Consider the following 106703-nt stretch of genomic DNA (forward strand, 5'->3'; position numbering starts at 1 on the left):
CCAGGGTCCCCCTCAACCCCTGAGCCAGCCTCCCCTGTGGGAGAGGGTGAGAGAGGAGCAGACACCAGGAGTCCCCACCTGACACTGCCTCCCTAGCTCTTCTCCCATCCTGTCCCCTCCTCCTGTCCCTGCGGACCCTTCCCCTCAGCGTGTGGAGCACAACCGTCTCAGGGTGCCCTCACTCTTCTCCTCCGGCTGATGTTCACCTCCAACAGTAACTCCCATTCCACCCCTTCCATCAGCCCTGGAGAATTCCAGCTCCGTCACATCTGAGGGAGAGAATCTGATTGCTTTTTGGGGGCAAAGAAGGCAACATTTAGGTATCACTTCTACTTGGACCGCATGCCTTTTTATAGCCAAACTTCTGTGTGTTTCCTAAATGGATTTTGCGTTCCTGGATATCTATGTGATAACTAAACCTCTCAAATTATTGTGGGGAAGGTCAGGTTGGGTTGGGAAGGGACGTGGGAAGAGGGATGAGGGGTAGTTTTTTTTCTGTTCTAGGTCTCTTTCTTTCTTCTTCTTCTTCTTTTTTAATGTCATCTCTGAGATGGACTTTGTCACCCGTGGTTATCTGGGGTCGAGGTGGACTCAGTCCCCGGGGATGGAAGGGTGCGGGAGGTAGGGGCAAGAGGGGCTCATTGACATTTTGGTCCTAAGGTTCCTTTTCAGGACTGTAGAAACACCAGATGTTAGAGCTAAGAAATAGCAAATCAGGGCAGAGAGAGCCGGTGGGGGGGGGGGGGGGCGGGGGGAGGTTGTCAAGACGGAAATTATCTTTTTTTTTTTTCTTTTTTTTTCTTGCCTCCCAAACTGAGGTTCCTACTACGACGCTTCCCAGCTTCCCCGGATTTCATTGCACCGCATCTATGTGCCCTCTCAGCCCCTCCCCCAGTCTTTGGGGGTTCACGAGCATGTGTCTCCATTGCCTCTCCCCTCTGTATCTGCTGGTCCAAGCAGAGCACTTGAATTTCTCCTCTTCACGCCTCGTCCTGCAGCCGTGGGTTCGAATCTCTTTTTTTTCCTTTCTCTTCCCCTCTTCCCCTGGGATTGACTCTGATGTGGAATGCCTTGGCACATCCACTAGCATCTACTGTCTGCACTGTTTTCTTTGCATGACTTTATATGCAGTAAGTACGTCAAAAAAAAAAAAAAAAGAAAAGAAAAGAAAAGAAAAGAAGAAAAAACACTCAGCAAAACCAATCTACATGTTTTGGACAAAAAAAAAAAAAAAATAGAGGTTGTATTCTCAGTGTCCGACTCGGAATTATGTTGCCGCCTCTCTGTGCTTTTGGCCTCTGTGTGGCCGTGTTTTGCCAGCATGAGATACTGTCCCCTCTGGAGGATTTTAGGGGAGGAAGAGCCACATCCCCAGGGATTTGGAGGAGGCTCTGGTTCCCCCGAACCTCTGGGGAGTCCTGGGTGTTGGCTGGAGGACTGGGGGGATGTTTGATCCAGGACTTTCTGAGTTTTCCCTGATCATGAGTTGTCTGTTGGGCCCTTTTCACAAGTGCTGCTGCCCTGGGGACAGGTGAGGCAGGCTATTCTGGGGCTGCAGGCCAGGATAGAGGCTGCCTGGGCCTCCTGGTCTCCAAACTGGTTGATCACCGGCCTCTATCCCTGGCAGACACCCTGTTGCTGAGGCCCAGGGGCAGGCACCTGGTCTGCCCCAGGTCCAGAGGGCTTCCCAGTAAGGCCCAGTGATCCCAGCGTCCCAGCCACAAAACCGCCTGCCTCCCTTGTGAGCTGCCAGCTCCCACAGCCATCCCTAAGCCAAAGGTGAGGGTGCAGCCTTCACAGGGGATGCTGCAAGTACCAAGACAAAGTCTGGTCCCTTTTCCAGCCTCAGTTTCCCCATCAGTTAAAGGGTTAAATATTCCTGCCCAGCCTATGTTGCAGAGCTGATGGGGGATCAAACAGGACGGCGAAGTGAAGCCCGATGTACCTGCAAGAACTGACAGGATCCACTGGCTGGACCCCTGCTTCATTCTGGGCCTTGACCAGCCCCCACTTCTCCCCCACCTGCCCCTCATTCCCCCTCTTCGGTGCCTGTCAACTGCTTATTAGCAGTGGACTGTGGGGAAAGAGCCATGCTTTGGGGGTTAGTAGGATTCCATCCCCAGTTCTGACCAGACTTGCTGTGTGACCTTGGGCAAGTCCATTTCCTGCTCTGGCCCTGGGTTTTCCCACCAGGGGTAACTGAGCTGGAGGACCCCAGTGTCCCGATCTTTATTTGCTGACATGCCTCCCGTCTACCGTGTCCAGTTCCAAGTGCCAGAGAAATGGAGGCAGGTCCCTACCCCGGGAGGAAACGGCCCCACGAGGAAGGCCACTCCTGTGGGCGGGTAGTCAGCCAGTGTGGACCACAGGCCATCAGCGTGATCCTGAGGCAGCACGCAGGGGAGGCTGGCAGACAAAGTGGCCCAGAGCCCACCCCCACCAGACAGTGAAACTCTGCTCCTCTAAAACATCCTGTAGACGCAAAAAAATCCAGACCTAAGACCAGACCTAGGCTCCAGCATGCAAACACCTTTATAGGAAAGTATTCTCCCAGGATTACGCACACTGTGGCACTAATCCTGACCCACGGCCTCCTGTCTCCCAAAGGGAGACCCTTTGGGGGATGTGTTTGCCAGACTCCCCATGCTGGTTTCTTTGTTACTATTTGTCTGGGGGCGGGTGGGGGGGGGGCGTTTGTTTCAGTTCTTTTCTTTTCTTTTTTTAAAACTATGTGGCTGTGAATTTGAATGACCACTGCTCAAAACTTCTGCTATTGGGTGGGAGGGGGGGAAAACGGGGTGTCTGTTTTATTGGTGTTTTCAGTGCAATAAATAGCTACAAACTTCTGTGCACTTGAGGTCTCCCTGTCTCAGTCAAGCACTGGCACTGGGTGGGTTTTGTTTGTTTCCAGTACAAGATCTCTCCATTTGCAAAATAAAAGCCAAGGTCTCCCTTCTGATTGGGCCAACTTGGTCTCATGCTCAAGCCTGAGCCAATTGCAGTGGGATTGTGTCTGGACCCTGTGCCCAGGCTTAGAGCCAGGGGTGGGGCTGGCTTTCTCTCAGACACATGGGGTGCCCTTAACAAGAGTGGGTGAGGGGAGGGGGGGGCGGTGGATGTGGGTTGCCACAAACAGCAGCAAAGTCTCCCTCAGGGGTCTTGGGCGAGGCTCTTCTCCTCTAGGCTTCCTAGGCCTTCGTTTCCTTGTAAAATGAGGAAATTGTTCCATAAGTCCCTCCCCACCTATTCTCTCCCCTCAGCCGAACCTCACAGACAAGCCCCCAGGCCTCCGAAGTCCTGGAGACGGGTTTGGAGAAAGGGGTAAGGGAGAAATACCTTCCAAACCCACAATCTGTGGACAGAATGCCTGGGGCAGGGGCCTTGGGGCTGGAGAGAGAGATGGCTTGAGAGGCTCCATTGGCGGAAGGGAGGCCCCTGCCATATTAGAGGCCAGTTTGGTTCTGAGCCCAGGATGTCAGGCGGAGCCAACATGGTGATGCAGAGGCTTTGGCTCTCCTCAAGGCCACGACAGGGTAAGCACCGGTCCTGGTTTGCTGATGTAGGATTTTCTGTAGTAAACCTGGGACGGCCTTAGGCAAGGCGGGTGAGCTGGTCACTCTCAGCCATACTGCCACCTAAGAGGCCTGGATTCCACAGGATCAAGGAAATGTGCCTTCTGGAGCCCACAGTCCCCTCTAGCCCATGCTTGGGACATCTGGGACTCCAGAATTCCTGTACCAGCCACTTCTGGGATCTAGCCTTGCCGCCGGTATGCAGGGTGGCCACGAGGAGTGCTGAGAAGGGCAAGGGGGTGGGTTGCAGAGGAATGTGGGGCCTTCTATTTGCCCTCTTGCCCTGGAGTCTGCTAACCTTTGGCGCCTGGGCTTCTCCCAGCTCCGGCCTTCAAACAGCCTTCGGATCTCCCCACCTGGGCAAGAGGAAGGGCCCGAGGATCTGTGCTGCCATTGCAGACAATCGCCAGCAGGTGGCAGCACAGGAGCAGGTTTCAGCAGTCCTGGGCTCTGTGCCTCCAGTCCCCAGTAGACCTCAAGAGGTATCCTTTAAAAATTTTTTAAAAATGTTTTTATTTATTTTTGAGACAGAGACAGAGCATGAGCAGGGGAGGGGCATAGAGAGAGGGAGACACAGAATTCAAGGCTCCAGGCTCTGAGCGGTCAGCACAGAGCCCAACGCGGGGCTTGAACTCACGGACTGCGAGATCATGACCTGAGCTGAAGTCGGAGGCTCAACCCACTGAGCCACCCAGGCGCCCCTTGAGGTATCCTTTAACTCAGAACACACCAGCTCCACCCAAAACACTACTATTGTTTGACAGTAGTGTGACCCTTTATAGCTCACAAAGTGCTTTCATAATACCTCTTGTGTCAGTTAGAAGAGCCTTATCCTGAAGACAATGAGGCTCAGAGGGTAAAAGGCTTCTTGCCAGACAGAACCCGGAATCCCTTCAGGGCCTCTGGTGACCCAGTCTGTGTTTCCCCGTCTCTGAACAGCCAGCCAACTGTGGCTGGGATTCTTAGGAATCTTTGACCATCTGTCCCTCCACAGTCTACCCCGCAGTCCCTACCTCCCCACTGCCCATTTGCTGTGAAACCCGCTGGCTCCTCTCCTCTTGCTCAGTGCACAGCGATGTTCCCTCACCCTTCAGGACACAGTTCTGGTGTCTTCTCCTTGGGGAAGCCTCCCTCACACTCTCCCAGCACTTGCTGGGTTAGGGCCCTCTGTGGGCTTACCCAGCCCCCATAGCCATCTCCTCATAGCGCCCTGGGCTGCAGTCACCTAAGGAAGAGTCTGCGAAGCTGAGGGCCCCTTGAAGGCAGGACAGCATCTTGTCGCTGCTCCCCACACGCACAGAGTATCATCACGCTTGCTCAGAGTAAACTCCTGGCAAATGCGTGCCTCAGCAGTGACGGAGGGATGGCTGGTGCAGGGGCTGGAACTTCCCACCCACTCCCCCACTTCTGCGGTAACAATGGCGAAGTCTTCCTTCACACAAGGTACCAGGCACCCCTTACTCCCGGGCTCTCAGGATCCTGGGTTTGCCCCTCCGCTGGGCACTACATTTCTCTTCTTTTCATTCCATGTACACAGAGACTGTAGTGGAGAGGGGAAGGAACCTGACCAGGACGGCCCAGGGTGTGAGGGAGGGAGGGAGGGGGGTTTCGGGATTTTTAGCCCCTCCAAACACCTGCTGGGGCCTGCTGCAGCCAGCTGGGCTCTGAGTAGGGCCCAGTGATGAGCTGGGCATGTCTCCCGTCCCCAGAGAGGCCATCCCAAGAGTGAGGGACATGCAGAGAAGCAGAACGCAGGACAGGCTGGGGTGGGGGCTGGGTCTGGAGGTGCGAAGTGTACAGAACCAGAAGAAGGAGCGGGAGAAGCGTGGCAGCGACTGGGATTGCCTGAGAGGCTTTGTGCACATGCCCCACAGGGTGAAATGGTGGGGAGGGTGGAGGCCAGAGCAAAGGCTGAGAGCCCAGCACAGTGGATCAGGGAGGGGTGGGGAGAGAAGAGGCTAGGGAGGAGGCTGTTGGGGCCAGAGTGTCAGAGGGCCATGTGGGTCCCAAATATCCCTTGATGTGGACGTGTTCTTCTAGGGCACAGGTAGGTCCCCAGCAATGGAAATGGCTTTCCCCGGACTGGACCACAGTAAATCTTTTAGGAAACATCCCCCAGCAGGTGCTGGGAGTGTTTGCTCAGGGTGGGGCGGGGCAGGTCCAGTCCTGTGGGAATGGCCCCTCCTCCTTGTCCTTCCTCCTGGGACATGCCCCACCCTCCCTTCTCTACCTGGGCCTACCAAGGTCTCAGAAGCCACTTCCCTCTGGGCATCCTGGCCTTACCATTCTTTCCTGGGCTTTGGGCCAAAGCTGCACGATGGATGGAGCTATCTAGAAGTAGACTCCCCCTTCGCCCAAGAAAAAGGGGAGAATTATCATCATCTTCTCCCAGTGTGTCCTTGAGTGAGTTACTCTCCTTCTGTGGACCTCAGGTGTCTCGTTGTTACAACGAGGGGGTTGAGCCTACAGTCCCCAATATGGGAACCAAGTTGGCTATGCAGAGTCACCCAGGGAGTATGCTAAAAATACAGATGTTTAGACCCTCCCCACAGAGGACTGGATGCATTAAGCCTGAGCTGGCCTCCAGGCAGCTGTAATTTCGAGAAGCACTCCGTCTGGGGATTCTGCACCAACCACCCCATTCTCCGGTTCCCACAGCCATGCTGGGAGCTGGAGGACCAGTTATCAGTAAACCCCACCCCAGCCTGCCCGCTTCCCCATCCACTCCCCTGACTCAGCTAGATCAATATTGACCATTGGCCCCTCCCCTGCCCCTGCCTCCTGCCACCCCAATCCTTGAAACTCTGTGAGACCCTGACCCCTGGTCAGCCGAGTCAAGGTCAAAGCAAGCCTCGGAGCCTGGAGGATTTCAGTGCTGCCCTACTCCCACCCGGAATCTGCACCTCCTGCTGGCTTGGCAGGACCTCCCAGCCCGTTGGTGACGCCATCCGAGTTCTTAACCATTAACTCCATCCAGCAAGAGGGTCCCAGTCCTGGAATCCGGCTCCGAAGAATGAGCACCACTTCCCTCTGTGGCTTTCCGACCCATTCATTTTACAGGTGGGGACACTGAGGCCCAGCCTCCCAGACCCCTTGCCATGGAACTGGAGGATGCCAGCTCGCCCTGAGGCTTCCATCATTGCCTTGACCCTGGCTCCAAGCACACCAATCCCCACCCTCCTTCTCCCTCTGTTGGTTGGAGGCGGGAGCTGGGCCTCACTTTCTTTATCTGAACTAGGGACAGCAGGCTCATGAGAACCATCCCACCTGCAGGCCTTCTGCCTGCCACGGTTTGCACTAAGCACTGATCGCTTTTTAAAAACTATGCACTGAGCACCTATATTATCCCATGTAATTCCCTGCAGAGGGAAAGCCATTGTTCCCATCTTCCATCTGAGGGTCAGGACACTGGGGGTCAGGGCAATGAAGCAGCAGACCCAGTTGAGTCGTCCAGCCAGTGGACAGCTGAGTCAAGACTGGGCTCCGACTGGCAGAGTCCGAGCCTGCCTTGGCTCCTGCTGACTACAGTTCTGGAAGGGATGCTGCTCACAGATGCGGTGGCTGTCAGTGGGAAGCGGCTTTCTTTCCCTCCAGTAGAAAGCGATCCGGGATGGGGTGCCGGGAGGAGGCCTCGGCGTGGCCAAGGGGGGCGGGCTGCCGTTCTGTCCTGGGGGAAAAGGTCAGGCAGCAGGAAGTCAGGCGGAGACAGAGGGGTGAGGGGGGGCGAGGGAGGGGGTGCTGGCCAAGGATCCGAGGGCAGGCAGGCGGCCCTAGACGCCCTTCCAGGGCAGGACCAGCGTCAGCGAGGCCTCAGGCCCCAGAGGGAGTGGCCTGGAGCTCAAGGAGCCAAATTTTCCATGAGCCACCAGCAAAAAATGAGTCTGGAGAAGAGTGTCCACCGCAGAACCAGAACTGTAGGCTCAGCAAGCCAGGGTCACGTGAAATTCAGAGGGGCTGGGACTGTCTTAACTCTTCGCTGACTGTCCCTAGAGCTACCAACAAACTGCTTTCAGTTGCTGCCGCGATGTGCAAAGTGGTGACCTGATGCTATGGGTCCCTGACGGCCATACAGCCAGGGAGGGGCAGAGCTGGGATTGCACCAGGTGACAAGCCCCCCACTACGATGCCCTGCATCGTAGTGCCCTGGGCCCCAGGGAGAGTGCTGCACGTGTCTTAACCGCACAGAAATGAAGTGGGGTGTCTCCGGAGGCCGTGAGCACCCCATGCAGGCCAGGCCGGCTGTCGCGGCTCGCGCCAGGTATAGGGCTGAGCCAGGCTCCCTGAGGATGCGAGGAGCCCACGCCTGGTGGAGGATGGAGGGTATGTGGAAGACAGACCTAAGAGAATGGATAGGAGTCCGATGGATGAACGGGGAGGACTCTGGATGAGGAAGCATGGGCCGGCTCAGGGCACCATGCGAGGTGAACTTGGCTGGGGTGGTAGAAGGGAGCACAGGGGGCAGGGCCTCCTGAGAACCAAACACAAGGTACCCGGTGTCCCCCCGTGTCAGCTGTTGACCCTCACTTGACTTCAGGAATATGGCTGACCCTAACAGGGCCCCCTCCCACTTCCCTCTCCCCCTTGGGCCTCCCAGATATTTGCTCTTGCAGATCACAGGCTGGAACTGGAAGTGACTGCAGGTGGTCAGCGCCCCATCTTAGTGCTTCCCAGTGCCCGCCAAGAGAACACCGTCTCTGATGAGTTCTAGAACATCCCTAGAACAGCAATGAGGGGCCCCAGGGCACCCTCAGCACACCTGAGCCAGGCGCATATGCTGCCTCCCGGGGCCCCCCACTGGCCTGCCCGGGTCAGGAGTCCATGCACACAGAGGTCAGCTGAGAAGGGGAGCAGAACACTGAGTAGAGGGGGGGCCCTGGATCCGGCCTCCGCTCCGCCACGTTCTCACCACAGGACACAGCCCTACTACCCCCTGCCTCTGCAGAGCAGTGGGCCTGCCAGCCACCCTAACGGAGCCACACTGTGTCACTTGCTTCCCATCAGTTGCTCATGTTCAAAAATGGGAAACCTCTCACAAAAATCCTCACTCCCAGCTTGTCTTGAAAAGCCAGGGTATCCGGCAACCTGGGCCCCTACTTCTGAGGGTCAGCCTCCCCCGAAGAGAGGCACGCTTTGTTCTCTAGTGCCCCACGGTCCCCACCACTGACCAGCCTCTGCAAAGCACGATCCCGCTCCCCACTTCCCTGCCTGCCGGGCTCTGCAGGCACTGGATTGTCACCTGCTAGGGCGTTCTGAGATTCCAGGCTGGGGTTCTACTCCAGATGGGGCTGACGTCTTCCTTGAGCTGCCCACTACGTCGCCACGGACCCCTCCAGCCAGGTGTTCCTGGTCCCCAGTCAGTTCCTACTGCAGCCGGGCCCGGCTGGGGTCTGTTCTGAGCCAGGGAGATCTGAAGTCAACGAAGGAATGGGGCTGGGGGCACTTGGGGGGTTGGGTCTGAGGGCGTTTGGGGGTTGGCGCTGGTGGCAGAGGTGGGAGAAGGGTGATGTGGCAGGACAGCCTGTCTGGGAGCAGCGGAAATGGGAAAAGCGGGACAGACTGGAAGATGGGGCCAGGGAGGGCAGACCAGGAACCGCAGGCCCAGGAGCAAGGGAAAGTGCGTCCTGGAAGGACTGGAAGTGAAACTGGTGGGCTCCACAAACTCCTGGAATTCTCCAAATCCAGACTGGGAATCTGGGAGAAGAGAAACCTGGACTTCTAGGATCGCCCATTCTGGACTCCCAGGACCCCAGGCTGCACCCAAGAGGCTGGGCAATGAGTACTCACAGGACCTTGGCCCGGGGCCTGGGGTCTGTCCTAGAGACAGCTGGGGGGCCTGGAGAGTGCCCTCTCCTGGGCTGGGGCCACTGTGCTGGCACCAGGGGCCTCTGTTAGCAAGACTGGAGCCTGCCCCCAAGAGTGTGGGAAGAGGCACCTTGAACTGTGAAGGCCATTCTTGTGCCCTCAGCAAATTAGCAAACCCATCACTCTTCCTCCACCTACTGCCCCAAAGAGGGGCAGGAGGGGGCCTGGCTCTTTGTTAGGGGAAATTTATTAATATCCAAAATAGGCAGCGGCCTTTTCTCCCCACCCCCAATCAAAGCCTTTGCAAACACCTGGGCTTCGCATTTGAAAGGCCCTGGGACTCTTTTATGTGGCAACGTCCTGCCAGGAGGGGGTGGGTCGCACCAGCCTGGGAAACTCTGGGCCCCTCCCAACCCTGGTCTTCTAGCCCCAGCTGCACCTGCGGGTAAGGCTGGGAAGCAGCTGGAGGGGGAAAGGGGACGGCCTCCTGCCTCAGCTGGGTAGTCTCGAGCAAGTCTTCCCCTTCGGTGGGCCTCAGTTTGCCCAGATGTACAAGGGGGGCAAAGCAGTCTTCAAGGGCTTCCTCCTCTTCACCACCCTTCCTCAGCCCACCCACCCACCACGGCCATAGCACAATGGCAGAGCAAGTGTCAGAAGCCGGGGGACCCAGGGAAGCAAACAGCTGAGCCTCGGTTCCCTCGGCCGTCAGCCGGAGAGCCCTGGGCTGCCCAACTCATGGTTCTCAGCGGTAAGGAGAAGGGGTGAGAAGGATGAGCTTGTTGGTGTTTATTGACAACAAACGGACGGAACATGGATGGGCTGGGGAGACAGCAGGAGAAAGGGCACAGAGGCCAGCCCCCTGCACGAGGGTGCTCCGCCCCGCTGGGGAGCACTGTGTGGGCAGAAGCTCTACTCAGGCATTCGCACACCCCACCCTCATCTCTTGGGGGCGAGTGGGGGCCCCAGGACAGCCCCTCCTGTGCCAGGGACTGAAGATGCCAAGGCCTCTGGCCACGGGGCTGAGGAGTCGGCTGCCCTGGGCTCGCTGGCTCCACCCCCCATGCCTGGGCCCGGGGACCCGCGTCCCGGAGCAGGGGTGGGCAGCATCAGGACCAGACAGCCACATGTGCGGACCATCTCCGAGCCTCTTAGTTGCCTTGGTCGTCCACAGCCAAGGCCAACTTCCCAAGCAGTGCCCGGAGCTGGAGGAGACAGTGAGGGCCGCCAGGGCAGGGAGAAGGGAATGCAGGGGCTTTGGGTCCTGACTAGGACCCCTCACTCCCACCTGTCCACTCGTGTCCTCTGTCCTAATCATGCCCAGGGCTCCCTACACCGGAGGGCGGGGTCCAGTGTGGGAGGCTGCCGGCCTTTTTCTGGGGGGGAGGGAGTGTGGGGTCCTCCTCCTTTCCCCACCCCACCCCCTCACTCAGGCCACCGCCCCTCTTGCCTGCCCTCCACAGGCCTGCTTCCTCCCCCCTGTCCCCTCGAAGCCACCCTGCACGCTGACCCTGAAAGATATTCTATCGAAAGCACACCCAGATCATGCAAAACCCTGCCCACCCCACGTCCCTCCTCCCCCTCCCCCTCATTCGTCATTCCCACCTGGACCCTGCTGTAACCTGGGAACACTTTGGTTTCTGCCCGGGGCTCCAGAGGAGGCACAGGGGTTACAGGGGGGCCTCCACACCCTGCCCTCCTCTTCCTCTCTCTCTCCCAACTTGCCCCATCCTCCAGGGCCTTCAGGCCCCACCTCCTTCAGGAAACCTGGTGGGCACATGAGTCCACAGGGGTCCTTCTCCCACCTGACTTGCTAACCCTTGATGCCTGGGGCCTCGTGGGCCTTGCCATGCCCTGGGCGTCCCTGCCCAGCTTGGATTCTGGCTGTTCGAAGTGTATGGGGAGCCTCCCCTAGAAAAGAGAGGAGTCTGGGCCCTGAACGGAGATGAGAAGATGCTCCCACCTGCCACGTGAGAAAGGGAGCTGGTTGGCCAGCAGGCCTGGCATCCAGTCCCCTCCGCCATGTGACCTTGGGCAAGTCCCTCCTCCCTGGCCTCAGTTCATCCATCTGCAAAATGAGGGCTGAGCTCTGAGTGGGTTTGTGTGCACGCGTGGAGAAGGTAGACGGAGGAGAGGCAGAGGCCACAAGAAAGGACTTGCACGGGGGACTGGCATCACCCGGGGCAACCTCCCACGGCCTCGGGGCCTCTCAGAGCCCCAGAGGGCACAGCTACCCTTTGCGGCCAGGCAGGCTGCCCGCCTGCCTTCTGTCTCACATCATAGACTCCTCCTCCTCAGCGATCTCGCGGTCCACCTCGATGGCAGTGTTCTCGAAGCTGGTGATGCCCCCGTACTTGCGCATGTGCACCATCAGTGGCTTGGGTGACTGGCTCCCTGCTAGCGTGGCCACGTACATGCCAGTCCGGTTCTCCTCCAGCGACGGGCCCCAGTCCATGGTCGGTCGGCTGGCCTGCTGGAGCCGCTGCAGCAGAGCAAGGAGAGCGGTGAAAACGGCCGGCGCTCGTGGTGGAGTGCTTCCTGGGGCCGGGCACCGGACAGAGACGTCACCACGGCACCTGGATCAGTCCGCGCAAGAATCGCAGGGGGCCCGGGCGGTAGCACCTTCCCCAGGGGAGTGAGCCACACGCCTGGATGAGAGTCCTGCTCTGCTGTCACGAACTGGGTGGCCTTTGGGCATGGAATTTAAGCTTTCCATGCTCTGTTTCCTCCTCTGTAACTTGGGGATCATGATATGCCCTCACGGGCAGGCCCTGAGATGCAGCACTTAGCAGGGTGCCGGGAACAGGGCAAGGCCCAGTAAATGGTGTCTGCTGTGACTGCAATCCAGGAGCCCACTCTGGGTGCCTTCCCCTAAATGCTGAGTCCTAAGGAGCTGGGAGGTTTGGGAAAGAGCCAGGAACCAGGAGAACTGAGACAGGACTGTCGCTGACCTTCCAAGTGTCTAACATTTGGCCTCGCTCTGACTCTGATGTGTGACCTTTCCCTCTCAAGCCCCAGTTTCCATGGGAGGAGGGAGGTGACTAAGACAATGACTAAGTCTGGACGTTCTAGGGTTCCTCCCTTTTCCAACTACATTCCCAAAAGCCTTCTGCCTGAGCTGCAGGGAGAAGAGCCCCAGACCCTTGAAGGCAGACGGACAACCAACATCAAGTGGAGCCTTGCTGGGTGCAGATTCAAGGAGGATAACGTGTGCGGTGCCCTTAGCCCGAGGCCTAGCATGGCTCCATACTCAAAGCATGGTGACACTTAACTGTTGTAGAGCACGTCACCCCACTGCTCAGAAACTTGCCAGTGGCTTATCATCTCACTTAGAATGGAACCCAAAGTGCTCACCACGGCCTCCACGTCCTGGCCCCTGTCTGCCTCCCTGACCTCAGCTCCGACCACTCTCCTTCTGCCCTCACCTGCTCTGATCCAGTCTCGCCGACCCCTTTGCTGCCCTCAAACATGCCAGCCCCTCCTGCCTCAGGGCCTTTGCACCGACTGTCCTTCTGCCTGGAATGCTCTCCCCTTCCAAAGCTAGATAGATCACCTTGTCTATTTGGTCAGGTGTCTGTCCCCACACACACCCCCACCCCTCCGGGAGGTCTTCCCAGACACCCTGGCCAAAATACCACCTTCCATCATTCTCTATTCCTAAACTTAGGTTTGTTTTTTGTTTTTGTTTCTGTGTTGTTTTGTTTTTTTTTTAAGTATAGTACTTACCACTATCTTTATGTATTTGTTTGTTTATTGTCTGTCTCCCACATTAAAATACAAGCCCCTTGAGAGCAAGGACTTAGGTCTGTTCCCAGCTGCACACTAGTGCCTAGATCAAGACTTCCTGACCTGAGAACTGTGGACGTCTCGGCCTGGAGAATCCCTGTGTAAGGGCTGTTCTGCACACTGAGGATGGTTAGCAGATCCCTGCCCTCTCCCCACTGGATCCCGGGAGCATCCCCTGTGCACACTGTACTCTTACGACAATCAAAGTGCCTCCAGACATTAGCAAATGGCTTCTGAGGGCAAAATCGCCCCCGTGAGAATCCCTGGTGGGGAACAAAACATTCACCATGTTCCAGCCTTATGCTAAATGTGGGCTTCTTCAATCCTTACAGAGTCCCTGGGAAAGGGGCATTAAGACTTTCATCGTCTACTCTCACAGATACTATCTGGAGGTAAAGTTCAGCAAGGTCGGTCACCTTGGCCAAGCTCACACAGTGGTCATCCTGGGGTTTGAACCCAGGCAGTCTGATTCCATCCTAAACTTTTAGAATACTCTGCTTTTCTGCCCCTCACAGTTCTGAAGATGCTGACGAGCCTCTTTTCTTCTCATAGCAACCCTTATGGGTAGGTGTCACTGTCCTCACTTTAAGGAGAGAGAAAGCAAGGTTCAGAGAGGTGTGTTAACTTGCTTAGGGTCATGCAGCTGGCAAAAGGCAGCCCTAGGATTCCTCCTAGTGTGTCAGTGCTAGAAACCCTGGTTTCTGAAGGTGGCACTCCGTACCTGGGCAAGTCCTCTGCAGTGCTGACCCCATAACAACATGGCCCCGCCACCTGGCTGTCTCCTCCTTTCCTTTGCAGACACCCTGGCTCTCACGCAAGGAGACAGGTTTCCTTTAGAGGTACAGGTGGGGCTCCCGAGGTTCAGAGAAGGCAAGGCGTTTGCTCCTAGTCACACAGCAATTGGAGACAGAGCGGTGGCTGGACTCCAGGACTAGCCTGTGGTCTGGGTGGTGCAGTCATTTCTGCAGGGGGAGGGCTCTGAGCCTCTCTCCAGGTGGAGATATGAAGGTGGGGTGGGGGGCAGCTGAGGTGCAGTGGAGCTCTATGGGAGGTGGGAGAAGCTGACAAGCAGGCTGGGGGTGGTGTATGGAGGGGCACAGGAGGCTCGATTTGTAACCAGTTCCGGTGGTGTAAATATTCCCACCAAGGTCAGTTTCAAGTTATCGATGGTTTAACAACTGGCTCACAATATCCCTGAGTATTTAACAATTAGCTCTTATGAACCAGCACAAGCTGGCTCTGTTTGGGGGTCCGTAGGCTCTTCCCAGGCCCTAGTAGCCTCCCTCAGCTCTGCTCACTATGACAGCCTCTTGCCCCCAGAGGACTCCACACCCATGGCGTCAGAAGTCCCGAGAGTGTGATGAGGCTCAGAGAGGGGCAGAACATTGCAGTGGTCACACAGCATCACAGCACACCCACTGGCCCACTCCCCTCTTCTGAGGCCTGCAGATCCCTGTGCCCAGACAGCTTGCATTCTCTGTGCTTTCTAGATCTCTTCACAAAGCCTGGCGTGGGCAGGGCTCCCACCATCAGCCCGTTCTCAGGCCACCCGTGGGCTGCAGCAGGGAGAAGAGTGAGAGTCCACCCTCTGGGGTCCCTCAGTGTTGCCTTCTGACCTTGAGTTTCATAGGGAAGCTTTGGGCTGGTGACCGGAGTCTGGGTCCTGACCTCTGCCCGACTCACAGTGGGACCCTGGGCCATTCCCTTGTCCTCTCCCCAACACACGTGGACACTGGCCCACATCGGTGGTCTCTGGAGTGTGCTCCCCCTCAGAGGCCTCGCGTGGCCCCGGGGGCCACAGGGCAGGACCCGAAGCCCCTTGAGACTGCCTTACCCCAAGCAGGATTCATAGCTCAGGCTACTGGCTGGAAAAGCCTGCAAGGCCCTGGATAAGGTGCTGGTGCAGATGTGTTCTGTTCCAGCAGGTGGGCCCAGGGCCGGGCCACGGGTCGGGAAGACCAAGGGCAGACTTACCTCCCAGAGCGAGCCCTCCTCCCGGAGCACGGCCACCAGCATGCCAGCTGGGATCATGAGGCAGGACAGCAGGCCCATCAGGATGCCCAGCAGCTCCGCCCAGGCTGGGAATCTGTAGCTGCCGTACTCTGAGGGCTGGTACTTGACGATGCTGTATACCAGCAGGGCCTGCAGGCGGGGGCCCCAGCGTCACAGTGGGCTTTGCACAGGCCCCAGGGCTTGGGGTAGCCCAGGTCTGAGCTACCCGAAGGCCTGAGGGAGCCCAGCTCAGAGCCACCCAGTGTCGGAGATAACCTTAGCTGTGCAGAACCTAAGATGGTCCATCCTCGGAGCCTTTGCGAGGCCTGAGACAGCCCAGCTCTGAAGCACCCAATTCCTGAGACAGCCTGTGCCTGAACTTCTTCAATTCCAAGGCCAAGAAAGCACAGACACAAGCAAACACACGAGCCTCAAAGCCCCCGCCCTAAGGGCCCGAGGCCTGAGAATGCCCCACTCATTTTGCCAACCAAATGCAGGGCTAGGGTCAGCCCGGCTACAACAGCTGGGGACATCAAGGGGACGGGAGTAGACCAAGATCCTGGTGCCCACCCACCCCTCAGCCCTGACAGAGGCCCACTCCAGGCCAGGGCAGCCCTACCAGCCTGAGTGCCCAGGGCGGGGCCCTACTCTCAGCCCCGGGGCCCCAGCCAGCAGCCTTCTTTCCCACCCATTACCAGAAGCGTGGCCGGGGACAGGAACAGCCAGCAGGCCCTGAAGTACAGGCCCGGCTTGAAGCCCAGCATCATGTGGATGTCCCGGCAGAACCTCTGGATGCCTGCACGGGGGAGGGGAGGAGAATGGCCCCACCAGCAGCCCCTCCTCCACCCCAACTGCCCCGACTGGAGACCCTGGCCCTTGGGACCGGGGACCCAGTGCAGGCGGGCTCCAGAGTAGACTCCCACCCTCCCACGGTGGGGAGCCTCAACGCCGCCTCCCGTGGCCCCTCTCACCATACACCCGGGTGACGGCGAGGCACGTGGTGATCACCACCACCATTAGCCCGAAGCTGGCGCTGTAGTCGTCCAGAAGCACCAGCCAGTACATGCCCCCCTGGAACACAAGTCACAGCTCTGGGGTTCCCTCACCCCGGTCTTGCTCCCTGCTGCGACCCCTTCTCCAGGCAGGAGGTGGGCAGGAAGCAGCCAGGCCAGCGGTGACAGCAAGACGGTAACAGTGGGACTGCTGTCTACCTGCCAAGCCCTTTACACACACCATCTTATCTGAGTCTCACAACAATCCTAGACGTAGACCCCCATTTTATTGGTGGGAAAACAGGCTCCGGGAGGGGAAGCCACTTGTCTTGGGGTCATTCAGCCAGAGCAGGAACCAGGCTGGAGGCCAGGTCTTTTATACTTCCAAGCCAGGACTCTGGGTCCTAGACCGAGCTGCCCTCGGGGAGAGCGCCTGGGGTGGGCCAGCTTCCTCCCGAACAGGAACAAGCCGGTAGCCCAGGGAACGATCACTGACATTGCTGTGGGCGCCTGCCCCTGCCTCACCCACCAGCTGCCCACCCACCCCGAAGCACCACTCACGTCGGTGGTGAGGACCAGCCCCATCAGGTACATGGCCACGCAGATGAGCCCCGAGAACACAGCCTTCTTGGGCCGCAGGTAATACGGGAACTCGTCTGTCACAGCTGTCACAATGGTCTCCAGGAAGGCAAACTGAGGGGAGGGGGGAGGAGGGTCAGAATTCTGCCCCCCTCACAGCACACGTGCACAGACACCCCCAGAGGTACACACAGACACATCACACGGATACATCATGCATAGACACAGCACACAGAGACGCACACACACAGTTGCACATCTCACACAAAGACACACATCACACATGGACACACACAGACGCACCCACCTCACAGACACAAACACACACCACAGGGGCCCGCTGGCACACACGAGGCTCACCTGGCTATCCAAGCCAAGAGTCAGGAGCATGAAGAAGAAAAGGAAGGACCAGAAGGGCGACAGAGGCAGCATGGTCATGGCCTGTGGGTAGACGACAAAGGCCAGGCCGGGGCCTGGGCCAAGGGCACAAAGAGTCAGCAGCCTGGGGCACGGGGCAGGCCCCCCACATGCACACTCAAACACACGCGGTCGCTTACATCCACCGGGGCACACTAGTTCAGCCAAGCCCAGAGACACACGCTATCTGCACACCTCTAACACTTAACTCCTAGGACGTGGGCCGGTGCATTGTTGGTGCTCAAGAAACATAGATTGATAAAATAAATGGATTAACAATGAGTGTGTGAGAGGTGCCTCGATGGCTCAGTCGGTTGGTCATCCAACTCTTGATTTTGGCTCAGGTCAGGATCCCAGGGTCGTGGGATCGAGTCCCACATCGAGCTCCATGCTGACGATGGAGCCTGCTTAAGATTCTCTTCTCTCTCTCTCTCTCTCCCTCTCTCCCTCTCCCCCGCTCTCTCTCTAAAATAAAAAAAAAAAATGAGTACATGAATAAACCCAAGACCCAACGTAAAACCTCACTTGCATACACTTATGTATACCATCACTGACACAAACAATTCCACTAACACACACACTTAGACACGTCCACTGGCACAAGACACTGATTCACATCCTCATTTGAACCCTCAGTTCACGTGCACATGTCCTCTTGACATAGGAAATGACTCACTTGGACAAACAAGGCAAGTTACTAAGACGTGATCAAACATAAGACACTCTCACACAGAAATCCATTTATCTCCGGACTCAGGTTGACGCACACCCCCTCTGCACTCGGACACCCAGAGACCGGCAAAGACACACGCGTTCGTGTGTGCGCAAACCCACACACGCACTGGACAAACCCATCCGCGACCTTGCCGGTCCACACTGTGCTCCCTGGCCCAGCCCCAGCGGTGCCCCGCCCCCCCGCCCCCCCGCCCCCCCCCCCCAACCACCAGGGCTGGCCGGCCTGCCCACCTGCTTTGGCCACTTGGTCCACAGGCACACCCAGCTCCTGAGACATGTAGCCCAGCACAGAGAAGATGGCGAAGCCAGCCAGGATGCTGGTGATGGCGTTGCCCAGAGTGACGATGAAGGTGTCTCTGCCGGGAGAGGTCCGGGCACAGAAGTCCAGGCCAGAGTGAGCGGGCCCCGCCCTCACCCCAGGAGGCCCGCCCTGGCCAGCCACTCTCCTCCCTGCTCTGGCCTCGAGGGCTCTGAGGCTGCACTGACCTATAGATGTTCTGGTGAAACGTGTTGTAGGAGGCAAAAGTGAGGAGACCCCCGAAGCCCACACCCAGGGAGTAGAAGATCTGAAGAGCAGCTTCGATCCACACCTGTGGCAGGAAAGGGTGCAGATGGAGAGCAAAGAGAAGGGGCTGCACACCGTGGCGTCCAGAGGGCCAAGGAAAGAGGAGGAAGGAGGTGGAGTGAGAGCGAGTCGGCAGGTCCAGGGATGGTGCGGTAAGGAGCCCGGCTCACAAGTGACACGGGCTGGGAGCAAACCCTGTTCCAGCACTTACACTGCAGGACTGGGGAAAGTCCCTTTCCGGGCCTCAGTTTCCCCATCCAGGATCTAGATGATCGCTAAGCTTGGTCCAGTTCTGAAGGAAGTGGCGTCTCACGTAAATTTTCAGTAGATTCATATTGACAATAAGCCCATTGGAACCCCTTTCCCTCCTCCCTGGAGTTGGAGGGATCCGGATTTGATTCTAGCTCCCCACTTTCTAGCTGTGTGGCTTAGGCATGCCACGGCTTCTCCCTGAGCCTCGGGCCCCTCCTCTGAAATGAGGGTGGTGGTGAGGACTAATGACCACGTATGTGCAAAGTGCTAAGGCGTGGTCAGGCGGGCATCTGTTAACAAATGAGAAATGTTAAAGCCGTTGGTACCATTGTTTCCATAATTACAAATGCCCTCCTTGGGGTGTGGAGTCAGATCTGGGTTGGAATTCCGGCTCTGCCACTCCCTAGCCCCGTGACCTTAAGCTTATCACTCTTTTGGGTCTCAGTTTCTTCATCTGTAAAATGGATGAATAATGTCTTCCCTTTTTTTACATTTCTTTTTTAAGTTTTATTTATTTTGAGAGAGAGAGAGCACACATGTGCTCACACGGGTTGGTGGGGGGGCAGACAGAGATAATCGCAAGGAGGCCCCACACTGTCAGCGGGCACCATGAGTGCAGAGCCCAACACGGGGCTTGAACTCAGGAACCAGATCATGACCTGAGCCAAAATCAAGAGTCAGACGCTTAACCGACTAAGCCACCCAGGTGCCCCTTAAGGTTTATATATTTTTTTAGGACTCTACATCAAATGTGGGGCTCAAACTCATGACCTCAAGATCAAAAGTCGTACGCTCCTCTGACTGAGCCACCCACGTGCCCCAGAATAATGTCTACTTCACAGGATGGTGAAGAATAATAAGTGAAAAAGACACACAGTGTTGAGCACAGAGCCGAGCCCAGGGTCTGGTAGCAGGGGCCCATCACATGGAGGATTCCTACCCCCTTCTTTTTTTTTTTTTTTAACGTTTTATTTATTATTGAGAGACAGAGAGAGATGGAGCATGAGCATGAGCATGGGAGGGGCAGAGAGAGGGGGAGACACAGAATCCGAAGCAGGCTCCAGGCTCCGAGGTGTCAGCACAGAGCCCAACGCGGGGCTCGAACTCGCAAACCGCGAGGTCGTGACCTGAGCCCAAGTCAGATGCTTAACCGACTGAGCCACCCAGGTGCCCCCCCCCACCTTCTTTTCCCCAGGGGCGCCCTCTTTCTATTCCCTGGCTCAGGCCTGACCCCTCCCTCTATGCCCCAGCCCCGAGGGCCTCACCTTGGAAGACAACAGATGGTGGAACTGAGGGGTGAGATAGAACTGGATGCCCTTCCAGGCCCCTGGGAGGGTGACTCCTCGGACCAGCAGCATGAGCAGGATGAGGTAGGGGAACGTGGCCGTGAAATATACCACCTGAGGCACGATAAGTGGGGAGGGAAGGCAGGGGTGACCTTCCTTCCACCCTGCTCCTTTTCCAGAAGTCCCCATTTTACCCAACTCGCCTCCCCAACCTTTGGGTAGGCCAAGATGAGAAGAGCCATCATCCATGATGCTTTTCTTTCGTTCCCTGCGCCCCTCCCTCCACACATGGATCCCTCAGCAAAGTCCTGTCGCTGCTTCCCAAGGAGTCCCTGACCCACCCACTCTCTCCAGCTCTGCAGTGCCCTGGTCCAGGCTGCTTTCACCCCTTGCCCGGAAGCCTTGCCTTGCAGGGGTTATGAGAGTTTCCCCTCCGATGCGTCCACCCCTGGTGCCCCTAGTCCAGGAAAGCCCACCTTGCGTGGTCAGCAGCCACTGCACATTCCCAAACTCCCCTCCATCCTGTCTCCACCTGTTCCCAAACCTCCAGCCACTTTCTCAGCAAATGCCACCAGGTCTCAGGCTCGTCACTGTCCCGACTTGCACCATGATTGTTTCTCCCCTCTTTCTCATTGGTTTCTACCCTACCTTTCTAGTCTTTCTTTTGGTTCTGTTCCTCGTGGGCGACACTTCCTAGCACTTTGCACAGGGACAAGTTCTAATTTATAAATGAGTGAATAAACCACTCAGAAGGTTTCCAAGTCTTTCTAAAACAGCTTCATGGTCCTTCCCACCCTTCATAACCTCAAGTGGGCATCCGTGGCTTTGTCTGCCTCGCATCCATCTGGCCTCCTTCAGACACCAGTCACCTGACTTTCCCTAGCTGGGACTGACCCCATTCCCAGCTCCAGAGGTGGGCACCTGACCAGACCCAGCCAAGCAGAGCACCCCACCCTCCTGGCCACAGTGATCGGTTCAGGGATGGGAACATGACCCAGCCTACACAGTGAGACCCAGTTCTAGGGTTTTTGAGAACTGGAGCAAGGGAGAACCTTTCACCAAGCAGGTAAGATACAAAGCACTCCTGAGAGACCAAGAGAACCACATTCCTGATAACATCCTTTGAACCCCTAGACCCAGCTGTACCTGAAGCACACCCTCTGGACTTTCCAATCGAGTGTGACAACTGGGTTCTGGTCAGTTACCTCTGACTCATACACCCACCTTCCAAGCATTCAACAAACACATGAGGACGGAGCCTCTTCAAAGTGCCAAGCACTGGGTCAGGATGCAAACTTGAGTAACAGATCAGTCCTGTCCCTGGCAAGTTTCTAGCCACTGCCCACCCTTACCGCCACATCTTTCTTCCTCCCCCTTCCCAATCCCTAGCCGCTCACCCTCCCCACACCCCCCCCCCACCCCCCGCCCCTGCCCCTGAACTTTTTCCCAGTAGGAAGTCTATTCATCCTCTCAGGCTCAGTCCATGCCCTGCCTCCTCCGGGAAGTCATCACGCCTCCCAGCCCCTCAGGCCTCTAGGGCCTCCCAGAAGGCCCTACCTTGCCCGAAGACTTCACGCCCTTGAGGATACAGAGGAACACGATGACCCAGGCAAGGAGCAGGCAGAGGCAGAGGTTCCAGCGGATCTCCCCAGGACTGCCAATGCCCCGGCTGCCTTGGATGTGGAGAACGTAGCGGCTGTGGGGGATGGAGATTTGAGAGTCCTCTGGTCACCCTGCCACACGCCACACACGCGGGGCAAAGCCGCGGCCAGCAAGGTTCCTATCACTGTTGTCACCAGCATCACGACTGTCCGCCAGCATTTACTCAGCATGATTATCCAACAGGCTGGATGGCACAATCGTACCTTCTTTCCCTTAATCCTCACAGTGACCCTCAGAAATATATGACCAGACCCACGTCAAAGGCAGAGCATCAGAAGCCAAATATATTGGGTAAGGTCGCACAGCTGGTCACTGAAGAGCTGGGATTAGAACCGGGGTCCACCTAACACCAGCACCGGCACTCGGCCTTCCAGGTGCACGCCGAGCCCCTGGGGGACGCCAGCCCATCCTCGCCCCCTCCCTGCTGCCGGCGGCTAGGGGCCCGCGGCGGCCTGACCTCCAGTACTCCTCGCTGGGGCTGACGGTGCTGGTGAGGTTGAGGGGCAGGGCTCCATTGCCATCCTTGGAGCCTCTGTGCTCATGGCAGAGGTCTGTGTTCCACCAGTTGCCACAGTGTTCCCAGGGCAGGTTGCTGGTGAGGGAGGCGAAGAGGTAGAAGAGGACGTAGGCAATGATCATGTTGTAGTAGATGGCCACCAGGCCTACGATGAGCAGCATGGCCGCGCCGGCACCTGGGGGTGGGGGAGTGGGGGCTGTCCTCAGGTCGAGGCCTCCTGCAGGCCAGGCTGTGTGGCCTCCGGAAGCCATCCCCTCTCTGAGCTTCATCCCCCCGTCTGCCTAGAGGTTGGGGGAAGGGGGGCAGCCTCCCTGCCTCCCCCAGGCCCGGACCCCTCCCGGGACGATGAGGCCTCACCTTTGAAGAGGGGGCTGATTTTCCAGACGGCCAGGGGTCCCAGGCTGGAGAACTGGCCCAGAGAGAGCTCGAGGAAGAAGAGGGGGATGCCACAGATGGCCAGCATGAGGAAGTAGGGCACGAGGAAGGCACCTGCGAGGAGGAAGGAGGTTGGGGAAGGTCTCGGGTGGGTCAGCTCCCCTAAAGCCCAGCTCCGGCCCCGCCCCTGCCCTGATGGCAGACACCTGCGACCCCATGGAGCACTTCTCGTGCGGACTGGGACTGTCCTTTTATACCAGCTCACTGAGAGCCAAAGGGGCTGGTGGGGATCTCCCCACCTCTGCAGCCCCAGGGCCCAGAGGAGGGCTGGGCCTCGAGCAAACACTGAGTGAGTGAATGAATAAAGGAGTGAATTCCCTGCCAGAGAAAAGTGCAAACGCCTCAGTATGGAAATGAATGAACACCCTGCAGAATCTGGCCCCGATCTACCTTCCTGCATCCTCTCTGCCACGCCCCCTTAGATGCTTGTGGCTGCCACAGGCCATCCTGTGTGCCCAGTATCCCTCCCCATTTGCTTCTCATACCGGTAGCCGTCTCCTTTAGAGAACTGCCCACCACTATAGGGCTCTGGGAGGGCTGTCACTCACAACAGCCACCCCACCCCACCCCCTCAGATGTATTTATCCCAAGCCAAGCCAGTTCAAGACCTTCCCTGCGGTCCTATATGGATTCACTCAGAGAGAACAGCTCTGAGGATAAAGTCATTCCAGAGTTGTCTGTGGCCCCCCCCCCCGCCAGCCCAACCTCAAGGAGGGAGACTGTCCCAGCAGAAAATGAGGTGAGCACCCAGAAAGAAACAGAATCGGGAACCAGGGAAAGGGAGAGCCAGCAGAACTGGGGCCATTATCGAGTTCCTAGAGCATCAGAGGCCAGCTACAGTCCCACACTTCCTGGTCACAGCAATTCATCTTTTCCTTGCCTCATCTACTCCTATTTGGATTTCTGTCGCTCTGCCAATAGGTGTTTCTTCAATGAGTTTGGCAGAAATGGGAAGGAGGCTTCGAGGGCGGGTGGGAGCACACTGGCTCTCAAGAAGGCAGAATGGAAGGTGGAATGTTGGGTCGGCCACCAGATGACCTTGGACAAGGAACCTGGCCTCTCCAAGCCTTGGCCGTCAGATCAGGACAATGGTGCCGCCCAGGAGGGTTGTCATCAGGGTTAAGTGAGAACACCAAGCCCGGGGCCTGGCAGATGGTGAGTGTTCAACCCCAGCTACTGTTAATGAGACATCGAACAGTCACTTGATGGCGAAGCAGGGACGGCGGAAGATTTGTTGAAGATGGGGGAGACTTCACGTATGCAGTCTGAATGAAAGGAACCAGGACAGGAGGGCGGATCGAAGATTTGAGAGTGAGAACTGACTGATGGAGTGAGGTCCTGGCGGGGGTGGGGGAGAAGGGGGGGATGGGAGAACTTTGAAAGCACAGTGATTGCTGAGAGGCAGATAGAGGCTGCTCTCAAGAAGTGGAGGAAGCCTCTCTGCCCATCTCTTGGGGTCCGGGAAGGGCCAAGGCCTTGGGGGAGAGCCGAGTAGGTATCCGCACTGGGCATCAGGGAGACAGAGGAGGGGATGAGTGATGAAAAAAGACAAGGCAGAGGGAGCTCGCTTCTCCCAGCCCCTTGTCACTGCTTTCAATTCTGCTCAAGGTCACAGGGGAGATGGTGGCCAAGGCCACTTAAAACCTCACTCCACCCCCAGCCGTGGCCTACTAGCCTAGACGCCCCTCTAGCAGGCCCTCGGGCCCCTACCTCCTCCGTTGGTGTAGGCTCGGTAGGGGAAGCGCCAGACATTCCCCAGGCCCACGCAGTAGCCGATGCAGGACAGCAGGAAGTCCAGTTTGCCTGTCCAGTTCCCCCGGTCCGCGGCAAAGTCCACATCCAGGTCCACGTCCCCCTGGTCACTGGGGGTCATCAGTAGGTCTGGGGTAATGGGCTGCCAGTAGGAGAGACCAAAGGGGTGAGGGAGAAAGGTGAGGCCAGGGTAGCACTGTGATGCCTCCGCTCCCCTAAACAAAAATAAGAATATAAAATCAAACAGGGCTAAATGCAAAGATACTCTCCTGCTTGGGAAAATCAACCGCTCTTGCCTGGGCTCACGTGGTCCTTCGCAGGAGCGTCTCTGGGTTGCAGGGAACTACAAACGTATGAGGCCAGCAGGATGGCTCAAGCCCTAAGAGAGCTACCTGGGTCTCAGTTTGGTTAGCACAGAGGTCACATCAAGGGACGGTCCTATGTCGATGACGATGCGACGATGATCTTAATGACAGCTACTGTGGACTGAGCTCTTACTACGCGCTCCGCGCACTCAACGTTTCACCTGATTTCATTCTCAAAATAACGCTACGAGCTAAGTAAGTACTGGTCTAAGCGCTGCTTCACTCATGAGGAACATCGAGGCTCACGGAGGTGTCAAGATTTTATGCGGCTGGCTGGTGGAGAGCTGGGTCTCAGGCCCAGAGCTTCCTGACACTGGAGCCCGTGTCTTCAACTGCTGGTGCTGGCCTTTTTAAAAAAATTGTTTTAAAAATGTTTACTTATTTTTGAGAGAGAATTAAATTTCTTTAAAAAATGTTTATTTATTTTTGAGAGAGAAAGAGAGTCAGAGTGCAAGCAGGAGAGGCAGACACAGAATCCAAAGCAGGCTCCAGGCTCCGAGCTGTCAGCCCAGAGCCCCATGCGGAGCTCAAACCCACAAATGGTGAGATCATGACCTGAGCTGAAGTCGGACGCTTAATCGGCAGAGCCACCCAGGCGCCCGTGGTGCTGGCCTTTTGTTACTCTATTCTGGGCACCGTATTTTAAGAAAGACATAGGTTGGAGCATGTCCACTGGGCAGGTGGCCAGACAGGACGGTGTTCAGGAGAAGTAGTCACAGGAGGACAGGGGAGAAGTAGGGGCCCTTAGCATAGAAAGAAGAGGCCTTGGAGGGAACACGGGTTCCCCTGAGGGAGGAATTGAATTCATTCTCTAGTGGCTCAGGGAGGCCTATGGAGTGCTGTGAATCTTAGTTCACGAGCAGAAAGAGGCTACTGAGTTCTGGTCTATCTCAGAAAGTCACAATCTTCCTGTCATTACAGGAGAGATACATGCACAGAGGGGAACGGAAACCAGCGGTCCCTAAGATCCCTTCCTGCAATTTAAGGAGGGTGGGGAAGTGCACTGGGCATTCTCCCTTCAGACTGGGGCTGGGAAATGGAGGTCCTCCTCCAGCCGCTTAGAATGCTGGCTCTGGGGGTGAGTTAGCCTGTAGGGGAGCCCAAAGATATCAGGATAACTATCTACAATTCAGAGAGCAGTCCCCAAAGGGTCTCCTGAAATGGGTCAGAAGAAAGGGACAGCCACACCCTTCCTGCTTGCCTCTGAAATTCAGACCCTTGGCAGAGAAGAATGGAGCTGCAAAGAAGGCCGATTATCAAATCTCATGGTTTTGAGAGAGGAGAAAGGACGCCCTGTTTCCTGCTCAGCAGTGGTTATAGGAAAACAGTCATATCTCTGGACTGGGAGTCAGGAGACTACAATTCTAGTCCCAGGTCGGTGGCACTTCACAGTGTGACTTTAGGAAAGAGTTTTCTGAGCCTTGTTTCCCCATTTAGACACAGAAGGCATTGAATAAATCAGTGTTTCCAAAAACACATCCCTTTGGATGTTCACAGGTGCTCAGCGGCAAAAAGGATTCTTGAGGCAAAGGAGTTTCAGGAGGGATCGCCTGGGTGGCTCAGTTGCTTAAGCATCGGACCCTTGATTTCAGGTCAGGTCATGATCTCATGGTTTGTGAGTTTGAGCCCCGAGTTGGGCTCTACGCTGACATGGCTGACAACGTAGAGCCTGCTTCGGATTCTCTCTCTGCCCTCCCCCCCCTGCTCTCCCCACTCCCCAGGCCTGTGTGCACACTCTCTCTCTCAAAATAAATAAGTAAACTTAAAAAAAGAAAAAGAAGAAGTTTGGGAAACACTGGGTTAACACAAAGCAAAAGTTTTCTTTACTGCAGGACTTGTCAGATCCTTTAATGGACCAATACCCACTGCAATTCTCCAAATAGGGACTAGAACAGACAGTATTCTGCAATTCTATTTAAGAAAAGGGTTTTAAGAAGCTAGCATGCTGAGCTTTATTCAGAGAAGTGTAGGTCTATCTATTAGTCTTCTGGTTCTAATGGTCTGTGAGGGAAGCTTCACCAGAGGCACTTACAGTGGTTGAAGACCAGATCAGATCCTAGCACAGGGACTCAGTAATCAGTTATTGATGAGATACTTTTCCCCCCCTCAAATTCCCCTTCCCGGCACCACCCAAGTAGGTGTCTACACACAAACTGGGTGGTGACAGAGGAGGCTTTGCAGGGATAAAGATGGGGAAGGGAGAGTGCAGGTGTCACAGGACTGGAGGTGTCTGGCTGGCTGCGGTGACAGGGTCGGGGCAATGGGTTCAGGGGGCAGAATGGGGGTAACAGTACTGAGGTGACTCTCAGTGACAGTGGCGACCATAGTAATGATCCTGCCTGAGGCTGGCTGTTGGCCAGAGGGCCAGTGGTAGCAAGGACAGCCTGGAATAATTATGGGTGATGGTGATAATGAGGAAGAGCGTGAAAAAGCCCTTTCCAGTAATTGGGCTTGCGGTGATCTCAGACATGCTGGGCTGAGGGTAGCAGTGGCTCCCAGACTGATCTGAAACTCACCCCTGCCCTCTGATGCCCCTTTCCACAAGGTCCCTCCCCAGCTGGGTGGGTACTGGCTCTCCGGAATCACTCCCTGCCAGGCGAGCTCCAGGAGGTATGGAGGAGCAGCTAGTTAACATCGGCCCCTGAAATGGGGCAGTGTGACAGGCCAGTCACCCTGTGACCACCCCCCAACCCTGTTCAGGCCAGCTGGCAGGAGGGCCCAGTAATGAGGCTCCTCTGATCTCTCCTGAGAAGCTGCTGCCCTTTCTCTGCTCACAGAGCAGTCCCGGCTCTCTGTTTCCATGGTGACAAGAGTTCCAAGAGCAGGATGCTGCCAGCTCTTCTGTCCCCCACCTCCTCCGATCAGAGGGAAGCCTGCTCCTGCTCCAGGGACAGGGGATTGGGTCCTCCAAAGATGAGCCAATCTCAAGACCACCTGGGGCCCCCAACCCCACCATGGATGAATCCCAGGAGGCTGGCACAAAGAGGACGGGACTGGCTGGGAGACAAGTGACCAAATCAATGGGGCAGGGTTGGAAGCTTAATGAGTCGCTTCACACTTCCGCCTGTGTGTGAAGCTCCCACCCCCGGTCCCCCCCACCCCCCCCCCGCCCCGCCGCCTATCCGGAGTCACGCAGAAACAGAATCGTGGGTTTGCCAGACCTGCACCCCCTCTTTTAAGAACCAACAGATGTAGGTCACTAGCAGCAGCAGGGGCCGGAAGAGGTTAGCCTGCCCCAAGCCAAGGCTCTCACACCTTCTTCAGGATGCAAGAGACAATAGAAATGTGGAGTCCAACTTCATCATTGTGCAGATGAAGACACTGAGTTTCAGGGAGGGAAACAGACGAGCCCAAGGTCAAACAGCAAGTTAAGGGCAGACTAAGACCTGAACCCACACTCCCTGACTTTCAGCCCAGTGCTCGTCTCTGAACATCGCTGTTCCTTTGCTGATACCTGGCATTCCTCACTCCCTGCCCCATTCACCTTGAGACCCAAGGAGGGGACACAGAGGCCAGGCGGCCCCACCCCTGCCCTGTTGGTCCTAGGCTACTGAGCCCATCTTTAGGAAAGCAGCTAGCTGCATTTCCCACGTCTGTTTTTGCCTTGTCTATAAAGTGGGGCTAGAGAGACTTAGCCCCCAGAATTTTGGAGGATTACGTGAGATAAGCCTTTACAGACTATGGCTATTTACATACTGTGTGGTCTGGTGGCAGTGGAGAGGGGAGGAAAGGAAAGGAGAGAGAGTAGGAGAATGGAAAAGAACGGACAGCAGGGCCCAAGAAGACCCAAGACACACACCGATGGCCCCAGATGCAGGGGCAGAGAGCGTGAATCGGTGGGGGGGGGGGGGGGGGACAATAACACCAGCCCCTGTGAGTTCTCTCTCATATCTACACCTACCGGCCCTGTGGGGTCACCACATCCCCCACCCCCCACCCCCCACTCTTAAGCCCAAAGCGAGAAAACTTGACCCCACACAGGCTCCTCGGGCCGGGAGGTCTGACCCCACAGGAGGAGGTGGGAAGGGGCTGAGGTCCCGGCCCAGGGCTCCAAGAACACAGATTTGCCCACCTCTCTCATGCCAGCCTCCGCCCCACCCCCGTATCCCTTGGGTCTCCCATTTCCTCCCTCCCTGCCTTCGCCTCCTGCCAGCCCTGCAGTGGGGCAGCCTGGGGTCTTAGCAGGGAAGCTAAAGCCGGTGGGGAGGAAGCAGGTGGTGGGTCCCCGCAGGGCAAAAGCGCGGGCAGGAAAGATAGCGTCTCCCTGCTGGCTCTCCGCCGCTGCTTCAGTGTACAGCGCACCCGATGAGGACCAGGGCGGCTCCCCGCCCCCCACCCCTGTAATTAGTCCAGCTCAAGGCTGGCCCTCGGCTATTCTTACATCCCCAACCCCAATCAGCCCCCGGAGGAAACAGGAGGGGGGCTGGGGAAGGGCGGGCGCCTGGCCCCAGCCGCCCTACCCCACGCCTCCTGGGGTTTCAGACACCTGTTCGAAGGACCCGGCCCAACGAACCTCGGTCCCCTCACACACATCCCGACCCCCAGATGGGGAAGGCCGTGTTGCCAACTCTCCTCCCAACCGCATCCCCCCCCACCCCCCTGCCCCAGCAGACCGTGACCCCGCCCCTCCTTGCCATCTAGCTCAGCCCCGACTCCCCCAGAACCTCGCAATGGTCCAGGCGCCCTCCCCGACCCTCCCGGGGCCTGGACGGGGGGCGGGCCTCTCTCTGCACTCCGCCTTCAGGTGTGCCCCCGCCCCCGTGTGCGCCCCCTCGTCCTCGTGCCCTACCTTGCGATGGTGAGCTCCCTGGAGCTTCTTCATCTTGGAGGGCGGGTTACCGGGGCTTCCGGGCTTGCCTTCCCCTGAGAGCAGAGAGCGAGCGAGGGAGCCAGAGATCGCGCAGCCGGCCGGCCGCCGCGACTTTGCCCCGGCGGCTCCCGCGCACCGGCTGGGGGGGGCGCGGGCTCGGGCGCAGGCGCTGCCGTCTGTCGGCTGCGGGCGTGGGGCGTGGGGCGTGGGGCGTGGGGCGCGCGCGCCGGGCGCCACGAACGCCCTGCCTCTCCCTGCGCAGCGCCCCGGGCTGGGGAGGGGAGCACGGCTGCGCCCGCGTAGCCACCCAGACAGACGGCTGACGGACGGACAGCCGGGGGATGCGCGCGCCCCCGCACGCAGAGCTGCGGATTGGAGGGGCCCGAGCGCGGGAGGAGGGGGGTCCGAGACGGAAACCCTCGGAGGTCCGGAGGCCTCGGGCCGCCGTCTCCTGCGTGACCTTGGGCAGGTAACCTGCCCTCTCTGGGCCTTCCTTTCCCCAGCTGGGCAGTGAGTGGCAGGCCACGTGCACGGACACTAACAGCCGGGCTCTAGGTTCCAGCGATCCAGGCAGCGCCTCCTCTTTGCTGTGTGACCTTGCCCACATTCCTTAAGCGTGCTGTGCTGCCTCTTCATCTGGAGAATGGGGTTAAGAATCTGCCCTCCCTTACAATGATGCGAGGAACCCAGGGAGACTGTGCATAGAAAGCAGGTAGCACCGGGCCTGGCACATAGCAGGGGCTCAACTGACGTTTATCGACTGACTAGAGGTTGCCCGCTTCTGCCAAGAAAAGGACACAGCAGCCATTAATCAGATAGTTTTCAGTCACCCACGGTATTTATTGTGCCAGAGCCTGGGCTAGGTCCTATTGTCTCAACACAGGGACCTGGAGAGACAGATGGTGCTATCCCTATTTTACAGATGAAGAAACTGAAGCAGAGAGGTTGAGTCAAGGTCACAGAGCTAGTGAGTGACCCCAGTGACGGAGTCAGGCCTCATGGACCTTCTGGGCTGGTGGAGGTCTTGAACATGTCTCCTTTCCCTGGGAGAGGTTTGGGAAGAAGAGACAGGGCAAGGGTCGCCGTGTTGTTGTCATGGCTTGTGACTTAGATCGTGAGCACCTGGGTTTCTCCCACCAGCAGTATGACCTCAGGACTGTTAGGATTTCACACCTCTAAGATGAGCCATCAGCCACCCCGTACCCGACTGACCTCTCGGAGCAGCGTGAGGGTCTGTGTGAGCCTGTGACTAGGATAGGAAATTATTAGCTAGAGCATTCATGTTCTTTCATCTATGGGCCTGAACTGGTATAAGCTAGTGGACCCAGCATATGCATTGCAAATCATGCCCCTTTCACTCAAAGGTGTCCCAGTTCAGACACTAAATCATAGGGTTGCCCTACCATCAGCCAACATGGGGAGGATAAGGGTCTGCTGCCTCTCATACCCGCGGAGTCTGGAAGGGGCAAGAAGGGTTTACACTGAAGTGTGCTTCGGGAAAGAGGCTGGCGGGTTCTGGGCACACCTGCTCACCCAGAGGCCCCTTTCTTTAAGTCCGGCCTCAAGGGCAGGCCAGGGGCTCTCCAGATACAGGAGGAAGGAGCCCTTTGGGCCTGAATGTGAAGGGAAGGAACATTTATTGAACCCTACTGTGTTCGTTTGATGAAGGCTTATATCTAATATCTAATTTGTAATTCTTTCCAACAGCTTGGGAAGACAGGTTTGTGCGTCCCCATTTTGCACCTGAGGAACCTGCCTCAGAGTGCAGTGAAGTCATATACCCAAGGCCACACAGAGCACTGAACCTCTGGGCTTTGGAGAGAAGCCAAGAGGGCAAAAGCCAGCAGCTCCTGAATCCAGGAAGGCCCAGGTGGAACCCACCCACCGCCCCCCCCCCAGGGACTATCACCTCTTCTCTTATAGGACAGGCTCCAGCTTTGCTGAACAACCCCCTCCCATTGGTACGTGGGTTTCATCAGATCCTACGGAAGGTCCAGAGAACCACAGGAAGAGGGAATAGAGGGGAGGCATTGGCTCAAGAGCCCTGGAAGACTGGCTTCTTTATGGCCCCCTCCCAGTAGCACCTGGTCCCCCCAGTCCTGGGGGGAGCCAGCCTTGGGGTAGTGGGAGGGAACAGGACTGGATCTTTAGCCTTCCACAAGCAAACACATTATGGGGTGAACACTGCACATCAGAGGCAGTCATTGAGGCTGTGAGTACAAATGGATCCAGGCTCCCACTTTTCAGATGGGGACACCGAGGCCCAGAAAAGGCAGGACTTGCATAATCGCTGTGTGAAGTAGAGGCAGGGTTAGTCCTGGCATCTAGGAGTCTGAGCCCACTCAGGCTCTGCCCTCCAGATCACAGCTTTCTGCCATCCCCTGCCCTATCACCACAGCCCTTGTTGAAAAAGTCTGGTCTTCATCAAACAAACAAAATCCCAACATCTTCTAGAAGATATTGTCCACATAAGTCAGTCTGCCCACTGAACCCTCAGTCACCCTCAGAACACCAAGCGTGTTTGACGTCCCCTGCAGCCGCTGTCCCCTCTCCCCTCTCCCAGAGGAAGTTTGGTTACTACTTGGCAGAAAGACAGCATTTAGGAATCCCAACCAGTAAATAATTTGTCTCTCTTTCCCTCTTCCCGCCCCTCTCTCTCTCCCTCTCTCTCTCTCATTTCTCCTGGTCTCACATCAAACCAGAAGTCTAATGGAGATGTGTGCTGATTTAAGGAAAGTCTTAGATGAAAATGTACTTCCTTTTATTATATACGGAGATATTTTTAAATGCATATAAATAAACATTTTTAATTTGCTGAAACGTTCAGACTGTATCACTGTAGAGCATGTGTTTTGTTACACCAGCGAGTGGCGACTAAAAAATGAGGAATCAGGCTGCTGGTCCATCTGGTATGATTCAGAGAAAGTGGCTCTGGTGCGGCCGTGCTGGGACAGGATTGCCCTCCAAAGCCGCCCTCTCCTAGGCCTGCTGTGCTCCCAGGTTCTGCATCCCATTGGCGGGGCACCTCATCCACCAGGAGCCAGGCTGGTTTCCTCAGACAGATCCCCATCACAATCCGTTACACGTGCGTGTGCACACACATACCCTGGGGGGCGGCAGACCCTTTCTATTCCTAGAGCTGGGCTGAGTCCTCCCCTAGAGTGGAGCTGTGGCCCTCTCTGCTCTGCCCACACTGATCTCTTGGCAGTCGAGACAGACTGAGGTTCTCAGCAGGGCATTAGGGGTCTGCAGATGAAATTGCATGCAAAACATAGTGCTGATGGGCATGCTTCTGATTTGCTGCAGGCCATGACCAGGCCATGGGCCTTTGAGGGCCAGGCCAAGCCATATCTGATGTTTGTCTGGAGCCCCAGTCTCCAGCCACCGGCGCCTGCCCCCCAGGGGGAACGGGGACATAAAATTGCTATATACAGAACAGAAGTAACAGCAGCTCCTCACGAGAGGAAAGCTAGAATACCTCTTAGCACTGGGCTGGCTTCTGGGTCCCACAGGACAGGAAGGGTCCCTTTCTTGAGCCACAACACCCCAGGCTCTGGGGGGACCCTCTGAGTGATAGGGAACTCATTGTCTCACAAGGCAGCCCATGACACTGCTTGAAAGTCACTTTAGATAAAGTTTTCCTCTTTTCTGGAGGTTGACAGGTGATCAACCTCACTTGTGGGCCCAACCTAGCCCCCTGACCTTCCACGTGGGCTTCACCTGCCGCTCACCCAGCCTGCCAGGCCCGGCCACTGCCCTCCAGCCAGACAGAGGTTTTCCTGTGGCTGGGGACAGGCTTGCCCTGCCTCACATCTTCCACACCACCATCTGTCCTCAGCCTTGGGGTGGTGGGGACATTAGGCGGGCCCGCCAGCATCTCACATTAGGACACAACAGCCCTGTAAGCAGGTGGCTAAAAGACAGCACCTACCCTGTGCTAAATTCTGGACAGGTCAAAGTGTTTCATTTCCATTGACAAACGAGGAGGCTGAGGCTCAGAGAAGCTAAGTAAGTTGTCTGAAGTCTCAGAGCTTGGAGGTAGTCAAGCCGGAGGCCAGGCCATGTGACAAAACGTGCCATGAACACCGAGTTACAGCTGAAGCATGGCCCTCCAGCCCACAGCATGCCCACACTCCAGAGTGTGTGGTGCTCCCTGGGGTGCTAGCAGGGGCTGGTAGGGGGCTCCCGGGTAGCAAAGCATGGAGAATGCTGGATTAAAGAAAAGTCAAGGGGTTTCTTTGCTGCTGGACATATCAGAGCCTTTGATGTGTTTACGTGCCACTCTCACCCCCAGAAGGGTTGAGTCTGCGGGACTTGCCAAACTTATTTGACCTGAGCCACTTCTTAAATGAGGCCCAGAGAGGAGATGCAGTTACCCCAGGGTCACACAGCAAATATTTGTGAAGGTCAGAATCCGCGCGCTGCCAACCGCACCTTCCACCAACCTTCCTCCTCTGCTCTTGGAAGCAGAGTCCTTTCCCTGGTACCGCCTTGTTCCCAGGCCTTAGATGCCCACCATCTTCGGGGAAGCTGTGCTGTCTCCCAGGCCACCAGCAGGAGGAGGGGGAAGTGCCTGCTGCTCCCAGGGGCTTGTGTGGGGACTGGATCCACCTTGTGCATTGCTGTCACGTGCCCCAGGAGCAAAGGGCAGGCAGGCAGGCTGCACACACTTTTTATGGCTGGGCCACATCCCAGAACGGTAAACAGGGGCAGGCAGCTGGCACCAGAGGCTTCTCAGGAGCGAAAGCCCCAGACTTCTGCCCGCCCCTGGAAGGGAGTTGAGGACAGTAGCTTGTCTCAGGAGTTTAAAAAAAATTATATTTTAAGTTCACATTGTCAGTACTCTTTTTTATGAGTATGTTGGTCTTTTTTTGGTCTGACAGCACCTACTAGACCTTTAGGCCTCAATCCAAACATCACCTCCTCCAGGAAGCCTCCTAGACCTTCTGCTATAAGCTGGGAGCCCACTCTGGGCTCCCCGGATGCTCTGTTCCTTTGATGCCCAGGGCATAGCTCCGACTGGGAACTTTTGTGGGCCAAGGAACTTTTGTGGGCTCAGCCAGGCCTGGCACACGGGGGTTCCCAATGAGTATCATCTGTTGAAAGAAAAATGTGAGCTGAAAGTACTTGAGTAATAAAAAAAAACAAAACTGATATATTGGGTCTGATGATTCTGCTTATAAAATGCACTTAAAATTTTACATAGTCTCATGGACTTACTCTAACAATGTCCTCTTTTGATCTTTCAAACACATTTTAAAGGTGACCTTGTTACAGGCCTACAGAGACTGGAGGGGACCGCGCAATTGTTAGGGAAGGGTGAGGACGGTTTATGCTTCTTCAGCATCTTCCTTTAATGCTGTGTACAATGATTTTTATACTTCTTTTTAAAGAGAAAAAAAATTTATTCTTGAAGCTGCATCCAAGAGATTCCACTCTATGTACAACGCTTGCCCAGCTGTGAGCGCCGCTTGGTCCAGAGGAAGTCCCCCGGGGACTCCCTGGGGCCTGGGCCCTAAGGGACAGCCTAGTGGGCTGATAGAAACTAGGCAGGTGGACGCTGCCCCTCTGGCCCCCCCTGGCTCCCCCCCATCTGGAGGCCCCACTGAGAATGCTCGCGGGGGGATATGGCTCTGCGGTCCAGAGGGGTCGGTCATCAGAGCCTCTTGCTCTGGTTCTGTCTTGTGGGCTTTGCGCTTTGCATCCAGCCTGGACGGGGGTCAGGGCAATTTGCGGTGGGGGGCAACCGGAGGGGAGGCTGCAGGAAGAGGCAGGTGTGAGCTGACCGCATCCCTCCCCCTCGGTTCCGGGCTGCAAGCTTTCCATCTTCTCTCAGCTCTGCCCCCTTTCTCCAGAGTCAGTGCACTCCCTCCAGGGGCCTCCCACCCTTGAACCTATGGAAGGGGAGGTGGGACCTAGGGACTTATGGCCCCTCACCTAGCCCTCTGGGGATTGAGACCTCCTACCCTGGGTTCTTTTACCCCCCTGAGGCCTAGAACACAGGAGCTGGAAAGGTCCTTCTCCCACAGGCTCACTGCACAGATGGGCCAAGGGGATGCAAGGGCTGGGTGGGCAACTTGTCCAAGGTTACCTAGAAGGTCAGTGGCAGGGCTGGGACTCAGACCGAGCCTCCTAGGCCTTAACGGGAGCCACATGCCCAGCGTCGGAGTCCCCAGGCCCCCAGCCCGCGGGGTGGGGGCAGGGGGCTATGGCAGATACTCCTCCTTAACAGGCATTGGGGAGGAGGCACCCAAGAGGCTGGCAGAGCTGGGGCCCAGGCCCCCCAGGGACGGCCCAGCTGCGGTGGGGGCCACTTCGTGGGCTGGCGGTGGGGGCTGCTGCTGCTGCTGCTTCTTTTTGTTCACTTTGCGCTCCTTTGCCCGCCGGTTTTGGAACCAGATCTTCACCTGTGGTATCAGAGAGCAGAGATGGGCTAGGCTGGGGGGTGGCGGGGTGGGGCGGGGGGGGAGACCAAAAGGCAGAGCGAGAGGAAGAGGGAGGATAGCTGGGCTCTTATTTCTCCACAGGGGGCTTCGGGCCTCCCTCCTGCACCACCACCCAGACTATTCATGGACGCTGAATACATCCTCCTCGTCTACAACCTGCAACCCTAAAGACAACTTTCTCTGTAACCTCCTCTGTCCCCATTTTCTAAGGCCATGCTCTAACACCCCTCCTCCAGGAAGACTTCCCTGTGCTCCCTGGGACTTAAACAGGAATCATCATAGCCTGCTGTAGCCTATAGCTAAGCAGATCCCCTATCCCCCCCGTTGGGGGTCAGGGATAGTGGGGTTTGGGTTTCTGCTATGCTGTGTGACTATGGCCAGAGACTCAACCTCTCTGTTCTCCCTTGACTGAGTCCGTAATCTGCCTGACAGCCTGGAGGCCAGACTCCCAGTACTGCTCCCGTGGTTAAGGTGGGGGTGCCCACACACCTGCCGTTCAGTGAGCCCCAGATTGGCGGCCAGCTCTGACTTCCGCCGGATGGTGATGTAACGGCTATAGTGGAACTCCTTTTCCAGCTCCAGGCGCTGGTGGTCGGTGTAGACCACGCGGTACTTGTCCTTGGTCCGGGTCTTACCTGAGAAGCAGAGGGGCCAGGAGACGTGGTGAGGGGGTGGGTGGGGCCTGTAAAAGGCCCAGGCAGGGCCCCGTGAAGGGAGAAATCCAGGCCCCCAAGGGAGAACCTTGAGGTGGGGAGGGACACACACCGAGGCCTGGGGTAACAATTACTCCCCCAATGTCAGGCTTGGAGACCCCCAACCTGAGAGGCAGGCACTGCTCTCATGCCCATTTGGGGAGGCACTGAGGCTCAGAGAAGAGAAGCAACTCACTCAGGGTTACACAGCAAGCTGCTGGTGGAGCTGGGGTTTCAATCCGGCTCCTCTGACCCTACTGTGATCGCCAGCTCCACCAGCTCTAACCCAGCAGTTTCCAGATGCCGCTGCGGAAAGGACACTTGGGGAGCTTGTGGAAAACACAGCTTCCCGGCCATCCCTGACCCTGTGAACTGGAAAGGCTGGCGATAGAGTCTGCATTTTTAGCAAGCCCCCCTGGTGGTTCTGATTCAGGATCCTGAGACCACAGGCACTCACACCGGGCGACACGGAGGGTCACCTGGCAGGCCAGGCCAGATGGAGACTAATGACGAGTCAGCTGCCCCTCTTTCCAGTGCATGAGAAGAGAGTGGGGAAGAGCGACCACAGGTAGAGGCAGAAGCTTGCCGCACCGTCCTGGGGTGGGCGCTCCTCAATTTCCGTCAGACCCCTGGCGGCTGCTGGCCCCGAGACCAAACAGAAAACACTGAGACAGCTGGTGGCCCTGAGGACCTGTCAGGTACCTCAAAAGGCCCTGGCCCTAGACACCAAGCCCCAAGCTGGGGTTGGTCTGCCCAGAGCCATCCACACTGCCGCTTCTTCTGCGGGCACAGAGCAGTGACTCAGGCTCAGGCTACAAATATTTACTGAGCTCCTGCTGTGGGCCAACCACTGGGGTATACCAGTAAGCAAAACTAAAAAAAAAAAAAAATCCCTTCTCACAGTGAAATTAGGTTCTAGTGGAGGGAGCTAGACCAAAATAATTTGATATGTTAATACTACATATTTGATATGTTAGTTGATAGGTATTCCAGAGAAAAAGAAGGCAGGAAAAGAGGACTGGGAATTTGGGGAGGAGAGAGTACGTGATTTTAAATAGAGTCGTCCATGAAGGTCTTACTGAGAAGGGGAATTTAAGCAAAGATCTAAAGGAGGCGAAGGAAATAGCCATGCAGGTGTCTGGGAAAGAGGGTTCCAGGTGCAGGGAACAGCAAGTGCAAAGGCCCCGTGGTGGGCGCATGCCTGACATCTGACATGTGTGAGGAACAGTGAGGAGGCTGGCATAGCCAGACTGCAGTGAGCAAGGACAGAGGGGCAGGCTATCCAGAACTTTACAGGCCATGAAAAGGACTCTGGGTTTTACTCTGTCTGGGATGGGAGCCATTGCAGGGTTCTGAGCCCAGGAGACAGGAAGTCTGATGTAGGTTTCAATATGACTTTGGCTGCTGCATGGAGGACAGATTGGCAAGAGGATGGGGGAAGCACAGATAGTCCCGCAGTAACCCAGGAGAGAGAAGGATGTGGCTTGGCTTCTCTACAGGGCTCAGCCTGGGGCCAAGAGCTGGACTTGAGGACCGACTGGGGTTAATGTCAGGGCTCTCTTTGGGGCTGGGATCAGAGGTCTGTCTGGAGAGAATATTAAGAGTCATGCTTGGCCTGGGCTGGTGCGGGGGCCTGACTAAACACCAGCTTCCTTCGTAAGAAGCTGAGAACTTGGCTATAAATAGGAGGCACACGCAAGCACTTTCAGGCCCACACGTGTGTCCCACCAGGGTATGGCGGGTCTTGGAATCACCATCGACCCTGCTCCACCTTACCCAGTTACCCCCACACAGCCTGGCCTTTACCCCCCCGGGGTCACAGCTCTGGCTTTGCCTGTCCCTCAGCACCCCTGTGCTAACCACCCACCCCTCTCCCAGCTCCCGCCCCACTACTAAGCCCACGCAGCTTGGCAGGACGGCCACCGGGCTCCCCAAGAGCCAAATGGTTTTGCGGAAAATGGGAGACAGCAGATGTTTCTGGGCTTTTTTCCTTGGGTTTCCTGCCAGAGCAGCAGAACCGCACTGGACGCTTCCACATCCACTGACCTCAGCCCACCGCCTGATGTAGCACGGGACAACTTCGGCCCTCGGCCAGGTCTGGCCCAGGAAAGGGACAAGGGAGTGGCTGCTGAGGCCTTGGCTCCAGATGGGCCCTTCCTTGGCCTAGAAAATTCAACGCCAACTCAAAAACAGTTCTGCCTAATGCCACCACCCCCAGAGCCCAACAGAGCTCTGCATCTTCGCTGGGCTAACGCCAGAAGGGCTCGGTTTAGTCTCCTCCCATTTTACGGATGAAGAGACTAAGGGTTCCAGCAGGTTATACAACTGCTGGAGGTCCAAATAATAGAGACCTCGTGAGTCCTTCTAGTTCAACCTCCCTGTACAGTCGGGGTCACTGAAGCCCCCTGCAAGTGTGGACTTGCCCAAGGCCATGTCATCTGGTCTAGAGTCCCACTCCTTGCTCCTGGCACAACTCCCCACCCCGTCAGGCTTAGGGTCCACAGAGCCCCCCAAGAGGCCCCCTAATCCTGGGCAAGAGACGCTCAAAGAGCAGACCACTGCTATACTTGTACTTCTGGGAAGGGAGGGGCCAGATCATGGTGAGGACAGGCCCCCGAGAGCCCTGGGCTGGGGCTGGATGGTCCACAGGCTGGGTGGGCCCTTGAAAATTCCCAGAACACTCACAGCCTGAAGTGGGGCTGCAAGGCTCCCTTCCCACCCAAACAGCCTGAGATTACGAGCAGCGCTTACAAAGACACCCTTTTCCTTAGGCACCCAGGGCTCCTTCCCATTTTTTCTGATGAGCAAGCGGGGATCCATCACACCCAGTTTTGTAATGGGGGGAAACTGGGGCTCAGAAGGGGGGCATCTTTGCCGAGGGCCATCCTGCCTGGTAGCGGTATAAACCCTGGGCTCTGGCCACTCAAACCGTAGCTTGACTCATCCCAGATTTGAGGAGGGGGGGTACCAGATAGGAGATAGGGCTCTAGCCACGTAATTATCTCTTGCTGTTCTTGCCAGGGCAGACCCAGCCCCCAGACCCTGTCGCCTCCTCTCTGGGCCCAGGAGATGGGGCTGGTAAGCTCAGGAACCACTGGCCAACCTTTATCTGGTGAAGCTCTCAAAGCACACCATTTTACTGCTAAGAAAATGGCTCTGCCGAAGAACAAAACATTTGGTATCACACTGTGGTCCGGGAACCAACAGATCCCATATGCTGTCCACGGAGTAATAACTGGAACATTCTCCTTGGAGCCCAACTTGGTACTATCTAGCCTCATTTAACACGCACCCTTCAACCCATTAATCCCAATTCCTGGAATTGATCTCACAGAAAAAGTGCCCAAAGCTATGGCTGTTTTGAAAGGCACAAGACTAAAAACTGTACATGTCTACACGTAGGGAAGTTGCTAAACAAGAGACGGTAGGTCCACGAAGAGGAACACTATACTGGGGGGTCTGGGTGGCTCAGGTGGCTGAGCGTCTGACTTGGGCTCAGGTCGTGATCTCGCAGTCTGTGAGTTCGAGCCCCGCGTCGGGCTCTGTGCTGACAGCTTAGAGCCTGGAGCCTGCTTCGAGTTCTGTGTTTCCCTCTCTCTCTGCTCCTCCCCTGCTCATGCTCTGTCTCTGTCTCTCAAAAATAAATAAAATGGTGAGAAAAAAAAAAGAAAGAAAGAAACTATAAAGGTCCCTACATACTAATATGGAGTGATTTCTAAGATATGTTGAGAAAAAAAAAGACAAAATAGCGTGAATGGCATATTACTGTTTTTTTTTGTATAAAAGTGGGGAGACACACACACATACATACACACTCACACATGTATGTGTACCCATAGAATTCTTTCTAAAAGAATATACAAGCCAATAACAGGGCTGCCTCTGGAGAGGGAGCTAGAAACTGTGGGGCCTCAGGAAGGTGAGAATGTAAGAGTCTTTGAGAGGATTCTCTTTTCCTTTTCCTTTCTTTTCTTTCCTTCTTTCCTTTCTTTCCTTCTTTCTTTCTTTTTCTTTCTTCTTTCTTTCTTCTCTTCCTTCCTTCTCTTCTTTCTTTCCCTCTATCCCTTCCTTCCTTCTTTTTCTTTCTTTCTCTTTCTTTCTTTCTTTCTTTCTTTCCTTTATTTCCTTCCTGTCTCTCCTTTATTTCCTTCCTTCCTCTCTCTCTTATGTTTATTTTTGAGAAAGAGAGAGAGAGAGAGAGAGAGAGGGAGAGAAAGAAAACGAGTGGGGGAGGGGCAGAGAGAGAGAGGGAAACACAGAATCTGAAGCAGGTTCTAGGCTCTGAGCTGTCAGCACAGAGCCCGGAATGGGGCCCGAACCCACGAACCACAAGACCATGACCTGAGCTGAAGTTGGACGCTTAACTGACTGAGCCACCAAGGCTCCCCTCATTTGTTATTTTCCTTCCTCCCTCCCTTCCTTCCTTCCTTCCTTCCTTCCTTCCTTCCTTTCCTTCCTTCCTTCCTTCCTTTCCTCCTTCTTTTCTCTTTTCTCTTTCTCTCTCTCTCTCTCTTTTTTTTTTACCATGTGCGATATGAATTTGTATTTTTAATGACAGTCAGGAGCCCTGGGCTCCAGTCCCAGCTCTAGGCCAGAACTCTTGACTGCCCCAAGCCACCCTCCCTTCCCCCTCCTATGAGCACCTGCGCCACCCAGGAGCCTAGGAGGGAGGGGGCAGGGAGGTGTGTGAGAGCAGCAGGCAGGGAGAGGGCCCTGGGATGAATGATTTACAGGCCCCTGGGATGCTGGGGCTGAGAGGGAAGTCCGGGCTCCTGCAACAGGTGTCTGACGGAGGCCAGCCGCTCCCAGCCACCTAATGAATAACCCTCCGGGCCAGATGCCAGTGCGAGTGGGTGGGAGGAGGGGTGGGGAGCCCCCTCCAGCTCTTCAGTGGTGAGCACACCAGGGAAGATCCTCGGATAACTCACCCAAATGAGAGGCTTTCTCTTTGCTCAGGCTTTGGGACACGAGGAATGGCCCATCCGTGTGCACTGGGCGGCTGTGGAGGTAGCAAAGTCCCCATCTCCGAAAGCATGCACACTGGAGGTCCTGGGAAGCTCTTTAAAAGCACAGATTCTAGGCCAGAAATTCAGATTCGGTGGGGCTAAAATGGGACTCAGGGATTTGATGTGTGACGAGCTCTCAGGTGTCCCAGGCATGAGGTGGTCTGAGCAAGCAGACCTCTGGGATTGTGCAGTACAGCTTCTCACTGGCTGGGTGATCTAGGACCAGTCACCTCAGCTTTCTGAGCATCATGTTCTGTATCTATACAATGCAGGCAACTAATATTCTAATAATGGCCAACACGTCCACGTGTGGACACGCACACATCTCTCAACAATTTATTGTTGAGGAGGAAAGGAAGGAAGGAAGGAAGGAAGGAAGGAAGGAAGGAAGGAAGGAAAAAAACCGGGCAACTGTGATCCCTACTTACAGATAAGCAAACTGGGGCTCAGAGAGGTCCACACATCTGGCAGGTGGGATTTCAACCCAGGTCTGTCGAGCCTCAGAAAGAGCACTAGAACCTCTCACACAGGGTGAGGACTCCCATAATTATCTCCAACCACCGGGGGGCACAGCGGATCACTTGACATAAATGGAGGACGCCTAGCGCAGTACCTGGCACTTAGTAGGTGCGCAAGGATGGGCAGACCGTGCTGATGTCCAACAGTGGCACGATAAGCCCTGTAGCAGAAAGGCTGGGAAATGGATCTGGGCAATGGGGGATGTGCTGGATGAGACTGTTTATTTATAAGGTCCTCTCCAACTTGGAAACATGAGGCTCCCAATGTTTGTTGATTCTCTGGTTGTGTTTGTTATTTTTGCCGAAAGAATTCTAAGACCGATTTCCCTGTCTGAGAGCCTAGATACCGGGCCTGCCCAGCTGGAGGATAGGGGACAGGAGCCATAGCGGCCTGCGGTGGGGCCTTCCCACCCAGCCTGGGCCAGGCGAGGACAGAGTTCAGTCTCTGTCCCCAGGGCGGGGTGGGTGGCTCCAGGAAAATCGAATGGCCCCCGGGTCAGCACTTCCTTTGTCCTCTTCCTGCTAGGTTTGTGGCCCTGGGGAAGCCACTGCCAGTTCCGGCCCTCAGGGCCTGGAACACCGACCCAGCCTCAACCCTCCATGCCCCCTCCCTGTGTGGTCCAGCCCCATCCTGACTGTGCATCACAATCCCCCCCAACACACAAACACACACGCAGTATGCGCACATGTACGCAGGTAGGCCTGTTAAAAATACTCCAGCCCTGATCCACGGCATCCTGCTCTCCCTGCCGTCTCTGGCAGCCCACGGACGCTATTCTGCACCACTAGCTGAAGTCAGTGTTTCCTGGCCCCAATTCTGTGCCATCTGTGTGGTCTTGAATAAGCCCCTTCTCCTCTCCAGGCCTCAGTTTCTCCCGTGCATCAGAAGATCAGTGCTGAGGGCCTGTAGATTCTGAAGTTCTCTGCAGCTCTGAGCCCTCCTCTAAGGGCTTGGGCCCAGGCCGAAGGACTTGACAAGTGACTAAACTTCTTCGGGCTTTGGACGGGAAAGCAGTTTGTAAAGGGCAAAGAGCTAAGGGGATGTCAAGGACAGCTGAGCTATTTGTGGAAGCGGATGCGGGAAGGGTCCCTAGGGAGACAGAGGAATGCGGCCCGATGGGGAGCTGCAGGGCAAGGAACACACTGGCCTGCGAGCGGGGAGATCCGGCCCGGCCGCTGCGTATGGATGTTCGGCTTGGGCTTGATTCTCCATCCCGCCAGCAGGGGTGGGACCTCTGCTGTGTCAGCCCTGACCTGGCCGGTTTCATGATGAATGGATGTCCCTTCCTGGGCCCTGAGGGTGTCTACTGCGCCCTGATTGGGTCCTTGTTCCGGCTGTGTGGCCAGGCCCAGGCTGCTCCATCACGGTTCCTCATTCAAGCTCTGGAGCAGGGGTGAGGCTGGCATGGCCGGGGGGAGGGGCATGGGGAGGTCCTGCAGCCTTAGGCCAGCTTCTCCTCCCCACTGTCGCCCTCCTTCCCAGCCACAGCACTCAGCTGGCACTGCACCCTCTCCTCCCAGGCCACCCTGGCATCGTCCCCTGCCATGTCTTCTCCTTGGAGGCACACGGCCTGGCCTGGCTGAGGGAGGCAGTGAGAAAGACAGAAAAGTTCAGGGTCGGGGAGACCTGTCTGTTCCACCCCCGCCTGGCCACAGGCCAGCGACGTGAGCCCAGGCAAGTCACCGAACCTCTCTGGATGCCAGGAATACACCTGTAAACTGAGGACACGAATTAACTAACTAGTGGCTAGTTAGCAGACTGGACAGAAGAGATACCCAGCACTTCCGCGATCACAGAAAGTTCAACTGGACGGCCCTCCTAGACCAAAACCCTCCCTCGGGCCAGATGCCCACAGCTGTGTCGCATCCTAAGCGGAGTGTGCTTGTATATCTGCAAAGCAGCCTGTTCTTTACATCCACCACCTACTTGTATTTTCCCTCGGTTTTTCCACAGGGGCGCCAAAAAATAAGGGGGGGCCCTTGACCCAGAACAGCCCTTCCACGACTGGCAAACAGCGACTGTGTCCCTCCGCATCTTCCCCCAGGCCTGAACAGCTTGAGGCCTCTCTGAGCTGTTTCCCGGTGCCCCTTTCAGCCTTGCCCTACCAGGGTCACCCTGGAAGTCAACTTCCAGCCCAACTGTCTGCAGGCCTGGGTCCTGAGGTCACACATTCTGGGTGCGATGCAGCGAGGGGCTCTAGGCTCCAGCCCTTTCCTGGATCACGGGGTGACCTTTGCAAGCCCCCTCCCCTCAGCGCCTTGCTCCCCCGGTCCGCTCCGCGAGGGTAGGGACAATGCCGTCTTGCTCCCACAGCCCCACAATGGTGCCTGACACACAGTGAGTACCTGATGAGTCTTTGCTGAATATGCAACACAAATCTGCTCCTTGGCCTCCTTCATCTCGGTAAATGGCTACCACCCTCCAGATACTCAGGCCAAAAGCCCAAGAGGCACGTCAGGCCCCCACAGCCAGCCCACCAGCTGGTCAGCTCAACCTCAGTCCTTCTGTCCAGCTCCCCTGCTCCCAGAGCCTTAGCCAAAGCCACTAATCTAATGCAGAAATGTGCAGTTCTGGGGTCAGAAATACCCGCATTTGAGGAAATGCTAAGCACGTGCCGAGTACTTACTAGGTACTAGTTGATGTCGTTATTACTATGGTAGATGATCAGGATTGATTTGTTAAACCATTCCTTCCCCTCTTTCATGGGAGGGGGGCAGATTAAAAACAAACAAACAAAATAATTACAAACTGGGATTAGCATGAAGGAAAGTAAGCATAGAGCTGAGAGCCGGAATAAGTTGCAGGGGTGGAGGGTGGGGGGGGACCTCCTTTAATTATTTTGGGGGGGTCTCCTGGAGGAGGTGACATTTCAATCAAGACCTGAAGGCTGAGGAGGTTTCTATATCAAAGACGAGAGGAATGTGCCGGGAAGAGAGAACAGCATGTGCAAAGGCCCTGTGGCAGAGAGTAGCAGAGCAAGGGGCAGATAATGCCAGCTCCCGAGAGCCCCCAGTCTGCCTTCCTGGCCAGAGTCCCCAGTCTGCCTACCTGAACGAATAAATGAACGAATGGGAGAGGCACATGGTGAGGCTGGAGAGACCAGCAGAGCTCTGAGCCCTGGGGTGAGGGGTTTGAATTTGGTTTCAAGAGCAACGGGAAGTCACGGGAAGGTGTTGAACTTGAAGGGTCAATCTTGGCTTCCACTAATGCCTGCCCCCTCCCTGTGCACCCCTACAAGCTTGAGGGCTGAAGTGTGGCATGGGGAGGGTTCAACAAGTTAACCCACGTTGACTCCAGACGCAAACGTTGTTTCCAAATCCCAGGAGCTCCAGAACAGAAACCGGAGGGCCAGCGCACGAAGATAACTTCCTCCTGACCAGCCAGACCCTACTGCTAACAAAGCTGTTTTAGACCTTCAGAATGATTCCCTGAGCTCTCGGCAGCAATATCTGCCAAAGCGGGGGGGAAAAAAAACACCCAACCAAAAAAAGCCTTCTGCCACCTTCTAACTGGGTCATTCCCCTTCCCAGCTACATCTGAGAGACGAGGTGTCAAATCCAGCTTCTGCCTAGAGAACCAGTTTTAAACAGCCTGGCCCCTGCTGTGCCCACCCTCCCCCCATCCGCATCTTCCAGCTCCTCCCTGACCAGCCTCCTTTCCCCCCACCCCCCACCCCCGGGCTGGGACGCACATGGGCAGGGGTCTGGGGTTGCTGAGTGGGTTGCTTTCTTTGATAGATACTCCCTAGGCCGTGGAGTCTGGGTTTGAAGCCCATGCCGTTTGCATCCTAGCTATGTGAGCTCGAGCAGGTACCTTACCCTCTCTGAGACTCATTAACTTTATCTGTAAAATGAGGCTAATAATAGATCCTCGCACCTCTTAAGGTCCTTACGAAGCTTAAGTGAGAAAACCCGTGCAAAGTTCTTGGCACGCTGCCTAGTGCACAGGGAGGACTCAACCAATGCCATAGTTCTCGGCTTTGCCACGAGCTCCTGCCCCCGGGAAGGCATGGTGAGAAGGACGGGGCTGACTCTGATAGGTCCTTGAGGGAGATGGAAGGGGTAAAGAAGACAGTGGTAAATGCTGTGAAAACAAGGGCCTGACGTAGTGCTTGGAGGGGAGGAAACCAAGGAGGACTTTCTAGAGGAGGTGGCCGTGGCAGCGAAGGCACAGCGTTTGAACTGTGAAGATGTAGGAAGGAAGGGTGGGTAATTTAGGTTGAGGGACCCGGACTGGAGAAGCAGGGAGTGTGAGGTGTGTGTTTCCGTGCACCTGCTAAGGACAGGCAGAGACAGTCGTAGGCACTGATATACTAAGTACCTACTGTGTGCCAAGCAGAGGGGCTGGGCTCAGTGGGCCCCATTGCTTCAAGGTACAATCCTATTATTATCCTAATGTTATAGTGGAAGAAACTGAGGTTCAGAGAGACGATCCAAGTTAACTTGCCTGAGGCTCGGCAGCTTCTAACAGAAATGCAGTCCCAGGCCTGAGGCTCCCAAACGCAGCCGTAAGCCACCCCCAGTAAGCATTTCTGTATCTAGACAAACTAGTGAGAGAGTGTCTTCAACAGCCCTCTCAAGAGGGCTCTGAATGCCACAGAAATGGGGCTGGATTTGAAAGCAATGAAATGACATACAACGAGACGGGCATTCCAAAGGCAGTGGAGAGCCACGGAATGCTCTGGATCAGGCGATGTGCCTTGAAAAGGTACATCTGGTAATGGTTGTGAGGACAGCTGGGGTATCAGAGAGAGGGTGAAGGTGAGAGGCCAGGCTGGTGGCTGTGGCAACGGGCCAACAGAGGGGATCTGGATTGTGGTGGGGAGAGGAAGGTTCATCCCCTCGCCGGGCCTCAGTTTCTCTGTCTGAAATCTGAAGGGGCTGGCCCAAGACCTAAACCCTGCTGCAACAGCTTCATCATCCCCGTGAGCATCTCCCTGGCCTGTGTGGGACATCAACCACCCCAAAGGCCACTAACCTGCGAAGTATTGTCGATTCCCAAGGAATAGATGCTGAGCCTTTGACAGAGGGTGATGTATAACCCTCTTAATGACAAAGCTGGTATTTATATATGCCAACAGGGAAGACCACAAAATAGGACCCCTTATAGTCCTGTCCTATCCTGGTCCCAGTCAAGTGACAGCAATCACTCAGAATTGGTTAATATTTTGATTATGGGATGGAGCCCAACAGCCTCTCCCTCCTCTCTCCAGTTCTCACTGTCCCTCAGGGTAAAGCCAAGGTGGTAGTCCCAGTCTCATCTCAGCCACCTCCTCGGCTGAGGCCGCAGTACCGTCCCAGGAGGGAGAGGGGGAGCAACCAGGCTTCCATCACAGGCAAGAGCTCGATCAGCTGGACAGTCATGGGCCCATCTCCAGGGCTGGGACCTCAGAAACATGTCAAAGCCCAGATCTCATCTCCCCCCCTCTTCTCTCAGAGCTGTCTTACTGTTCCTCACACTTGTCCTGTTCATCCATTCAACAAAATGTATCGAGCCCCTACTAAATGCCATGCACTGAGATGGCATCTGGAATGTAGTGATGGGCCAAATGGACGTGGCTCTGGACCTCATGGGCATTTACCTTGGTGGGTGGGGAAACAGACAACACACACACACACACACACACACACACACACACACAAGTGGGTAAACTGATAGCAGGGTTAGTGCTCTGAATGAAACATGGCGAAGATTATCAGTGTGTGTATAGGGGGAGCCTTCCCTGGGAAATCATGGAGGACCTCTCTGAGGAGATGACCATCAAGCTAAGACCTAAAGGGTGAGAAGGAGCTAGGCCTGCCAAGAGTTAGGGCCAAGGAGTTTTCAGGAAGAGGGAACAGCACACGCACAAGACCTGCGGCAGGTCATGGCACATCTGGGAAAGTAAAAGAAGGCTGGAGTGTCTAGAGCTTGGTGGCCAAGGAGAGAGTAAATAGCCTGGGGCGAGGCTGGGGAGGCAGGCGGGGGCCAGGTGCTGATGCTCTACAGTCTGGTGGACTTCAGGGAGTCTAGATTTTCCAACGGGAAACCATCGGAGAAATTGTAACAGACTCCCCCAACATCTATCCCAGCTCAGCCTCCACTGGTGCGAAACAAGTACATTGTTTGCCGTCCCTGGGCTTCAGTTCCCCAACTGCCTGTTTGGTCTCCCAACTGTCCGGTTCAAATGTTCTAGAGTGCTAGAAGCTCAGGTGCAGGAGAGAAGGGGCTGGCAAGAGGACCAGGTGGCCAGCAACATTTGTTGCGGGGGGGGGGGGGTGGTGTGCTGGCAGGTGCTGACCTTCCCTTTGCCATCCTAGAGAGCAGCATTACACAGGCAGCACGCCAGAGCCCCGGGGTCTTCATGGCTCAGAAGGAGAAACTGAGGCCACAGTAGGTGGCGGGGGGGGGGGGGCTTGGCCTCTCTCTCAGGATAGGTCTGTAACCCCATTCCAATCCTGCCCCATCTCAGGAACACTGGTCACATGTCCCTGGGCAGACAGGCACCAGCTTCTAGCTTCTAGAAAGCTGGCGAGCCTGTGTCCTCAGCAGAATAAGTCTAACCTGGCTTCTGGGGCAGCCACTCTCCTTGGGAGCCTGCAAACCTCCCTTGGCCCTCTCTTTCTACTTTCTGGGAGTAAAAGGGGAAAGGTGTTTTGCCTTTGGGCAGACTTACAGCTGGGCCTCCTATCTGCCTGGGGACAACAGTTTTCAAATGACTGGTTGAGACCAGAGGCTGGGGCCCGTTCCCTTGAAGATCCTATGCCCAGAGAGGAACGGCGATTTGCCTGACATCACACAGCCTGAAAGTTCCTCCAGGCCTCCCACCTGTCCTCTGACCCCCACTGGCGCACCCTCTCCAGGTCCTTGCTCCTGAGGAACTCCTCCTCCATCTGGACCTCTCCCAGCTGCCACCTCACCATCCATCTCCAAAGCTGCCTGATCAGGAGGAAGCAACAACTAGAATAGAGAAGCAGGAAAAGCAGGCTTATTTCTCCAGGGAACGGACACAAAACCGGGAGTCCGTGGCCCCAGACACCTCCTCTCATTCAATCTAACGCAGGGTTCTCAACCAGGGTCAACACTGAGGGTCAACAACAAATGAGAAATCATTTTGGAGCTTCTAGAATCCCTTGGATTATCTGCTGAATTAGGCAACACTTTTTTTTCTAGGGGGAAGATTTGTATTTTCCACCAGATTTTTCTAAAGGGCCCCTTTAAAATCAAACAAAGGTACAAGACCCTTCCCTATCATGTCACAGATGGTAAAACTGAGACCCAGAAAAGATGACTAATTTAAGAGAAGCTATTGTTTAGAGGATTAGAACACAGGTCTGGTGGTCAATTGGCCAGGGTTCAAGTCCCAGCCCCACCATTTACTGGTTATACGTCCTTGCATAAGGGTTTAACCCCTCTAGGTTGTAGATTTTTCATCGTAAAAATGGGGATGATGACAGTACCTTCAATAATGTTGTAAGAATTAAATGGGTTAATGCACGCAAGGCCTTAGGCAGTGCCTGGTCCGTTAGTAAGTGTTCCATAAATGTTAGCTGTTAGTATTTAGCCAAGGTCACACAAATGAATGGCAGAGCTGGGGCATCCACCCCAGTCCTCTGAGGCCTCTGGAGGCTGATAGGAGCTTCTGTGTCCCTGGGCCTCCCAAGAAGGTGCTACAATTATAGCCAGACCTCCCCAGCATCTGCCCCAGCGAGTGAGGAGTATGTGTGTAGGGACATGGGGGTGAAGAGAGAGAGGAGGTGGGGGAAGTCCCAGGCTCCCTCCCAGCTGGAGGAAGGGGGGAGGGGTCGGACATCAAAGGGTGGGCAGGCCAACTTCCCGCCCCTAAGGCCAGGTGGCCTTTGTCAGGACAGGCCGGACACAGTCGGGACAATGGGGTATCGTGTTCACTTTCCGGCCAACAGGAGTCACTACTGAGCCAAGGGGCAGCCTGTTACATGACAAAGGGGGGACCTATAAAGGAGGTCAGGCCGCCCCTCATTAAAGCTGGCCCTTTGTCCTGCCCCCTCCTCTGCCTTTGAAGAGGGTGGATCAGAGAGGCCTGCCTGGGGGCAGGAGGTTCACTGTCTCAGGAGCCAAACAGTAGCCACCTTCCCAACTGCTCCTGCTTTCCCCTCCCCCAGGGTCAAGAGTTCAGGGAGGGCCCTGGGATGGCAAGGTATGGACCCCCACACCAATTCAACCGAAGAGGGCTCTTTTTCAGTCCAAAGGATATGACCCGCCACTCTCTCCACTGTACTGATGGGGGCACTGAGACCTGGAAAGGAAAGTGATCCGCCCGTGTTCACACAATCAGTGCACCGCCCCTTCTGGGTATGGTGTGCAGCTTCCTCTTGGGGCTGGGATAGGGGGTGGAAGAAACGGATGACCACCAGGGCCAGTGTTGCTGAAAGAGCCCTGGCATAAACCTGGGGACCCGCGTTCTAGTTCCAGCCTTGCCAGGCAACCACAAGGCGAGTTTCTTCACTTCTAAGGGTCTCCGTTTCCCTATCCATACAGAAGGACAGGTTGTGCTTCCTAAGCTAAGGCTCAGGCAGGCTGGGATTCTGAAGGGGGAAGCTGAGAGAACAGCATCCCCCGACCAGAGAGGTCAGGGAGGCCCAAAGGGGGGACCCACGCGGGGCCACGGCAAGGGTGAGACAGGGGACAACTGGGCCTGGCCCCAGCACCTGCCGGTGCCCAGGGGAACCTTCCAAAGGCTCAGGGCAAAGGAGGGGTCCTTACCGCTGCCACAGCCGCCTCCCGCCGCCACGCTGCGCCGCATCCACTCGTAGGGCGTCCGCCTTTGCGCTCCGGGCGAGGACGGTGCGCCCGGGCCGCCGAGGGGCTGCGCCAGGAGGCTTGGGCCAGGCCCAGGGGGCGCGGGCACCGGGCTAAAGTCCGGAGGGGGCCCGAATGCCAGAGGGGCTGGGCTGGCGGCGGGGGCCGCAGGGCCTGGGCCATAGGCGGCGGCCCAGTCGTCCTTGGGCGCAGAGAAGGGCGCGCTCCAGGCCGCAGAGGGTGCGGGGGCCGGCTCCACGTGAGAGTAGCCGGTGAAGTCGGGGTACTGCGAGGGCCCAGGGGGCGCGGGCGGGGGGCCGTAGGCTTGCGGGCCCAGGCCGAGGCTCGCGGGCCTGGCGGGGCCGGGGTAGACCGGAGAATCCTTGTCCAGCACATAGCCCACGTACATGGTGGCCGCGGGGCCCCGCGCGCATGCTGGGCCCTGGAGCCGCCGCTGCCGGCCGCCCCGACGAGCAGACTGTTCACCTGAACTCGCGGGCCCTGCCGCCGCGCCCGCCCCACCCAGGCCTTTTATAGCTCCGGGCGCCCGCGGCCCCAGCCCGGGCGGGTTTGCATTTCAAAGCGGGGGGGAGCCTCCGCGCCGCGAATCAAAGGGGGAAACCCGTCGGGGGCGGGGGGTTCAAAAGGAGACAAATTGCTGCCCCAAGCGGGAGGTGGACGGGCCGGGGCCTGGAGGGGGCGGGGGCGCGGAGGACGCGTCCCGGGCGAGCGTCGAGGCATCGCTAGGTGTGGGGCTCCTGCGGGGCCGACGGCCTGGCGGCCCGAACACTTCCTTCTCCCTGGGCCGCGTGGACCGCCCGTGACCCCATCTTACAGGTGGAGAAAAGGGATCCGAGGGGCCGGCGGGGGGAACCCCAGGCCAGCGTCACACAGCCACATCGGGCCTGTGGCGCACTCCGCAGTGAACAGCCTGAGGTGAGGGGGCAACCTGACTTCAAACAGGGTTCCCTCTGTAAGGTAGCGGGTCCTTAATGTTGGGGGGGGGGAGGGGTCACGACCCCTCTGAGCCTCCGAAGCAAGCTGTGGAGGTTTTTCCGGGAAAATGCACATATGCACATACAGGAGTCTGCATACAATCGGGGAGTTTTCCTGAGTTGACTCTCCAGAGAAAGTTCTTAAAGAGGAGCATCTTTAAGAGGACATTCTAGGGAATTTTTCACAATTCTCTCAGCAGGCGCTTCCCTCCCCCGCCCCCTTTATTTTACTAAGAAGTTTCAAACATACACACAAGTGGAATTTGTAATGAGCCACTATATCCCCATCACTCAGCTTCAACCATTATCAAGTTTTTGTAAGTTATTTTATCGACTCCCCTCTTTTTGCCAGAGTATTTTAAAAACAAACTTCAAACACCGTGTCATTTCACCCCTACATACTTCCGCATGCATCTCTAAAACGCATGGACACTTTCTTACATAATATGCCATTAGACACATCTAACAAAATTAACACAAATTCTTGAGTCTTATCTAACACTCAGTCTGGATGCAAAATTCTCCAGTTGATTTTTTTAACAGTTGGCCTGTGTGATCAAGGTCTAAAAGCTTTGGTTCACTTATAGAGCTGGGGCCCATTGGTATTTTAAACGCTTCATGCGTGTCCCTCCCCCTATTAAAGAAAGACTGGTAAACATTTCACAGCTACCCAAGAGGGAGTGTGTAAAACAGCTGAGGAGCCCGGAACAGGCAGCAAGGCTGAGAGATTTGGGGAAGGATTCATGAAGGACAAGGCCCTGGGTCAGGAAGTCTTGGGGAGATGGGTTCCCTTTCCACGGGGGGTGGGGTTCGGTGCCAACGAGCTGCACAGAAGCCCCCGACGGTGTTTGATCCTCCAACATTTCCTGGGGACACCCTACCTGTGCAGAGACGTGTGGCCCCCAAAAGGTGGACAGAATCAGGGTCTTATCAACCTGTCCCTCCCTTGGGTCACTGCATTAGTTTGCCAGGGCAGGTCAGCATCATTTCAAGGCTAGATCCAGACAGATGTCAGGATCTGAATATAATTTACAGGGTCCAGTGCAAAATGACAACGTGAGGTCCCTTGTTCAAAAATTATTCAGAATTGCAAGATGGTGACAGAGAGGATTTAACCACCCATGGGGCCCTTCTAAACACTGGGCCTTGGGTGACTGTACAGGTGACCCACCCAATGAAGCTGGCGCTGGTCAGAATCTTGTCCATCTGGGGTTCCAATGGGTACTATAACAGAATCGGGGACAGGAAGCGCGGAGGTCCCCTTCCTGATCAGAGGAACTTTCCGTTGTGCAGGTGGCAGCAGTGAGGCCCAGCAAGGAAAGGGGCCATGCCCAAGTTTATGCAACAAAATGAAAGCTGGTGGGGAAAGGGAGCTGCCTGTCATTGACATGGAATGAGCCCATGGTTGCCTCTGCCGGAAAGGCTCCCTTTCCCAGGTCAGGAAGGGGGCGTGTTGGTGAAAGTCTGACTGTTTCAAGCGGTCAGTAAAAAATTGACAAGTATACAAAGAAGGGAGAAGAGGCCCAAAAAGACAGGGTTCTCCTCTCTGAGTTGACAAAACCGGGATTGCTCAGCAGGAGGAGAAAATCTGGAATGGGACTTGAGGTTCTGAGTTTGGGGAGCCGTGCAGGACAGACCTGGGACCTGAGAGAGAAAGCTGTAGGCATAGACAGACATAGGTTTCAACCCATCCATAATAGAGTGCCCTCTGAAGGGCCATCCATTAGGAAATGGGCTGTCAGGAAATAGAGAGTGAGCTCATTATCACAGGAGGTATGCAAGTGACTGCTGGAGGTCTCTGGTCACGGACGCTGCAGAAAGCATGCCTATCCTGGGGGACAGGAAGGTTGGTACTTTCTGGGTGCCCTCTAATTCCAACAATATGCTAAATCAGAGCTCGGGAATAGATACAGGAATTCATTTGCTCGTGTGTTCATTCATTTGACAAATATGTATTATGGTAGTGAGGCTCTGCCCTTGGGGTTTATAGTCTGGTTGGGGGGGGGGGTGGGAAGAAGCATGTATGAATCAAATAATCACAGATAAAGGTGAAATTACATCTTGGTAAGAGCAGCGGGGAAGCCGGGCAGGGGTCCAGAAATGACGAAGACGGTGCCTAGGACTTGGGCGGTGGCTGAGAGATGAGGGCCTTTTGGGCAGAGTGGGGCCTATTTCCTGATCCGGGAGAGATCAAGACCAGGGAGCCCTGAGGCCTGGGGGGAGTCATCCCACCGGCTTCGTGATCCCCTCAGGGTTGTCCTCTCCCAGGGTGGAGGCTGGGGTAGGCCTCCTACTCCACAGACACATCCTGGGGGTAGGCCTCTGTTTCCACCTTTCCCTGGGCCTGCTCTTTCCTGAACCCTGGGTGTTGGGAAGGGCGGGGCAAAGCAGGCTGGCCCCATTTCCTGGATGAGGAAGCACAGAGAGGTCCAGGTATCTAGGCAAGGTCACACAGGCACGGGGCTGGGCCCGGAAGCTGGGTCTCCGGACCCCACTGGCCTTTCTCGCTGCCCACCCAGAGTGCCCGAGGGGTCCTCGGCCCAGCCCTGCTGATCCTCCAAGCACCACCCCCTCCAATAGAGTAGGAGAGCAGGGACAACATAGACTTCGCTGCATGCTGACCATGGTAGACCCTTACAGAGCCAACGCGCTCCTTCACTCAGTGCCAGGCAGGAGGCCAAGTCATTTGCATGTATTATTTCAGGTAGGGTGAGGCAGGGTCCTGTTACCCCCACCTTGCAGATGAAGCAGCTGGAGCTCAGAGAAGTGAAGTCGCTCCCCGGAGGCCACATAGCAGGTCGGTGGCCTCTCTGGAAGTTTTTCTTTCCTCTCCAGCCTGGGAAGGTCGTGCGCTGTGTGCGTCTCTCTCTTAAACCCCGGGGTTTTGCTTATACAAATATCTGCTTCCTCTTCCTCCTCTGGCTCATGCAAAAAAGCCTCAGTTCTCCCGTTACCCTCACCTTTAGATGGACCCCTCCAACCAGAGACCCGAGACCAGCCCTGATGTGAATCCTGCTTCCCCCTCCTGAGAACACTGTAACCTTGTTCAAAAGTCCCAGGTGGGGAATCTGAAATGGCAGGTCCCGCCCCACCTTAGCCTCCGACTCGCCATGTGACCTTGAGCACCTGCCTCCCTGGGCCTCAGTGTCCCCATCTGCCCACTGGGAACCGGTTGTCTCAGACGGTGGTCCAGCACGGTACTGTGACTGTGCGGAGAAGCCCCCGTCCACCGCGTCACAGCCTCTTCCTCTGATAGCCCCTTATCTCTGGGAGCAGCTGTTTATTGGACCCTTCCTTGCCTCTGACTCCCCGGTGGCCCCTCTTCCCTCTGGGCTACTCTCACATACCTGACCACAGCCTCCAGGGGTGGGGCGCAGAGACATGGCCTCATAAAGATCTTGGTGATAACTCGGTTTCTAAACAGGTTTATGGCTGTGGAAGAGGAAAGGTTCTGGGCTGAGCTTTCGGTTGGAAGTGGATTGCTTAAGAGAGGCTGGTGGGCTGGCTTTCGACTTACCCAGACTGCAGCCCAAGGGCCTTGACTCACTCTGTGACCTTAGGTGAGGAACTCTGTCTGAGCTATTTCTTTCTTTCTTTTTTAAATGTTTACTTTATTTTTGAGAGAGAGACAGAGACAGAGAGCAAGCAGGGGAGGGGCAGAGAGAGAGGGAGACAGAGAACCCGAAGCAGGCTCTGTGCTGACAGCAGAGAGCCTGCTGCGGGGCTTGAACCTCAGATCATGACCTGAGCAGAAGCTGGACGCTGAACCAACCGAGCCACCCAGCCTGAGCTATTTCTGAGGTGAAAGCAGGGATGGCCGTTCCTGCCCTGCCCACCTCCAGGGGGCAGATGTGAGGCTCACGGGTGGGTGCTGGGGCTCCTGCGACACGTCTTTTCCTTCTGCACCCCTCTCCCCACCTCCCCCTCCCGCACCTTTCCTCTCGTCCTCCAGAGGCTGGGGCGTCACCTGCTGGCACTGCGGGGTACTACCGGAAGGCTCACAGGCTGCCTGGTCTCCAACTTGACCTCCCTGCCAGACTCCCTGATTCTCCTCCTGCTCCCTGTGGGGAAGGAAGGCAGCCCTCCAGTACATCGCCACTTAGGGAGCAGAAAGGATGCTAGAACCTAAGGCCTAGGGGCAGAATCATCTGAAGGGGCAGCGCATCGGACCCTTTGTTCAAAGGAGATACAGCAGCCAGGGAAGGAAAGGAAGGTCACTCCGTGAGTCAGTGGTTAAGCATGGACTGGGGCCCACAAGTCCTAACTCCCTATAGGGTGCATTCCCACAGTCTCTATTTACGATCCAGTGCCGGAGGGAGGGCAGCCAGTCCATAGTCAACTCCAACAGCCTCCATACTAGCCCCCTGCTGTCGCCTTTGTTAGCCCATCCTTCACAGTGCACTACAGTGACCTGATCTTATCAGTCCCTGTTTAAAATCGTGCACTGGCCCTCCTGACCTCAAGACAAAACCCACAAGACCCTGAGGCCTGGCCGCTGGCTTCCTCTCCAGGCTCTACCCCGCCATGTCCCCTCTGTGTCTCAACCATTCTTTTATTTCTGTTCAAACACACCAAGTTCTTTTTGGCTTCCAAGTTTTTGCATATGCTGTTCCCTCTACCTAGAACACTGTTCCCACTCTTGTGGTGTGTGTGGCCTCTTAACCTCAGGCTTCAGTTGAAGTATTTCTTTCCCAGAGAAGCCTTAATCTGCCTAGACAAAAGCCCCCACCCTTATTCTTCATCTTTTTCATCACACTGATCACAATATGATATCACTGATTTGTGGTTTCCTTGGTGTTTGCTTGTGAGCCCTATGAGGGTGGGGCCCATAGTAGGTGCTCAATTAATTTCTACTGTATGGATAAATGGTAAGAGGGACAGCAGAGCCTGGGGGTCAGACTCTGCCCGGTTCTTGCTATGTGCCCTCCTGCAGGTTTCGGCCTTCTCTGGGACCCAGTGTGTCCAGTGAGGGGGACATATGTGTCCTCTGAGGGCCCTGTGGTTCTGACGATCCTCGAACCATCCGTGTGTACCGGGGCACACTCTTGACTTCTGGGGCACTGAGACTGAGGTCAGCTGGAGCCTGGGAGAGGCCGAGCGAGGTAGGCAGGGTCCCAAAGCCCTATCTCCAGGGACCCTGTCAGGGTTTGGTGGCTATAGTCTGGCCCAGTGAGGGCAGCACACAGCGTATTGAGTCCTTTAAGTGCATCACAGATTGCGACAGTCTTTCAAATCATTCCCGAGGAATCTAGGGTGGGAGTGTGGCCCAAAGTCCCCCCCTTGGTTCTTCTGCCCAACCAGCCAGCCACTATGTCGAGTGTCCAGGAGGGGAAGAGGCCTTTCCCAATGTACCCCGCTTCTGGCTCCCCAGCTGCAGGTACCAGGATCTACCTGCTCAGTGCATGCAGAGTGGAAGGACACCGAGCTGGGGGTCAGGAGTCCCGCGTTCCAGGACCTTTCTCTCTCAGCTAACCTCGGGCAAGTCTTCTCCACTCTCTGGACCTCGGTGTCCATGCCTGTACTATGGATGCACTCTTAGGACACTTCAGGCCCTGACATCCAAGATGACTGTGCCGATGCCTGTGCTGTGTGTGCTGCTTCCTCACCCCGGGCCTGGGGAGCCTGGGAGGGGGGCAGCGCTGGGAGCGTGGGAGAGCCAGATGCGGTGGCTGCTGGCCCTGCCTGAGTGAGTGCTGAGCTGGCCTACTGGGAATTCTCCCACTCAGGCGCCCTTTCCGGGCCCCTCCTCCCCCTGCCCCACTGAGAGCTGTGGCTTCCGGCTCTGACAAGCGTGGGTGGGGGTCTGGGGAGGGGGGTTCAGTTCAGCCTGGTTCCCTCCTTCAGGGAAGAGCTTGGGCCTGAATCTAGACAAAAAGCATCCCTTCCCGTCCTGGTCTTATGCATTACAAAGCCTTGCTCAGTCAACTTTCCAGCCCTGGCCTCAGTCATCTGGGCTGTAAAATGAGCATTTGGATGGGCTGCCCTGCGGCCCTGGTGATGGACTTCTGCGACGGCGGCTCCCGGAGGAGACGCCGGAGAATCGTTACCTTTAGTGGGGCTTTCTCGCTCTGCTCTAGTCCTTGCATAGACACCTGGTGCGGCACTCATGCAGGCCCCTCAACGACTCTGCGAGGTAGGCACATGTATCCCCATTTTACAGCCGAAAACACTGAGGCTCAGAGAGCTTGGGTAATTTAATTTGCCCAGGGTCACACAGCTAGCAAGTGGTAGAGCTGGGTTGGACCTTCCAGTGTCAGAGCTCAGGCTCTTAATCCTTGAGCGTGACCCTGTGCAGTGGAGGGGGGAGAAGTGCTGAGCCCCAGACCCAGACCTTCCTTCTCCCTCTGTATCCTGCTCACTTCACCTGAGGCAGGATTCCCCTCACTCCATGCTCTGCCTGCCCACTGTGGGCCCAGCCTTTCCACATCAGCGTTGTCCCAGGCTAGACGGGGCTCCCAGCATCTGGGCAGCTGGGAGACTATTCATGGCCGGTCCTGTCCCTGGTGGGGCCGGGGGGCTGTGCTGACCACCCCAGCTTGAAAGTGCTACACCGCTCAAAGGTACTGCCCACTGCCCACCCCTTCAGAGCACACAGGGGAAACTGAGGCCCAGAGAAGGACCGGCTCGGCTCAGGAGCACACAGTGATGGGCTGCAGCTGGAACGAGGGAAACTCAATATTTCCTTAACACTTCCAGACGCTGTACTGAGTCCTTTAAGTGCATTACAAATTGCAACAGTCTTTCAAATCATTCCTCAAATGAGCTCTATTTGCCAGAGGAAGAAACTGAGGCTCAGGAGTTTAAACAACTGGCTCAAGATTGCACAGCTGGGAATTGCAGAAGCTGAGGTCTGAACCCAGTTCTGTCTCTGGCTCTAGAGCCTGCCCTGTCAATCATGACTCTTCTGCCTCAATGGTCCAGCCCTTGGGGAGTGCCCTGTGGTGTTCCGTGTGGCTCTGGTCCCCCAGCCCCATCTCAGCTGAGCGGAGGCACAGCAGCCCTGGTGCCTGCCAAGGGTTAATGGTGGTAGGGGCTAAATGATTCCAGATGGGCCAGCCGGACGGCTGGGCTGGCCGGAAACCGGCCGCCGCCAGCTTCCCGGGGGAGCCACCACCAGCCACCCCCTCCCCTCTGTGCTGCATCTCTGGCCCCCAGCTGTCCCCTTGCTCTGGGGCCCACCAGCCTCCTCTCCCTAGCCAGAGTCCAACCTAAGACACTTGTAAACAGAGCATCCCAACCGCCTTCCAGCACAAGGAGTTCAACCCCGTTATGTACAAATGGGGAAACTGAGGCTCAGAGAGGCAAAGGTATCTCTCCAAGGCCACAAATCAAGTCCATATCTGGGTCTCCTCATTCCCGGACTTGTTGGGGGGGGGTGGAATTAGGGGTTGAAATGCCTCTTTGCTCCCTGAACCCCACCCCCCCAAAACTGTCTGGTCCCAGCAGAGAAGCCAAGGCTTTGGAGGTGAGTGGCCAAGTCAAATGCTCAGAGTTGTAAGGACTCGTAGGGTCTCCAGGCATAAGAAATCCCAGTGTAGGCCTGACCCTGTGGTCTTTGGAGTCCCCCTCTCATCCCCTAGGGCCCCAGTGCTATCAAGCTAGGCCAGGCCCCTCTCTTCGGAGTCTCTCACGGCCTGCACACTATGGCTTAGGACTCATCTGAGAACTCTTCTCCCTCTGTGCGGCCCATCCCAGATGCTCAGATGTTGGGCAATCTCCACTTAGATAAGACCAAGAAATGACCTCAAGATATGCTATTGTGGTTGGCATGAAATCCCAGCTTGGGCAAACACTCCTGCCCCATGAAGAGAGGACCCCAGAAGAAGGGGGTAGACAGAGGTGCAGAGAGTAGGAAGGAAGGAGCCCCGGGCAGAGTCAGACTCTACCTGTGTGACCTGACCCGGGACACCTTTCTTTTCCCCTTTTGGGACTTAGTTTCCCCAATGTATATAGTGTTGGGGCAGAGGATGACTCAACTAAACTCCCTAAACTCTTTAATTTTTATTTTTTTAACTTTTAAGCAATTTTTATGTATTTATTTTGAGAGAGAGAGAGCAAGTGAGCAGGGGAGGAGGGGCAGAGAGAGGAGGAGAGAGAATCCCAAGCAGGCTCCGTGATGACACATGTGGGGCTGGAGTCCACGAACCACGAGATCATGACCTGAGCTGAAATCAAGAGTTGGACGCTCAACTGACTAAGCCACCCAGGCGCCCCCCCCAAAGCCCTTTAAAATGATGTCCTCGGGCATCTAAGAGCCAGGAGTCTGTGACTAGAGACGTCTTGCGGTCTGAGGAAATGAGGGTGGACTAAGTAGGGGGAGCCAGAGATCTAGAGATCCACCCAGGTTTTGGAGGGGCCTTGGCAGACCCTAGTAGGGAAGGGAGGGCAAGAAGCTGGACATGGAACATGAGCAGGTACTCAAAAATACCTGTTGAGTGACTGCATGAGAGGCAGGGAAAGGGATAACAGAGGAAGGAGGCAGGATGGGAGGCCCAGTCTGCACTGCGGTGTGGGTCTTCCATTGGGGTCAGATTGCCTGTGTCTGTTTCACCATGTAACCCAGGAGGCCTGATTCCGCCCCAGTTCTGCCATTGCTGTGTGAGCTCAGGAAGCTCATTTCATTTCTCCGGACTTCCATTTCATCGTCTATAAGGTGGAGAAATAATCCTTTCCTGGTACTCCAGGGGCTGCGAGATGACAAGAAGTGATACATTTGGAACTCTGAGCTGTACTGGGTGACGCCGGGCAGGTCTCTTTGCCTCTGCACCAATTCACACTTGGGTCTTGGGTTTCTTCTTCTGAAAAGTGACTGATCGTAAAAAGCCTCAGTTAGCTACCCCTCTAAATGCGCTCTCAGCGCCCTTGCCCTTCTTTGGGGTACCTGCCTGTACATCCCTGTCTCTCCCACTAGCCTGGGCCACCCCGAAGTCAGAGACTGTGTCTTACTCACTACCGCATTCCCAGCACCCAGCATGGTATCTGGCACATAGTTGGTGCTCAACTTGCTTTTTTTAAAAAAAATATTTATTTATTTTGGGGAGAGCACAAGTAGGGGAGTGGCACAGAGAGGGGGACAGAGGATCCGAAGTGTGCTCTGTGCGCTGACAGGCTGACATCAGCGAGCCCGATATGGGGCTCGAACTCCCCAACCGGGAGATCATGACCTGAGCCGAAGTCGAAGCGGGATACTCAACCCACTGAGCCACCCAGGTGCCCCGTCAACACGCCTTTTCAATAAATGGATGTTGACTGAATCAATCATGTAACTTATCGGAGTTGCCTTTATAGATGGGGAAACTGAGGCACGGAGGGAGGACTCGGTCCCAGGTACCACGGCAAGGCATCAGGCAAGTGGGGCCAGGCCACTTTTTAATAAAAGTGACTCAGCGGTTGGCGTGGGCTGCGGAATTTCTAAACATCCCCTCACATCCTGAGAGAGCAGGCGACGGAGGGAGCAAGCAGAGGGAAACGAGGAAGAAAAACAAGAAACTTGGGGGAAAAGAAAGAGAGGGGGAAGAAACTGAAATTGAAAACAGACACACGCGTCCACCTTCCCCGCCCCCTCGCCCCCCTTCTCCGAGCTGAGCCAATCAGAGGCGGCCCTTCAGCCTTTCCCCCAAAGTGGGGGAGGGGCAGGGAAGCCCACAGTAGTGTGAGCTCCTGGGGCTGCCAGCGCCCGCAGTCCCTGCCCATCCCGTCTGGGACGCAGGATCCCTCTGTGAACAAGTTGGAGGCAGAGAGAAGGAGGACGGCAAGGAGAGAGCTGGCCACCCTCTGACCAGCGGCTGTGCCCCGCAACACCGACGGCCAGACCCAGGGCGGCCCCTCCTGGCAACCCTGCTCCTCCCGCAGGATGCTTTGGGATTGAGGCCACTCCTCATCCCTGCAGCCCCCTACTCCCCTCCGTTCTCCTGAGGCTCCCAGAGACTGCAGCTGTCCTCCCTGCTCTCCTACCCAGCGCTTGCCCCATTTGGGGTCCAGCAAAGTCTCTCTGTTAATGAGAGGCCAGTGAGGAGGACTTCCTGGAGGGGGTGACAGCCCAAAGCTCAGGACTGTGCCCACACCCGCAGGCATCAGCAGCAAGGTAAGTGCTGGGAGAAGGGGGGATTCCCAACCCCTTGTCCTGTCCCCTTGCGCCAGCCTGTGCCTTCTTGGGTAGGTCAAAAAATGGAAAATATTTTTAACAAAACCAGATGGGAGGAGGCCGGGAGGCTGTGGGCCACGTCAGGGCTGGAGGAGCTAGTTCTCTCCTCTCCTGCTCAGGCTGCTTCTGGGGTGGGCGGTCTCAGTCTCCATAGCCCTGCTGCCCCCTGCCTTCATCAAATGAACCCCAGAGGTTTCTGGGTGCCAACGGAGGGCCTCCAAAACGTAGCACTGCCTGACGGGGCTGGGGAGAGCTGGAAGGAGCTTGAGAGGGGCATTGGGAGGTGGCAAGCAGGGTACACGGATAGGGGACCTCAGAGCCATGGCCCCTGTCTCTGGGCCCAAGCCTTGTCCTTAAGAATCCATCTGGCTCCAGGCCAGCCGGCCGCCAGGCAACCTCTTCGGATTTAAATGGATTTGCAAATTTTCCAGATTCCTAAGATGTCCTTCCAAACCCCCAGTGGCTGGGAAAGTGCGAAGGCAAGGGGGCTGTGGCAAGGCTAGCGGTCACGCAGCTGGGGCTGTGGGGCTGGGGGTCTGGGACCGGCCGTCAGATGTGGGGGCCCCTCTGTGAAGAAGGGGGTCAGTCTCTGGGCCCTTCCCTCTGGACTCAGGCAGCTGCTCAGGCCGCCTTGCTGTCTCCCTCTTTCCGGATGCTGCTTTCACTCCATCCTAAAACATGAATCTGATCACGATTCCTTCTTTGATTCTCCCCTATAGAAAGCCCCAACTCCTAATAGTAGCTGTCATTGACACTTAACTGCATGCCAGGACCGCGTGGAGAGCTTTATGAGCATGATCTCACGGAACTCACCAGCAGCTCCAGAGGCAGGGACGGATTTTATGTAGGTTGTACGTGTGAGGTTCACAGCAGCTACAAAACTGTATCACGCTGCTACTAAGTGGCAGAGCTCCGGGAGATAACAGGCTCCCTGCCTCATTTCTCCAAACCTGGGCTTTGTTGTCAGTCAGATCCCAGGGTTCTCAGGAGGAGTAAGCACAATCCTGCCTATGAGAATGCACTTCCTCATCCCCTCCATTTTCTTTCAAGGACCTTGCCTACTTCACCTCTTCCAGGCAGTCTTCCGAGGTTCTTCCAGTCTTCCAAGTGTTTGTCATGCCCTTTTGCCTTGTTGCTTGGCCTTCTCTTCCTGTTTGTGTTCTGTGTTCTGTCCCCAGCATCTGCCGGCGGTCAGTGGAACCGAGAAAACGTGCCGGGGAAGGGAGGAGGGGCTCTGCCGAATACCTCCTGTTCCCAAATGTGAGACCAGAACCAGGCCCCGGCCTTCCCTCCGTGACCTTCCAGAGCATCATGTAGTTCCTCCAGACTGCATTTTTCTATGTCAGACAGGGAGGAGTGTCCCTGCCCGCCTCTGCAATCCCAGAGGGCACAGAGGCCTCTAGTGAGATATCTGAAGTCACACAGTCCTCCCCTGCCTCCATGCAAGACGCCCTAAACCCGCAGTGCTCCAGGATGAGGATCGTGTTGGTCACTGTCAAGGAGGGCTTGCCCTGTGCCAGGCCCAGAGCCTGGGACCTCACCTACCAGGTCTTGGGAATTGGTATTGTTGTTACCCCTATTTTGCAGACAAGGAAACCAAGGCCCAGAGAGGCTATGTGACTTTCCCAGTGTCACACAGTTAATAGAGTTGGTACTTCACCCGTGTCTGCTTGAAAGCAAAGACGTAACCCTTTGCTACCCGGGGAGCCCCAGGTCAGAAGGAAGACAGGCTCCATCCTCCCACATAGGCTGCTCCTGGCTCCGGCACCTTCTGCGGCGGTTAAGTTCAGCTTCAGGCCCCACCTGCTCCCAGGTCCGCCAGGAGCCTGGCCTGGCCCTAAGTGAGGAAGGAGACCATCTGGTCAGCACCTTCCCTTCAGGGGTGATCAGGCAGCCCTCCCTCCTCTGTGGGAAGAAAAGCTGAGACTTGTAATTGCCCACAGATGTGGGACAGCGGAAAGCACCGTAGATTCAGAGTCAGGAGACCTGGCGTTTGTCCTGGCCCAACTCAAGTCCACTGTGTGGCCAACTTCGGGTCCCCATGTCCTTTTTCCGGGCTGTATCCACATCTCGAAGGCAGTGGGCACCATGCGTAAACGACGTCAGGTTTGGGCATCAGATGACTGTGCATCAATCCCTAGTTGGCTCCTGGCTGGCCGGGTGACCCTGTGTCTGATTGGCCATCAGTCCCCTCCTCTGTGAGCAGCAGGGAGGTATGTAGGCCGTGTGAGTATAACATAGGTAAGGCGCTTGCACTTTACAGGGCTGGACCTAATGCCATTGGCTAAGAGAGGGTCGCTGCTCTCTCTGCCTCCTGCACAGGACTTGGCGGTGAAAGCCGTCTGCGATCCACAAAGGGCAATGCCCACAGAAGGGGCTTGGATACCGTGGGGATTCTAAAGGCCCAGTTCCATCTTCCAGGCACAGGCTGGTTCTGAGACCAGCTGCCTTCAGGACTGAAGGAGGGGACTTGTGCCTTGCTTCGGATGGGCTACTGAGTGTGGTGGGGAGGGCGGAAGGAATGAGAGGGTCCCCTAGACTTCCCTGAAATGCCCTTCATGCCCACCTTACTTCTTCATGCATGTTTCAGAACGCTGTAGGCAGTGGGCCCTTGGAATGGGGGGAGATCTTCCTCCACTGCTTTCCGTAGGCCTTCCTGCCCTTCCCACACCCCCCCCCCCCCCCCCCCCCCCGCCCAGGGCAGAGTTCATAGCACCTCAGCTGGGAAGTAGAGTGGGCAGGGTGATATAACAGGGACAGCGATTCCTGAGCGGTTCTGTTGTGCCTCCCATCCATTACTGTGAAGTTCACTGCTGGGTTCCTTGGGGCTTCGAACAGGCCCAGCATTCAGAAAGCACTTAATAAATATTTGCCAAACTAATATAATCATCACAGCAACCTCCAGGCGTGGATAGAAACCCTCTCTGTTTTATACGAGGAACTGCCCAGAGAGGTTAAGTCAGTTGCCCAACGTCCCACAGCTAGGAAGCCATAGAACTGGGATTTGCATCCGGGTGTTTGTGACTCCAGAGCGCAGGATGAGAGGCTGGGTGGGGCACGGGTCACCCCTGGGGATGCAGCACAAACTCCGAGAATGTGCCGCAGCTGCGGAGGCCCCTCAGAGTTCCAGAGGTGGTCATCAGACCCTGGAACACATTCTGTGTGACCGCGGGTGAGTCAGTCCTCCTCTGGGCCTCAGTTTTCCCATCTGTGAGACCAGGAGGCTGAACAAGATGATCTCTGAGCTCCTTCCAGGCCCCAAACAATTCCAGGATTCCAAGCCACGCCAGCCCGGATTGGCAGCCACACAAGCTCTGTTGTGTACTCAGGCATCATGCATATTTAACTTCACAATGAAAGGGGTTTTTCTTACTCTTTCTCCATCCGTTACAGAAAGAGGTCAGGATCGATGACCACTAATGGAAAACTGTAACCTGCAATAAAGAGGGGGAACTTTCTATAGTTAGAGCAGCCTGTTAACGCACTTGGTCTCTCAGGGAGCTCTGAGGGTGTGTGCCTGTGGAGCCCGTTTTCCTGGGATACAGAGGAAGGAGGGTAGGGAGGTGTGCATGTTGGGGTGTGGATGTGTGGATGCTGTGACCCTTTAGGCCCCTTCCAGTGCTGATGTTTCGAATCTCATATGCTCTGATTTCAAGAGGAAGAAGGGCTTTGGCCCAGTGGTGGTTGGAGCAATGATGGGGTCCCGAGGCAAGGGAATGGTGTGGGGACCCACGCCCCACCTCTGGGTGGGCGCGGGTGTGGAATCGACACAGTTGTTGCTTCGAGTGTGAGGGTCTTAAGGCGACTCTCACACTTAAGATCGAAATCTCCCAAGATTTCAGACTCAGAGCCCACAGGCAAAAGGGCTTCCTGAAGCCCCAGGCCCTTGCCCCAGGAACCCCCCTTCCCAGATGCTTTCTGGGGCACCCTGCCCCCAGCCTAGTGCAGGAGGCTGAAAATCAAAGTGTATTTTGCTTTAGCTGCATTAATGCCATCTGCCATCTCTTCTCCTTGCTTCAGATCAGAGCTATTTGATGTCTCAGGTGCCCCAAAACCTTTCATCTGCAGGAGGTACCAGCTTCTCCGCCCGATGATGGAGACGGTTGTACTTTAGGAAGTGGGGGCAGCAGGGCCAGGGAGTCCGTTCTTGAAGGTCAGAGATGAAAAGGACTCTGGGGGTTACCTGGTCCAACTTGCTTATTCTATGGGTGGGAAACTGAGGTCCAGAGAAGGGGACGGATGTAGCTCAAGTCGTACAGATCATCCGTGATAGCACTGAACCCGGGACCACTGAGCTGGGCATGTGCTGTGGCTTCTCCATCCACGTCTGTCATCCAAGGCTCACTCAGCCCCAGTCCTCCCCGGTGTGAGGTCACAGGGCAGCGTTTGGGCTAAAGAGGAAGTGTCATTTCCATGAGGGGTGGGACCCCCCCTCCCCCTCCCCCTCTCCCTCCCCCAGGGTAGTTTTGTGGACCATGGAGCTTTGATCATATCACTTCTCCATTCTGGCCATAAATTCCTTTTATACACACGAAGGGGAGGCCGAGGGAACAGCTCAGTGACCCCAGAAGCTCCATCCCGCTTTGCCCTTAGCCTCTGCCAGGCTTCTGTGGCTGTTTCAAATCCTTGTTGCTGCCCTGGTAGCCTTCCTTCTTGAGAAGTAGAACTGAAAGACTGTGGCCTGCTAGCTTCTCCACTCCTGAGACTGAGCCGAAGTTGGGTGGGTGGGGGGATTCCAGGGTCAATGCACAGGGCAAGGCTCCGCTTTACAAACCTGTCACAGCCCTAGCTCAGGGCACCGGGCTTGAAGGGAAAGGCTCACATCTGACCCAGCAGACCGTGGGCTTCTCCCCTCTTACCTGTATTTGTGCCCTTATAGGTTCCCAGGCTGGGGCCTGTCTGCTGAATGGGTAGTGAAACAGTGATAGATAAATGCATGGAGAGATGAATAAAACAGACGGGCAGCTGGCTGGCTGGACAGTTGGCCTCCCCTTTAGTCCAGGGAGCAGGGATGACCTCATGTGCATTCGCCATGGGCAGTCACAGAGGCCTCCATGCTTCGCGGGGGCCCCACACTTGAAATTGTTAATATTGTAACAAGGGGCCCCACAAATTATATAGCTGGTTCTGCCAGGGGGTTTAGGCAGGGTTTGAGATGGCTTCATGTCCGAAACTGGCGTCTCTGCCTCCACTGTCCCCATTCTAATCCACGCCCTCCCACTGATGCTAACCTGCTCCTGTCATTCCCATCTGAGGAGCCCCTCCTCCCACAGTGCTTGGAGTTGGGCTGTATTGCTGTCCAGCCAGCAGCCAGCCGCCCCCTTCCCCACTACCAATGCCCTGAAAGGTTGGCTTCCTCATGCCTGCAGGGCAAAGCCTAAATCCTCACCCGGAACCCCCAAACTTTCCCAAAGTAACCTCTGCACTCCTTCCCTGCCCATCACCTACCTCTTTGCTAAAGAGCCCTGATTTCTGACCTAGAAGTTTTCTTCCTGCTATTTTCCCAGGTGCCCCGAGATCTCCCATTTCGCATGCAGAGCCGCTGTGGAATGCCTTTCCCTGGCATCACCCACCAAAGAACCCCACTAAACCCTGGAGGCCGAGCTGGAGGCCACCTCCTTCCCACTGAAATAATCACATATTCATAATTGTTGCCATTTACTGAGCACCTATTATGTGACAGGTGCTTTTCGTCATCATCTTACCCCTCCCAGCAATGGAAAAGGAAGTCTCTTCTGTCATTTTCCGGGAGGCTGGGACTCAAGAAAGTGAAAGTCAGAGAGGTCACACAGTTACAAGGTGGTAGAGCCGGCCTGGAACTTGGACCTGGATTAAGTGGCTTCAGAATGGAACTGCTACACCTGGTCCGGCTGGGCTCCATGTGCTTTCCATGCCCTGGGTGGCATCAGGGTCTCCTTTTGCCCTCTCGCCAGCTGGTCCCATTACCACCCAGGAGGGAAAGAGTCCACATCGATTGCCCGTCCCAGCTCCCCAGCTTAGCGAACCCCGAGGTGTTAGGGGACAGCTGAGGCTTGAAGACCAGAAGGGCTGACCCTACAAAGCCATTTGATCCCTTACACTGTGTAGGCATCTATTAAGCATCTACTGTAAAGCCTAATTCTGATTTAGGAATTTGGAGGCTCAGGGCGCCTGGGTGGCTCAGTCAGTTAAGCGTCCGACTTCAGCTCAGGTCATGATCTCGTGGTTCGTGAGTTCGAGCCCCGTGTCAGTGCTGACAGTTTGGAGCCTGGAGCCTGCTTCAATTCTGTGTCTCCCTCACTCTCTCTCTCTTTCTCTCTCTCTCTCTCTGTGTCTCTCTGCCCCTCCCCAACTCTCTCTCTCTCTCAAAAATAAACATTGGGGAAAAAAAACAAAAAGGAATCTAGAGGCCTCTGAAAAACTTAATTAGGTGTGTTTCCTCATTTGTGGGGGAATCAAATGAAGGGATTAAGACAAAGGTCCAGGAAGGAAGTGGTTGGCAGACAGGGGACAGGAGTCATTGTACTTGGGTTGTGGTCCTGGGTGGGCCTTGAAATCCCTGACTATGCTAGGAGACACCCCGCCCCCACCCTGGCTGAGCCTGCTGGCAATGCCAATCACAACAGCAGCTGCCCCTTCCTAAGGAGCCCTTCTGGAAGGGGCTTTCCTACCTTCTCATTTGTCACGTGCAATCCTTGGCTGACGAGCCTGGCCAGGGGGCCTGGGCGAGTGAGCGAGCGAGCGAGTGAGTGAGTGAGTTACTCTCCCGTGAGTGAAGCAGAACGAGGCCACTGACTGGCTGTGTGCCAGGCCCTGTTCTAAGCATTTTCCTTGTATGAACTCATTCAATGGCCTCCACAGCTCGGTGACGAGCCCCGACTTCCAGATGGGAACGCCGAGGCCCAGAGAAGCGGACTAACTGTCTGGGGGAGAAGCGGGGTGCGGGACCGGAGGAAGGGGCGAGAGAGAGAGAGACAGACGCTGAGAAAGGGAGAGGGAAGTGAAATGTGGGAGTTTTCTCCCCTCTGGCTCTGCCGCCCCTGAGGGGAATCTCAATGCCCCACGTTGGCTCCAATTAATGGCAGGGTTGCTCTTCGCTAGCTCCCTCGGCCTGCCTGTGGGCTTGGGCTCTGGGCTGGCGGGGGCAGGCCACGTGCTGGTGGGTCAGGACAAACGGCCTGAGGCCTGCCTGCCCCCTGCCCACTTGGCTCTGAAGACCCATTCTATTTGCGGCCCCCACCCCGGCCCAGGGCTGATCCGGGGCTGGCAGCAGCCCGGGGAACAGAAGGTTTGCTTGTCTCCGACCGCCGCACCCCCCCACCCCCACCGCCTCCCCAGCCTCAGCCTGGGACCCCTCTCAGGGGCTCCTTTGGCTGCCAGGACCTGGGCTCTCTGTTGCCATGGCACCGGCCAGAGATGAAGCTCTGGGGGGTGGGGGGGGGGGTGCAGGGAGGGCAGTGAGGGATGGTGAAGGCCCGGAACTCTGCAGCTGCAGAGGTGCTGGGGCCCCTGCAGGGGCAGGCCTGGACCCTGAGCACAGCGGGCCTGTGGCAGAGCCGGCCACACACCTCGCCTCACTGATACTCGGGACGGGCCTCAAGGCAGTGGCTGTCCTGGCCAGAGCCAGGCTGTCCTCAGCAAGGACTCCTCTCCTCACCCATGCGCTCTCCGGCAGGCTCTGCGGTGAAGTTGCAGGAAGGTTCTGAGCTCTATCCCCAGCTTGACCTTCAAATTACTGGGCGAGCTGGGACTCACCCCCACTCACTCTGCACCTCAGCGAGGGAGGGACAGGGCTCCGACCTCAGGATCCTTCGGTCCTTGGGAGCCTGCATTCTGTACGGACCCCATTAGGGTAAACTCACTGCGGACTGTTCCTCCGTGGACAGACCTGTTTCTGGGTGGGAGACAGGCCAGCTCTCGTGGCAGTTGAGCCTCCAGGTTTGGAGTCAGACAAGCCTGAGTTTGCGTCCCCGCTTTGTGGCTTACTGGCTGTGTCAGCCTGGGTAAGTCACTAGACCTCTCTGAGACTCAGTTTCCTCGTCATGAAACAGAAAGCACGATTATAACCCTCTCTCAGCATTGTTGTGAGGACAGAACAAAACCCCCCATGTTATGAAAAATTCTGACTAGCCGGACCTCTGAGGATCCCGAGCCCTCCAAGAGTGGAATGGGTTATGGATGAGGTGGTGAGACGCTGGTCACTGGGCACCACACAGCCTGTTGGCGGGGGGTGGGGGGGTGGGGGGGACGCAAATAGGGAGTATTTATGGCCCCTTCCAGCCCCCAGGTTGTGGGGCTCTCTGCCTGTCTCCTACCCTGTTTTTCAGCTTCAGGCTCACCCTGCTACAAGGAGGGCCTGCACTGAAAGGCGAGGTCGGGAAGCAGAGGGCGAAAGACCAAGGCGGGTGGCTCATTTGAGGCCATGCTGTGTGCCAGGCAAGGGCTTGTCCTCTTTACCTCCTGCCTTTGAGAGGCTGTCACGTGGGCATTGAGCCTGGGCGCTCTGGGGTCAGTCCGCCCAGGACTGAGCACTGGCTCCCCTGCCGGCAAGCTCTGTGACCTTGGGCAAATGATTTAACCTCTCTGTGCCTTGCTTTTCTCCTCCGTAAAATGGAGAGGCGACACAGAGATCATGGATTCTTCTGAGATCGTTCACATCAACGGCTTAGCCCAGGCATTGGATACAAACGAAATCAGAGGTAGCTATTATTACTCTTGTTACTTTCAGTGCCTTCTAAGCCCTTGTTCCATTCTGTAGGCGCTCTAGGGGGTCCAGATGGGATCCATAGGACTCTGGTCCAGGGGCCCACTGGGCCTGGGTAGAGCCAGGCCATATGGCCCCGGGGGTGGGGGTGGGCAGCCGTGGGGGACAAGCAGGGAGGCCAGAGAGGCGCCGGAGGAGGCAGGAAGTGTTTGCTCGGCAGGCAGGCCGGTGGACAGGAGCATGTAGAAGCCTCCCTCCCTCACTGACCTCCTTCTCAGGCTGGTTCCCAGCCTGTGTGAGGACCCAGGCCCCCTCCCCTGGGCCCCTAGTGGCCGTGAAGCACACACTGAGCGCTTTCCCACGAACTGTTCCAAGTAGCTGGGCCTGCAGTATCCCCCACCCCCAAGCACTAGCACTCTGGCGGGTGAGGGGGTGTGTGGCAGAAGGGGGGGCTGGGGCTGGGGGGGGATCGGTCCGTTCTTTATCAGCCTGGCTCTGATCCAGACAGATGTTTCGTTTTATTTTGAACTTCCAGAAAATAGGTCATTTCTTTCCATTGTGTCCCCGGGGAGGCCTCCTGGGGCGAGGAACACAGAGTGAGTGACGAGTGTGGGGGCCTCGCTCGGGCCCTGGGGAGCTGGGAGGGCATCAGCCTCCCTGTGTCAGTCATGATGAGCTGTCGGCAGGGCCGGGCCAGGGCACCAAGGTTCTTAAAGGCGGAGTTAAGAAGCCAGCCCCTTCCTAGGGGCAGAAAGTTTCCTTTGGTTGGGGTGTGAGAACAGGAGGGAGGGGACAGACTGGCGGTGAGGAGACAGAAGCGGGGAGGTGCAGCAGGACCGACAGAAGCGACAGAGTAACAGTCCATGGAACTGGCACGGTTAATTCCACCCACTTGGACTTCCAGAACAACGAGCGCCCAGGCCAGCCTCCAACTGAGCCGACTGCTGCTGCTTTGTTTGGGGGACCTCATAGGTACCTGAAAACATTGAAGGTCCTCTGGGTCTAGAAGCAGCGTGGCAGAGTAGAGCCTGGATGACCAAGCTGCATCGCTGTGTGATTTGGTCCAGGTTGGTCACCCTCTCTGGCCTTGATGTGATCCTGAGGCTTGTGGGGGGAGTCATCGTGTAGAGGTGGAGCGCTGAACCTTTACGAACAGACAGAAGTGAGGCATAGGGTTGAGGGTGGCAGGTGGGAGCCCCTTCCCAGGCTTCTACCCCCCCGACCTGTAACTGTGTCCCTGCCCAGCGGACCCTGCAGTCCTCCCTGGCTCCCACCCACGCCGCAGGAGTGCACGTAGGCCTCAGCTCACTTGGGCTGAGGCCACACGGACCACAGTCTGCCAGGTCCAGCTGGTGTGGCCCTCACTCACGTGCCCTCCCAGCTGCTGGCAGGAGGGCTCAGTCCCTGGCTCCAGATGCCTCTTGCCCCCACACACTCCCAGGCCCGAAGCTGGCTGCCTTCTCTGAGCTGAGTCATGACATCCAGGCCAGGGCCCCTCCCCGGCACCCCACCCCCACCCCAGCGTCCCAGCCCAGCCCAGCCGCCTTCTGGAGCAGGGTCCCGACGGCCACAGCATGGCAGCTCTGGAAGGGGCATCCAGGACAGCCCTGCCCACCCTCTGTGCACACGGGGAAGCCAAGGCTCAGAAAGGGGCAGGACTACCTTGCAGGTGGGTGACAGAGCTGGGCCGAGGACCCACATCCCCTTATTCCCCAGCCAGGGATCTGTGCCAGTTTGTCCCAGGGGACGCAGAGTGGAGAGAGGTGTATAGAAGAGAGGACGAGGCTCCCAGCGGGCCACTCGAGCCGCTGTCCCGCTTCTGCCTGCAACTTAGTAAGCCATCTCCTGGGAGTCTCAGTCCCCGTTCCCTGCCTGGCTGGGACAGCACAGGGAAAGTGACTTTGATATAAAGCTTTATGTATGGCAGGGCAGGGGGCGTTCTGTGGGGACAGAGATAGTCTGAGCCCCCGGGCCTTGAGCCCCCAGCCTCACATCAGAGCCAGGGACCTGAGCTTGCCTAGGTCAAAACACTGGGACCTGTCCCTGGTTCTTTCTCAGCCTCAGTTTCCTCACCTGTACAGTGGGCACAGGAAGAGGGTTGGATTGGATACATGATCCCCGAGGGCCGTGGAGCTCTGAGATTCCATGACTCTAACCCTGAGACTCCATGGCTAGGCCTCCTCCTCCCTCTGGCATCTTGTTTATTCGGAGCATCCTGGCCTGCCTGGGACTGCCTGCCCCAACAACCCCCTCCTCCCCGCAGCGTGCCTTCCCCCCCATCCCCATCTCACCGCTATTTGTGCCCGGCCTGTCCCCTGCTGCCAGACTGAGGGGGCCTCTTTCCACTCAGGTGCCCCCAGCCCCTCCAAACCCTAAAGCAGCTAGCTGGGTGGCAGTTCCCAGCCCTGCCCCTCTGCCCCATTCTCATCTCAGAAAATGGCATTGTGCCCCCAGGACACACACGCTCCTGGCCCCCAATATTCCAAGTCCAAAACAGGAGCGGGGGCTCATTTGAGCTACTCTCGCTTCAGCGCCCCGGCACCTATCACCAAGTCCTGTGGTTTCTCGGCTAAACAAGTCTCATTGCCATCTGTCTCTCTCCACCCTCTTCCCAGCCCAAACCAAGTAAGCGGAGAAGGTGGTGGTGTAGAGAGAGTTCAGTCTCTGCTCTGCATTCCTGGGCAAGTTCGCCAAGTGCTCCCTGCCTCAGTGTCCCCATCGAAAACAGGAATCATCCTTGTATCCACCTCCCAGAGTTGGCTGAGGAGCAAGTAAAGTCGAAAGAGGCTAAGTGCTCAGAACGGCCACTGGTACAGGAAATGTAGAACACGCACTGGCTTGTGTTCGGTGTCGTGGATGTGTGTTCAGGTGTGTCTGGGCCTGCGTGCACACGCTCTGTGCATATCGTGTGCACACAGCTCTGCACACGTGCACGCTCCCATGGGCGTGTGGGAGGCATGCAGGCGGCAGTCTGTGCCGTGCGCACGTGTGCTGGGCACGGGGAGGGAGGGGAGTGTGTGCACGCGGGGCTTGCGTGGGCAGGCACATGTTGAGTGCCTGCGTGGGGGCTGGGCACACACATGGCCCGCTGCACACAGATGTGTTTCGGAGCAGCGTGCGAGTGAATGTGCAGGCGGGGGTGTGTGCGTGTGCATCCACGCTCACCGTATGCAAGCCTCCCTCCCTGGCAGCCGCAGAGGCCCTCCTCCCTGGCCTCCCTGTGTCGTGGGAGTCTCGGGACCCCAAGGGAGGGAAGCTGCTGCTGGCGGATGTGGCCAAGAGGGACTGGATTTATTTAGATTAAGGTGGTGGGAAAGGAGTGGAGACTCAGAAGAGCCGGGAGGAGGGAAGGCTGGGCTCACGAGGGATCCCCAAGCACGCTTGCTCCCCTGGACTTGAGGTCCTTGATTCACTGTGAGGAGCTGGGCAATTATTGCATCTTGGGACTGACCTCTGTCCCCCTAATCGGGCCAAAATAAGAGGAATCGTGAGGCCTTCCTGGTCCTCAGCACTCTCCTCATGGGCAGAGGGGGGATCCCTGAGAGTCTCCTCCTTCTCTCTGTTTCAGGGGCCTCCCCAGGCAGGACAGTATGGCAGGTCGGAGGGTGCCTGCTTCCTGACTGTGACATCCACCTTGTCCCGGGTGGCTCCTTCCTGGATTGCAGCCCTCCTCCTAAAGAAGAGGGAGTTGTCACAGGAAAGCCCCTAACCTCCACATCAGCTGCCTGGACCTCTCTGGGGTTGGCTGGAACCACAGCAGCCTCTGGGAAGCACAGAGGTCCGTCGGCATTAGGTAGATAACTGGGCCTGTCAGGGAGTCATCTAAAGATGGCCTGGGAGCTTAGGTCTGGGTGCCACCAAACTCCACTCTGGTTCTTCCCCGTCCTCCTCTGGCTTGCTGTCCATGCCACCTCTGGGGTTTCCGTATCACCAGCTTACTTGTCTCAAAGTCCCCTGAAAGACCGTCTAACTCCTAATTGTAGAGATGGGAAAAGTAAGACCCAGAGAGGGAAACAACTTGTCAGAGTCCACACGGCATGTCTGTGACCAAATGGTCAGGGAAATTCAATCCACAGAATGAGATGGGTTATGGATTCTCACGTGACTCCAGCCTCACTAATGTAGCCCCCTCCTTCTCATCAGCCCTCACCTCCCTAAACCACCCCAGCAGGAATAATAGTGACTAGAACCTTCTCCCTGGCCAGTCAAAAAAGCAGTTTTAGAACAGGATAGCTCTTTGAGTTGACCCATCTGAACCTCTCCCTATATTCATAGGGAAACTGAGTCCCAGAGAAGGCAGGGGACTTGCTGAGTCTCCCAGCGAGTCTGCGGTCCCTTGTGACTAGAGCCAAAATGCTCATTGCCTAAAGAGAGAAGTCAGTCCAAGATCCCGGGGCATCTATACTCGCTCTGAGCTCTTTTGACCGGCCTATCCTATCCCTAGCCTGATTCTGCTTTTTTGCTGTGTGACTAGGTCATGATTCTGTCCCTCTCTGGGCCACAGCCTGTTTGAGAAGGCCCCTCATGGATTAGAGTCTCAAAGACTCTAAGCTGCCCCCAGCCCGAGGCCCAGCAGGAGAGGAGCCAGGGTCAGGGGAACTGGGGGCCCAGCCGGCATGGCCCAGCCTTCCAGAGCCAGGCCAGGCCTGGTTACAGTGACCTCCCATCTCCAGGCCAGCCGACCAAATTCCTCCTTTAGAATAATAAACAGTGTGGCCAGCCAGGGAGGCTGCGAGGGGAGGGGCAGGGAGGCTGAAATGACCCCCTCCCCCAGCCTGGGCTGCTAATGATTTTCTTTGGCTGAGATCTCGGGCAGGAAGGGGGGAGCCAGAGGGGCACCCACCGAGGGGCAGATGGGCCTCCGTGGGGGCTGCTGGCTCTGCCACGGCCCGGCTCCCTCCTGCAGGAGGAGGCCTGGCATCCAGCTGGAGGGGCTGGGGCAGAAGGCAAGGGAGTGGGGGTGTGTGGAAGGGCTGGGCTTCGGGTCTGGGACAGTGGGGAGAGAGGAGAGGGGAGAAATGAGGGGAACCTCAGGCAGGCCAGTCTGAAGGGGCAGGAGGAGGAAGAAGGGCAGAGCAAAGCTGCTCAGGGAGCTTCGTGGGGTGCTGGGCAGAGGGGAGCCTGGGGTCCACCAGTATGTGTCAATGCAGCCTTGTGAGTGGTAAGCTTCCCGTCATCCCTCTTTGAGAGTTGGAGACTGAGGACATAGGGACAGCAGTGGCACAGGAGGCAGCCGCACTGGGGCTCGAACCGGGACCCTGGCCCTGGATTGGAGAGTAAAAGGGCCAAGGTGGGGAGTGGAGTGGGGGCAAGCCAGGCTTGGCCGCAGGAGCAGGACCTGGCTGGGCAGCCCCTCAGGGAAGTCAGCAGCCCTGCAGCACCAGGAGGCTCCCTGTTGCCCGGTCATGTGGTCACTTCTCACGTTTCTTGCTCTGTGATCTTGTCCACTTCTGGCCTCCTTCCTGTCGATGCCGTGGGCAGACCCTTGTAAGCCTGGCCACTGGTGGTTATTTGGGACCCTCAGATAGGGCTGCCAAGTGCAGGGATCGAGCAAAGACCCACCTAATGCAGTCTGTGTCTCTGTGTTCCTGCCTCTGTCTCTCGCTGCCTCCTTTGGTCTCTGTGTTTGTCTCTCTCTGCCTCTATCATTCCAGGCCTCTTTGTCTCCCTCTCGGACAAGTTCTGCTGTGTCACCCTGGACAAACTTCTTTCCCTCTCAGAGCCTCAGTTTCCCCATCCGGACACTGGGAGTGGGAGACTTGAATTCAGTAGTCTCCAAGGACCTTCGAAGCCTTGCCGTGCAGTGGGGCCTCCCCTGGGCCCACCCCCTGGCCCCTCTCCCCTGGGCCTCCCTGTGTAGCTTGGGGCTGAGTAGAGGGGGCCAGGCACGGAGGTGCCCCCCTACATTCCGCAGTCCTGACTCCCCCGCTTCCCTTCCCACAGCCGCCTCCACTTCCTGTTGTGCTTGTGGAGCCTGTGGGAGTTCTCTGGGCTCTGGCTTACCCCCTCCAGCTCCCCCACGCCTTTCATCACGCTTTCCCAAATATTTGTCCTGGCAGATAAGAGCCTGGTATTGGAACTGTCACCCGGAGGACTGGCTGTTGGAGCTGGCGGGCGCTGGACGCCATCCAGCCCAAGTCCCCTCTCCCACTGTACATACAGAGAAACTAAGGCCCAGAGAGGCCTGGGTTCAGCCAAGGCCACTGGAGAGGTAGAGGCAGAGCCAAAGCAGGGTCCAGGCACCCCGAGGCCAAGCCCCGTGCAGGGGGAGGGGACCCTTGGGCATGAGTGCCCTCTTGGTAATGGGACATGGGTGGTTTTTGACTTCAGCCCCATGGACATGGAGACTGGGTTTACTGGGGCTGGGGTTTACTCTGTAGGACCCACGTGCTAAGTCAGACTTTGAAATGACTTGGCTCGCCCTGAGCCCTGACCCTTGTTTAACTCTGCAGGACACCACGCAGCTCCCGAGCACCATGCCAGCTCCTGTCCTCAAAGGTAGGTACACTGCAGCTTCTGAGTGCCATGCTAGCTCCTGTCGTCAAAGGGGCAGGGGGGCCCTGGGAGGGTGGTGCATGATAGCACCAGGGCCTGGGAGGCAGGGGCCCTGCCGTGCTCTTGAACCTCAATTTCCTGCCTTTCCTGTGGCTCTCAGTGGAGGCCTTTTTCTACTGCCCACTCAACTCAGAAACCTCGGTGGACCCCTGCTTGTCCAGAGCCATTAGCTCAAATCCTTTGCTCGGTCCTCCGTACCCCATGGCCCCTCACCAGCTGCCCCCACCCCACTTGCTAACAGTCACCTCCGTCTCTCACCTCTTCTGAGGACTCATTGGTATCAGCCTGGCTGGTCTGCTTCCGGTCTGGGACTCCCCTCCCCTGCCTGGATCTCTCACTGGCTGTGAGCTCCCAAGGCCTGGCTGGGCTTCTCCTAGCACACCCTTCCCTCACTGCTGCCTGTTACATGCTGTCGGTGCTCCAGGGGCTGGGCGGCCGACCAGCTAGTCAATCAATGGTCACTGGCAATCAGTGACCAGCTGACAGCCTACCAAGGATGAAGGATGACTGACTGGCTGGCTGAGCACCCATAGGTCTGGGGGACGTGGCTTATAGAACCTTTCCCGGAGGATATCAGCAGGGGGAGGGGAACCAATCACCTGACCGCCCCTCCCTCCCGCTCACACCCCAGTTCCCTCTGGCTCCCAGTAGCTGCTGAGTCTCTCCTGCCCAGTCTGACCTACTCTGAACTACTGTGCTCCACCCTCCCCGAGCAAGGCCACCTCTGGGCTTTGGATGGAACCCGGGCAGCTGGGGCAGCTGCAGGGAAGGGGCTCAGAAAGTGACCTGGGAAGTAATGCAGGAACTGGAGGCCTGGGAATTGCTTCCCGAGGATTTCCTGAGGCTTTCGGGAGAACATGCCCACAGCCTGCACACAGCATAGCTGAAGGACTCTGAGGCTTAGGATGGAGAGACACTAAGATCAGGAGGCCAGGAGGCTAGAAGGAGTCCCTGGGGACCAGGCACTTGACAAGCAGGCTTCAGAGGCACGGGTTCCAGTCTCTGTTGGATTAGGGAGGTGTGTTCTTCAAGGACTGTGCAGATATGGTCTCCTCCAGGGTCAGCCGCGGGGGGAGGTGCTGACGCGCCTGTGCCCTGACATCCGATGCCTTTTCTCCCAAAGGCCAGGTGCTGTTGCTGCCCCTGCTGTTGCTGCTGGGACCACAGGCCTCCTGGGGCCTGGTCATCACACCTCCGGAGCCAGAGCTTGTCCTCAATATCTCCAGCACCTTCGTTCTGACCTGTTCGGGTGCAGCTCCGGTGGTGTGGGAACGGATGTCCCAGAAGCCCCTGCAGAAAACGGCCAAGAACCAGGATGGCACCTTCTCCAGCACACTGACACTGACCAATGTCACTGGGCTAGACACGGGAGAATACTTTTGCACCTACAAAAACTCCCTCGGGCCGGAGCCTGCTGAGCGAAAACGGCTCTACATCTTTGTGCCAGGTAAGGGCCCCCGCCTGTGTGCCCACTCCCTGACTTCTCAACTGCAGGTGTCTGGGGGAAGCTGAGAGTGCTTAGTGAACACTGTGAGGCACAGCCAGCTTAGAAATGCAGACAAATCATGGAATCCAGCCTGGCTCAGTCCAGGACTGTGTTTACGCCCACCCCTTGGTCTGGATATCTGACTCCTCCCTGCCAGCCCACCCCATTCCTGGCTCCCAAGAACTCTTCATTCTCAGCAGGTTCCAGTATGCTCTCTTTTGGCCTCCATGTCCTAACTTTCCCATTCTCCAAGCCCCAGGTACTAGCTGCCCTTTGACTTGTGGCTTATTTTCTTTCTCACCCTGGTGCTGACCGTATCAAATGTGAAAGCTAGAAGAGACCTCTGAGAGCAGCCTTATTCTATAATGGGAAGACTGAGGGCCAGAGAAGGGAAGACACCTGCTCAAGGTCACACACAGAAATTCAGGGGATAGCCAGAAAAGCAGCCACCTTGACCCTCATTCTTGGCTCCACACCTGGCAGATCCGACTATGGGCTTTCTTCCGGTCTTCCCCGAGGACCTGTTCATCTTTCTCACGGAAATATCTGAGATCACAATTCCCTGCCGAGTGACGGATCCGAGCCTGGTGGTGACACTGCACGAGAAGAAAGTGGATATTCCACTGCCCATCCCCTATGACCACCAACGTGGCTTCTCTGGTATCTTCGAGGACAAGACCTATGTCTGCAAAACCATCATCGGGGACAGGGAAGTGGATTCTGAAGCCTACTATGTCTACAGTCTCCAGGGTGAGCCCCCTTTCTGGCCTGATGCTCAGCAGAGGCAAGTATGACCCTCCGCAGAGGTATAGCCCTTTCCAGTTTTACGAAGTGTGCAATTCCATTTTTCACTGGATTTTCACTGTAGTCTTGGAAGGCAGGTGGTGTTTCCCCATTTTACAGAGGAAAAACCTGACACTCAGAGGTTACGGGAAGTGTTAGTGGCAGCGCTGGGCTGTACATTGGGTCAGGCAAAGGCACAGGCCTTGGAGCCAGGTGGGTTTGAAGGCCAGCCGTGCGCTTCCCGTCTGAGTGACTTTGCACTAGGCATACAATCTCTGAGCCTACTTCTTCCTCTGTAAAATGGGGGAAATAGTGACTGCCCGCCTAGTGGGATTATTGTGAGGATTAAAGACAGAGGCTGCCTGGTGCGTGGTTGTGCTCAATGCATGTCTCCTATACTTAGATGCCCAGAGAGGACATTGGTTTCAAGACTCTCATCCCTTCTAGAATGTCAGCTCCATGAGGACAGGAATTTTGTCTGTCGTGTTTACTGCTAAAGCCTCAGTGCCTAGACTAGTACTTGGCATATAGGAAATGTTTAATAAATATTTGTTGAATGAATGAATCTTCTACACCATTCATCCCTTCTCTCTCTCGGAACCCCCACCCCATCCCCAAGCCGAAGTGCTGGTGGCTGGTGGTGGCCTCCTCATCCCTAAGCCAGTCTCTCTCCATCAGTGTCGTCCATCAATGTCTCAGTGAATGCAGTGCAGACTGTGGTCCGCCAGGGTGAGAACATCACCATCATGTGCATTGTGACCGGAAATGAGGTGGTCAACTTTGAATGGACATACCCACGCATGGAGGTAACGCTGGGCCAGGGGTTGGAGGAAGGGCCAAGGAGGGAAGGATATCTTGACTTGCAGCCTAACTTCTTGGACGCGGCCTGATTTGGGGGGCTTTCCCCACCTGTCCCTACAGAGTGGGCGGCTGGTGGAGCCAGTGACTGACTTCCTCTTCAATGTACCCTCCCACATACGCTCCATCCTGCACATCCCTAATGCCGAGCTTGGCGATTCAGGGACCTACATCTGCAATGTATCGGAGAGTGTGAATGACCATCGAGATGAAAAGTCCATCAATGTCACTGTGGTTGGTGCGTGCCTTGGGCTTGGCCCCAACCCTCTTTCTGAGCCGGACCTAGACCCTGTCACAGCCCCGGGGTACTGTCAGTCACATTCAAGGACAGCTCTAGCTTCATTCAGTACCAACCAGAGCCTATTTCCGGGATAAATCCAAACCAAAACACAATGTCAGCCCCAAATCCAACTCTAATCCCAGCCTAGGCTTTCTGCCTAGCCAGAACCTCAGCCCCAACCAGATTTCTAAACCTAACTGCCATCCCAGGCCCAGGCAGCCCCATCCTCAAATTCAACCATGTTGCAACTCACCTCAGCCGCAATCCTGAGCCAGAACACTCCCGGTAAGAACAACTCCAGTCCCAATCTCAAACCTGGCTCCCAAACCAGTATCACCCCTCAGTTTGGCCCCTGCTTCCGTCTTAGTTCCAACGTCAACCCCAGCTCGGGTAACTCCATCTCTCGTCCGGCTCCTAAAGCCTGAAGCACCGCCCCCAGAAGGCTGGGCTCCTTTGGCATTCAGTTGATGCCCTGCCTCCGGGAGCCCCGCCTCCAGGAGGCGCTGCCTTATTGGTAGCCGGGCACAGCCCCGCCCCCGGGGCACCGCCCCTGACGGCCGCCCCTTGCAGAGAGTGGCTACGTGCAGCTGCTGGGAGAGCTGGACGCCGTACAATTCGCGGAGCTGCACCGCAGCCGGACTCTGCAGGTGGTGTTCGAGGCCTACCCGCCGCCTACTGTCATGTGGCTCAAGGACAACCGCACACTAGGCGACTCCAGCGCAGGCGAGATTGCCCTGTCCACACGCAATGTGTCTGAGACCCGGTGAGCAGCAACCCACCCACCCCATTCTTGAAGTTACTCTCTGCAGCTACCAGGCAGCCCACAGCCTTCAGCCACTGGATAAACGTAGACCCACCTTTCCCGAGAGTCCACTATGTGCGAGGTGCCATGCCAGGCACTGGGGGATGCTGCAGAGATCCAGATAGACTACTCCATGCCTCCTAGAATTTCCTGTCTATGGGGGAAACAGACATTGTTCTGACGATCACCCAGATGTGTAGTTGTCCTTGTGATGGGTGGAGCCAGCAGGGAGCAGCTGAGGAGAAAAAGGCCAGAGAAGAGGGAAGAGGGTGCCAGGCAGGCCACTACCACCTGTACATGGATGGTGGCTGGGAGGCTGATGAGCAGGCTGACACAGGCACGGTATGTTAGGATAAAGCAATGCCAGGCCTTTCTGCAAGGGGGAGATGTAGGGGGGAGGGGGAGAGGGAAAGGGTGCTCCCCCCACCCTCCTCCTCCTACCCAACACTCCCTCTTGGCTCAGTGGAGCCAGGTTCCTGTAGGTGGGGATTCAGGAGAGTCCTGGCTTTGCTACCGATGCCTGTGTAACTTTGGGAAGCCCCTGTCCCTCCCTGGGTCTTGTTTTTCTTGTCTGTACAAGGAGGTTGGGGGGGGGGGTGGTTCCCATAAGAGTCCTTCCAGCTCTGGCAGCTGGGCCTGTCTTGCTCCCCAGGTATGTGTCAGAACTGACATTGGTGCGGGTGAAGGTGGCTGAGGCTGGCTACTACACCATGCGGGCCTTCCACGAGGATGCAGAGGCCCAGATCTCCTTCCAGCTGCAGGTCAATGGTGAGGGGCCCTCCACCCTGCCTCCCACCAACCCCCAACCCCCGCTTCCGTCAATTCTCCCTCTCTACACTGTCCACCCACCCATAGGGGGAGCAGGAGCAGGAGCAGGAGCTGAGGACTCAGGAGGCTGGCTTCTAGGCTGAGCTCCAACACTTCCACTGCTGGAGGAACTCAGTATATCCCCTCTTTGGGCCTCAAGTTATACAAGGAGGCCACTGGGTTAGACTGGTGTTTCTAAAACCTCACAGCAAATTACATAGAAGGTTAGAAGGTAAGGAGTGCTGTAGAAAAAAAGAGGCTGGGTAGACAGGACTGAGAGTTCAGGGCGCATATAGCCTCATCTAGCTGGCCTCAGGGAGGCTACGTTTGTGTGAAGACTTCAAGGGGAGGCCATCAGGCAAGTGGCTGGTGGGAAAGGGCCCACCACGCTGTACGAAGGCAGTGGCAACAGCAGAAAGCCTGTGTGGCTGGAACAGAGAGGGGGGGAGTGGTGGGAGGTGAGGTCAGAGCTGAGGCCTGGCAGTTGGGGGCTGGGAGGAGGGCAGACAGTACAGTCCTCTAGAGCTGCCGTATGGACCTTGGCTTTTACTATGACGGAAATGACCAGCCACTGCAGGGTTTGGAGCAAGGGAATGACACACTGAAGACTTACTGTTTTGTCAATTGACTGTCTAAAAATAAATTTATTTTGAAAGAGAATTTAACCTCTCAATTGTAGATGGAAAATCAGCATCACATGTCATAAATAGAAAGCAACCACTAAAATAAACTCTGAGGAAACAAAGCAATGCTATGAAATTCTAGTTCCATGCTCGCGCTTTCCCAGGGCTTTCTCTGACCCTCAGACCTGCTCTTGTCTTTGTTAAAAGGGAAGATTAGCCAGTCTCAGAGAGGTGTTAGAGACAGACTAGCACCCCACTGAGGCTTCCCCTTTGAAGTACCCAGAAGGGGAATCTGTCAGTTTTCACACGGTGATTCCTGGTATTTAATGTTCACCTGCAGCCTGAAGCTCCCTTCCCCCACCCCGGGGGGAGAGGCTGGGCCAGGTCCTTCCTGAGGGCCTTTCTCATGTCCTTTCTGACCTCCCCACCTCCTGGCCTCCTGCCCTCTCCACACAGTGCCTGTCCGTGTGCTGGAGCTGAGTGAAAACCATCCTGCCAGCGGGGAGCAGACAGTCCGCTGTCGCGGCCGGGGCATGCCCCAGCCACACCTCACCTGGTCTACCTGCAGTGACCTCAAAAGGTGAGCAGACCTGGGGCCTCTGTCTCCCAGGGTAACCACAGCTGGCTGGAAGGACCCAGTGAAGGTCGTCTAGATCAGCCCCTTCTCTGGGCACATTGTTCCAGGCTAGAGCCCAGTCCTAGGAGATGTGGCTTCTTGGAGATTCTCTGTATGACCTAAAGTGTCCGTTTCCTTACCTTGACTCATGATCAAATGAATGGAGTGGATTTTGCCATCCAGGGCTTTCCGTTCTGGGGTAGGAGCGCCCTCTGCCGGTCAGTCTAGGGGCCACAAGAGGAACGAGCTCAGGACCAGGCATTGGGAAGAAGCAGGAACCAGAAGGGGGTTGTGGGGCGGGGTGGGGGGCGGGCAGAGGGGTGGAGGTAAGGGGAGCCTCCTTCCACCACCGCCCTGTGGCGCTGCTTGCCTTTGGTTTCAGTTTCCCAGTCCGAAGAGGGAAGGGACTGGAAGCTGACCCGACTGGCTCTCCCGGCAGATGTCCGCGCGAGCTGCCGCCCACCCCACTGGGGAACAGTTCCGAGGAGGACAGCCAGCTGGAGACTAACGTGACTTACTGGCCTGAGGATCAGGAGTTCGAGGTGGTGAGCACGCTGCGCCTGCGCCGTGTGGATCAGCCTCTGTCCGTGCGCTGCACTCTGCACAACCTGCTGGGCCACGACATGCAGGAGGTCACCGTGGTGCCACATTGTGAGTCCTCCTGCCTTAGTGGCCCCTGAAGACCATTCACCCCCATCACAACCCTGCCATACTTGGATCCGTGCCTGTGAGCCCAGTGGGCTGGAGTCAGTGTGTCTGTGGGCACTCAGGAGCATTGTGAAACCCACCAGAGTGTGTGCTCTTACACACTCACACAACAACACAGTATTGGCATATGTGTGTACATCCATGAGTCTCTGACATAAATCATGGCTATAGTATATGTACGCTGTATGCATGTCATAAGCCATGCATATGAGTAGGCCTGATCCTTGGACGCAGGTGCAAACCTTCCAAGTGTAGATTTGTAAACCACACAATGAAGAATGCCCAACCCCCAGACATGCATGTAAAGCTGGAGTGCATGTCTGTCACCTGCCTTGTGTGTCAGCCCACCGAGTGTATGTTTATAAACCACGTATATGAATATGCCCAATCCCCAGACACGTATATAAATCCAGGAGTGTATGTCTGTATGCACATACGTGCGCATGCACAATCCCCGTGCAGGTGTGCAAACAGTGCATGTAGAATTCCTATGCATGTGTGCGTCTGTGTAAGCATGGAGTTGCAGCACACCTTTCCGTGACAGCAGGCAAACACAATCTGCACACAGATGCCTGCTGCACAATGCACGTCTGTTAGAAGATACACAGACGTGCATGATTCTTATCTGTGTGAATAGTCTCTTCCAGTACCTGGATGCTCTTGCTCCCTGCTAGTTCCTGTGTGTGCATATACCTGTCTGCTTGTACTTCGTTTACTCGCTCGTTTCCTTATTCAGTAAATAATAATGGAATAGTAATCCCCAGCTTCTCACTGGGGAAGGCCCAGCCCTGCCTGCCCTTCTAGTGCCCACAACCCAGAGACAAGGCAGAGAAGGAAACAGACAGTCCCACTGCCGGGGTCAGTACTTTGTGGGGGAAAGCCTAGAGAGAGGAGGGGGCTCCATGTCCAGCTATGGGATTCAGGAAAGTGTCCTGGAAAAAGGAAGCTTTAGGTCAATACCTGAAAAGATAACCTGGGAGTTAGCTGATGAGGAATGGTGTTCCAGTAAAAATGTATGGCCTGTGCAAGAGCCCAGAGGCACGATGGGATCAGAGAAATCTTGGCTGGAGCACAGAGTATGTGTGTGATTTAGGGGCTGGAGAGAGGAGACAGAGGCAAGGGAGTGGTAAAGGAGGAGCTGCAGGGGTGGGCAGAAGCCAGCGCAAGCAGAGCGTTGAGGGCTGTGTGAGGCATTTTGACAGGTCGGTGAGCTGGCCCACACATGTGTCTCCGTACGCAGAGTTGCCTCCAGCCCCCCACCCTGGGATGGGATAGGTGGAGGTTTTCATACCTTATCTCACTCACACGTACACACATGCACACATATCCCTGAGCAAGTGGGCACCTGCCGACCAACTTGGAGCGAGACAGGAGTAAATCTTTCATGTGCCACCTGGAGGGGAAGCTGTGTACCAGCTCATGGGGAAACTACCATGGCTGGATGAAGCCTCTTCTTTGTACTCAGATGGCTCCTTGGAAGATTCAGTCTTCCTTCCCAGGACTGCGATGTGTGACCTGGTGGGGAGAAGGAGGAGAGGAGTGATGTTGGTCTGCGACCCTAGGGAGGAGGGACAGGGCCTCCAGGGGAGCCGAGAGGGGCAGGTGGGGGACAGAGGGGGAGGGAATGAGTTCTTCAGGGAACCCATGGGTTGCCAGTGGGTCAGGGCAGGGGGTTATGAGGGTCTGGCCTGGGTGGGTGCAGAGGGAGGGGGAAAGAATGGGAAGTTGTGCAGCAAAGAGGCTGAGGCCTTAGGGAGGAGACTTGGGACTTGGGGGCCCAGAGTTAGCCCTACCTGGTTACCCCTGCTCCCTGGGGGATACACCTTATAACTACTGTCACTACCCCAATGCCACTGGGTACTCAGGGGAAGTAGAGGAGGAAACAGTCTGGATTCATCAGGTTGTGTGAGCTCAGTCACTCAGTCCATTGGCCACTTGGTCAGGCTCTGTCCCAGCTGTGACAGCCCCGGCAAGGGCAGAGATTCAGAGGCGAGGTGAGTCTAGTCATCAGGAGCTGGCATCTAGTCTGAAGCCATGGCAGACACGTCAGGCCTGGTCAGACATGTCACACGTGGTCAGGCCAGACTGATCCTTGCAAGGGCTGAGGGATATGGGGGCCCACAGTGAGCTGAGCTACAGCTGTTACTTAGGGACGTGGGTACTTATGGGAGAGGCTGAAGTTCTGGCCCAGAGGGAGGGGCTGTGAGTCTGATGTCACGGGTATGGTTAATGGAGAGGGGGACAAGCAGAGAGGGATCGTGTTTCTGGAGGTGGGGTGAGGGGTGGCCAGGGCAGCTGCCAAGCTCCCTCTTTGCTTATGTCCAGCTCTTGTCTCTGCTTCCAGCTCTGCCCTTCAAGGTGGTGGTGATCTCGGCCATCCTGGCCTTGGTGGTCCTCACAATCATCTCCCTCATCATCCTCATCATGCTCTGGCAGAAGGTAATCTCCCATCCTTGCTTAATGGGTGCAGACTGGTACACTATTTTCTTTTCCTTTTTTTTTTTTTTTTGTTGCACGGAGGCCCCTGCCATCCTTGAATGTTATAGGATCTGTCCACGTCCCAGCCCAGCACACAGGGCAGGTGTAAAATGATATAGAATGGCACCGGTGTCCGAGCTGCCTCCACCCCCAGCAGCAAGGGCCATCTCAGGCCTGGTCCAGGCCATCTGGGGTCCCCTGCCCCTGCTCTGCCCTCCTGGGTCTTACTTGGACATCAGTCCTGCCCCTCCCAGCCACAGGGCAAGGCACTTTCTGGGTGGACCTTGGACTCCAGAATTCCACCTCTCACCCCCAGAGACTCCCAGGATTCTAATGAAATGCATTCGCGTCCTATTAACCTGTGATTTCAATGCCCTGTTCTGTGGCTTCATTATTCTACGATCCCAACGTTTTAAGATTCCCGAGTTAAGATTGCAGCACCCATGATTCTATCATTCTATGATTCCAATCCTGTGATTCCAACATGCTATGATTTCGACATTCTAAGCTTACATCCTTCTGAGACTCCCGCTGCGAGTGACCCAGCATGGGGAGGGGCTGTCCATACCCAGCCGAGTGCCCCTAGCTTGTGTCCATTTCTGGGGCTGCCTGCCCTTCTATGCCCATCTGGGGAGCAGCCAATGCTCTGGGAGAAGCTGGTAAGAGGTTCTGATGAACCGGGCCCTTGGCCGTTAGCCCCTCTTCAGCCACTGCCCAGCTAAGGCCTGTTGTCATCTGTTCTCACTGAGCCCACGGAGCTGAGCTTTATCAGTAACTTGCTGTGTGACTTCAAATATGCCTCTGCCCCTCCCTGACCTCAGGGGCTCCTGCTCCATCTGTTCCGTAAGGGGCTATAGGCTCGTGGGCCCCAAAGCCCAGAACTCCTCTGATGATCCATCCTTGGTGTCGGTCCTACAGAAGCCACGTTATGAGATCCGATGGAAGGTGATTGAATCTGTGAGCTCTGATGGCCATGAGTACATCTACGTGGACCCTATGCAGCTGCCCTATGACTCTACCTGGGAGCTGCCACGGGACCAGCTTGTGCTTGGTCAGTCCAGGGAGTAGTCGTGGAGCAGTTTGGGTACTTGAGGTCGGGGGGAAGACTGTCTGAGGTGTGGTCCAGCCTTGCCATGACTAGCTTTGAGACCTAGGGCTGCCGTCCTGCCTTCTCTGGCCCTCAGTGTCCCCGCCACCATATAATGGGCAAGGTGGTCCCCTAGGGACCGTTCAGCATTGAGGTCCTATGATCCTGTGCCTTTGTGAGCTAGGAGACCTTTGTGGCGAGAGAGGAAGTATTCATCGAAGACAGCCTGCATGCCAGGCCTGTGCTTAGTCTAGCTGGAGAGGGTGAGGCATACAGAGGAGCTGAGCACCCTTCTGGGGTGGGAAGAAGGCTTCCAGGGACAAAAGATGGTCCAGAAAGCAGGCAGAACTTAGATGAGACACCAGGAAGGCCTGCCAAACACTGAGGTCTTATCTTAGGAGACTCCTTTAGGGGAACACCTGAAGTCCAGGTGGCTTGGGGGATTGACCTCAGAGAGGATGGGGTATGCCGTTTCCTGGTGGGCCAGGAGCTGAGGGATTGTCTCTACCCCAGGACGCACCCTCGGCTCTGGGGCCTTTGGGCAGGTGGTGGAGGCCACAGCTCACGGCCTGAGCCATTCTCAGGCCACGATGAAAGTGGCGGTCAAGATGCTGAAATGTGAGTCCTGGGAGCCTGCCCCTCCCTCACATCTGGGCCCCACATCTCCCTTGCCCCTTGCCCGCACATCCAGGCACTCCCTGATTCTGATTTGCTGGGCGCAAGCGGTCCGGTCACCTGGCGGCCAGCACCACTCCAGATTCTGCTTTGGCTAAGAGGCTTCCTCATCCTGCCCCCTCCTCCTGGCACCTCCTTCCCTCCCTGACCGTCCTCCCATCCTCTTTCTCCTCCCCCTGCACGTGGGTCCTCACCACCCTCGGCCATCTGGGTCTTCCAGCACGGGGTGGGGCAGAAGGGCCTCCTTGGGGCCTCGGTGACAGGGCAGGCCTGAGGCCCCGTCTCCCCCTCAGCCACAGCCCGCAGCAGCGAGAAGCAGGCCCTCATGTCAGAGCTGAAGATCATGAGTCACCTTGGGCCCCATCTGAACGTGGTCAACTTGCTGGGGGCCTGCACCAAAGGAGGTACCAAAACCACTCCCCCAGAGGATTCTGGAAAATGCCAGCAGCCCAGGCCTGGTCCCTGCCCACCCCTCCTCAATCCACAGACAACGAGACACTCCAGCTGGAGGGTCTGCGCCCATCCTGCCCTCACCTCACAGACCCACACGGGGGTGGGGTTTACAAACTCACAGAATCACAATACTTTCAAGGCCCACGGACTCCTCAGGTCAGCCGTTTCCAAACCCCGGGGGTGCTCTGACATTTTTTCTCCACGTTTACTTATTTTTGAGAGAGAGAGAGAGAGAGAGAGAGAGAGAGAGAGAGAGAGAAATGCAAGCGCAAGTGGGGGAGGGGCAGAGAGAGGGGGACAGAGGATCTGAAACGGGCTCTGAGCTGTCAGCACAGAGCCCGATGTGGGGTTCGAACTCTCGAGCCGAGAGATCATGACCTGAGCCGAAGTCGGACGCTTAACTGACTGAGCCACCCAGGTGCCCCAGGTCCTCTGACATTTTTAAATTTTCACAATACATTTTACAAACTGATCAATCACGGCCCCTGTGAGGTGAGTTATATCCCTACAACTGGAGGCCACCAGCATGCTGGTTGGCAGTGGCTTTCATTCAGATCACAGAATAAAGCCTCTCTAGCCAGTGTGTTTATTTGAAGCTCTGATTGCAAGTTAGGCTGTAAAAAAAAAAAAAAAAAATGTTATCGTTGTTTGCAGCTGCTTATTGTGAGATTTGGAATTTTCCTCAGTATTGTGCAACCAAAATAAAATACAGAAGTACATTGCGTACATAGGCCAATTTATGTCCGCAAGATCACCCATTTCAAAATTTTTGTTTTCATCAATATCTTCCCGTTCCCACTGATTGGCTTCAAGTAAATGTGTTGTATTTGAATGGATCCAATAACCTGATAATAAATAGTTGCCTTGATTTCCTTTATATACGGGGCTCCAGAATAAGTTGGTGATATGTACCACTGTGTACTTGCCATGTGCCGGGCCCTGAGCCGCGCCGACGAAGGCGTTACCTTAGGAACATTCAGGACAGCCCTTGGAGGTGGTTGCGGTTAGCCCCATTTAACAGATGGGGAAAGTGAAGCTCAGGGAGAATAAGTACCTCGCTCATGGTCGCGGAGGCGGGAAGAGAACACAGGTTCGCCTGGTGCCAAAGCCTCTCGGCCGTCTTACCCCACTGCCTTCCCGACGTGCAGCCGGTGGTCGGCCTCAGGGCCCCCATGGGAAGTCTGTGGCCCCCCGGGGACTGTCGCTGAGCCTGTGCCCCCCTAGGACCCATCTACATCATCACGGAGTACTGCCGCTATGGCGACCTGGTGGACTACCTTCACCGCAACAAGCACACCTTCCTGCAGCGCTGCTCCGACAAGCGCCGCCCGCCCAGCGCCGAGCTCTACAGCAACGCCCTGCCCGCGGGGCTCCCTCTGCCCAGGTACCAAAGGAGGCCGGGGACCCGAATCTTCGGGGAGCCCCGAGGAGCACCTGCTCGCTCCCTCCTGGCCAGGGTGGAGGCCGAGGCCAGGGTGGGCAGACAAGGTGTAGGAGCCCGGGCTGTTTCAAGGGTCAGTCTGGGACCCGGGGCTTGGCCTCCCCCGGACCTGGCTTAACACTCTGGTGATGGTCTTGGTGGGATCGGCTGCCAGCTACGGACTGCCTGCAGGGGTCCCACCCTGGGCTGGGCACTCTCTGTGGATGTGACCCGTCGGCCCCTCCCTCTGTGTCGTGACACCCTCTCCTTTCACGGTGAGCACCTGGGGCTCTCCGGTCCCAGGCCCGACTCCCATCGCAGCGCACGGTGCTCTGCTCCCTGCTGGGAGTCTCTGGTGTGCGGTGTCCCGTGGGCAATGCAGTGTCTTTCTTCTTCTTTTCCAAAAGTAACTTTTCCTACTTCTGCTGATGACAACAGCAAGATGGGTTTATTGCAGAGACAAGCATAACTTCAGAAAATCCTTAAAAGACATTACGGTTCACCCCTGTCCTCCCCAACATTTGATCGATTTCCTTCCGGTCTTTGGTCTACCTCTAGAGACACGTGTATAGGCGGTCCCGTAGCTCTCTGGGGAGCAGGTGCTGCAGGGAATTAGGGCAATTCCTGCCGCCTCTGGGCTGCGGCTGGGGCCTCCCAGGGCATCACGGCGGGATGGTGTCACAGAAAGGCACCTGCTTCACGCTCTTCTTATGACCCTCATGCTGGGGTGCTGTGATCATGCCTAGGTGTGAGCTCCCTAAGGACACACACTGGGTCTTGTGTCCTCTTAGCACCCCAGTGCCCAGCTTAGGGCCCCACAGGCTGGCTGAGAGAGCTCACTGCGTGGCCATTCAAGTTGTGACTAGCTGAAGGAGGATGAGTGGAAAGAAGAAATCCCTGAGTAATAGCGCCCGGTGGGCCCTGGGGGCGAGCAGGGGCGGGAAGGGAAGGAAAAGGACAGCCTGTGGCTCCTCCTGGGATGTTCCTCTCTCCCCCAGCCACGTGTCCCTGCCTGGGGAGAGTGATGGCGGCTACATGGACATGAGCAAGGACGAGTCAGTGGACTACGTGCCCATGCTGGACATGAAAGGAGGAATCAAATATGCAGACATCGAGTCCTCCAGCTACGTGGCCCCTTATGACAACTACGTCCCCACAGGTGGGTGCATGCCTATGCACCGCCCCCTTGCCTATGTAATCATGCTTTCTTATCACAGCCTTTCTTACTGGGAGGAAGGTGGCCTTGTACCCATTTCATAGATGCAGAAACTGAGGTTAGCCACCTGCCCAAAGCTGTCCTGTGGTGGAGCCCCATCGGGAGCCTCTGTTTCTGGATACAGAGGGGAGGAGTTGGGTTGGAGGAGTACCTGGCCTCCTGGGGTGCTGGCACACCACAGGCACAAGGGTGATGCAGTGTCCTTGAGAAGTGGGCAGGTCAGGCTGAGAAAAGGTGGCCCAGGCCTCAGGCTAATGCCAAAGGCTTTTCCGGCCAATGAGAGCACTGATAAGGTAGGAGAGGTTTACATTAGATATTTGGCAATTGTTTTCCTTTTGTGGGAGACTTAGAGGGTTAGTAGTTACCTGTATTGGACATTCAGCCTCGGTGAATAAAAGGGCGGGGGTTCTGTGGGCCATGTGGAGACACAGACAGTAAGTAGGTGAACTTCTGCTCTCTCTCTTAGCTCCCGAGAGGACCTGTCGGGCAACTCTGATCAACGAGTCCCCGGTGCTTAGCTACACAGATCTTGTGGGCTTCAGCTACCAGGTGGCCAATGGCATGGAGTTCCTGGCCTCCAAGAACGTACGTATGGTTGCAGCGAGCGGAGCAGGGTCATGGGGAGGTGGGCAACCCAAGCCAGCCAGGGTCCTCCAAGTACATAGCTCCATATGGCAGCTATGTCCCCTCACCACAACTCTGGTGGGTGAGGACAGTCAAAGCCCTCACCGCGTGGCCTCTCATGCCTGTGTGGCGATGCATTCTCCCCAAAGCCCTTGACGGGGAGGTCTTCTCCTACAACTGCCCCCAAGGCCTCAGCTCCCATCTCCCCCAACCTAGTGCGTCCACCGAGATCTGGCAGCCAGGAACGTGCTCATCTGTGAAGGCAAGCTGGTCAAGATCTGTGACTTTGGCCTGGCTCGTGACATCATGAGGGACTCGAACTATATCTCCAAAGGCAGCGTGAGTACCTTCCCTGACCCGTGTGACCTGGGAACAGGTTTCCTCCTGGTCAGTGTGGCTGTGGCATATAGGAGGTCAGGACGGAGTTCCTCATGGCCTACCCTGCCCAGTGGTGACAGGCTTTGCCACCGGCTGTGCATGGGGCAGGAGGGGGCAGAGATGTTAAGGTTGTAAGGGTGATCCCGGGGCTCAGATTCACTGGTCACGACAGGGGGCGAGGGACCAGCTGTAATGGGTTCTGGGAAGAGGGAAGCAGGTCAAGTGTATATTTGGTGACCATTCTGCCTGCCACTCATGTTCCCATTTTCCACAAGGGGACAGTGAACCCCAGAGATGGAGGGTCTCTAGACCCAAGAGATCTAAGGCGGCCGGGTGAGAGTTGGGTGGCACCTTGGCATGTCCCTGGCGCCCCTGCTGTCTGCCAACCTGGCCAGGGCCTCTACTGGGATCAGGAAGAAGGGCCGTTCTGTAAGAGGCCTCAGACCCTGGGGCTCCTCCTTAGGGTAGAGGCTGCCATGTGACCAGCTTGTGGGTGAAAAAACATGGCCTTCTGATCCTCTGGCCAGCACTGGGATGAGTGTGGGATCTGTATGCCTGCAGAGGCGGGCTCTCAGGGTCTGGGGAGTAAGGCGCGGGGCCTTACTAAGTAAGGAGGCCAGACCTCCTCCCCATGCCCAGGCACAGAGTGCGGCTTGGCCGTCCTGGTACTTAGTGCCGTCTTGCCCTCCCACAGACCTTCCTGCCTCTGAAGTGGATGGCTCCCGAGAGCATCTTCAACAGCCTCTATACCACCTTGAGTGATGTGTGGTCCTTCGGGATCCTACTCTGGGAGATCTTCACCCTGGGTATGCTTCCTTTTCCCCCAGCCCTCAGCTGCACGGCACACTGGCCACTCACACCCCCAGCCTGGTGGGGCCATGGGACAGGCTCTGCAAGGGGGGTCAGGGCTCTCTGGCTCGAGTCACAGTGCTGCTGCTGTCTTGCTGCTGTGTGAGCTTGGCAAGTCCCTTGTCTTCCCTGGGTCTCTTTACCTCCCCATCTCTCGAGGGGTCTGGAAGTGACATCAAAAAGTCTATTTGACTCTGGCGTCCTCTGGTTCTCTGATTCTGGGGGTGGCAGTCATCTCTGTCCAGAGCCTCTACAAGAGCCACATCTCCCAGTGCCGAGGCCACTGCACCCTCGCCTGCTCGAGGGCTGGTGTGCCTCTCCCTGTGCCATAGAATAGGGCACCTGCCACTTTTCCAACACGTCTGAGCCTGTGTATCTCTTGTCTCTCCTCCCTGACAGGTGGCACCCCTTACCCAGAGCTGCCCATGAACGAGCAGTTCTATAATGCCATCAAGCGGGGTTACCGAATGGCCCAGCCTGCCCATGCCTCTGATGAGATGTGAGTGGAGCCTTTGGGAGAGTTTTTTTGGGGGGTACAAACCATAGATGTCCAATGTTGCCAGCTTAAGGTGAAAATAGATTAGTTCAGGGAGCTAGAAAAACCTTGCTATAGCTGGATCTAGGCATTCAGACGCCGTCATCAGGAATCTCTTGTTTTACCTGGTCTCTGCTGTCCCCTGCGCTGGCCTGGATTTCAGGCCACACGGCTACCTCCTCACTGCTTCCACCATAGTTTGAGTAAAAGGCCCCAAGCTGACTGTCAAGGGCTCAGCTGGGGTCTCGTGCCCACCCATCCAGAGCAGGGCATGAAAACTCCTACCAGCCAGACCTGCCTGGGCCGTGTGCTCACCAAGGAGCGGTCAACCCCATGGAACCACCGGTGGAGGGAGGGCCTTGAGGGAGCGGGAAAAACAGTCCCATTCACCTGTCCTCCCCAACTCCCTTCATTACCCACCTCGTTCTTGGAGGCGGCAGACTCTGAGCCAGAGACCCTGACCCCCTGTGCACCTCTCCCCAGCTACGAGATCATGCAGAAGTGCTGGGAAGAGAAGTTTGAGATCCGGCCTCCCTTCTCCCAGCTGGTGCTGCTTCTCGAGAGGCTGCTGGGTGAGGGATACAAGAAGGTATGTCAGGGCAGCGAAATGGAGAGTTCTGGTCCAAAAGTCAGACACTGACTCTGTGTGTCATGCTGGTATTTGAGGGACCACCCTGTATCCTCTTGGGCCTCAGTTTCCCTGCTGGTTCTAGTAAGGGATGGGCTGGAGCTATGAGTGGAATTTATTTTAGCAGCACAGAGGTTTTTGAGATGATGTCCTGCTTGGAAGTCGATGCCTACAGCCCCCTTCATCCTGCTCCCTTTTCATGTCTCTGCACCCATGCCACGGCCTGGGTCTCCTTCAGAAGTCTGAACAACCCCAGGCTCCATGTCTGCTAAGGGCCGGACAGCTTGGACCCTGTTGCGGGCTCATTTGAGGCCAATGAAGCCAGTAGGGCCTGTCCACCAGAGGGAGTTACAGGGAGGGGTGATGCGCGCTCCCTGTCCCCTGTCCGTTCCTAACCACACTCACCCCCACATCTTGTCCCAGCTCAGCGCCCGGTGAGATGGAGTGGGTTGTCACCATTCAGTAGTTAGGGAAACTGAGGCCCCACTGAAGGAGGTTGAGGCGGGGGGAGAGCCCACACCTGTCTACTCCGAAGTAGGGGAAGTGTGAGGGTCACGGGGACTAGTCTGCCGACTGCCCCCTCCCTGGGGGGCCCTGAGCTCACCTGGTCTTGTGAGATGCCAGGTGGGAGAGCCTCCCGGCTGTGAGGCTTTGGGTAGGTCTCCTTCCTCTCTGAACACCAGTTGCCTTAGGCAGGAGGGGCCAGGTCAGAGTCTCATGCTAGATGATCCCCACGGGCATTTCTGGTCTGAACATCCCTCTCTCTTGGGTTCTCCCTCCCTGCGGAGCAGAAGTACCAGCAGGTGGATGAGGAGTTTCTGAGGAGCGACCACCCAGCCGTCCTTCGGTCCCAAGCCCGCTTTCCTGGCTTCAATGGACTCCGATCCCCCTGGACACCAGCTCTGTACTCTACACTGCTGTGCAGCCCAATGAGAGTGACAATGACTATATCATCCCCCTGCCTGACCCCAAACCCGAGATTGCTGATGAGGGCCCCCTGGAGGGTTCCCCCAGCCTTGCCAGGTAGCCACTGTGGCCTGAGGCCCAAGGCAATAGTGTGCAGTGTGTGTGTGTGTGTGTGTGTGTGTGTGTGTGTGTGTGTTCATGCCGTCAGGCTTGCCTTAGAAGCAAGCTACCTAGGGTGAGCACTTGTTCCTGCCAGTGAGGAGAAGAGAGAACTGAACTCATCTGACCTTTGATGACCTCAGGAGGAAAGGGCAGGCTGGTAAGAGACAGAAGGGCTAGGGCTTAGCTGCAAGGTAGCTGTTTCCTGAAAAGTGGCCCCCACAGACCATCCACCCTCTCATCCTATCCAGGCCCTAAGGAGAGGTAGGAAATCTAATCGGCATCCCTGGCACCCTGTGTATCACTCTGGGGTCATCGCCAGCCCTGGCCTCTGCTTTGTTCTCCAGGACCATGGCCCGAGGGCCCCCGGGAGCCTGGCGTGGTTGTGGGAGGCATAGTGCCCACAGGAACTGAGGTCAGAATTCAGGCTGGGAAGGAGATTCACGTTTTACTTTTGCCTTGAGATGTGGTGAAGTTACAGTAGGGGTGGGGGCGTGGTTGAAAGAAGGCCCAGCCGTTGCCTGGACTTCATATTCCGACAGGATCTTCCCTCAGCTGGAGAGGAGTGTCCCCCGTGAGGCCAGACCCACCCCCAAAACCAGATCCCCCCCTCTGGTGCAGTGGCAGCGACCGCAGGCTGGGTTTCAGCTCCAGCTCTGCCCCCAGCCACCCTGAGACCCATCTCCCACGGCCACTGGGAGCACACACAAGATCTAGAAGGCCCTCCTCACCTTCCGTAAGAAGCAAATGTTCCAAGGCCCCTGGTAGCCAGTGTGCAGAGAAGTTAAGCTCAGAGTTCAGACACCTTGAGGTGTGAATGTTGGCCCTGCGATGTGTCCTCAGACAAGCTGCCTCCACTTTCTGAGCCTCAGTTTCCTCAACTATAAAATGAAAACGGTAGCACACGTCTATTTGGAGGTTGCTGAAGGATCCAATGGGATCAGCTTCAGGAGTGCAGGGAATGGAGTTGCTGGTGAGTGAGGAACGAGCTTTGGAGCTAACAGGATATTCTGCTCCAAAGTCTCGCTGTGTGATGTCGGCCACTGACACAACCTCTCTGATCAGCCCTTTCCTCATGGTGCCTATCTTATGTAGTCTTTTTTTTTTCTTTTTAAGAATTTTTTAATGTTTATTTAGTTTTGAAAGAGAGAGAGAGAGAGAGACAAAGCGTGAGTGGGGGAGGGGCAGAGAGAGAGGGAGACACAGAATCCGAAGCAGGCTCCAGGCTCTGAGCTGTCAGCACAGAGCCCAACGCGGCCCTCGAACTCACGGACCGTGAGGTCATGACCTGAGCCGAAGTCAGATGCTTAACCGACCCTTAAGTCACCCAGGCGTCCCTCTTATGTAGTCTTTACAAGGCTTCAATGAACTAAAGGGTGTAAGGTGCATGGTGCAAGCTTGCACCCACAGGAAGCTCTTGATTATTGCTGTTATCTTACTCTGGCTCCCTCCCAGCCCCTCACACGTGTGCCTTCTCTTCCTAGCTCCACCCTGAATGAAGTCAACACCTCCTCTACCATCTCCTGTGACAGCCCCCTGGAGCCCCAAGAGGAGCCAGAGCCAGAGCCCCAGCTCGAGCCCCAGGTGGAGCCAGAGCCACCACTGGATTCATGTTGCCCTGGGCCTCGGGCCGAGGCGGAGGACAGCTTCCTGTAGGGGGCTGGCCCCACCTCGCCCTGCCTGGAGCTCCCCCTCTACCTCCCAGCACCCAGCGCCTCCCGGCCTGGCCTGGCCTCCCATCAGCTGTCCCTTTCTAGAGAGCTTCTGCCGTGGGCATGTGGCACCCAACCGCTGGGGCTGGCTTAGGAGGCAAGAGGACTGCAGGGGCCGTGGCCAGCCCTCTGCCTCTGGGGAGGCCATGTGACTGGGGGCCAGGGTTCTCCCAGGGCACTTAGTTTCTCCATCTACAGGATGGGAAAGCCGGGCTCGGTGACGCAGAATCTGGGATTCTCTCCCTGGCTGACAGGTGGGGAGGCTGGAATCACTAGAGAGAGTCTCGAGGTTCCGGAGGGGGGGGATTAGCTTTTTTCTGTTCAGCCAGCTACGCCTCAAGGAGCTGTAGCCTTCTCCTTGCACTTTCATCCACCTAAGAGCTGGGGAAGGGACTCTGGCATCCCCGGATCCTGGTGAGCTGGGGCCCAGCCTTGGACAGTGGTGTTCATCCGGAAGCCACCGCCCCTTAATGCCAGTCTCCACTTTCCCAGGCCCGAGCTGGTCTGGGGCCATCCACACTTAATGCTGGGGGCCCAGCCAAGTACAGGACACCCTGGCCCACAGCTGCTGTCCCAGGCACTTGGGACACACCTCCCCATACAAAGTGCCTGTGTTCGTGTCTTCCTGGCCCCCTAAGTGCGGGGGTCTTTTTCCTTGTCACCACCAGTCTTACTTCACCCACCAGAGTCTCCGGGGCCAGGTGGGCCCCACATCTGTGATGAGCGTGCTGGTGGGCCCGCCAGAGACGTCCACACGTGTGGATCAGGCTGCGCATTGGACTCGACATGGGACCCTGGAGGGATCCCTCACCCTTTCCGGACCTGTTTGCCCTATTGAAAGATGAGCAAGGTGGACTCTGTGACTTCCTGTGTCCTGCCAGCACGAACATTCTAGAGTATTCCAGGGGGTGGCACGCTTGCCCAGATGAAGCAAAGCCAAACGCCCCAAACCTCCGTCCTGGGCATCAGCTGGGGTCTGGGGAGATTTCAGACCCTGCCTCACTCTCCGGGCATTCAGGAACCGTGCCCTTTCCCCAGGCCCCCGGGCAAGTCCCAAAAGGCCAGCTGGCCAGGTCTTGACTCGAAGTGACAGCCAGTGTCTTGGAAAGCCCCCAGCAGCTGCCCCATGGGAAGACTACAGAACCCCTTTCAGGCTCACAACCACCTCTGGAGCCTTCCTGAACAAAGGAGGCAGAGAGGGCAAAGCAGGCCACCTCACGCAGTCTGCCTCTCCAGCAGCTGTCCGGGTCTGTGCCACAGACATAATGGACAGTGAGGAGTCTGGGGGTCCCCCAGAAAGGACAAGAAGGCTTTCTAGGGAACCTGAGAAGGGGTGAGAGAGGCAGATATTTTGGGGGTTTCCTTCTCACCCACCAGCTGCCCGGTCCCCAAGGGAGTAACTGTGGGGTATGGCTTTGTCACTGCCCAGGCCCGCTCACTGTAATCTCTCTTCCAGCCATGTCCCAACCCAGGGGGCATTGGAGGTGCCAGGGGAGCGAGGGCAGCAGCCAAGACTGTTGGCAGGAAGAGAGCTGGAAGTGGGGGGAGGGCAGCCTAGCAGCCCCCGGGCACCAGCCCCCTCTGCCCATCCAGGAGATGGAGTGGGTTCTCACTACGGTACCAAAGATGTAATCACCTAGGTTTACAAGTATTTTTAGGACTCACATTAACTCACATTTATACAGCAGAAGTGCTATTTTATATGCCATCAAATTTTCTTATCTGCGTACTTTTTTTTTTAAGGGAAAGATTTTAATATTAAACCTGGTGCTTCTCACTCATGGACTTCGTGGTCTCTCACGGGTTTGAGTCCCTGTGCTGGGAGGTGACAGATATGAAATGGGGTGAACAGGGCTGATCCCCGGCCACAGTGTCCCCACACAGGGTCCTTCGGTTCTGAGTCTCATTTCCATCTGTAAAATGGGGATTTTCACACTCTCTCCACCCCTTGCTAGCAGCCGGATGGCCTGGACCTTGGGCTTCGGTTTTCCAAGGTGTGAAATGAAAAGGTTCTTCCGGCTCTGCAGGGCCTGGCCCTGGGACCAGCTGGACTGTTCACAGGCTCATGTGGAGGAACCTGAGTCCCTCCCGCGTCCCCCACCCCACCCCACCATGTGCTTTGGCTTTGGCTGTTAAGCTGGGACACCCCCTGCCCTCCCCTCCACTCCGCCCGCAGCCCAGGCTGGTGTGGCTCGTGAGAGGCATCGGCTCCAGCCCAGATTCCAGGCCCTGGTGAGTTAGCGATTGGGTCTCAAGTGGGAGCAAGGAAGACAGAGGCGCCCAAGGGGGCCAGAGCGCAGGAAGAAGTGAGCAGAGCGGGCAAGCAAGAGAGAGGAAGAGGAAGAGAGAGAGGAAGGTGGGCGGGGGTGGGTGCAGCCAGGGCGAGGCCAACGAGGGAATAGGAGCCCAGCTGTGGCTCTGAGGGCAGGGCAGAGGGGTGCAGACCAGCAGGCCCCAGGCCCCTCACGACTGCAGCCGCTCAGTGGTGCGGGGCCGGCATGGGCCAGACATCCTGGTGCCTGCTGGCCAGCTCTGTCCTGACCGTAGGCTCCACAGCCCAGCCCGGGCCTGACAGACCCTGGCAGCAGCACGGGGCCAGGGCAATAGAACTAACCGGGGCATGGGCCCCAGCACAAGCGTCTTAGACCCAGGCCACAGCTTCCTGACCTCCTCACTTGGGCCCTCTGGCAGGGGTCACCTGAGGTAGAACCAGGTTTCAGTCTGAGATCTATCACACCTCACTGTGTGATCTTGGCCATCGCTTGCTTTCTCTGATGCGGGGAAGGGGGCATCTCTTTCTGGAACACGGGCACCTCGCTTTGGAACCGCTTGCATCCCTGGACTGCTGCCAGAGGTCTGGGGCTGCGGCTGCCAGTGGGGACAGGAATGGAGATGTGGGGCAGCTGTGACTCACAGGCCCAGCCGCCAACTCAGGGGCAGCTGAGCCATGCCAAGGGAAAGCCCGCCCACTACATGGCCTGGCCGCACAAAGCCCACCCCCCTGGGGGTCCTGGTTTCAGAGAATCCCAGAGCCTGTGACCCTTTCTTTCCTGACTGTGGTGGAAGATGAATAAGCCAATACCCGGATCTGCCCTGTAAAGAGAATAAACAACCCTCATTCCAGACGGGGATTATCCTTGCTCGTGGGAAAAGTCTCTGTCTGGAGGTCAGGAGATTTTGGCTCCCCTTCCCCCCCCCTCCCCAGTTCAGGCCTGCTCCTTGTGGGACTTTGGGTAGATTATACCACATCAGGCCTCAATTTCCCCAGTAGTAAATGGAGCTAATGATGTCACAAAGACGGAAAGGATGATAAAATGCTGGCAACCATTTATTGAACAGTTTCTATATGCCAGGTCTGTCCTATTGCTTCACACCCATTTTCTCATTTTACCCTCACACAGACCCTATGAACCAGGTACTACTACTGTCCCTATATTACAGGTGAAACTTGGATAAGATAGGAGCCTGGGCTTGGCTGACTCCCAAGTCAGTGCTCAGGGAGACAGAATGCTCAGCCAAGGTGACAGAGCTGGGGAGTAGGGCAGCCTGGGTCCCAACCCCTGTCTCCAGACTCTAGGGCTGTCTGGTGCTCAGAGTACAGAAGTTCTGGAAAGTTCTGGAAGAGGAAAGAGCTAAGTGAGCCTTATGGGTTCGAGCCCCGTGTCAGGCTCTGTGCTGACAGCTCAGAACCTGGAGCCTGCTTTGGATTCTGTCCCTCTCTCTTTCAATCTCTCTCTCTCTGTGCCCCTCCCCTGCTCACGCTGTGTCTCTCTCTTTCTCTCTCTCAAAAACGAATAAACATTTGAAAAAATTTTTGAAAAAAAAAAGAGCTAAGTGAACCTGAGGGCTAGATAGAAAGAATATAGAAGGGCTGGCGGAGGGCTTGGACCTCACGGGCCCCTGTGCTGAGGGGGTGTAGGAGTCGGGGGAGGGGAGAACCATAGGTCACCTGTGCTGGCTCCTGTCTCCCAGGCTTGCCACTCAGGCAGGCCCCAGGGAACCCGTGAGCTGGAATTTTCCTCCCAGACGGATGAGCCATTTGGACTGCACAATTCTTCCTCCACCCTATTCACAGCCAGGGGCCTTGTTCCTGGAAAAAGAGGGAAAGACCAAAAGGAGCTATTACTCTCGGAGCTCTGCCCCTCAGCTGAAGCAGGGCTCACACCCCCCACTGGTGGCCCTCCCCTGAACTAGGGCACTGTCTCCAAAGGCCTCTTCTATTTTATTGTTCAATGTCACAACAATTAAAAATTACCTTTATAAAAGTATTTATGTAACACACGCTTGTATTAAAAAAAATCAATTATCAAAATATATAATATATGGGGCACCTGGGTGGCCCAGTCGGTTAAGTGTCAGACTTCGGCTCGGGTCATGATCTCAAGGTTTGTGAGTTCGAGCACCGCGTCGGGCTCTGTGCTGACAGCTCGGAGCCTGGAGCCTGCTTCTGATTCTGTCTCCCTCTCTCTCTGCCCCTCCCCCACTCGCGCGCTCTCTCTCTCTCTCAAATATAAATAAACATTGAAAAAAATTTTTAAAATAAAATAAAATTTAAAAATATCCATATAATATAGAAAGTTGTTTGTGTATTTGTACTTTAGGCTCCCAGTAACATTGTAAATGCTTATTTTCTTCATTCAGCAACTCTGTGTATAGGAATTTATCTTATGGAAATTCTGCTTCTCACTGTTAATAGTTCAGTTATATTCTTCCATGGTTTTCTCCCCTTACATCTCTACTAATATTTGTATTCCGGAGTGCCTGGGTGACTCGGTTGAGAGTCCGACTCTTGATTTTGGCTCAGATCATGCTCCCAGGGTTGTGGGATTGAGCCCCGAGCCACGTTCAGCATGGGGCCTGCTTTGGATTCTGTCTTTCCCTCTGCCACTCTCGCAGGCTCGCACTCTTTCTCTTAAAAAAAAAAATAATAATAATAATTTGCATTTTTTTATCTGTGTAAATATATAATTACAATTTAAAAAAAAAAACTACCACTACCGTTTTACAGCTTTGTGTTTTTTGCTTAAGAACACGTCATGCTCACACTCACAGGTCAGTGGTACATGTAGGTATTAATGCATTCATTACGAGGTGTGGCTGGGTGGTTAACTGAGTCGGTTGGTTAAGTGTCCGACTTCGGCTCAGGTCATGATCTCAGGGTTTATGAGTTCCAACCCCACGTCAGGCTGTCTGCTGTCAGCATAGAGACTGCTTCAGATACTCTGTCTCCCTCTCTCTGCCCCTCCCTCACTCTCTCTCTCTCTCTCAAAAATGAACATTTAATGGATTCATTATGAGAGTTGCACATCATTTAAAGCATGTCTATGCCATAAATTATCTGACCAATCCCCTAGTGATGGACATTTAGTGTTTCCAAGTTCTAAATTATGCTGGAATGACCACTGTTCGTTCATAAAGTACATTTATATTTGCACGTTTTTGTAAGGACCTGTTTCCATAGGTTAAATTCCTAGACACAGAGTTGCTTAGTAAAGAGAATAAACATTTAAAATGTTATTGAGTCTAAAAGTTCCCTTTAAAATATGCAAAATCATAAAGCTTCCAGGAAGCTAAGAAAATCAAACATAAAAGTGATGAAAACATCATTATTTAATTCTAGCTACGAGTTCTGGCCTCCAGAAAGAAGTCTGGAGCCTCTTCTGTTTGTTGAACAAAGCCACAAACACATGGGAGAACAGAGTTAAAGACAGGGTGCATGGAGTGGAGACTTTCTCCCTGGCGTAATCAGAGGGTGGGGAGACCCAACAAGGCAAGAGCTTGCCTGCGAGGCTGTGCGGGGTTCCCTCAGCCCGGCCTCCAGCCCGTGTCCAGAGGGGACCCACTTGGGAAACCCAGCTTGCCCTGGCTACCTGGGCCCTGCCTGGTCCCTCACTGTTCAGAGAGTATGTTCCTAACAGTGGTCCCATGTGATGCTCACCATCCGCCTGTGAGACAAGCCAAGGGCTCAGTTCCAGATGAGGAAGGCTGAAGCCCAGAGCCACTGGGTACTGGTCCAAGGTCACACACAGAGAGGTACTTGGCCTGCCAGTCTGGGATGCTTCTACTGCCTTCCTCGGGAAATTTCTTTTTTCTTCTTGTTTGTTTTTAATGTTTATTTGTTTATTTTGAGAGAAACAGAGGGCAGCAGGGGAGGGGCAGAGAGAGAGAGAGAGAGAGAGAGAATCCCAGGCAGGTTCCATGCTCGGCACAGCAGGAACCAGACTCGGGGATCCATCTCACAAACCTCGAGATCATGACCTGAGCCAAAATCAAGAGTCAGATGCTTAACCAACAGAGGCACTCAGCACGCCCCTCAGGGAGTTTCTAAGGCCACTTCCTGGACTCAGAAGGGGCAGCAGATGGGACCCTGGTGTCAGGGTACCGGCTGCCACTTAGGATGTGACTCCTGGATTCCCCAGGTGTGTGTGTGGGGGGGGTCTTCTTGGAGTGGGGTCCCGGGGCTTCTCTGGGCTACAACAGATTCCCACAGCTCAGAATAAAATCAGTTACGGCTGCCTCAACGGCCTGCTGAGGGGGTCCCAGCCTGGATAGGGGGTTGGCTCTTCTTAGGAGCCAGCAGTGACTTAGGGATACCACAGAAGCCAGCCTGTCTCCCTGCGCACCCCCCCACCACTGCCTCAGCCCCCCGCCCTTCTCTCTGGGCCCTGGGGATGCCTTCCTTCTCGAACAGCTCCTTATACCCTCTTATGGCTCTTCTCCTCCTGACAGGCGTGGGGCAGTTCCATAGTCTCTTTCTGGTTTGGGGTTTCATGGTAATCATTGCAAGGAACTAGAAGTCACAAGCATGGGGAAGTAACAGAGCTTCTGGAAAATCAGAATTCTCAAGGGTGCTTGTTCCCCTTCTGAAGGGACAAGGTGGAAGGTTCCACGCCTGACAATTTCTCTTCTTCGTTATTGACCGTCCTGAAGCAAACCGTGATCTTGCCTCTCTTTAGCTCAGACATCTTCAGTGGCTCCCCACGGCCCAACAAAGTCTGGGCATCCCAGTGTGGTCTCCAAGGCCATCCCCGACCTGGTTCCAACCTCTCCTGCTACCTCTCCCACATCTGCCCTCCAAGGCCTGTCTACCCCTAGCGGACCGCAAGCTTTTCCACCTTCCAACTGCACGTAGGGTTTCCTTTTCTCCTCATCCTTGCCAACACTCACTATCTCTTGTCTTTTGATACTAGCCGCCCTGATGGGTGTGAGCTGATACCTCGTCGTGGTTGTGACTTGCATTTCCCTGATGACGAGTGATGTTGAGCATCTTTTCATGTACTTGTTGGCCATTTATACGTTTTCTTTAGAAAAATGTCTATTCATGGGGTGCCTGGGTGGCTCAGTCGGTTAAGCGTCTGACTTTGTCTCAGGTCATGATCTCACGGTTTGTGGGTTTGAGCCCCACGTCAGGCTCTGTGCTGACAGCTCAGAGCCTTGAGCCTGCTTTGGGTTCTGTGTCTCCCTCTCTCTCTGTCCCTCCCCTGCTCATGCTTTGTCTCTCTCTGTCTCAAAAATAAATAAAAACATTTAAAATAAACAAACATTTAAAAAATTAAAAAAAGAAAAATGTCTATTCAGTTCTTCTGTCCATTTTTTAAAAAGATTTTAGTTTTCGGTAATCTCTATACCCAATGTAGGGCCTGAACTCACAACCCGGGGATCAAGGGTCACATGCTTCCCCTACTGAGCCCTGCTTCTACCCGTTTTTAAATCAGATTCTCTGTTTTCTTTGCTGTTGAGTTATATGAGGTCCTCATACATTTTGGTTGTCAACCCCTTATCAGATTTATGATTCGCAGGTATTTTCTCTCATTTGGTAGGTTGCTCTTTCGTTTGGTCGGCTGTTTCTTTTGCTGTGCAGAAGCCTGACCTCTGCACCTTTATTGGTGCTGTCCTTACCACTGAAGATGCCCAGCCCTCAACGGCTGAAGGGCAAAGTCTTGCATGAAGTCTGGCACAGATCAAAGTGACCTCCTCCAAGAAGCCTTCCTGATCATTCAGTTGGAAGTGGCTTTTGTTTGTTTGACAGCCTCAGTCTCTGGATGTCTTATGCACTCTCTCACCTCTGGGCCTGCACCTGCTGTCTCTCCCTCCTGGAATATTCCCTACTCTTCCCTGAACCCACCCTCAACTCCTAGTCAGCTTAGGCAGACTCCTTCTTGACTCCCTTCTTCAGTGCTCCCAGGAAGTCCTACAACCCCCTGAGCTTCTGGTTCCTTTCCTGGCTCTGCCAACAAGCTGTGAGCTCCAGAGGGAGGTGGAAGATGACCTCCATGGTCACCACTGTGTCCCTAGGGCCAGGTGCAGAGGGAACTCTAGATCAATAGTTGTTGAGGACACTAACCTGCATTATGGTCTCACTGGATCTGAGTTAATAACCTCTCCCCCACTTTACCTGTGAAGAAATTGAGGCCCAGGACCTGGCTGTGGTCATGCAGCTAAGAGTGGAGAATGTGATTCGCCATCTCTCTGGCTTTAAAGCCCAGGTTATCCCCTTCTAGCCTTGACCCTTTTGAGAGCCCCAGCCATTGCTGAAGGCAGGTGGTTACAAGTTTCTGGATTCAAATGCAGTTCTGCCATTTATCGGCTGTGTGACCCTGGGCAGGTCACTTACCATCTCTGAGCCTGTCTTTTCTCATCTGCGACATGGGATAATTATAGCTATCCCCAAATGTGGTTATGGGGATAAGACGAGATCATCTGTGCAGAGACTGGCACAAAGGGAGTGCCCAATGGACAGGGTGATGGAGAATGAGCCCTCTTCATGCCCCTGTGTTAGTGCAATTATTTATAGCAAATAATTTTTGGGCTCAAAGTTCCCCAGTTGGATGATGGATCGTGTCAATACAGATCAATGTTAGCACTGTCGCCTGCAGGACAGTACCGCTGCTTAGAGACGACATCCCCCAAGAAGGTGAGGGCCCTGCAGGGAGGGCGGAGCTCTGCGCCTTCTCCTTCCTGGGCCTACAGCAGGGCCAGATGCATGACGCACTCACCCAGTGAAGTGGTTTCTGAGAGTGGAGAACCCCCTCCACTCTTCACTTGTTCACCCGCTTCCTCTTTCATTCACGCATCCAGCACTGACTGGGCTCCCCATCTGCTGGGCGTCAGCCAAACGCAGGACATAAACGAGACCTGGAGAAGCCCAGGCCCTGCCAGGGAGCTTGCGTTGGGGCTGGAGGTCTTGGGACAAAGTCAGTCAGTAACCTGCTTAGAACAGCACTTGTGCTGGCCGGGAGAGGGGCTGCGAACTCAGGGGCCAGAGAGAGGGTGAGACAGGCCGACAGCAGAGTGGTGAGCTCAGTCC

At 56.0% G+C, this 106703-nt stretch overlaps 3 protein-coding genes and 1 long non-coding RNA gene across 6 annotated transcripts; 1 reads left to right on the plus strand and 3 right to left on the minus strand.

Moving 5' to 3' along the window:
* Nucleotides 1–10971: 10971 nt before the first annotated feature.
* On the minus strand, nucleotides 10972–29591 carry SLC6A7 (solute carrier family 6 member 7). Its single transcript, XM_042960128.1, has 14 exons — nucleotides 29496–29591; nucleotides 24300–24483; nucleotides 22512–22643; nucleotides 22095–22329; nucleotides 21533–21671; nucleotides 19955–20089; nucleotides 18359–18462; nucleotides 18104–18228; nucleotides 17081–17193; nucleotides 16703–16834; nucleotides 16121–16220; nucleotides 15845–15945; nucleotides 15132–15299; nucleotides 10972–11853 (listed from the first exon to the last, which is right to left on the minus strand). The coding sequence occupies exons 1-14, from the start codon at nucleotides 29526–29528 to the stop codon at nucleotides 11644–11646; spliced, it is 1911 nt and encodes a 636-aa protein (XP_042816062.1). The 5' UTR covers nucleotides 29529–29591; the 3' UTR covers nucleotides 10972–11643.
* Nucleotides 29592–35720: 6129 nt separating this feature from the next.
* CDX1 (caudal type homeobox 1) lies at nucleotides 35721–51345 on the minus strand. Its single transcript, XM_042960139.1, has 3 exons — nucleotides 50901–51345; nucleotides 36452–36597; nucleotides 35721–35923 (listed from the first exon to the last, which is right to left on the minus strand). Exons 1-3 carry the CDS (start codon nucleotides 51343–51345, stop codon nucleotides 35723–35725), a joined length of 792 nt encoding a protein of 263 aa, XP_042816073.1. The 3' UTR covers nucleotides 35721–35722.
* A 19943-nt stretch (nucleotides 51346–71288) lies between these two features.
* LOC122240900 lies at nucleotides 71289–81650 on the minus strand. Of its 3 annotated transcripts, XR_006220676.1 has the most exons (5): nucleotides 80974–81273; nucleotides 79276–79395; nucleotides 78100–78603; nucleotides 71735–71902; nucleotides 71289–71499 (listed from the first exon to the last, which is right to left on the minus strand). It is a non-coding gene; the product is annotated as an uncharacterized LOC122240900 (long non-coding RNA). The 3 variants fall into 3 exon arrangements; XR_006220677.1 differs by lacking the exon at nucleotides 80974–81273 and adding an exon at nucleotides 81578–81650 and having other exon boundaries at nucleotides 71289–71902; XR_006220674.1 differs by having other exon boundaries at nucleotides 71289–71902.
* Nucleotides 72350–99177, plus strand: PDGFRB (platelet derived growth factor receptor beta). The gene is given in 24 exon segments (XM_042994361.1): nucleotides 72350–72427; nucleotides 77211–77256; nucleotides 78437–78760; nucleotides 79283–79549; nucleotides 80261–80388; nucleotides 80504–80678; nucleotides 81291–81483; nucleotides 82175–82290; nucleotides 83409–83532; nucleotides 84008–84219; nucleotides 86621–86715; nucleotides 87673–87805; nucleotides 88355–88459; nucleotides 88810–88920; nucleotides 90194–90353; nucleotides 91388–91548; nucleotides 92072–92190; nucleotides 92446–92568; nucleotides 93302–93413; nucleotides 93856–93955; nucleotides 94475–94580; nucleotides 95411–95501; nucleotides 95504–95642; nucleotides 97169–99177. Coding segments are annotated over 23 exon segments (3288 nt in total). The 5' UTR covers nucleotides 72350–72427; nucleotides 77211–77234; the 3' UTR covers nucleotides 97341–99177.
* Nucleotides 99178–106703: the final 7526 nt, after the last annotated feature.

This window comes from Panthera tigris, chromosome A1 (assembly GCF_018350195.1).
Source record: "Panthera tigris isolate Pti1 chromosome A1, P.tigris_Pti1_mat1.1, whole genome shotgun sequence".
Lineage (NCBI taxonomy): Eukaryota > Metazoa > Chordata > Mammalia > Carnivora > Felidae > Panthera > Panthera tigris.

Bases quoted from the DNA above. Each gene is read 5' to 3' on its own strand.
- CDX1 (XM_042960139.1), bottom strand. From the start codon at position 51,345: ATGTACGTGGGCTATGTGCTGGACAAGGATTCTCCGGTCTACCCCGGC. The intron at 36,598-50,900 runs GTAAGGACCCCT...TCTGCTTCTCAG, and splicing joins GGGAGGCGGCTGTGGCAGCG to GTAAGACCCGGACCAAGGAC. The intron at 35,924-36,451 runs GTGTGTGGGCAC...CTGATACCACAG, and splicing joins TGGGGCTCACTGAACGGCAG to GTGAAGATCTGGTTCCAAAA.
- SLC6A7 (XM_042960128.1), bottom strand. From the start codon at position 29,528: ATGAAGAAGCTCCAGGGAGCTCACCATCGCAAG. The intron at 20,090-21,532 runs GTAGGGCCTTCT...ATCGTGCCTCAG, and splicing joins GCGTGAAGTCTTCGGGCAAG to GTGGTATATTTCACGGCCAC. The intron at 11,854-15,131 runs GTAAGTCTGCCC...GCTCTGCTGCAG, and splicing joins AGGAGGGCTCGCTCTGGGAG to CGGCTCCAGCAGGCCAGCCG.